The 121,896-nt window shown below is 41.5% G+C and overlaps 3 protein-coding genes, 1 long non-coding RNA gene and 2 pseudogenes across 4 annotated transcripts; 3 read left to right on the forward strand and 3 right to left on the reverse strand.

Annotated features, from left to right (window-relative positions):
- The first annotated feature begins 24,215 nt into the window (after positions 1-24,215).
- On the forward strand, positions 24,216-25,400 carry LOC139018469 (upstream-binding factor 1-like protein 1). The gene has a single exon (XM_070427052.1). It carries the CDS (start codon positions 24,222-24,224, stop codon positions 25,398-25,400), a length of 1,179 nt encoding a protein of 392 aa, XP_070283153.1. The 5' UTR covers positions 24,216-24,221.
- Positions 25,401-29,100: 3,700 nt separating this feature from the next.
- On the forward strand, positions 29,101-37,019 carry LOC139018470 (upstream-binding factor 1-like protein 1; annotated as a pseudogene).
- Positions 37,020-46,692: 9,673 nt separating this feature from the next.
- LOC139018234 (ATP-dependent RNA helicase DDX39A pseudogene) lies at positions 46,693-48,048 on the reverse strand (annotated as a pseudogene).
- Positions 48,049-59,223: 11,175 nt separating this feature from the next.
- KDM4D (lysine demethylase 4D) lies at positions 59,224-61,492 on the reverse strand. Its single transcript, XM_070426888.1, has one exon. It carries the CDS (start codon positions 61,338-61,340, stop codon positions 59,763-59,765), a length of 1,578 nt encoding a protein of 525 aa, XP_070282989.1. The 5' UTR covers positions 61,341-61,492; the 3' UTR covers positions 59,224-59,762.
- Positions 61,493-61,497: 5 nt separating this feature from the next.
- LOC139018236 (uncharacterized) lies at positions 61,498-93,532 on the reverse strand. Its single transcript, XR_011472898.1, has 3 exons — positions 93,439-93,532; positions 91,753-91,846; positions 61,498-61,639 (listed from the first exon to the last, which is right to left on the reverse strand). It is a non-coding gene; the product is annotated as an uncharacterized lncRNA (long non-coding RNA).
- A 394-nt stretch (positions 93,533-93,926) lies between these two features.
- On the forward strand, positions 93,927-109,910 carry CWC15 (CWC15 spliceosome associated protein homolog). The gene is made up of 7 exons (XM_070425839.1): positions 93,927-94,022; positions 95,592-95,730; positions 96,298-96,410; positions 97,254-97,342; positions 98,434-98,547; positions 105,236-105,354; positions 108,958-109,910. Exons 2-7 carry the CDS (start codon positions 95,600-95,602, stop codon positions 109,085-109,087), a joined length of 696 nt encoding a protein of 231 aa, XP_070281940.1. The 5' UTR covers positions 93,927-94,022; positions 95,592-95,599; the 3' UTR covers positions 109,088-109,910.
- Positions 109,911-121,896: the final 11,986 nt, after the last annotated feature.

The following is a 121,896-nucleotide window of genomic DNA, read 5'->3' on the forward strand; positions in this document are numbered from 1 at the left end:
TTGACTGGGGATCGAGCCTGCAACTGGGCAGGTGCTCTTGACTGGAATTGGACTTGGGACCATTTAGTCCACAGACTGATGCTCTATCCACTGAGCCAAACCAGCTAGGGCCAAGTTTGACTTCTTCATAGTCAGGATAAATGAAAATCAGGGTGCCAATTTCTAAAGAAATGGTTGTTTTCTGTAGGGTCTCTCCAAACTCATTGTTATATGTTTCTTTCACTGCTGAAATTCCAAATATAAGAATAAAAAATTAATGTGAAAAGATCAGACCACTCAATTCTAACTCAAACTGACCTTTTTTTTCAACAGCTGCCTTCAACTTTAATAAGAGGACAAAATAAAGAATATTATTTAAGATGTCACTAAAGCTCATGGCTATTTTTGCAGAAGGAACTTCTAAAGAGAATGGGCTCCCTATGGAATATGACTCAAGAAATGCAAAACAATATGAAGCTAGAAGCTACCAAAGCTGAGTCGTTGGAGGTAGGAATGAACATGTTCTGTTTATTTTTACTTTAATATATTTACGCAGCTTGATAAATGCTGGCTTATAGTTTAGATATATTTAAGGTAAAGTGTAATGGTTAAAGAATAGTTTGTTTCTGCCCAGGAAAATGTAGTCATTTTAAGAAATATATCAGCAATCACAAATATAGTGGCCAAATATATATATGGTTTAAAACAATGTATACAATTAACTCTCTGCACTCATAGAAACTAGTGGAAATAATGCTAATACAATTAACTCTTGAACTGGGGGTGAGGGGAGACCAATTCTAGGGTCTTACCTGCTTGCAGTCAAATATCCATTTGTAACTTTTGACTTTTCCATAATTTTCTTATTCTTTCTTATCTGTGAGGCATTATCTGCAAACCTGCATGGAAACCAAATTCCAGAGATGTTCAAGTCCTATATTTATATAAAATTGTGTAAAACAATGCATACAGTTGACCCTCTGCATTATATATCATCTTTGGTCTGCCCCGGCAAGAATCTTTGAAGGAAACCCGTACATATAGATGTTGTTCAAGGGTCAATCAACAGTGTGTTTGCAAGGCTTGAGAGGTATTACCAGTTTAACTTTGAAGGTTTGATAAATCTTTTCAGAAATGGAATATAAGACAATACCACACTGTTAGACTGTGAAAGAGGAAAAAGAAATAAAGTAGTACCAATAATAAAAATAGAGAATTTTAAAAATTCTGTATAATATGGTGTATACTTAAATATTTTTAAATATATAATAAAACCAAGCAAAGGAGTGATAGTAATGGAGGAAAATAATTAATGGAGTAAGAACTGTGAGGAAGCATCCCAGGTAACCTTTATTTTTTTTAAAAAATTTTTTATTGATTTCAGAGAGAAAGGGAAAGAGAGAAATATCAATAATGAGAGAAAATCATTATTTGGTTGCCAACCTTCATCTGCCCTCTACTGCAGATCAAGCCCTAAACCCAGCATATGCCCTGACCTGGTATTGAGTCGTGTCTTCCTGGTTCAAAGGTGGACACTCAGCAACTGAGTCATATCAGTTTGGCTAGCCTTGCACCCATAAGAGAGTTTGATTTAATAGGGAAAGAGACCAGGAACATAGGGTCAGGGTGAATAGAAGGGCAAATACTCAAGACATTTGAGGTATGAGGCAACAAGTTTGTTGAATACTTTCCTGATGAGATTAAGGAACTAATGGAAGTTTGACATTCTGTTTAGCGTGCGAGTATGTAATCCCTTTGATCCTCTATCTGTGCAGGACTATGTGGCCCTTAGGGAGGTGATGATCAAAGCCGAATATCAGAAGTTGCATCTATTTCTCTGTGAGGAGGAGCGCCTCCATCTGGATAAAATGGAGAGAGAAGCAAAGGAGATCTTCCAACAACTGCAGGAAAGCAAAGGCAGAATGACCCAACAGATAGAAAGCCTAAAAGAGCTGTTTAGAGAACAGATGAACATGTGCCACAAGCCAGATGTAGAGATGCTCCAGGTGAGAGGGGAGGGTCCATCAATAAAGACAGGAATCCTTTTCTGAACAATGTGGCTATGATGCCTGCATACACCATTACCCTCAGCTAAGTGATTATGCTCCTGGACTCCCATCATCATGTCTGTCCCTCAGTCACTTATTTTCTTGTATCCTGGTAATCTTTGGGAGCTCTTTGCCTAAGTAGCTGACATAGGATGAAGTGATTTCAGTGTAATCTGAAGCACCACCTCCACCGACAGATTGTCCAAATTCAATCAGTCTCTGAGAAGGGGAACATTAAGTTTGCTGTGGTGGTTTTTTATTTACACTAGAGGCCTAATGCATGAAATTCGTGCAAGAGTAGGCCTTCCTTCTCCCAGCTGCAGGCACTGGCTTCCCTCTGGCACCTGGGACTCAGGCTTCCCTCACAGCCCTGGCTTCATCAGGAAGGATGGAAGGACATCCAGTCTAATTAGCATATTGTATTTTTATTATTATAGATTCCCTTAATCCACAGTTACTCTGTTATTACCACAAAAGCAGCTTGCTAAAGACATTGAGGTTTTGACCCTTGCCTAGGCAGGATTTCTAGAATTTGGCAATCAATTTTAAAGCTCTCTCTATTTTTCATTGGATGCCATGTTTTGCTTTCATTGTTATAAATGGTCAGATCTCTCTTTGGGAATAACACTTGGAAATGAGTGACATTGGAAACCCAGACCTGGTCTCATCACTTCACTTCTCTGCCTGACCTCCTTCCCTCCTCAGGACACCTTGAGAAAGCTCTGCATGTTTTCACTTAAGTGATATTATTATGGTGGCCTCTGATTGTTCCTTAAAGGGGGAATAGGAAAAAGTATATTATTAAAACAAACTCTAGAAAAATATATAAAAGGACACAATTTGCACGTTTACCTTCTTTTTCTGTTTGTTTTGCAGGATTTGGGAACTGTATTGGGAAGGTGAGTTTACACTAATTCTTTCAGAGAAATTTGTTGTCTTCTGGGTGAGGGAGCTGTACGTGTTTTGAGCTAGAAATCTTTTCCCCTGTAGCTATTTCCCGCTTTGTTTTTCAAAAATGGTCCTGAGGCCTTCTGGTCTCAGAAGTTTCCTTCTGATATGGCTGATTTCAAACATACCTAAAAACATCTGACCTTCTGGGTTTTCTTCTAGCATGTCACCCTCATCCTTTCCCTTTTAGCACAATAAACATTTTAGGAGTGATTTTTTAAGGTACATTGCAGAGTTGAAAGGTGAAAAAGGCAGGAAAGAGGGAGCTTTCCTATGAATGGATGAGGGTTGCTTTTGTTCCCAGGACTAGCAATGACTCAGCCTTTTCCATCACTGCAGGTCCCCCTTGTAGGCAGACCTCAGGGGAATGACCTCCTCGTGCCCCCTAAGAAGTTAGACTTTCAGGAGCAGAGCTGCCAGGTGGGTGTTAGGTTTCCTTGTTTGAGAAAAAAGAGCAAACCTATCTGGCTCTGTGGACTCTTGGCTTTCACACACTGAATGTCTCATTGGTGATGACTCTGAGACTTAAGTCCCAAAGGCTCTGCCTGGATATTCTGCTCCTTGTAAGGTACCCAGGGGTTTGCATTCTCTGGGGTGGAGTAGATGGAGGAAATGATTCGCAATCATTTTAGAAATGCAATAATATCTGAGGAGAATTAGGAAGTTGACATTTGATATAAATTAAATTTAGAAAAGAGGGTAGTATTTCTTATATCCTGAAGAGGGTAGACTACAATGTATAACCCATTAGCTCAGAATGAGAAGATCTTGATGAAACATTTTGGATGAAAAGCCATGAGTGTGAGAATAACTTTTGGCTGCAAGTGCCACTGATGTCATTCTTCATGGGACTGAATTCGTGCAGAATCAAAAGCCTCAGCCAGTGAATCCAGATCTCACTTCGTGGTGCTTCATTGGACTCTTAGACATGCTGAACAGGTTCAGAGGTAAGAGCCTGCCCTGTGGCATCAGGCCTCAATTTCTTTGTGGTTCTTAAGTGTTTAGGTTCTTTTTCTATTTTAATTTTATTTTTTCTTTGTGGCATGAAGGCAGTCCATGATTCCAAAATTAGTATATTCTTCCCTTGTGCAGTTATATCACAACTAGAGGCCCGGTGCACGAATTTGGCCCTGGTCGCCATCTTGCACAGTCCTTATCAGTGCCCATCTGGGCTGGCCAGCCAGGGTGAGGGACCATGGGAGGTTGGCTCACTGTGGGAAGTTGGCTGTGGAATCGAACTGACCACCAGGGGGCAGCTCTTGCATTTAGTGTCTGCCCCCTGGTGGTCAGTGCACATCATAGCTACCGGCCAGTCATCTGGTCATAACGGCCACTTAGGCTCTTATATAGATACTAGAGGCCCGGTGCACGAAATTTGTGCACTGGGGTAGAGGGGGGAAGGGGGCCCTCAGTCTGGCCTTCACCCTCTCCAATCTGAGACCCCTCAGGGAATGTCCAACTACCTGTTTGTGCCCACACTTTTAACAGATAACAGCTCCATTGTTGTTTCTTTCTTATGCTTAAAACCATTGGAATTAGTAGGTATTCAAAGTGTGTATACATTTTGGGGGGACACCCTGTATATCTCTAGTCAGCGGTGAAAGAAACCAACAGCAGATTTGGAAACCCCAGACAGGGAACCTTGCTTACTCCCCACATGTCTTCCCACTCCACTTTCCACCTTTGTGAGCAGCAGGAGAATCAACGTTTTCTCTCATTAATTCGGAAAAGCACGTCCTGTCACCTGCTGCCCGGCAGGAGTGTGCTAGGCCCCCAAGCAAGCGAGGCTCAGTCACATTCCTTCTCTACAGTAGCCCCGACTATCCCACTGTTTCACTGAGAGGACGGAATCTCTCTGTCTGGGTTCTTGATCTTGAGCACTGACCGAAGGCACCTCAGAGAGGGCTGCCCGCGCCCACCAGGTGTGTCTATCTGCACCTGCTCCTGCCTCAGCACCTGCATTAACCCCCCAGAGGTGATCTTGTCACTGCACTGGCCTCCGTGGGAACAGGGCATCACCACTCTGCCCTCTTACTATCATCTCACAGGAGCCCACCCTCAGCACCCAGAACACCCAGACACTCTCCAAAGGACGTGAGCGCATCAGAGGGGATGTGTGCACATCCTGTGGGGGTGTTAGGCATGCTGGGTTGATGGAAGTGCGGTGGAGAGGCGGGGGGAACTTGTGCACCCCTTGGTTTGCAACTGTTGCAGGCATGGGAGGGTGACAGTGTGCTGGGGGATGTTCGCATGCCAGGGGGGGATGTGTACACCGGAGGCCTCTGGCTTTGCAGATCTGCAAACCCCCTTGGTGCAGCCAAGAGGACGTCAGTCTGGCCCACCACGATGGCTGTCCCTGTGATCCTGCACCTTCTGGGCCAGGAGGCAGATCTGGCGCAGCCACTCCTGGGCACTGATGGCCTGCAGGCTATACTTCAGCTCAGCCTGCAGGCTCCGCTTGGCCCGCTCACAGCTGTCACCACCACCATGTGGGGAGTACAGGCCACCCTCCACTGGCCTGCCTCCCCTGTCCAGAGGCTCTCTGTGCTGCTCACCTGCACAGAGTGACTGAGGCTGGGCAGAAGCCAGGTGTCCTGCCCTGCCCAACCCCGGCTGATCCGCCCCTATGAGAGCTACCTCCCCACCGTGAAGAGTCACGGATCAAATTGCCACCTTGTAAAAATTAAAAACACCCCACAAGAACATACAATGGAGCCAAGACAGTCTCTTCAATAAATGGTGTTGGGAAAATTGGACAGATATATGCAAGAAAATGAAACTAGACCACCAACTTACACCATACACAAGAATAAACTCAAAATGGATAAAGGACTTAAATGTATGACAGGAAACCATAAAAATTCTAGAAGAATCCAAAGGCAACAAAATCTCAGACATATGCCAAAGCAATTTCTTCACTGATACAGCTCCTAGGGCAGTTGAAACTAAAGAGAAAATGAACAAATGGGACTACATCAAAATAAAAAGCTTCTGCACAGCAAAAGAAACCATCAACAAAACAACAAGAAAACCCACTGCGTGGGAAAACATATTTGCCAACGTCATATCTGATAAGGGCTTAATCTCCAAAATTTATAGGGAACTCATACAACTTAACAAAAAGAAGATAAACAATCCAATCAAAAAATGGGCAAAGGCCCTAAATAGACACCTTTCAAAAGAGGACATTCAGAAAGCCAAGAGACATATGAAAACATGCTCAAAGTCACTAATCATCCGAGAGATGCAAATCAAAACAACAATGAGGTACCATCTCACACCTGTCAGAATGGCCATCATCAACAAATCAACAAACGACAAGTGCTGGAGAGGATGTGGAGAAAAAGGAACACTTGTGCACTGCTGGTGGGAATGCAGACTGGTGCAGCCACTATGGAAGACAGTATGGAGTTTCCTCAAAAAGCTGGAAATGGAACTCCCATTTGACCCTGTGATCCCACTTTTAGGAATATATCCCAAGAAACCAGAAACACCAATCAGAAAGGATATGTGCACCCATATGTTCATAGCAGCACAATTCACCATAGCTAAGATCTGGAAACAGCCTAAGTGCCCATCAGTAGATGAATGGATTAGAAAACTGTGGTACATCTACACGATGGAATACTACGCTGCTGTAAAAAAGAAGGAACTCTTACCATTTGCAACAGCATGGATGGAACTGGAGAGCATTATGCTAAGTGAAATAAGCCAGTCAATGAAGGAAAAATACCACATGATCTCACTCATTCATGGATAATAAAGACCATTACAAACTTTTGAACAATAATAGATACAGAGACAAAGCTGCCTCAAACTGATTGTCAAACTGCAGTGGGAAGGCCAGAGAGGGTTGGCGGGCAGAAGGGAGGGGAGTAAGAGATCAACCGAAGGACTTGTATGCATGCATATAAGCATAACTAATGGACATAAGACACTGGGGGGTAAGGGAGGGCAGGGGATTGTCAAGGGCGGGGGGGTGGGGGAAGGACACATATGTAATACCCTTTGTAATACTTATTATAATATTTTTTTAAAAAGAATAAAAATAAAAAATAAAAAAACACCCCACATTAGAAACCACAGGTTTAGAGTCAAGGTAACAATTTTCGTTTCTTACAAAATCTCTGCATTCCCACAGCTGTGCTATTTAGTGAGAAATATATCAGAGATGGGATGCATCCAGCTTTAAATAGCAAGTTTTGGCAGTGTCCAGATAGGAATTATTGGTTTTAAAATATTCTTTGTTATTTTCCCCCATTGAGGTGGGTTGCCATCTTGTTACAGTGAGTCATAAACTAAGTAGTTAAAGGAGACCAAAGTGACTTTCAGAGTAGCTGCCTTTGGAGCAGGCAGCAGGCTGGATAGAGGTGGGTGTCAGGGAAGGCTTCACTTACGGACTTGTGCAGGGAGCACCCAGATGGTTAATTTGACTGTTAATTTTAACAACATGTTAACAATATCTGTGATGACAAGGCCACTGCCACAGCCCCGGCAGGACAGAGCAATGATTTTTTTATTTTTAATGTATTTTTATTCATCTCAGTGAGGAAGGGAGAGGGAGAGAGAGATAGAAACAGCAATGATGAGAGAGAATCATTGATTGGCTGCCTTCTACATTCCCCCCACTGGGGAATGAGTCTGCAACCCAGGCATTTTCCCTCACCCTAAATTTAACCATGACTTCCTGGTTCATAAGTACCGTACCAGCTCAAATATTGAACTACGTATGCTCCAAGTGCCAGAACAGCAAGAACAACCCTGGCTGTTTTGGAGCAGTGGTCACAGCATTAGCCCAGGGTTTGATTCCCAGTAAAGGTCAAGCAAGTTGATTGAAGATTTGATCCCCTTCCCTGGTCTGGGAATGTAAGGGAGGCAACCAATGCATGTGTCTGTCTCAGGTCTATGTTTTTCTCTTGCTGTCTATCTCTTTCTTTCTCAGTCTCTCTCTGCCTATGTCCTACCCTCCACTCTTTAAAAAAATCTATGGAAAAAATATCCTAAGGTGAGAATTAAAATGATAATAATAAAATTATAGCAACAAATAAAGCACTTCCTACATAACAGAACATAGTTAAAATGTTTGCAAGTAAACACAATAAAATATTTCCAAGGTTTTGGATATTTGCTATAGCCACTGGCACTAGCTAATGAAATAATCCATTCTATCTGTAGGATAATAAATAGAAATCCTTTTTTCTTTTTCTTTTTTTAAATCCTCACCCAAGGACATTTTTCCATTGATATTTAGAGAGTTGATGGCAGGGGAGAGACAGAGAGAAACATCAATGTGAGAGAGACACATACTTCGGTTGTCTCCTTCTGGGGCCCTGAACAAGGCCCAGGATCCAGCCTTCAACCAAGGCACAGGCCCTTGACTTGAATTGAACCAAAGACACTTCAGTCCGCAGTCCTACATTCAAGCCACAGAGCCTGACAAGTTAGAGAGAAAAATAAAAGTTCTTGATGGCCAAAATCTATAATAATAAAAACATAATATGCTAATTAGACCAGATGTCCTTCCAGACAACCTTCCAGAAAAAAGCCAGGGCTGCCACGGAAGCCTGGGTCTTGGGTGCCAAAGGGAAGCCAGTGCTGGCAGCCGGGGGAATGAAGGCCTACTCTTGCAGAATTTCGTGCATCGGGCCTCTAGTGTAAATATAAAGGCAGCCTGTGATATAAAGGGTTACTTTCTTGGGAAATGGGTGACTTGATGATATTATGTTGGTAGAGGAATATTTAGGGAAATTAGTAAAGATGTTAAGTTAATCCTTTTTCCTCTTAGAGAACAGCTCTCCAAAGACCTCTCAAATCCTATCACCTGGAAAAAATGGGCGTGGTCTTCAAAGAGTCAATATAAGGAGCCAAAGTCACTGTTTCCAGAACACAAGGAGTGTGCTTGTAGCTTACCTGGTTGGGGAGACTTCTGAGAGCCACTGCCACCATGCTTGGAAGGCTTGATCCCTGAGCTGACCTCTTTGTATTAATACTTCTTGAGCAAGCATTGGTGAGTTTTTATTAATCAACAAACAGGTTGTTTCTATAAGATCACACTGATTCCATTACTGTTTTTTTCAGTATGTGCTTTGGTAATTAATATGATGACTAATTTTAGTTCTCTTATTTTATACTAGAGGCCCGTGCATGAAATTCGTACAGGAGTAGGGTCCCTAGGCCTGGCCAGTGATCAGGGCCAATGTGTGGGGTGACCAGTGGGGTGATTGGGAGGCCCCCACTGGCACCTGCCTTGGCTGGCCTGGCACCGCCTGCTCACTGGCCCCGCTCCTCCCGCTACTTCCAGTCGCCTCCCTCTGTGGGGTGAACATTGGAGCAATCTGGGGACCCTCGCTGGCACTCGCTTTGGCTGGCCTGGGGCCTGCTGGCTGGGGGCAAGTCATGCATTGATCATCTGCCCCCTGGTGGTCAGTGCACATCATAGTGACCAGTCATTCCACTGATGATTCCCCCCTTCAGTCAATTTGCATATTAGGCTTTTATTATATAGAATAATCCTTAGTTGTTCCTAGGACTCAGAAAGTAGTCCAGATTATCTTGTAGTTTTCTACATGGTTGTGTATTCAAAAAAATGTTCAAGAGTATTTGAATCTATATATAGTAAACTTTACAGCCTACTCTAAACATGGTGAATACCTGTATACACAAAAGAGATGCTATTCTATAATACCTAGCCAGATAAGCATTCAGTGATTTGAGAAAATATTGTTACATGTTTCAATATTTCACTTTGAAGTGAAGTAAATGTTTCTTAAGAAACATGCATTTTCTGACTTAAATTTAAAATTCAGAACAGTTCAGTGCTCTGTCCACATACCCTTTAATCCTACTATATCATCTTTAGCAATATTTCTAATAGAATTTCCTACAAACAAAAATATACACAAAAGATGTATTTTGTAGCATTTTCAGTAGCTGAATAAATAAATGAATGAGAAATAAATATTCTGAAATATGGGGTGTCATTTAAGATATGTACTACATATTATTAGTCTGTTATTCAACTAACTATACTGTATACTTACTCATTTAGTCTATGTTATCTTGTATGTTTTTAAATAATGGGTTTTCTTAATATTCTAAAACAAATATTTGGTTCCACATGAAAAATGCTGCCTTACTTTTTATTCTAAATTTAAATTATATGTTTACCAAAGTAAACATAAAAACTCACTGATATCAGTCAAGATCACAGTGAGTGACCTTAGAGGCTAAACTTTCAATTTATTGCTAATGTAATCAGAAATATTTATTAATATTATCAACACATTGAGTTAGAGAAGATACAACCAGGGCATTCACTCTGTGGATGGTCCTACATGGTAAACCTAGAATGGAACAAGGAGACCTGTTCTTATATTTCTTAAATTTAATGTCATATCAACTTGATTAGGCAGAACTAAAAGGACAGAAAGGAGAGCAGCAACCTTTTTTTAAGTTAATATACATATGCCTTGCCTAGTTATTCAATCAAAGGCTAATCTACTTGGTGCTGTGAGGAGATTTGCAGTTGTAAGTAAAATCCCTTGTTTTGACTGAAAGCTAAAGAAATTAGAAAGTGGTCATGACTTCATTAGTGGAAGTCTTTTAAAGAAAGGCTTAGCCTTGGCGGTCATGAATTCAAGGCTAATAAATAAACAATATATATTAACTAAGATGTCTTTAAATAGAGACACACATAAAACAAAATGATGTACTAACTCATGGAAGGAGAAGCTATGACCAGAGTCTGGAAGGAGTCTATAACTGCATTTTTGGCAGGAACAGTGCTTCAGTACTTGCTAGTAGAGTGTTTGTGTCTCTTTATAGCACATAAATGGAACTTACTATGTGTGTAATATCTGTCACTTTAAAAAGAAAGTACAGACAGTCCTCGGGTTATGTCGGACTTAACGTGTGTTGTTTTGTGGTTACACCTCCATCTCCCATTTATTTATATTAAAAAAAGTTCCGGGAGAAACCAAGATGGTGGCATAGGTAAACACCGGAGTTTGCTGCCTCGAACAACCACTTCAAAAATACAACTAAAAGACGGAATGGACATCATCCAGAACCACAGGACGGCTGGCTGAGTGGAAGTTCTACAACTAGGAGGAAAGAGAAAAGCATACCATGACTCAGAGGAGGCACAGTGCTGAAGAAAAATATTAAGGTGCGGAGTGCATGTGGAGCGGGCTAGCGGCTGAGGGCACGGTTGTCATTTTCAATCGGGAGGGGGTCTCAGGCTATGAGCTCCAGATCCCGGCAAGTCTCTAAGGACCCACACTCATACGGGAGAAGTGGGACTGTCTGGCATCGCTCAGAACCCTAGGGCAGCTTTCTCTCCGTGGGGCTTGCAGCGACTACTGGGACACTGAGAAGCAGAGCCTCTGAGGGCAAGACTGAGAGCAGCCATAATTGCTAACCCCGCCCTGTTGATCCCATGGGACCCGCCCCGCCCAAGCCCTGCAGGGAGGCTTTTGCTGGATAGCCTCAGGCAAAGGCTAGATTAGCACCTCCCTAGAGATCCAGGAGCCAGGAAGCCCAGAGGTCAGAGTGGGACCATCCAGTTTGCAGCTCCGTGGAACCATAAAAGACACACTCAGGGGGCAGACTCAGAGAGCACCAAAGCCCCACTGAAGCAAGTCTAGCCCCAGAGGGGTGTCTCCAGCACAGAAGTTCTCCCACTGCAGACACAGCTGATTCTCACAGCCAACTGGCCTGGAGGTCAATTCCTCCCAGTGATAACTACAAAAATCAAGGCTTAACCACAACAAGACTGTGCACAAAGCCCACAAGGGGGTGTACCAAGAGTGTCTACCTCAGGTAATTGGGACACTTAGCACAGAAAGGCACTCTATCACAGCGAAGCATAAAAAATGCCGAGACATAGAAACAGGACACAAATGACAGAATTGGAGGAAAGCAAACTGTTGGATATAGAGTTCAAAACCACACTTTTAAGGTCTTTAAAGAACTGTCTAGAAGCTGCTGATAAATTGAGTAAGGCCTCGAAAAGACTGGTGAGACCGCCGATAAATGTAGTGAGATCTTCAAGAAGACTGGTGAGACTGCCGATAAATGTAGTGAGATCCTCAAGAAATCTAATGAGACCCTCGATGTTGTGATAAAGGACTAACTAGAAATTAAGCATACACTGACTGAAATAAAGAATATTATACAGACTCCCAACAACAGACCAGAGGGTCGCAAGAATCAAGTCAAAGATTTGAAATATGAAGAAGCAAAAAACACCCAACCGTTAAAGCAAAATGAAAAAAGAATCCAAAAATACGAAGATAGTGTAAGGAGCCTCTGGGACAGCTTCAAGCATACCAACATCCAAATTATAGGGGTGCCAGAAGATGAGAGAGAGCAAGATATTGAAAACCTATTTGAAGAAATAATGACAGAAAACTTCCCCTACCTGGTGAAAGAAATAGACTTACAAGTCCAGGAAGCGCAGAGAACCCCAAACAAAAGGAATCCAAAGAGGACCACACCAAGACACATCATAATTAAAATGCCAAGAGCAAACACAAAGAGAGAATCCTAAAAGCAGCAAGAGAGAGAAAATCAGTTACCTACAAGGGAGTACCCATATGACTGTCCACTGATTTCTCAACAGAAACTTTGCAGGCAAGAAATATTCAAAGTGATGAGTACCAAGAACCTACAACCAAGATTACTTTATCCAGCAAAGCTATCATTCAGAATTGAAGGTCAGATAAAGAGCTTCACAGATAAGGAAAAGCTAAAGGAGCTCATCACCACCAAACCAGTATTATATGAAATGCTGAAAGGTATCCTTTAAGAAGAGGAAGAAGAAGAAAAAGGTAAAGACACAAATTATGAACAACAAATACACATCTATCAACAAGTGAATCTAAAAATCAAGTGAATAAATAATCTGATGAACAGTATAAACTGGTGATTGTAATAGAATCAGGGACATAGAAAGGGAATGGACTGACTATTCTTGGGGGGGGGGGAAGGGGTGTGGGGGTGAGGGAAGAGATTGGACAATAATCGTGCACCTATGGATGAGGACAGTGGGTGGGGAGTGAGGGCGGAAGGGGGGTGGGAACTGGGTGGAGGGGAGTTATGGTGGGAAAAAAGAGTAACTAATGTAATAATCTGAACAATAAAGATTTAATTAAAAATAAAAAATTAAAAAAATAACTAAATAATAAAAAAATAATTAATTAATTAATTAATAAATAAAGTTCCGTCATTTCAACGTATGTATATATCTGCTTTATGTTTATTATTTACCACAAGTAAAGGTCAGGAATTGTCATCTTTCTTTTAAATTGTTTTTACTGTTTCACTTCATTATTGTTGTGTACGTGCTCCATGTGAGTGATGTAGGTGCTTATGTAGGGAGGTTCCGACTTATGGCGAAAATCGCCTTACATCGTGCCGTAGGAACGGATCGCCCACGTAACCCTAGGACCTACTGTAATTTGTTTTTAGAATACAATGAAGATTCTATACTTACAGATAATAAAAGTAATAGATTACTGAATAGAAATATGAACAATTTTTTGAAGAGCTTATTTATGGCAAACAAACTTAAAGAGAAAATAAACAGGAAAAGATGCTAGCTCTAATTACCAATGGGGAGAAAGTAATTATATTCAAAGAGTTATTTTTTACACATGAGATTGACTAAATTTTTGTAAATGTTATGAGTCTTCAAGTATTAGATAATTCATGATTTCTTTTAAGTTTGGAAAGGGAAAGTATTGGGATTTTTAGGGAGTGTTCCCTGTGGGTCTACTCCAGAGAATATCCTGTGATCCAAGGGTGAGCAAACTTTTTGACTCGAGGGCCACAATGGGTTCTTAAACTGGACCAGAGGGCCAGAACAAAAGCATGGATGGAGTGTTTGTGTGAACTAATATAAATTCAAAGTTAAAATCATTACATAAAAGGGTACGGTCTTTTTTTTTTTTTTTTTTTTAGTTTTATTCATTTCAAACGGGCCGGATCCGGCCTGAGGGCCTTAGTTTGCCCAGGGCTGGGTTAGACTGTAGTGGGGAGGGGATCTTTTTTCTGCCAAGGGCCATTTGCATATTAATACCATCATTTGAGGGCCATAAAAAATGAACTGAAATTATTAACAATTAGCCTGCTACATTTGGTCAAACATTTAAGTTATCCCTAAAGCCTTGGGAGGGCCAGACCAAATGATTTTGGGGGCCTTATATGGACCTCAGGCAGGACTTCCCCACCTCTGCATTACAGGATTGCTTTAAGAAAAGTCCTACCACTCACAAAAAAACCTCAATACATATTATTAAATGAATCTTAGGTAATTGTTGAGTATCTATCTACTATGATAGCATTTATGTTTTAGTTCAGAGAGGAAGGGAGAGGGAGAGAAAGATAGAAACATCAATGTTGAGAGAGAATCATTGATTGGCTGCCTCCTGGATGCCCCCCCACAGGGATTGATCCTGCAACCCAGACATGTGCCCTCATTGGGACTCAAACAATGACCTCCTGGTTCATAAGTCGATGCTAAACCACTGATTTATGATCCACGCTCTAGAGCAGCGATTTTAGAGCAAGTGTGTAATATTTATAATCTCAGGGCAAGAGATTGATTCCAGGTCTGGGCACATACCCAGGGTTCGGGTTCTATCCCTGATTAGAGTGATTGCGGGTGGCAATCCATCAATGATTCTCTCACACATAGATCTCTCTCTCTCTCTCTTTCTCTCCTTCTCTCTAAAATCAATAAACATGCTCTTTGATGAGGATTTATTTAGAAGAGTAGTGGTCAAGGTATTCTTACATTAAAATATAAAAAACAACCCTGGCTGTTTTGTACAGTTGTTATAGCATCTAACTGAATGATACAAATTAAACATAAAAACACATTGATATAAGTCAAGAAAACAGCAAGTAAATTTCAATTTATTGCTAATATAATCAGAAATATTTATTAACATTATCAACACATTGAGTTAGAGAAGATACAACCAGGGCATTCACTCTGTGGATGGTCCTACATGGTAAACCTAGAATGGAACAAGGAGACCTGTTCTTATATTTCTTAAATTTAATGTCATATCAACTTGATTAGGCAGAACTAAAAGGACAGTAAGGAGAGCAGCAACCTGTTTCTTTTTGTTTTGTTTTGTTTTGTTGTTTTTTAACATACATACCCCTTGCCTAGTTATTCAATCAAAGGCTAATCTACTTGGTGCTGTGAGGAGATTTGCAGTTGTAAATAAAGTCCCTTACCTTGACTGTGAGTTAAAGAAATTGGAAAGTGGTCCTGACTTTATCAGTGGAAGTCCTTTAAGGAAAGGCTTAGACAATCCTTGAACAACACTCCAATCATCAAATGGGTCTGTATTGCTCCAAAAACCTCTCACTGACAGTGGCAACTGCTTTGTCTCATGACCATTGGGTCCCAGCCTGCTGGAGATTTCTCTTCCTGACTTACTCTACCACAGATCTCACACTTGCTTAACTAGCCCTTATGATCGTGTAAGTCAGTTCTTGTAATAAATCTGTACATGGATCTCTTCATATGTGCATCTATATTACTGGTTCTGCCTCTGTGGTTGAGCCTTGACTGACAGCACTGATAGATCTTTCTTCATTGCTTGGCAATCTTGACCATAAATCTTGTGGTCCATCCGAAAAGAATTCTTCTCTCAGAAAATACTAGCATTAGGCCCTGCCCAGTGTGGTTCGGTTAGTTAAGCATCATTCCATGCACCAAAAGGTTGCTGGCTCCATTCACAAATGTGCTCGGGTTTCTGGCTCAATACCAGGTAGGGGGTATGCAAGAGCCAGCCAAGAGATGTTTCTCTCTCTACCTCTCTGCCTTCCTCTCTTTCTGAAAATCAATTAAAAAAACACACACATATTTTTTAAAAAGAAAATATTAGATAGTCCCCCCCCAAATTTCCTTCCTTTGTTTCAGTTCCATAAAAAAACACATAGATATAGCATACCAGGAAAAATAGAGTCAGTCCTTCCTCTTTATTTTCAGATTCTGTATATGCAAATTTGCATATTCACTAAATTTATTTGTAATTCTAAAAGTAATTTTCATGGTGTTTTCCTTGCCATTCATAGACTTGCTCTGAGGAGGAGAAATTTGATTCCTGTCAGTTGAATGTTCCAAGCAGAGTTTGAATAAGGAGAAGCTCAAACAGTAAGTAAGTGTCTTTACCATGGTATAATATACCTGTTTTTTGGTATTTTGGTGCAACTTGTTGGTGACTTTGCTGTTTAAAACTGCCCTCATCTGCTGGAAGCAGGTCCATCCTTGCTGCTTGACACAGTTGCTGCAGGGAAAGAAACATCTACACAGCATATGTTTCAAGGGACCTGGCATACATGGCATACTGTTCTTAATATGTTTGCTTCCCTTCTTGACGCTATGTGTTTTAACCAAGGTGACATCTCCTAGAAAGGTTGTTTCCCCAGGTAGGGATTTTTCCCTGAAGTTAGGGAGGGAATAAAATCCCTTAACTAAGTGCCAGGCGGGTAGTTAATCACTTTAACTACAAACAATCACGCTTAAGCTACATAATATTTACTCCCTGGAATGGAGATAAGAAATGCCCTAACCTTTAGAATAGAAATTGACAGGATTAAAATCAACTGGTATAAATACAGATGTAACAAGACAATAGAAGACAGAACCTGGTGACAGAACCTGGCTGGAGAACCTAGCGAGAGAACATGGCTAGAGAGCCTGGACAGAACCTGGAGACAGAACTTGGCTGGAGAACCTAGACAGAACTTGGGCTGGAGATCCTGGCTAGAGACCCTGGCTAGGCTGCTGATCAACTGAACGCTGTCTTCCTGTCATTCCTTCTTCGCCGACTCCATCCACACCTTTGGGAAGCCCTGGACCTACTGGGGTTGGACCCCAACAGGTAAGAGTTCTTTCTATTGTACAGCAGCATAGTATGCCATTGTGTAGATGTACCAGAGTTTTCTAATCCACTCATCTGCTGATGGCCACTTAGGCTGTTTCCCAATCTTAGCTATTATAAATTGTGTTGCTATAAACATAGGAGGGCATATGTCCTTTCTGATTGGTGTTTCTGATTTCTTGAGATATATTCCTAGCAGTGGGATTACTGAGTCACATGGGAGTGCCATTTTTAATTTTTTGAGAAAACTATAAAAATTTTCCACAGTGGCTGCACCAGTCTGCATTCCCACAGCAGTGCACCAGGGTTCTTTTTTCTCCACTTGTCATTTGTTGAATTGTTGATGATAGCGATTCTGACATGTGTGAGATGGTACCTCATTGTCATTTTGATTTGCATCTCTCATATGATTAGTGACTTTGAGCATGTTTTCATATGTCTCTTGGCTTTCTGTATGTCCACTTTTGAAAAGTGTCTATTTAGGTCCTTTGCCCATATTGTGATTGGGTTATCTTCCTTTTGTTAAGTCATATGAGTTCCCTATAAATTTTGGAGACTAAACCCTTATAAGATATAACATTGGCAAATATTTTCTCCCATGCTTTTTATTTTTTTTTTTTTTTTTATTTTTCATTTTTAAAAAATATTTTTTAATTAAATCTTTATTGTTCAGATTATTACAGTTGTACCTCTTTTTTCCCCCCATAGCTCCCCTCCACCCGGTTCCCCTCCCACCTTCCGCCCTCACCCCCCCCACCACTGTCCTCATTCATAGGTGCACGATTTTTGTCCAGTCTCTTCCCGCATCCCACACACCCCTTCCCCCGCCCCAAGAAGTCAGTCCACTCCCTTTCTATGCCCCTGATTCTATTATAATCACCAGTTTATTGTGTTCTTCAGATTATTTATTCACTTGATTTTTAGATTTACTTGTTGATAGATGGGTATTTGTTGTTCATAGTTTGTATCTTTACCTTTTTCTTCTTCTTCCTCTTCTTAAAAGATACCTTTCAGCCTTTCATATAATACTGGTTTGGTGGTGATGAACTCCTTTAGCTTTTTCTTATCTGTGAAGCTCTTTATCTGGCCTTCAATTCTGAATGATAGCTTTGCTGGATAAAGTAATCTTGGTTGTAGGTTCTTGGTATTCATCACTTTGAATATTTCTTGCCACTCCCTTCTGGCCTGCAAAGTTTCTGTTGAGAAATCAGCTGACAGTTGTATGGGTACTCCCTTGTAGGTAACTGACTGTCTTTCTCTTGCTGCTTTTAAGATTCTCTCTTTGGCCTTTACTCTTGGCATTTTAATTATGATGTGTTTTGGTGTGGTCCTCTTTGGATTCCTTTTGTTTGGGGTTCTCTGCGCTTCCTGGACTTGTAAGTCTATTTCTTTCACCAGGTAGGGGAAGTTTTCAGTCATTATTTCTTCAAATAGGTTTTCAATATCTTGCTCTCTCTCTTCTTCTGGCACCCCTATAATTCTGATGTTGGTACGCTTGAAGCTGTCCCAGAGGCTCCTTACACTATCTTCGTATTTTTGGATTCTTTTTTCATTTTGCTTTAACGGTTGGGTGTTTTTTGCTTCTTCGTATTTCAAATCTTTTTTTTTTTTCAATATATTTTATTGATTTTTTACAGAGAGGAAGGGAGAGAGATAGAGAGTTAGAAACATCGATGAGAGAGAAACATCAATCAGCTACCTCCTGCACATCTCCCACTGGGGATGTGCCCACAACCAAGGTACATGCCCTTGACCGGAATCGAACCTGGGACCTTTCAGTTCGCAGGCTGACGCTCTATCCACTGAGCTAAACTGGTTTCGGCGTATTTCAAATCTTTGACTTGATTTTTTCGATCCTATAGTCTGCTGTTGGGAGTCTGTATAATATTCTTTATTTCAGTCAGTGTGTGCTTAATTTCTAGTTGGTCCTTTATCACAACATCGAGGGTCTCACTAGATTTCTTGAGGGTCTCATTAAGTTTATCAGCGGTTTCTAGAAAATTCTTGAAAAACCTTAAAAGTGTGGTTTTGAACTCTATATCCAGTAGTTTGCTTTCCTCCATTTCTGTCATTTGTGTCCTGTTTCTTTGTCTCAGCATTTTTTTATGCGTCGCTGTGTTGATAGAGTGGCTTTCTGTGCTAAGTGTTCTTCAGGGCCCAGTGGCTCAGCCTCCCCAATTACCTGAGGTGGACACTCTTGGTGCACCCCTTTGTGGGCTTTGTGCACAGTCTTGTTGTAGTTAAGCCTTGATTGTTATAGGTATCACTGGGAGAAATTGACCTCTAGGCCAATTGGCTGTGAGAATCAGCTGAGTCTACGGTGGGAGAACTTCTGTGCTGAAGCCACCCTTATGGGGCAAGACTTGCTTCAGTGGGGCTTTGGTGCTCACTGAGTCTGCCCCCTGAGTTGTCCCTTATGGATCTGAGGAGTTGTAATTGGATGGTCCCACTCTGACCACTGGGTACACTGGCTCTTGGATCTAAGGAGGTGCTAATCTAGCCTCTGCCTGAGGCTACCCAGCAGAAGCCTGCTATAAAGAAATGCAAGTTGCCCTGGGGCCTTGGGGCAGCTGCAGTTTGTTAAGTAATTTTCAGATTACGAAGGGCCCGGCCTTTCATATGCAAAAGTCTCCCTGCACAGCTTGGGCGGGGCAGGGTCCCAGGGGATCAACAGGGCGGGCGGAGCGAGCAGTTTGGCTGCTCTCAGTCCTGCCCTCAGAGGCCCCGGCAATCGCTGTAAGCGCCTCCGAGAGAAAGCTGCCCTTGAGTTCCGACTGATGCCAGACAGTCCAGTTTCTCCCGTATGAGTCTGGGTCCCCAGAGACTCGCCTGGAACCGGAGCTTAGAGCTTGAGACTCCCTCCTGATTGAAAAAGACACCCGTGTCCTCAGCCGCCAGCCCTCTCTGCATGCACCTCCGCACCTTTGTATTTTACTTCCTCACCGCTCCTCCTCTGAGTCTCAGTACACTTTTCTCTTTCCTTCTAGTTGTAGAATTTCCACTCAGCCAGCCTTCCTGTGGTTCTGGATGATGTCCGTTCAGTCTTTTAGTTGTATTTTTGAAGTGGTTGTGTGAGGCAGCAATCTCCAGTGTTTACCTATGCCGCCATCTTGGTTTCTCCTAAACTGCAGTGGGCTCTCTTGTTGTTTTGTTGATGGTTTCTTTTGCTGTGCAAAAGCTTTTTATTTTGATATAGTCCCATTTGTTTATTTTCTCCTTAGTTTCAATTGTCCTAGGAGCTATATCGGTAAAAGATATTGCTATGACATATGTCTGCTATTTTGCTGCTTATAGACTGACTCTTCTAAGATTTTTTTTTTATGGTTTCCCATCTTATGTTTAAGTCCTTTATCAATTTTGAGGTTTTTTGTGTGTATGGTGTAAGTTGGTGGTCTAATTTCATTTTTTTGTGTGTGTGCATGTATCTGTCCAATTTTCCCAACACCATTTATTGAAGAGACTGTGTTGGTTCGATTGTATACTCTTGCCTCCTTTGTCAAATATTAATAGAGCATAGTGGCTTGGGTCGATTTCTGGGTTCTCTGTTCTGTTTCATTGGTCTATATGTCTGTTTTTGTGCCAGTACCAGGCAGTTTTGAGAATAGATGTTTGGTAATATAGCTTGATATCTGGTGTTACGATCCCTCCAACTTTGTTCTTCTTTTTCAGGATTGCTGCAGCTATGCAGGGTCTTTGAACTAGAGAATCTTAACATAGATTAATAGTAATACTTTTATTCATCCAGCAACTATTTAGAACAGGCAATGAGTAGAAGTCATACATCAATGAAAAATATGAGACTAAAATACTGTTGGTTTAAGATATATACACTGTATATGATTCCCTGAAATCACATTAGAGATAATCTAAATTCATATCAACTAGAGAATTATATATATTTTCACAAAATATACTTTTATTGATTTCAGAGCAGAAGGGAGAGGGAGAGAGATAGAGACATCAATTATGGGGAAAGAATCCATAGCTGCAGCTATTTCCCACATGCCCTCCACTGGGGATCAAGCTGACAACCTGTGCATGTGCCCAGCATCAAACCGTGACTTCCTGGTTTATAGATCAACACTCAACCACTGAGCCATGAAGGCAGGGTGAGAATGACAGTTTGATTTGAGATTATTGTCACTGTAATTTAAAACATATCTTTTAATCTGTAAACATTATTCAATACTGTGAATGATAATTTGAAAGCATTCTTACATTACAGTGGGACTTTGTTTCTCAAACTTAATTTGTTCTGGAAGGCGCTTTGAGAAGCAATTTGTTCAAAAACCGAATCACTTTTTTCTCATTAGAATTTTTCCCAGTGAGCCAAAATTGAATTAATCTGTTCCAGACCCCAAATGATTCCCTGTTTTAACCTTTCTTACATGCAGTACATGTCTAATGTACTGTGTACAAATAAGCAATTCTTTTCTTAAATTTATCAGACCACCCTGGACCAGCCTTAAAGGAATTTTTCCTGTATCATTGCCTAGAAATCCTATCAGCAGCTAAGTGGTTTTTGTTTATCCAATCAACAACAGCTGTTATACCTATTTGGTTGAATGTGATTGTTTTGTGAGCATTTTCACACCCTTAGCAACATTAACACTCTTTCCTTTTTTCTTTCTTTTTTTAAAAATATATTTTTATTTATTTCAGAGAGAGAGAGATGGAAACATCAATGATAAAAGAGAATCATTGATTAGCTGCCTCCTATATGCCCCTTCCAGTGATTGAGCCCAAAACCCTGGCATTTGCCCTTAACTGGTATGGAACCCAGACCTTTAGTCACAAGGCTGATGCTCTATCCACTGAGCCAAACCAGCCAGGGCAACATTAGCATTCTGGAAGGCCTCTCTATGTTTGAAGGTTGTGATAATTGTAGATTTTGGCCAGCAACAAAAGCATTCTCTCCTTTGTTTGTTGCCTGAGAGACACTTTGTCACACTGGGGTATCAGCATAAACATTTGTCTGGTTGAAAACAGAAGTTTTGGTTCCACAACCAAGACATTTTTTTCTATGAACAGCTTAGTTGAGAAACAAACTATTTGAGATGGGAGGCGAGGTTTGACTGTATTTCATTGCTTGTTTATTTACAGCTTGTACTAGGTACCAAGGAGCAGCCATGATCCAGACAGACATCATTCCTATCCTCATGAAGGCTATAGTCAGGGAGCAAAGCATTGCATAAATAGCTACAGGAATTTTAGTTACAATACGGGTTAATGCTATGAAGGAAAAAAGGGAAGGGGTATAGTGAAATGTAAACTTGGGCTAGGATAAGGAAGTGGCCTTTGAAGAAAGCTTGAAAAAAATTAGGGTGCCTTTAGGTGTGGATCCTGAAGTGGGAAGAAGTGTAATAAGTTCAAGTAACTGAAAAAAGCCATTGAATCTGGAAGGAACAAGAAAGAAAAGTGGAATGTGTTATACAGGCGCCAGAATACTCAGGATTTTGTAGCCTTCAAAAAGTCTTTTTTGTTTTAAATCCTCACCTGAAGACAATTTTTTTCCATTAATTTTCAGAGAGAGTAGAAGGGAGGGCAGGAGAGGGGAGAGAGAGAGAAACATTGATGTGAGAGGGACACATTGACTGGTTGCCTCATGCTTCCTGATCAAGGATGGAGAGATAACCAAAACTCAGTTATTAGTCCTTGAGTGGGAATCAAACTTGAGACCCTTGGTGGGTGGGCTGATGCTCTAACCACTGAAAACACCAGGCAGGGCTTTCAAATAAGCCTTTTAATCTTAAATACATTTTTCTATCTCTTTCCTAGTTTTTATCCAAAGAATTGTTGGTATATAGTTTTTTTTCTATAATATAGTCACCCTTTATGGATATTCTAACATGAAAAATATGATATTTTTATTTTCAATCATTCATTTGTTTTCTTTTCTCATCTCCCCACCCATCATTTTTATAAATTGTGACAGCTAAGACTATTGTACAGAAGCAGTGGTAATGACTGTCCTTGTTCTTATCTCCGAGTTTAAAGAGAATCCTTCTAAGAATTCCCCATTTATAATGGCATTGGTTATATTTCTTTTAAGTTAAAGGAAGATCTTTATGATTTCTTTTTGGCATATATGAATTGCCAGCATTGCTAGGCTTGGGCTTTGGGACTATTAAGAAAAATAAGGGTGTCCTAGCTGGTTTGGCTCAGTGCATAGATGGTTGGCCTGCAAAATGAAGGGTCTCAGGTTCAATTCCTGTCAAGGGCACATGCCCGGGTTACAGGATCAATCCTCAGTAGGGGCCATGCAAGAGGCAGCCAATCAATGATTCTCTCTCATCATTGATGTTTCTCTCTCTCTCTCTCTCTCTTCTCTCTTTCTCTCTCTTCCTCTAAGAAATCAGTAAAAACATATTAAAAAATAAAAGAAAAATAAGGGTTACTTGAACACAAACACTGTTATGCCAGTAAAATTTATCTGATAACATAGCCCAGATATCTAAGTGACTAATGGGTGTGTAGGTTACACAGGTGAATTTTGGCCATTCTAATATATGTGTGGTCTATTTCAGGCTATTGTGGACAAAAATTAAACAATTGTTGTCTAGCCGAAACCGGTTTGGCTCAGTGGATAGAGCGTCGGCCTGCGGACTGAAGGGTCCCGGGTTCGATTCCGGTCAAGGGCATGTACCTGGGTTGCGGGCACATCCCCAGTGGGGAGTGTGCAGGAGGCAGCTGATCGATGTTTCTCTCTCATCGATGTTTCTGACTCTCTATCTCTCTCCTTTCCTCTCTGTAAAAAATCAATAAAATATAAAAAAAAAAAAAAAAAAAAAAACAATTGTTGTCTTGAAGTCCTTTCCATTTTAAGCATTTTTCTTTCATTTTAATATGTTTAACTCAACCATCCTTTGTTTTATCTTATGCCTGTTGAGTGAGTTGCTGGTCATTTGTTTGGTTCACTTGTAATTAAGACAAGCTGTGGTAAGACAAATGGAAAGGCATGCTAGGATAGAACTTGAGAGAAATTTTATTTTTTTCTTGTTTCTTTCTCTCTGCCTTTCTTTTATTTTCTTGAGCTTGAGGATGTTTGATATTGAAAATGAAGAATGATGAATTTTAAAGTTGATCTTAATTTCATTTTCAAGATGAGCCAGTTTTCACTTGTATTTTTCCTTTGTAAATTAAATTATAGAAGGGACATCGCCTAAGTGGCATGTGATCATCTCATTTATTGCATTGAAGAGTAACTTTTCTATCTCCACAGAAACATAAAATCACACATCTGGACATAATTCACCAGGGAAGTATTGAGAGTGAAGAAGTTTGAGATCCTGCTGAGGTGTTTAAACAGCTAGGACCATACAAGTGGCCCAAAGATTTAGAGATGGCATTGACTAATAGCGAAGATAACTGGTGTGAAGAAGACATTGCAGAGCTACTGGAAAGAATGGAGAATAACCTTCCACCCAATGACAAGCACACATTCAAAACAACCCAGTCACAGATGGACTGGGGAAAAGTAGCTTTTAAAGATTATTCTGGAGAAATGTGCAAACTCAAGTGGTTAGGGGTTTCTTATAAATTGAGAAAGATTCGCACTATGAAAGAATTAGTCTTGGAAGCTAAAGAACATGTTAAAAATTCCTACAAAAGCAAAATGTCCAAGAAACATCCAGAAATGCCCAAGCAGCCCGTGACTCCTTACCTTCGCTTCTTCAAGGAGAAGCGGCCTTTGTATGCCCAAATGTACCCCAAACTCACCAACAAGGAGCTGACCAAGGTCATGTCTGAGAAATACAAGGAGCTCCCAGAGGAGGAGAAGATGAAATATATTCAAGATTTCCAGAAGGAGAGACAGGAGTATCAGGAGAAACTGGCTCAGTTCAGGAAAGACTGCTCTGAGCTAGTGCAGGACTCCAAGCCATCTGTTGTCCCAAAAAGAAGCCCATCCAGAGGCCCCAAGAAATTTCAGGGAAATGAGAAAGATGTGATGTCTTTCACAGAAAACGCTTTTTCAGAAGAGATAAAATTCCATGGAGAGCCCGAGAAGCCCCCCATGAATGAATACCATAAGTTCCACCAGGATATGTGGTCAAGTAGGGAGCTGCAAGGCCTGCCTCTGAGGGAGCGCATGGTGGAGATTAGCAGACGCTGGCAGCGGATCCCAAGGAGCCAGAGGGAGCATTATAGGAAGCAGGCTGAGGAGCTGCAGAAACAGTACAAGGTGGACCTGGAGCACTGGCTCAAGAGCCTGTCTCCTGAGGAGTACGCTGCCTACAGAGAGAGGACTTATGGGAAGCATAAGAACATGAACATGCGTGGAGGCCCGGACCCCAAGATCATCAGGACAGATGTGCAGTCTCTACCATCAGGGACTATGCAAGGAGGGCTTCCACAGGAGCAGGAGCTGCAGGCTCCAGAGATTAAGTCATCAGGGACTTCGCAGGGATCTGAAGAAAAGAAGGAACATGGGGGAAAGGCAGAAGGCATTGTATCTTCAGACTCCAGCAGTGAAGATGAAGATGTAGATATAGAATGTGAGGACAGCAACTCCAGCCTCTGACTCACTCCAACTGAGCTATGTTCACTTCTAAATGGTGAGATAGAGAACTTTCCAACCATAGTCCTTGGCACTGACACCAAATTAAGGGGCTATTCTCTCTGTCCCTTTTCATTTTTGTCTGTCTCTCCTTCCTTCCACAAAAGAAAATAGGTCAAGTTGGAAAGAAGAAATCTTTTGTAGGACATCTGGCTCTCCTCTATACCTCAAATCTACCCTCCAGAGAAACTCCATGGAATTAATGCTCTTGAAATAAACAATGAGATGACCAGGCTCTGGAGGGTACACTCGATTGGACTGAGTTTTCTGAGGTGAGAAGCTTTATTTTCAACTTGTATCTGATCGAGGCAGTAGGGACTCCCCTGATGCAATGACCTGCACTTTTTCTCTGTGAAACTGTCTCTCAGGACTCTTGTACTGGAACTGGTGTGGGGAAGATCTGATTTATTGGAGATAGGATAATTGCCTTTAAGAAAATTTTGGGGGCTCTAGCTGGTTTGGCTCAGTGGATGGAGTATAGGCCTGCAGACTCAAGGGTCCTGAGTTAGAGTCCAGTCATGGCCACATGCCTGGTTGTGGGCTTGATCCCCAGTAGGGGGCATGCAAGAGGCAGCCGATCAATGATTCTCTCTCATCCTTGATGTTTCTATCTGTCTCCCTCTCTGAAATCAATAAAAATATATTTATAAGAAGAAAATATAAAAGTTTTTTGTGTGTTTTTTTTTAGATTAATTTATAAAGTTGGGGAAAAATAAATTGTCAAGCCCCTGATACCTGTCTCCCTTCTCTCTGAAGTAAGTATTGGTCTTCCCTGACTTGTGAGGGGATGGAGCTTGTGGGCAGCACGATTTCTATATGTATATTCATCTCTTACATTTTTCTTGCCGGTTTCAAAAATTGGCAATTAAATTTTTAAAAGTCCCCCCTTTCATTCCAATTAAGTGCTCATTAAAGTCAGTCCCCTTTGACTCTTGGCTCCAATTTTCCAGGCACTGTCTGATTTTATTCTGGTTTCTGCCCCAAACCCTTCCTAATGCTCTATGTACAAATGAATCACATATCCCTCCCCCTCCCCCCTTTTTTTTGGTTAATCCTCACTCAAGGATATTTTTCCATTGGTTTTTAGAGAGAGTAGAAGGGAGGAAAACATTTATGTAAAAGAGACACACGGATTGGTTGCCTCCCACACGTGTGCTATCAGAGGCCAGGGATCAATCCTACAACCAAGTATGTGCACTTGACCGGAACTAAACCTGCAACCCTTCAGTCCATGGGCTGACATTCTATCCACTGAGCCAAACTGGCCAGGGTGCACTTGTGTTCATATATGGAAGCAGTCAGGACTTGAGAGTTTATCTTATTTCTTGATGTCTTAGTAAAATAGTTCATTATGTGTCTTATAAGTGTACAATTACAGTATTAGAAAATAATAACAGTTTTCACACCTCTGCTTGTGAACCATGCTTTTAAATCATACATTTTCAGCATCTACTGCTCTGTGAGCCTTATCCTAGTTGCATGGGCTACAGAGATGAGAGTTATAGTTCCAGTCTAAGCAGGAAGGAAAGGACCAGGAAGTATAATCAGTAAGAGGCAGGAAAGTACAAATACTGGGCAAATACAGACTAAAATTCTGAATTTTCTACTACAATCAGATGGCATTGGTTAAAATAAGCATCTGTTCACTTATCCATTTCCTCATTGTACATGATGAACTGGGAATAAAATTACAATCAGAAGATTTTATGCTTCTAAAAGGCCTGTTTCCCAGTTGATTCACAAGCAAACAAACAAAAAACTAGGTTGATTTCTTCCTTTCTGCCAAATGTGGATGCCACCTTTTCCACCTCATAGCATTCTCACTCTCCCCTTCTTTTCTTGCAGCTACTCTTTCAACCAAGTGCAGAGGATCACTATCTCTTCCTGGCCCCATCCTCTCCAAATGACTGCCTGCTCTGTGCAGGTCCAGAGCCCAGGAGGAAATTGAGGACCCTGGTACCACCTGCCACTCCCTTCCTACTCCCTCTTGGGTCTTCTGGCCTGCTCTGGCCGCTCTCCCCAGATCCCTTGACTTAAGGAGGCCTCTGAAGCCTTCCTGTTGAGCAGGAGCCAACTCGGAAAAAATCATGCAGGGCTGTCACATGGGAGCATCAGCAGAGCAAGGAGGTCCCACTAGAGCCCCAGAAGCCCCTGAAGTTCTGGTCTGGACCCAGGGCTCCTCTCCCCCTCTAGGCCATGCATCCTTGAGTCAAGTCCAATAGTCCTGAGCCTCCAGGGGCCCCCACAGACTGCAAAAGCAGATCCATTTTTTGTTTTAATATATTTTATTAATTTTTTACAGAGAGGAAGGGAGAGGAATACAGAGTTAGGAACATCGATGAGAGGGAAACATCGATCAGCTGCTTCCGGCACACTCTGTACTGGGGATGTGACCGCAACCAAGGTACATGCCCTTGACTGGTATCGAACCTGGGACCCTTGAGTCTGCAGGCAGACACTCTATCCACTGAGCCAAACTGGTTAGGGCCAGATCCGGTTTTTATGCAGACACTTGTAGCACCTCAATTCTGAGGCAGTCTCTCTCTCTTTTAACATCTTCATTGTTGAGAATGTTACAGATGTCTCTTCTCCCCCACCCCTCATTGCCCTCCTCCACCCAATTCCTGCCCTGCCTCAGGCCTTCATCACTCTTCTGTCTGTGTCCATAGATAATGCATATAAATTATTTAATCTCTACCCACCTTTGCTCCTCCGTCCCTCTGAGATTCCTTAGTCTGTTCCATGTTTCCATGACTGTGGTTCTATTCTATTCATTAGTTCATTTTGCATATTAGATTCCTTGTTGGTTTTTTTTTTTAGGTTCAATTGTTGATAGATATGTATTTATTGTCATTTTATACTTTTTTCCAGCCTAAAGATTATTGAAGTAATTTTTCTGTGTAGGGACAACTCTTAGAATACAACTGGGATTCATCTTGTTATAAGTAATGGTTTCCTTGAGCTGATATACAGTAATATTTATTTTAAAATTTTAAGTGCCAAACTTCCTAATTAATGTACAGAGATGGAATTGCTATTATAATTGTTACCATTTTATTTTCATTTCTATATGAAGCATCAATAAATTATACCACTCTTGAGGTGCTTATTGTTCATATTTTTAATCTTTTTTCTTCTTATTCTTCCTCTTCTTCTTCGAAGACCCTTAAACATACTATGTAATTCTGATTTGATGGCAATGAACTCCTTTAGCTTTTTCTTGTCTGTGAAGCTGTTTATCTGACCTTCAATTCTAAATGATAGAATTGCTGGGTAGATTAATCTTGATAGTAGGTCCTTGTTTTTCATCATTTTGAATATTTCTTGCCACTCCCTTCAAGCCTGCGATATTTTTTGTCCTGCAACTTTTCTGTTGAGAAATCAGCTGACATCCCTATGGGCACTCCCTGACAGGTAACTAATTGCTTTTCCCTTACTGCTTTTAAGATTCTCTCTTCATATTTAACCTTTGGCAATGAGTGTAGTCTCCTGAGGAGCCTCGGGATTCCTTGGCACCACCAGTCTCTTCTACACCTGGAAAACCTCTCATTTTACTCCCTAAAGTCCATCCTGGTCCCTGGGTCATGGCTGCTCCTGAAAATTTCCAGGGCTAGTGGAGCATAAGGGCTTTCCTCAGCTCCTCTTGAGAGCCTGTCTTTGGGCAATGGGAGCTGTTTCCTCTCACAAGTCCCAGGAACTAGTGTCTGAGGTGTTACACCTAGAAGAGTTGGGTTCTCTGTTCCTCTGGCCCCACCTACAGGTAACTCCCCTGCAGGACAGCTTAGGGAAATGGGGATTTCTCTGGTTTGCTCCAAGGTCAACAGAGGGCCCTGCTCCCCATCTAGGCCTTGAACTGGATTTGTTGGAGCAGGGATTCCTCTAGTGCAGTGATGGCGAACCTTTTGAGCTCGGTGTGTCAGCATTTTGAAAAACCCTAACTTAACTCTAGTGCCGTGTCACATACAGAAATTTTTTTGATATTTGCAACCATAGTAAAACAAAGATTTATACTTTTGATATTTATTTTATATATTTAAATGCCATTTAACAAAGAAAAATTAACCAAAAAAATGAGTTCGCGTGTCACCTCTGACACATGTGTCATAGGTTTGCCATCACTGCAGGTAGATACTGAAAACAGGGACAGTATAACCTCTTGAACTTGGCCACCACCTGCTCTGGACCACAAGCTTATTCCCTTGAGCCAGATTTCAGAGATGCAGGGGCCCAGGGACTAACTCCATCTTTATATACTAAATATTTTCCAGTAGAGTGACTTGTACATATAATCAAATATTTTTCCAAAAAAAGAAACAAAGCTAAATTAAACAATATGATTTACATTTTACAAAGGTAACCAGAAATAGTAACAGGGAAATTCATATGTCTAAATTATAATATGAAATAAAAACAATGCAGAAATCAATTCTTGAGAAGTCTAGTTTTTATGTAAAAAGAAAAAAAAACAACTTGAAGTATTATCAGTCTCCTTAGATATCTAGAAGTTAACTTTATTCCACAAGAACTAAATAATAGAATGATACAGATCAGCATTTTTATACTGAAAGATTATTTACATATTACTTGCAAATAACAACCATAATAACTGTCCAACCACAGATAGTTCCAGCCACCTAACCTCTTTTCAGTAATCGCCAGGTGGTCTGTCCATCCTCAGGTTGGGTTGGGTGAACCCTAAACTTTGGATGAGATGAATGGCAGTTGACAATGCTGAAATTCTGGACCACAAATCAGGTCATGGCCCTGGGTGGTTGCTTACCTCCTGGCCCCTCACTTCTGCAACAACCAGAAAGGACTATGGAATCTCAGCCACAGCAGAGCCGCTGTGTGTACATGTACATGTGTGTGTGTGGAGGGGGGCATGTTGGGATAGACAAGCTAGAATCCCTTCCCTCCCCCTCTCTCCCACACTACCTAGGATTGTTGTGTGTTTTTGTTAATGTTTTAATAAAACAAAAAGGCCCATAGACAGGGAGAAAATATTTTCAATACATATATCTGATAAAGGATTTGCATCCAAGAACTCTTATAATTCCAAATAAAGACATAAAAACCCAATGATCATTGAAAAATGTAGAAGAATTGAGTAGGCACTTACTTCACTAAAGATATATGGATGGCTACTAAGGACATTGTTTTAGCCTATTTGAACTTCTATATATAACAAAAAGACTGTAGACTGTGTTGTTTATAAAAAAACATCAATATATTTCTCACAGTTCTGGGGTCTGAATAGTCCGAGGTCAATATGTTGGCTGATTCAGTTTCTGGGGAAGGCCTATTTCCTGGTTTATATACAGCTGTCTTCTCCCTCTGTCTTTACCTATTAGAATAGGTGAGAGAGCTTCCTGGAGTCTCTTTAATAAGGGCACTAATCCTACTCATGAGAGCTCCACCCTCATATGCTCATCACCTCCCAAAGGCCCTACTTTAAATGAGATTACCTTAATGATTAGATTTTAACATATGAATTTTGTGAGGACACAATTATCCAGTCTATACCATACAGGAAAAGAAGCTCAATGTCCTTTGTAGTACATATGGAAATTAAAACTGCAATGAGGGCTATGAATTGTATGATTACATGAAATGATATTTCTAAAAAGGCAAAATTTTAGAGACAGAAAGTTGATTAATAGTTGCCTAGAGGTGGGGAGTGCATTAGAGCTTGACATTGAAAGACGATGATGGATCTTTTTTGAAGGCTGCAAGTATTCTAAAAGTGGCTGTGATGATGGTTGCACAAAACAAATTTAATAACTGTGGCGAGCCGGCATGGCCATGGCATACTCAGTCCCAGGGCGTCTTATGTGCCATGCCAGCTCAGCCTGGTAAAGTGACCCTGAGTCGGGGGGGAGGCAGGGCGGGGGGCGGTTGGAAGGATTGAGAAAAGACAGACAAGAGAATGAAAGCTTAGTCTCAGTGGGACGCTGCTCCCTGCTGAGGAGACAGCGCCAGAGCCCACAAGCCATGTCTTTACTTTATAGCAGATGCCACGAGGCGTGATCAAGCTGTTTACAGCATTCTCATGAGATTCAACCCTACTCAACTACATGCACCTGAACTCTATCACAAGGCACGTGGGGCTACATGTTTGGACCATAGGTTCAAGCTTACAACTATAGCTGTTGGCTATAATTGTGCTGGGAGGGCCCTGCCCTCCAGCTGGGACTTGCATGTGGCAATGAGAGGACACTGTCCTTTCATTAGTCCGAGGCTTGAACCTGGCCAAAACACTGTACCCGCGCCCCATAAATAAAAATTTATTAAAGTCATCAAACTGTACATATTAAACGGGTGAAGTTATAGTATGCAAATTTTACCTCAGATAAGCTGGCAAAATCACTATGGGCTCCCCAAAGCTTTTTGTTCATGGGGTTATGTCAGGCCATGCCACATTCAAAGTTAAACTGAAAAAAAATATTTTAAATAATTTAAAATAACATTTATAAAACCACCTAGAAATTCAAAGGGCAAATAAAGTAAAAATATGACTTCACAGATCCACAGGGTTCTCAGAAGCACACTTTGAGAACCCTTGCAGTGAGGGCACATTTCCTGATCACCTACTGGCTTTGAGGACAGCACAGGGAAGGAAAGGCTACAAAGGAGGGGCTGCCTGGACCCCCACACATCTGGCCAGTACCCTGTTGCTTGATGTCCTGAGCTCTGAAAACCAAGGACTATGCATAGCAGCCATCCTGCTGCCCTCCCATAGCTGTATGGGCCAAAGGGCTACAAAGCTATCACTCCCTTCTCCCTGCTGCAGACTGCAAAAAGCTGCAGCAGCAGGTCCACGGCCTGAACTTCCATCCTTGTGTTATTGAAAGTTGTTTTTTCAATTGTCCATTCTTGTACAACCGTCATCTTTAATGAACATTGAGTTAAATTGGAGATTTTGAGAGTATGGTCCTGGAACCACCACCACCAGCAGCTTATAATTTGCCAGCTATGCCAGCTCTCCAGCCCCAGACGCACTGAGTGAAGAATCTCTGTGGTTGAGGCACAGCCACCTGTGTTCTAACAAGACCAGGAGCTAGTGTCTGAGGCAGCCGTGGGCCCGTTTGAAATGAATAAAACTAAAAAAAAAAAAAAGACCGTACCCTTTTATGTAATGATGTTTACTTTGAATTTATATTAGTTCACACGAACACGCCATCCATGCTTTTGTTCCGGCCCTCTGGTCCAGTTTAAGAACCCATTGTGGCCCTCGAGTCAAAAAGTTTGCCCACCCCTGGGAGGAGTTGCCCCTGCAAGAGCTGGGTTCTCTGTTCCTCTGGCTCCCCCTACAGGTAACTCCCCTGCAGGGCAGTCTCAGGGAAATGGGGATTTCTCTGGTTTGCTCCAAGGACACCAGAGGGCACTGCTCCCCATCTGGGCCTTGAACTGGGTTTCTTAGAGTAAGGACCCCACTGTAGCTAGATGCTGGAATCAGGGACAGATCCTAACCTCTTAAACTTGGCAGCAACCTACCCTGGACCACAGGTTCATTGCCCCTGAGCTAGATTTCAGAGATGCATGTTTCTTTCGATGGCTCCTCTGGGATCCAGGGACTAATTTCGCCTTGATATACTCAATATTTTCCAGTAGATGGACTTGGACATAGTATAACAAAATATTTTTTCAAAAATACCCAAGAACTTAAGGTGGTTTGGCTCAGTGAATAGAGCATTGGATTGTGAACTGAGTTAGTCTGGGACAGGAGTCCTCAAACTTTTTAAACAGGGGGCCAGTTCACTGTCCCTCAGACTGTTGGAGGTCCGGACTATAGTTTAAAAAAAAAAAAAAAAAAAAAAAAAAAAAAAACTATGAACAAATTCCTGTGCACACTGCACATATCTTATTTTGAAGTAAAAAAAAACAAAACGGGAACAAATACAATATTTGTATTTGCATGTGGCCCGCGGGCAGTAGTTTGAGGACCCCTGGTCTGGGATGTGATTCAGGTCAAGGGCACTTACCTGGGATGCTAGCTCCTTCCAGGCCAGGGCCCTGGTTGGGACCCATGCAGAAGGCAACCAAGTGATGTGTTCTCTCACATAGATATTTTTCTGTCTTTCTCTTTCTCTTCCACTCTCTCTAAAAATCATGGAAAAAATATCCTTGTGACTCTATAAAAAAATAAATGCAAAAGTATCCTCAGGAGAGGGTTAAAAAGAAAAAAACAAACACAGCAACTTGAATTATTACCATTATCCTTAGATATCAAGAACAAAAGATAGATAGAGAAACCAAGATGGCGGCATAGGTAAACACGGGAGTTTGCTGCCTCGAACAACCACTTCAAAAATACAACTAAAAGACGGAACGGACATCATCCAAAACCACAGGAAAGCTGGCTGAGTGGAAGTTCTACAACTAGGAGGAAAGAGAAAAGCATACCGAGGCTCAGAGGAGGCACAGTGCTGAAGTGAAATACTAAGGTTCGGAGTGCATGCGGAGCTGGCTGGAGGCTGAGGGTGCGGTTGTCGTTTTCAATCGGGAGGGAGTCTCAGGCTCTGAGCTCCAGTTCTGGGCAAGTCTCTAGGGGCCCAGACTCATACGGGAGAAGCGGGACTGTCTGGCATCGCTCAGAACCCTAGGGCAGCTTTCTCTCCCCGTGGGGCTTGCAGCGACTACTGGGACACTGAGAAGCAGAGCCTCTGAGGGCAAGACTGAGAGCAGCCATAATTGCTAACCCCGCCCTGTTGATCCCATGGGACCCGCCCCGCCCAAGCCCTGCAGGGAGGCTTTTGCTGGATAGCCTCAGGCAAAGCTAGATTAGCACCTCCCTAGAGATCCAGGAGCCAGGAAGCCCAGAGGTCAGAATGGGACCATCCAGCTTGCAGCTCCGTGGAACCATAAAAGACACACTCAGGGGGCAGACTCAGAGAGCACCAAAGCCCCATCGAAGCAAGTCTAGCCCCACACAGCTGATTCTCACAGCCAATTGGCCTGGAGGTCAATTCCTCACAGTGATAACTACAACAATCAAGGCTTAACCACAACAAGACTGTGCACAAAGCCCACAAGGGGGTGTACCAAGAGTGTCTACCTCAGGTAATTGGGACACTTAGCACAGAAAGGCACTCTATCGACACAGCGAAGCATAAAAATGCCAAGACAAAGAAACAGGACACAAACAACAGAATTGGAGGAAAGCAAACTGTTGGATATAGAGTTCAAAACCACGCTTTTAAGGTTTTTAAAGAACTGTTTAGAAGCCGCCGATAAATTGAGTAAGGCCCTCGAAAAGACTGGTGAGACCGCAGATAAATGTAGTGAGATCCCTGAAAAGACTGGTAAGACCGCCGATAAATGTAGTGAGATCCCTGAAAAGACTGGTAAGACCGCCGATAAATGTAGTGAGATCCTCAAGAAATCTAATGAGACCCTCGATGTTGTGATAAAGGACCAACTAGAAATTAAGCATACACTGACTGAAATAAAGAATATTATATAGACTCCCAACAGCAGATCAGAGGGTCGCAAGGATCAAGTCAAAGATTTGAAATACAAAGAAGCAAAAAACACCCAACCGGAAAAGCAAAATGAAAAAAGAATCCGAAAATATGAAGATAGTGTAAGGAGCCTCTGGGACAGCTTCAAGCGTACCAACATCCAAATTATAGGGGTGCCAGAAGATGAGAGAGAGCAAGATACTGAAAAGGGACCCATGGTTTTTCATATCAGTTGCTCTAGGTAATATGTGACATTTTATGAAGTATATACCTATGTTACTTTCACAAAAGTAAAACCTATAAATTGTCATTTCTAGATCAGCATCATGATCTAAGGTCTAAGAAGATATAGCTCAACTTTTCTTTCCTTTAAGCAGTGACCTTGAGTTAATGTAAGATATGGTAACCCAGGCAGCTACATTGGATTTAGAATCCCAGTAAATCACAATTTCATTCTTTACTCATCACCTACTACCTAAAACTATTGATAGATTTAAAAGGCTTTTGGGAGGTGATTCGATAATGAGACTGAAGCCCTCGAGAATTGGATTAATGCACTTAGGAATGAGAATCCAGAAAGCTCCCTCACCTCTACTAATTGGTCAAGACTGAAGGAGAAGGCAGCTGTGTATAAAACAGGAAATAGGTCTTCCCCAGAAACTAAATCAGCCAGCATCTTGACCTTGGACTTTTCAGCCCCCAGAACTGTGAGAAATACATTGATGTTGATTATAATCCACCCAGCCTACAGTCTTTTTGTTATAGAAGTACAAACAGGCTAACGCAGAATTAGTCCTGGAAGCTAAGGAACATGTTAAAAATTCTTACAAAAGCAAAAAAACTTAGGAAACACCCAGACATGCCAAGCAGTCCCTGACTCCTTACCTTCCCTTCTTCAAGGAGAAGTGGCCCTTATATTCCCAAATGTACCCCAAACTCAAGAATCAGGAACTGACCAAGGTCATGTCTGAGAAAGGCAAGGAGCTCCCAGAGGACATGAAGCTGAAATATATTCAAGATTTCCAGAAGGAGAAACAGAAGTTTCAGGAGAAACTGGATCAGTTCAGAAAAGATCGCCATGAGCAAGTGCAGAACTCCAAGACATCTGTTGTCCACAAAAGGAACCCAAACAGAGCCCCCAAGAAATTTCAGGTAAAAGGGAACGAAGTGAAGTCTTCCCCAGAACACGATTTTTTGGAGGAGATAAAATTCCATGGAGAGCCCGAGAAGCCCCCCATGAACAAATACCAGAAGTTCCACCAGGATATGTGGTCGAATAGGGGGCTGCAAGGCCTGCCCCTGAGGGAGCGCATGGTGGAGATTAGCAGACGCTGGCAGCGCATCCCAAGGAGCCAGAGGGAGCATTATAGGAAGCAGGCTGAGGAGCTGCAGAAACAGTACAAGGTGGACCTGGAGCACTGGCTCAAGTGTCTGTCTCCTGAGGAGTACTTGCCTACAGAGAGAGAACCTCTGGGAAGCGGAAGAACATGAGAATGCGTGGAGGGCCAGACCCCAAGATCATCAGGACAGATGTGCAGTCTCCACCAGCAAGGCCTCTGCCAGGAGGGCTTGCACAGAACCAGGGCCACAGGCTCCCAGGATGGCATCTTCAGAGACAAATGGGTACTGTTCTCATTGCTCACGGGGATCTGAAGAAAAGAAGGAACATGGGGGAAAGGCCAAAGGCAGCAGCTCCTCAGACTCCAGCAGTAGCGATGAAGATGACAGCAGCTCCAGCTCATCTTCCTCGGGGACACCTCTGACTCAGACTCCAACTGAGCTTTGTGCATTCCTAGGTGGTGGGACAGAGAACTTCCCAACAGAAGTCTTTGGCATCTATGTAAATTGAAGGACTCTTGTCCTTGTCCCTTTTTATTGATTTGCTTCTTCCTTCCTTTCCCCTATTCCTCCTCAATACAGAGTAGGATGGGTTGGGAAGCAGGGAACTGGAACAGTATTCTCAATATCAGGTCCACACACCTGGGAAGAGAGAATTCTCCTGGGAGAAGAAATATATCTGAGCCTTTATTGGGTCCCCCTACACCATCAGTACCACTCCCCCTAGGAGCCCCAAGCAATGAAGGATCTTGAAACAAACAGTGAGATGATTGGGCAGCTGTGAGGAGCACACTGCACTGGACTGTGTATTTCTGAATAAAGAAGTTTTCCTTTCCTCATTTTCTGTCTGCCAAAGGATGTCTGGGGGCACCATGAGCCTGTGACTTCTACATTCTCTGCAAGAACTCTACCTCTGGACTCTTGCACTACATTTGCTGTGAGAAATGAGTTCACCATTCTTTTTTTTTTTTTTTTTTCGCTTAAAGTATTACAAAGGGTATTACATAAGTGTCCTTTTTTCCCCCCCGCCCTTGACAAACCCCTACCCTCCCTTACCCCCCAGTGTCTTATGTCCATTAGTTATGCTTATATGCATGCATACAAGTCCTTCGGTTGATCTCTTACTCCCCTCCCTCCTGCCCCCCAACTCTCTCTGGCCTTCCCACTGCAGTTTGACAATCAGTTTGAGGCAGCTCTGCCTCTGTATCTATTATTGTTCAAAAGTTTGTAATGGTCTTTATTATCCATGAATGAGTGAGATCATGTGGTATTTTTCCTTCATTGACTGGCTTGTTTCACTTAGCATAATGCTCTCCAGTTCCATCCATGCTGTTGCAAATGGTAGTAGTTCCTTCTTTTTAACAGCAGCATAGTATTCCATCGTGTAGTTGTACCACAGTTTTCTAATCCATTCATCTACTGATGGGCACCTAGGCTGTTTCCAGATCTTAGCTATGGTGAATTGTGCTGCTATGAACATCTGGGTGCATATATCCTTTCTGATTGGTGTTTCTGGTTTCTTGGGATATATTCCTAGAAGTGGGATCACAGGGTCAAATGGGAGTTCCATTTCCAATTTTTTGAGGAACCTCCATACTGCCTTCCATAGTGGCTGCACCAGTCTGCATTCCCACCAGCAGTGCACAAGTGTTCCTTTTTCTCCACATCCTCTCCAGCACTTGTCGTTTGTTGATTTGTTGATGATGGCCATTCTGACAGGTGTGAGATGGTACCTCATTGTTGTTTTGATTTGCATCTCTCGGATGATTAGTGACTTTGAGCATGTTTTTATATGTCTCTTGGCTTTCTGAATGTCCTCTTTTGAAAGGTGTCTATTTAGATCCTTTGCCCATTTTTTGATTGGATTGTTTATCTTCTTTTTGTTAAGTTGTATGAGTTCCCTATAAATTTTGGAGATTAAGCCCTTATCAGATATGACGTTGGCAAATATGTTTTCCCACGAGGTGGGTTTTCTTGTTGTTTTGTTGATGGTTTCTTTTGCTGTGCAGAAGCTTTTTATTTTGATGTAGTCCCATTTGTTCATTTTCTCTTTAGTTTCAACTGCCCTAGGAGCTGTATCAGTGAAGAAATTGTTTTGGCATATGTCTGAGATTTTGTTGCCTTTGTATTCTTCTAGAATTTTTATGGTTTCCTGTCGTACATTTAAGTCCTTTATCCATTTTGAGTTTATTCTTGTGTATGGTGTAAGTTGGTGCTCTAGTTTCATTTTCTTGCATATGTCTGTCCAATTTTCCCAACACCATTTATTGAAGAGACTATCTTGGCTCCATTGTATGTTCATGCCTCCTTTGTCAAAAATTAATTGAGCATATTGGTTCGGGCTAATTTCTGGACTCTCTATTCTATTCCACTGATCTATATGTCTGTTCCTGTGCCAGTACCAGGCAGTTTTGAGAACAGTGGCTTTGTAATACAGCTTGATATCTGGCATTGAGATCCCACCTACTTTGTTCTTTCTCAGGATCGTTGCAGCTATTCGGGGTCTTTTTTTATTCCAGATGAATTTTTGGAGAGTTCGTTCTAGATCTTTGAAGAAGGCCATTGGTATTTTAATGGGAAGTGCGTTGAATGTATAGATTGCTTTGGGTAGTATGGACATTTTAATGATGTTGATTCTACCAATCCAAGAACATGGTATGTTCTTCCATCTGTTTATGTCTTCCTCTATCTCTTTTTTCAACGTCCTGTAGTTTTCTGAGTAGAGGTCTTTAACCTCTTTAGTTAAGTTTATTCCTAGGTATCTTAATTTTTTTGGTGCGATGGTAAATGGGATTGTTTTTCTGATCTCCCTTTCTGAAAGTTCACTATTGGTGTATAGAAATGCCTCAGATTTCTTGGGGTTAATTTTGCATCCTGCTACATTGCCAAATTCATGTATTAAGTCTAGTAGCTTTTTGATGGAGTCTCTAGGGTTTTGTATGTATAATATCATGTCATCTGCAAATAAGGACAGTTTTACTTCCTCTTTTCCAATTTGGATGCCTTTTATTTCTTCTTCTTGCCTAATTGCAATGGCTAATACTTCCAGTACTATGTTGAACAGGAGTGGTGAGAGTGGGCATCCCTGTCTTGTTCCTGTTCTTAGGGGAAATGGTGTTAGTTTTTGTCCATTGAGTATGATGTTGGCTGTGGGCCTGTCATATATGGCTTTTATTATGTTGAGGTATGATCCTTCTATTCCCACCTTTCTGAGAGTTTTTATCAAAAATGGGTGTTGGAGTTTGTCGAATGCTTTTTCTGCATCAATTGATATGACCATGTGGTTTTTTTCTTTCAATTTGTTTATGTGATGTATCACATTTATTGATTTACGGATGTTGTACCATCCTTGCATCTCTGGGATAAATCCTACTTGGTCATGGTGTATGATCCTTCTGATGTACTGCTGGATCCGATTTGCTAAGATTTTGTTGAGGATTTTGGCATCTATGTTCATGAGGGATATTGGCCTGTAATTCTCTTTCATTGTGATGTCTTTACCTGGTTTTGGTATTAGGGTGATGCTGGCTTCATAGAATGAGCTTGGAAGCGTTCCTTCCTCTTGAATTTTTTGTAGTAGTCTGAGGAGGGTAGGTTTTAGTTCTTCCTTGAATGTTTGGTAGAACTCCCCTGTGAAGCCGTCTGGCCCTGGGCTTTTGTTTGCTGGAAGCTTTCTGATGACTGCTTCAATTTCTTCCATAGTTATTGGCCTATTGAGGTTTTTAGATTCTTCCTGATTGAGTTTTGGAATGTTGTATTTTTCTAGGAATTTGTCCATTTCCTCCAGGTTGTCTAGTTTGTTGGAGTAGAGTTGTCCATAGTATTGTTTAACAATCATTTGTATTTCTGTGTAATCATTTGTATTTCGCCTCTATCATTTCTGATTTGGTTTATTTGGGACCTCTCTCTTTGCTTCTTGGTGAGCCTGGCTAGGGGTTTGTCAATCTTGTTTATCCTTTCAAAGAACCAGCTCTTGGTTTCATTGATTTTCTGTATTGTTTTTTTGGTCTCTATTTCATTGATTTCTGCTCTAATCTTTATTATCTCCTTCCTTCTGCTCACTCTGGGGTTTTCTTGTTGCTCTCTTTCTAATTCTTTGAGTTGTAGAGTTAGATGATTGACTACCATTTTTTCTTGTTTTTTGAGATAGGCCTGTAGAGCTATAAACTTTCCTCTCAGGACTGCTTTCATTGTGTCCCAGAGGTTTTGGATTGTTGTGTTTTCATTGTCATTAGTGTCCAGGATGTTTTTAATTTCTTCTTTGATGTCATCGGTAACCCAATCAATATTTAATAACATGCTATTCAGCTTCCAAGTGTTTGAGTATTTTGGGTTGTTTTTATTGTAGTTTATTTCTAACATTATGCCATCGTGGTCTGCGAAGAAGCTTTTTATGATTTCAATCATCTTGAATTTGTGGAGACTTTGCTTGTGACCCAATATGTGGTCTATTTTTGAATATGTCCCATGAGCACCTGAGAGGAATGTATATTCCGCAGCTGTGGGGTGAAGTGTTCTGAAGATGTCAATTAAGTCCATCTGATCTAGTGAGTCATTTAGGGTTGCTGTTTCTTTGCTGAGTTTTTGTCTAGCGGATTTATCCAGTGATGTCAGTGGTGTATTAAAGTCCCCTACTATGATTGTATTGTTGTCGATCTCTCCCCTGATATCTTCCAGAAGTTTTCTTATGTATGTGGGTGCTCCTGCATTGGGTGCATATATGTTTACCAGGGTTATATCTTCTTGTTGTATTGATCCCTTTAGTATTATGAAGTGGCCTTCCTTATCTCTGGTTATGGCCTTCACTTTGAGATGTATTTTGTCAGATATAAGTATTGCTACCCCAGCTTTCTTTTCCTTTCCATTTGCGTGAAAGATATTTTTCCACCCCTTCACTTTCAGTCTGTGTGAGTCCCTTCTAATGAGGTGGGTCTCTTGTAGACAGCAGATGTATGGGTCATGTTTTTTTATCCATTCAGCCACTCGATGTCTTTTGGTTGGAGCATTTAGTCCATTTACATTTAAAGTTATTATTGAAAGGTACTTGTTTGTAGCCATTTCTTTTTTTGTGTGTGTGTGTGGCTGTTTTCTTTCTGAGCTTGATATTTCTTCTTTTTACACCAGTCCCTTTAGCATTTCTTGCATGGTTGGCTTGGTGGTGATAAACTCCCTTAGCCCTTTTTTGTCTGTGAAGCTTCTTATTTCCCCTTCAATTTTGAATGATAGCCTTGCTGGATAGAGTATTCTTGGATTCAGTCCTTTGCTTTGCATCACTTTGTAGATTTCCGTCCATTCTTTTCTGGCCTGATGTGTTTCTGTTGAGAAATCATTTGATAATCTAATGGGAGATCCCTTGTATGTTACTTTCCGTCTCTCTCTTGCAGCCTGTAAGATTCTCTCTTTATCCTGAACATTTGCCATGGTAATTATGATGTGTCTTGGTGTGGGTCTTTTCGGGTTCACCTTGTTTGGGACTCTCTGGGCTTGTGTGACTTTTTTCTTCCCCACCTCAGGGAAGTTTTCTGATATTATTTCTTCGAATAGGTTTTCTAATCCATGTTCATCTTTCTGTTGTTCTGGCACCCCTATTATTCGTATGTTGTTTCGTTTCATGTTGTCCCAAAGCTCCCTTAGGCTCTCCTCCTGTCTTTTAATTTTTTTCTCCATTTGCCGTACAGTTTGAGTGTGTTTTGCTTCCTTGTCTTCTAATTCACTGATTCGGTCCTCCGCTTCTCCCAGTCTACTGTTGATACTTTCAATGGAGTTTTTTATTGAAGCTATGTCACTCTTCATTTCTTCTTGGGACTTACTTAAGTTGTTGATTTTTTCATCTGTTTCTTCTAGCTTCTTGCATAAGTAGTTGAGTTTTTCATCTGTTTCTTCTTGCTTCTTGAACATCTGGTGCATGTACTCTAGGAACCTTATTCTGAATTCTTTTTCCGTCATGTTGCATATCTCTGTCTCACTTAGCTGCTTTTCTGGCGAGTCCTCCTTTTCTTTCCTTTGGGGGTTTCTTTGCCTACCCATGTTTGATCTCGCTGACATATGTAGATGTTGAGATGTTCAGTGGCTGCTCCCTGGGTGGCAGGGGCTCCTTGGGTTGTGGTTGCTGCTCAGACGGTTGCGGTAGCAGCTGCTTTCCAGTTGGCAGCAGCTCCTCTGGTGGGTGTTGTTCACAGCTGTGTTGGCTCTTCTGGCTGGTGGGGGGAGGCTTCACGTACAGCTGCTGTTCCACAGACAGAGGGTGTGGTGATCAGGAGGCTGTGGTGATCAGGAGGCTGCCGTGATCAGGGGGCTGCTGTTGCTTGGATCTGCGGTCTGGGAAACGCTCCTCTCTTACCAGCACTGCATGGTCTGGGAAACGCTCCTCTCTTATGGGCACTGCATGGTCTGATCAGTTCCTCAGGATGCCCCCTTTAGTCTCAGTTCTCCGCAATCACAAAATCCAAATCTCAAATCTCCTGGCGCCAGCAAACCCGCGGAACTCCTTACCCCGGTCAGGGTCTGTGTCTATCCCAAGAGACGCGGCTGTCTGCCATGCGGTCTCCCTCCGACCCTCTGGGCTCAGGTCTGGCAAACTTTCCTGCCCAGATCCCTGGTTTTTAACCTTTCCAGGGGAGGTCCGCCCTTCCCGGCTGCAAACCGTCTCACCAGCTGAGTAAATTTGCCAATTCGGGGTGGGTGTTATTAGTTTCAGCTGCTTACTCCGTTTGCTCCGGGACAAGACCTGGGCCGCGTCTGCCTATATCGCCGCCATCTTGCTTCTCAAATCGAGTTCACCATTCTTAATGTGAGAGTGGGCAACATCATGTAGCAGGCAATATTTATACATGAATATTTAAGTCTGACATCTCTATGAGACTTTCTTACTAATTTCAAATAAAATTATATTTCCTAAGGTTAGCTATTTCATTTGAAGAGGGCCTCCTCCGAATAAATGTTTTATAATTAGGAACACTGCTGCTCCAAGTAGTATCTGCATTTGTTCTTGGCAAAACCTAAATTCCTTCCTGTTGCTGCAGGTTTAAGTGAATCTCTTATTTCATTTTCAGGGTTGATGGATGTATGAGTGAATATATGAATGAAAAGATAGATAGATAGATAGATAGATAGATAGATCGATAGATAGAAATACAAAGATACCTGGATAGCCCTGGCTGCTATCCTAGGTGGTTAGAGCATTGGCCTTCACTCCACAGGGTCTTGAGTTCAATTCCTGATCAAGAGCACCTACCTGGGTAGCATGTTTGATCCCTTCCCCCAGTTGGGGTGTGTTTGGGAGTCAACCAACTGATTTGTCTCTCACATAGGTTTTTCTCTCTCTAAAAATCAATGGGAAAAAAATATACTCGGGTGAGGATTAACAAAAGAAAAATAAGATGCATAGATAGATACATAGAAAGAAATAGACGTGTAAATATGCACTATTTTGGGGATGGTGGGACTCACAAGCATTCAGACCTTAGCACTCATCTTCACTTCACTGTGCTTTATTGTCCTAAATGATTTACATTTTTTAGAAAAATGGGCTCTAGCCAGTTTGGCCCAGTGAATAGAGCATCAGCCTTTGGACCAAAGTGTCCCGAGTTTGATTCCGGTCAAGGGCATGTACCTTGGTTGCAGGCCCAGACCTGGTCACCGCTCCTGCAGAAGGCAACCAATCCATGTGTTTCTCTCGCATCGATGTTTCTCTCTGTATTTTCCTCTCTCTTCCACTCTTTCTAAAAGTCAATGGAAAAAATATCCTAGTGAGGATAAACAACAAGAACAAAAAAATGGAATAAAGATAGAATTTGAAAACTTTCCTAGGATTAGCCATTTGGAAAAAATAATTGTGATAAAGCAATGCTTATTTAAGAAATTAAATTCTGGCCGAAACCGGTTTGACTCAGTGGATAGAGCGTCGGCCTGTGGACTGAAGGGTCCCAGGTTCGATTCTGGTCAAGGGCATGTACCTGGGTTGCGGGTACATCCCCAGTGGGAGATGTGCAGGAGGTGGCTGATTGACGTTTCTCTCTCATCAATGTTTCTAGCTCTCTATCTCTCTCCCTTCCTCTCTGTAAAAAATCAATAAAATATTTTTTTAAAAAAGAAATTAAATTGTGTCATATTCCTTTCAAATCCCCTAAAACCTTGCCACATAATAATATCCGCCCCCGAAAAATCAATGTTTATAGGCATAATTAAAATAAATACATTTATTTATTACTCAGAATGAATCCTTCCTATGAACTGCATGTAGCTCTGTGCTGTGACTTTAAAACTGCTTCCCGCCATTCCCAAGAATGACCTGAGTTTTCTGGGCTAATGCTCAAGGTGTAAAGGGAAGAGACATTGGTCCGTGACTCAGAGATGAGTCTTCAGCAAAGGAATGGACATATATGAGTCAGTTAAGTGCACTGAACCTAACCTGTAGAATCTGTAAAATTATGATTCCCAAACTATTAATTATTTTTCCAAATCTAATGATAGAAATTGGGTGTTACATTTTGCATTTTAAGGCTTTGAGATTGTTCCTATATGTAATCCTTAAAAGGCCAGGCCCTACTGAATTTTCAGCATTGTAAGACAGGCTGCTGTTATGAGAAGGCCAAATTGTTTTGGGGTTGTTTTCTTTTAATATGCTTTTATTGATTTTTAGAGAGAGAGGATGGGAGAGGTCTAGAGAGATAGAAACATGGGAAAGGAAGGAACATCCTCTCTCAGCTAACTGCCTCTTGCATGTCCCCTACTGGGGATCTTCAGAACCCAGACACATGCACTGACCGGGCTGGGAATGGAACCGGCAACCTCTTGGTTCCTAGTTTGATGCTCAACCGCTGAGCCACACCAGCCCGCCAGGCTAAAGAGTTTCAACAAACAGATCCATGAGTCGCCAGCCCTCTCTGTGCCTGTGCCTTTTGCCGTGTGACTTTGCTGTCCCTCCCATCAGGAAGCAGAGTACACCTCCCAACCTCTTGATTCTGAGTGTGGCCATCTGATTTGTTTTAGCCGATGGGATAACCATGGATGTGATGCAAGAGGAGGCTTGAAAATCTGGGCTTGCTCTGTTGTGCTTCTGCCATCACAAGGAGGATGGGTCCAGCTAGCCCACTGCCCCAGGAGGAGGAAGAGGAGGGTCACCCAGAGCAGAGCCCAGTCACCCAGCCAGCCCAGCCTAAACCAGCTGCCTCCAAGCCCAATCCCCAGGCATATGAGTAATCCCAGTCAAGATCACATGTTGGCCAACCTAGCCAAAGCCTTCAGGCACCTGAGAAATAAATGTGCAGTGTTGTGTGACACTAGCTAACTGCCACATACCAATTTTGTGACACTAGCTAACTGCCACCGTTCAGTAAAAAAATTTTGAAGAAAAGAGTGAATTTGGCTTCTTGGAAAATGTTAATTCTCCTAGATATTAAAAGAGTTATTTATTGAATCAAATAATGGAAAGGTGCCTTACCCCCAATATATAAGCTACATAGCCATTGGGGCTCATTTTTTAACATTATAAAAGTGATATTGGTGAAATAGAATACTCCTAAAATGAATGAAAATCTTTTTTTTACTACAGTGATGCATATCCATTTGAAAGTATATATTTGTGCAACAAGAGGCAGGCAGAGAATAATCAACATCTGACAGTGCTTCATCTGTGGGTTCTACACTGTATCAAAACTAGTCTTGCTTTATTCATTTATTTAACTTGTAGCTCAGAAGGAACAATATGCATATTGCACACAGTTCCACTGAATATACAGACATCAAACTTACTTACTTTTTCAATCCACAGATCCTAATCACATATTCTTTTGCATATTTTAAGGAAGGCTCGCTAACCATCTATTGTAGTTATCTAAGCATAGTTGGAAGCATAAAAAAAAACTGGTTAAAGTTAAATTTCTACAAATGGGAAGTAAATTTGGTAGTAAATTGTGTAAGAAATGGTCCGATTGGCTCACCAGTTTGAAAATTGAAAGAAAATAATAGGATTAAAATTTTATTTTGTCATCTATTAACATAATTCTGATTATAAATGCAGCACACTAATTCTTAGAATGAATCCGAACAGAATCCAATTTTGGTTGGTATTTTTGTTTAACTATATTTTCTGACAAAATTACTAGATGTTAAACGGAGTGTGGTATCCTAAATTGGATCCAGGGACATCAAAGTGCATTATAACAAAAAATTGGTGAAATCTGAATAAAATTTGCAGCTTAGTTAATAATATGCAGACATCTTAGTTTTAACAGAAAACTGGTGAGGGGTAGACAAGAATTCTCTGTATAATAGTTGGAATGTTTCTATAAATCCAGCATTATATATATATATATATATATATATATATATATATAGAATGACTTGAAAAATGGGGGGAAGAAGCAAAATACAAGCCCATATCTTCATTTATTTTTCCATAATACAAATTTATTGTTACACAAATGTACAGTGTTTGAACAGAAAAAGAAAGCCCCACTGTCGCCTAGAAAGAGGACTTGAAGCAGCACGTGGGAAGCAGGGTGGCTCCGGGATGTCAGGTGTGTGGTTAGCGGCTCTGCTCCATGTATGTGGAGATGTCCATTTCTTCAGGAAGCTCCGCCACATTGACTTCAAACCTACCCTGAAGATCACTGAGGATTTTGGCATCATTGTCATGAGACACAAAAGTGATAGCCAGGCCTTTGGTGCCAAAGCGCCCGGCACGGGCCACCCGGTGGAGGTAGGTGTCCGAGTCCCCAGGCATGTCATAATTGAAGACGATGTTGACTCACTCAATGTCCATCCCTCGGCCAAACAGATCGGTGGCCACCAGGATCCGCCGCTGAAAGTCCTTGAACTGCTGATAGCGTGCTAGGCGCTCCTCCTGGGCCATGGCCCTGTGGATGGCGATGGCTGGGAAGCTCTGTTCCACGAGTAGCTGGGCCAGGGCCATGCAGCGCTGCACCGACCTCACGAAGATCACCACCTGGTTAAACTCTAGCACGTCCAGGAGGTCAAAGAGTTTACGGTTCTTGTCGCGGTCTTTGAGCTTGACGTAGTACTGCTGCAGCCCATGCAGCGTGAGCTTGGTCTCGTCGTCCACCGACACCTCCATGGGATCTTGCATGCACTTCCTGCAGACGGGCCGGATCTCCTTGCTCAGCGTGGCACTGAACATCATGCACTGCTTCTCGTGTGGCGTCAGGCGAAAGATCTCCTGTACATCCCGCCGCATGTCCAGCTGCTCCAGCATCTGGTCACACTCATCCAGCACGAAGTGCTTCACGTTTCTCAGGTTGAGGCTCCTGTTCCGCACGAGTGCCAAGATGCGACCTGGAGTCCCCACCACGACGTGGGGACAGTTCTTCTTCAACATCTCTTCGTCCTTCTTGATGGAGAGACCCCCGAAGAACACGGACACCTTGGACACTGGGCATGTACTTGGAGAAGCGCTCGTACTCCTTCCTGATCTGAAAGGCCAGCTCCCGAGTGTGGCACATGACCAGGACGGTCACCTGTCCATCGACGGGCTCGATCTGCTGTAGGGCAGCCAGCACGAAGACTGCAGACTTGCCCATTCCAGACTGGGCCTGGCACAGGACATCCATGCCCAGGATGGCTTGGGGAATACACTGGTGCTGAACCTCAGATGGATGCTCAAAGCCACAGTCCGCTATGGCCCTCAGGAGCTCAGGCTTCAGCAGAAAGTCCCGGAAGCCAGAGCTGTGGATGGAAACGTAGGACCCTTTGACATCTTTCTTGGGGGGTACTGGGGAGCTCTCTGTAGGAGCCTGGGGCTCTTCATCTTCCTCATAATCCAGAAGCTCGTTTTCCACATCCTGTTATGCCATAATACTGGTTCCCCGTTCGTCTCGAGCGCTCCGAGAGTCGACACGAGCTAGAGCACTTCCTGCCTCCTGCGTTGGATCACAAGCCCCTATTTTTAATCATTAGCTGCAGAAAACATAAAATTTCATTTCAGTAAACACATTAAGAACAAACAAAAGGAAAAAAGTAATTACAAAAACTGCACATATTGTTCATTGAAAATGTAGTATAAGCTGCTAAGCCCTTTGGACAATCCTTACTCTTCATTCCACACTCATAATTGAACAGAAAGCTTTGAACAAACACCCCATATTTCAATAACTAAAGTTCTTAAAGTTGCAAATGAATCTCCTCCTGGTTCATTATTCTAATCTAGCCGAAATAAAGAGGGTAATGTATCTCAACTGTTCCTCTGTTTTGTTTTTATATCCATAATAGAGAAAACAGTCTCACAAAGATAAATTGCGAAGGAAAGAAGGGTTTTGGGATTTTTTTTCAATTCCAGTTGAAATACAATATTTGGAAGAAGAATATCTAAAGTAATTTCAGCAAGCTACGAATATTTGTTTTTAACTTTTATCTAAAATGAAACAAGTAGTATATTTTCACCATTCATTTTCAATCTTTCATTGGTTGCCAATTCCAACAACTATCCTTGAAAGCTACCTTTAAAATTAAATCATTTTTTGATGAAAGCAATGAATTCAAGATTCTATACATTGCTAGTGTCACAATCAAACTAATTTTAAAATATTACAAGGTGCAAGGTAGTCCTATTGCACATGACTAGAACAGTTCACACCACATGGGACTCACTATGAACTATGAAGGCAAAAATCGTATCTTACAATGGTACCTGTATGGTTGGTCGGTGCGGGCCCTCTTCCAATTGCAGACTTCTGACTTCTCCTATTCTCACTTGGGGAATGTGGCAGGCAGCTCTCTCAGGCCTTTATAAAGGCACAAATCTCATCATGAGACCTCTACCCCCAGGACCTAATCCCATCCCAAAGCTCCAGCTCCTAATCCCGTTGGCTGGGGCAGTAGGGTAGATCATTTTAGGAATTTTTTACTTTTTTCCTGCCCTGTTCCCATTTGTTCATGCCTTGCCATTTCCCCCATCACTTTGCTCAACTACGTAAAATACAGCAACATCTGCGATTGCATTTTGCAGTAATGCTGCGTTTTCCTCCAGGGCATTGGGAAGGAAGGTGCTAGAACCTAGAGTTAAGAAGGGAGGGATATTTGAGAGGAGACTGATTTTATACGTGGTCAGTTTTTTATAAAATGACTTGTACAACCTCAAAACGGTAGGAACACAGATAATGTTTGGAAGGCAGGGAACCCTGGGTGTCCACTTTCCCTACACTTCAAATTCATAAAGAACTGAGGAAATAAAACAGCTGATGAGAATTGACAGCCAATGAAAAAAAGGCAAAAGGCTCAGGAGAGATGGAAACAAGGAGTACAAGCTGGATTCAGAGATTGTCTTCAGTCCATGGAGAATTAGGGCAGGAGACTCTCAGAAGCAAATAACAATAACCAAATAACCTGTCTGCAAGGCTATGGCTCCATAGAAAGCAAATGGAAATTCAACACAGGCCCACACCCAGGTACAATGCGGTCCCCCAAACAGGCTTGTGTTCGCTGTGTTTTTTGTTTGTTTTTGCTTTCAGATTATCCCACAAGGTAAAAGCTCGCAAAGTGCTAATTCCCACGTTGAGAAAGATTGCTTTAAGAGGTAGCAGAGGACGCCCTAGCTGGTTTTGCTCAGTGGATAGAGCGTGGGCCTGCGGACTGAAGGGTCCTAGGTTCGATTCCTGCCAAGGGCACATGCCTGGGTTGTGGGCTGGATCCCCAGTGGGGGATGTGGGGGGCGTGTAGGAGGCAGCCGATGGATGATTCTCATCATTGATCATTGCTGTTTCTATCTTTCTATCCGCCCTCTCTGAAATCAATAAAAATATATCTTTTTTTAAAAAAAAGAGGAGGCACTGGTGGCAGCTGCAGTCAGAGGAGGGCTGAGGCGGAGGGCCATGGGAAGATCGCCCTTGTAATGGGGCCCCAGCCCCGGGCCGCTCTCCTCCGAGCCCCCTCCAGCCCAGGCGTTGGCCCTCCAGGACGCCTTCCTGAGCTTCTTTCAGAACCGCATGGCCACCGACTCGTGCCGTGCGCTTCCGTGCGGCCCCGCGGCGACCCCAGCTGACTTGACTCTTCGTCAACGCCGGCATGAACCAGTTCAAGCCAATCTTCCTGGGCACCGTGGATCCACGAAGCGAGATGGCAGGCTTCCGACGTGTGGCCAACAGCCAGAAATGTGTGAGGCCGGACGAAGCCACAACGGCCTTTGCCTCCCACTGTCCGAAGCCTAGTGAAGCCTGACAATTACAGGGACTGGACATTGGGAGGTCGCTCTGCAAAGACCTGGAAGACCAGCCAACTGTGGAGAAAGACCAGGAGCGGTGGACACAGGCGCATGTTGAAAATTAACGGACGGAAGAGACTGAAGATTTCACTGAAATTCGCACTCCTAACTCTCAGTTGTTGAAGGAAGAGGCTAGTCTTAATCTAGATAGAGGACTGGTCACTTATTCTCGGTTTCAGGGTCTCATTCTTACAGTGTCACATGCTCCATTGCTTAAAAGCCCTCACTAGGTATTGGGGTGTTCAGGGGCCAATGTCCATGAATGTAATGTCTGCCCTCCCTAGAAGAGTTTATGAAGGGAAAGGTTCTTCTGTGGAAGAAGTTCCGTGTCAATAATTCAGTGGGAATTGCAGCCTCTTCTTTGATTGGAAGAAAGCGGTGGCATCTGCCTTTAATGGCTGTATTGTGGTTGGTGATGTGGCTGCCTCCTGCTGTGAGAAGACTGAGGTGACCTTGAGGCAGGGACAGATCTGTCTGCCCTTTCACACCCCACGGCCTCTCCCATTATGAACCTTCATCAGTGTTTGCTGAGTGAGCAAACCAGTGGATACTTTGGTAGAAAGGGTTTGGGAGGTTTGTCCCTTTTTGCAGAGGAAAACAGGGGGCCTTAGAGCATGTACAGTAAATACACGTTTGAATGGGAATCATTTTTAGAGAAAGCACTTCTTATAATTTCCTGAATTGTGCGCTTTGTCTGTTCACTATTGTTCCAGTGCTGTTTTATTACTTTTTTTACACCAGGATTCGCTTTTTACAATTACCATGATGATAGGTCTTTTGAAACTTGCCGTTTGCAAAGAAGATAGGAGAAAATAGCTGTCCTCCTGTAAACTGGTGTATGGAGATACTGCCATAGTATGAGTGAGTTCCTGCCGAGTGTGGGTATTTCTGTTTCTTTTTGTGACTCCATGGCTTCTCTGTTTGGCTCAACATTTTTCATTAGACACGATCTGGTGACACTTTGCACCTGGCTGGAGGAGGCGCCAAAGCCCTCACAGCCCTGGGAAGGTACTCCAGGGAGTAGCCTGCAATGTTTTATCGGTTTATAAATGTGCAAATACTTTCTTATAGGCTGGACTTCAATTCATTCAGTACTTCCATCGGGCTTCCTTTTGTGTAACAGTTTTTTAAAAATCTGTAGAGAAAATTTTGGAAAAGATAGAAAAGCAGCAGGAAGGAAAAGAACACTGTAGATACACTGCTTAAACACAATCACTAACTTCACATTTTGAGTTTTCAGCCCTTTTTAGGGCAGATTTTGGTTGGCTTGTTTTTACATAGTTGAGGTTATACTGTACATACAGTTTTGTGGTCTTTCTCATTTAACTTGATAACTTCAATATCTCCTCCTGGCGTCTTTATAACTTCTTCAGAGACATTAGTACAATCTTTCTCTTGAAAATAATGTTGGGATGTTTTTTGGTATCTTTAGTTCCTATGCTAACCTTTGAGCACAACTCCTGTGCTCTACAGAATGAAGTGAATGACACACATCCCCACAGCTGTCTCACTAAGCGTTAAGTTTTATCCAACTTTGTTCCCTCTTCAACATTCAGCAAAAGAGTTGGTTTTAGGCCTCCCCGAGAGAGAAGAGCCTGTTGTAGAACTCGTTCAGTGATATATCTCTAAATATCTACTTTTTTGTGTATTGAAGAATGAATGAATGATGGTATGTAAAGTAGCAGAGAGAATTCCAGAGTCGGATAGGAAGGGGATTTAAGGAAGTCTGCCAGTGCTGGTTGTTATAGTATTTTTAACCTGTCTTTGTATCAAAATGAGATTTCATGTTGCTCTTGTTAAAGCATGCAATTTGAATACTGTGTTTCTTGTGTTGGCCTAGGACAGTGGTTGGCAAACCATGGCTCGCATGCCACATGCGGCTCTTTGGCCCCTTGAATGTGGCTCTTCCACAAAATACCACGTGCGGGCGCGCACATACATTGCAAAGTTGACTTAAAACTTTAAGTAAAGTTTATTAAGTTAATTTTAGGGAACGTTGTGGAGTGAAAGAAGATGTAGTGTCGAGGATTGAGAAAGGTATGTTGAGATGGTTTGGACATATAGAGAGGATGAACGAAAGGAGATAGACGAAACAAGTAGACAAGATAAGTGTGGATGGGAGAGTTGGAAGGGGTCGACCTCAGCAAATGTACCTCAATCGGATTGAGGACGTTTTTAGCAAAGGCCAGCTTAGCAGTACCCGAATTAAGTTAATAACAATGTACCTACCTATATAGTTTAAGTTTAAAAAATTTGGCCCTCAAAAGAAATTTCAATCATTGCACTGTTGATATTTGGCTCTGTTGACCAATGAGTTTGCCGACCACTGTGTTAGGCGTTTATTGAGAAGGCTAGCCACCCAAGAAGGCAGGGTGCTTACAAGCATCAAATCCTGCCTTCCAGCAAGGTGCAGGGGTCAGGATTATAAAGGGGAAGGGGCTAGGGCAAGGATGGGCAACCTTTTTGAGTGCGTGTCAAAACCAGCAAAATCTCTGACTCAAAATTCTTCTGCGTGCCAACCCTAATTTTTTGAGAACATGTTACACCTACTTGTTATCTCTTAAGGTGTACGTATGTGAAGAACCTTGAAGAAATAATAAAATTCATTCGGGCGACAAAAACACAGTATATGATGAAGAAAAATACATTTATTTTTTAATGTATACATGTACACTGATAGTCCGACAGAAAACTTTATGACTCCGTTTGGTATTATCAGTGGGACTTTTGGGGCTGCATCACTGATGACAGAGATTTTACATCAGGTTTATATTTGGTGACCTTCAGAGATATGTACGAGCTACTACTTTTATCCGTCAGGCTACTGCTATGATGAGACTTAACAAAATTCATCACTGAGAACAAAGATTCACAAGCGTTTGTGGATGAAACCAAAACACTGTTCAGATCTAGGAAGGCAGGGAGAGTTAAGCAGAGGCATAGAAATTGCTCTTTCCCTCTCTCATCAATCCATGTCTACAGTCTTTAAGATAACTTGTTATGTAAAATTATTTATCTAAGATGCACTTACACTGAAATTATCTGAAAAATAAAAAAGTCGATATTAAGAAAAAAATTGTAAATGGAAGATTATAAGAGAGGGTTCGCGTGCCAGCAAAAGTTACTGGCGTGCCATGTTTGGCAAGAGTGTCAGGGGTTGCCCTAACTGGTTTGGCTCAGTGGATAGAGCGTCGGCCTGCGGACTGAAGGGTCCCAGGTTCGATTCCAGTCAAGGGCACGTACTTTGGTTGCAGGCATATCCCCAGTAGAGAGTGTGCAAGAGGCATCTGATCGATGTTTCTCTCTCATGGATGTTTCTAACTCTCTATCCCTCTCCCTTCCTCTCTGTAAAAAATCAATAAAATATGTTTTTAAAAAAAGAGTGTCAGGGGTTGCCCACCCCGGGGCTAGGGAATGGAATGCAGCTACGTGCAGTCCTGAAGGTCCGCAGATGTCAGCTATTGTCATCAGTTATCAGGCGATGAGATGATGTTGACAAGATAATGGTTTGACTACTGATGGGTCCTCCTGACCATGCTTATCGGTTCTGCTTGGTGGATTCACAGCTGAGTCGCTTCCCTAATAGCTCGCACAGGCCTTGAAAATAAAACTTAAGAAAAACTTAATCCTCTATTCACATATAAGAAGCGTAACCCCCTATTCACAGATGTATATGTGTTCTAAGATCTAAAATAATATTATTTTCAGATTATTTCAGGTGCTCTATTAGATAATAGGTCCCCCCTATCAAAAGGAGGATATCTGTCCTCCTTTTAACAATAAAGATACACTTTTTTAACAAAGAAAGAAACATCTGCTCAAGTTCAGTTGATGTTTGGGATTTTCTGGGTTTGGGCAATTTTTGGTTGCCATTATTTAATTTTTCTCTTAACTTAGGGAATTCCGGTTAAAGTGATAATCTTTGGGTCTTAAAGGGACATGAACTACCTTTTGGCTTTTGGACAAGGCCGGACATAAGACATTTCCTCAGATTTTCCACTTGTCAGGTAGAAAACCAAAGATGAAAGTAAAGGAGAAAGAGAGAGAGATGTCAATTGAATTTCTGATCTGGTGTCTTCTGGCTTAAAAAAAGTTTTTAAAGAGAAAAAAAGAAAGTCAACAATAAAGTGAACCAACCATATTTATTTGAAAATTATTTTCCACATAATACCTACAATAATATCTAAATATCTAAAAATATTTTGATTTTTATGTTCAGCTCAAGCAATTAGTTAAAACAGACAGAATTATGCAAAAGATATGATTGATGATAAAAAGGGAAATAAGATCAGTTAGTGTGCTTCTATGGGTGAGTGTACCAATGCACCAAGAAGTCACAGGTTCTATTCCAGGCTGTGGGCTCCATCCCCAGGGTGTGCGGGAGGCAACCGATCCATCACTATTTCTATCTCTCCCTCTCTCTTTAAAATCAATAAAAACATTTTTTTTAAATCTTAAAAATAATAAAGGAAAACACACATATAAGAATAGAGATGATAAAAAAAAAGAATAGAGATGATTGATAAAAGCATAAACCTGATACTTTTAAAGAAGACTAAAAGGCAGATCTGGAGATACTGATGAAGGAAGAAGTTTCCAGGACCGGGGCAGGAAATACACAGCATGAGCCTGGAGCATCTTGTAGTGCCTGAAATTAAGGACATACTGAAAACAAACACATCAATGGTCACACATCAAAGGGGCACAGGAACCCAAGGAAAGGGCTCCCAACGGCCAGAGCACAAACAATCTCAGCGAAAATAGAAAGTAGTACTGAATTATAACCACCAATGTAAATATCTGAGTCATGCTGATAGAAATGGTTGAGTAAATAAAAATTGGAGGAGAGCCCTGGCCGCTTGGCTCAGTGGATAGAACGTTGGCCTGTGGACTGAAGGGTCCCAGGTTCGATTCCTGCCAAGGACACATGCCTGGCTTGCAGGCTCGATCCCCAGTAGGGGGTGTACAGAAGGCAGCTTATCAATGATTCTCTCATCATTGATGTTTCTCTCTCTCTCTCTCTCTCTCCCTTCCTTTCTAAAATCAATAAAGAAATACATTTTTTAAAAAATTGGAGGAGACAAATAAGTCCCTCCTGCAGAAGACTCCAAATAACCTATGGAGTACTGCATGTAAAGGAGGAGCTACTCCTGTGCCCTGAGTGGGGCCACTTGCCACAAGGAGTAGTAATTTTATAGTGGAGAATGCTGACAAATACTATTTCAATGGAGTCCTAAATTATGTTGATAGCTTATGCCTTTAATATGATAAAAAAAAATGGCCCTTCACCTTCATAATCTTCCTCTAAAAAAAACCACATAAACCCTGGCTAATCATAAGAAAAACATCAGACACCCTGGCTGGTGTGGGTCAGTTGGTTGGGTGTTGTTCCATGCACCTATGAGTGTCTAGTTCAATTCCTGATTAGGGCACATGCCTGGGTTTTGGGCTCAGTCTTCAATGGGAAGTGTGCAGAAGGCAGCCAATCAATGTTCTACTCGCAGGTTGATCTCTCTCTCTAAAATCAATTTTTAAAAACTTTTTTTTTTAAAGAAACCATCAAATTCCAGCAGATGGGCATCCTACAATACACCTGAGCAATACTTTCCCAAATTGTCAAGTTTCCATATAAACATTTTGTCAAAAACAAATCTGAGAATCTCTGTCAGCAGAGAGAAACAGAAAGAGACAATAAAAGTAAATGTAACTTGGAATTTTGGATGTGATCTTTTTTAAAAATATATATTTTATTGATTTTTTACAGAGAGGAAGGGAGAGGGATAGAGAGTTAGAAACATCAATGAGAGAAACATCCATCAGCGGCCTCCTGCACACCCCGTACTGGGGATGTGCCCGCAACCAAGGTACATGGCCTTGACCGGAATCAAACCTGGAACCCTTCAGTCCGCAGGCCGACGCTCTGTCCACTCAGCCAAACCGGTTAGGGCTGAATGTGATCTTGGAACATAAAAAGGACATTGAGTAAAAACTGAGGAAATCTGAATAACAGATTTATTAAATAATGTATAGGCCTTGATTCATTAACTGTAACAAATGTACCACAGTATTGTAAGGTATTAATAATAGGGGAAACTGTGAATGAGGTAGCATGGGGGTAGTTATATGGGGGGAGCTCTCCCAATTCTCTGATCAAATTTTTAATCTAAAACTATTCTAAAAAATAAAGTATCACTAAGTGTAATAAAATAATAAATAAGAGAAGGTGTCAACAAAGAATAGAAGAATGAAAAATATTGGAAATATAATCTAGTTTTAAAAAACAGTCTACAATACAGTGCAATATAAAACAAACAATTCTATAAACCGCTACATGATAATTTAAAGCAGGAAGGTTTAACATTTTTTAAATTATAAAATATGTTCTTATAGAAATTCACAAAGCATGTTTGTACAGCTTAACTTACACGTATTAAGAACTATTCACATCTATTAATAACCGTAGAGTGAACAAAGTAGAACCACGTCCCAGGTCAAGAAACACTATATTGCCAGCCACCCGGTACCTGACTCAGGCTCCTCCCTCGGGAGCACTGCCTCATCTGCCTCTGCTACTAACCCTGTCCGATCTACAAGCATATTAATTTCTGGAAACAATACGAAAGTAAAACTGTACCCATTTTTTTTAAACTTTATAGGACCTTTAAAAATAAACCTTTAAGAAGAGAATGTTTTCATGTACCCTTTTGTGTGTATTTTTCCTTCGTTTGTGTCACGCACATAGCTGGACTTTGTTTTGTTTGTGGGCTGCATTCAATTGTATAGACCAGGGGTCCTCAAACTACGGCCCGCAGGCCACATGCAAATACAAATATTGTATTTGTTCCCATTTTGTTTTTTTTACTTCAAAATAAGATATGTGCAGTGTGCATAGGAATTTGTTCATAGTTTTTTTAAAAACTATAGTCCAGCCTTCCAACGGTCTGAGGGACAGTGAACTGACCCCCTGTTTAAAAAGTTTGAGGACCCCTGGTATAGACCTTCCTACTGCCACTGACCCTTTGCGTTGTTTCCTTTTCTGACCTCTTACTCCGCTGCTGTGAACATCCTCCCACACATCTATTGGAGTACCCCGCACCACTACCTACAAATTAAGCTCTTGGTCATAGATCATGTGAATTCAAATTTTACCTTGCTACTGTCTCAACAGTTTTCACCAATTACACACTCATTAGCTTCACAGGAGGATACTCACTGCTCTTCACTTTTTTATCCAGTGCTTCATATGCCTGAGGGTAACTGAAATTCTGTAAGGGAGGGCAGGGGCCAGGGGAAAGGTGGTTTGCTTCTTTGAAATGTTTCCTTCTGTATCCAAACTATCATTTTTAATTTCCAAAATTTATTCTGAGTTTGTCCACTCTGTGCATCTTCAATAGTAAAGACTAAGTCAAAATAACTATCAACTCTCCCTGTATCACTTAGATATTCTAAGTGCTTCTCCCTCCTTGTTCAAAGAGCTATGCTGATTGAATACAGATGTCACATCATCTCAAGTGCTGTTTTAAATTGCCAATGCCTTATTTCAAGTTGAAAAATATTCAAATACAGCCCTAGCTGGTTTTGCTCAGTGGACAGAGCATCGGCCTGCGGACCAAAGTGTCCTGGGTTCGATTCTGGTCAAGGGTACATACTTGGGTTGTTGGCTCAATCCCCAGTAGGGGGCATGCAGGAGGCAGCTCATCAATGAATCTGTATTATCATTGATATTTCTATCTCTCTCTCCCTCCCCCTTCTCTGAAATCAATAAAAACACTTAATAAATTAGTGATTAAAAAAAAGAAAAATATTCAAATACCTAATATGAGTCACAAGGTTCTATGGTTCTTCTTCTATTCTATGACTCATACAAACAAGCTTCCTTTCTATTCCACAGTAGAGCTATTACATTTGCTGTTTTCTCTAAGTGGAAACCAAGTCCTTTTGTCAACTGGGTCTCAGAAAGGTCTCCTGCTATAAGCTTTCCCTGATCACCAGAACCCACGCCAGCCCCTGCCAATTCTGCCCTACTGACCCATCCCCACATATTACCAATTGGAATAATCTTGTTAATTTATTTGATTTGTTTATTGAAATGAATCAGGGAATTAACCACATGAAATATACATATAGCCCAACTGGAAGGGCTCTGTGGTTGAGCATCTACCTATGAACCAGGAGGTCACGGTTTGATTCCCGGTGAGGGCATATGCCTGGGTTGTGGGCTCAATCCCCTGTTGGGAGTGTGCAGGAGACAGCTGATCGATGATTCTCTCTCATCATTGATGTGTCTATCTCTCTCTCCCTCTCCTTTCCTCTCTGAAATCAATAAAATATATAAAAATATATACATACATATAGCTTTGAAACAGCAAGAAGACTTGAAGAGAAAAAATTTGGATGATGGTACTTTTGTCCTCTGCTTGCTCATGTCTCCCAGCAAGTCAGGTACCACTGCTCAGCCCAGTGCCAAATGATTTCCACACAGTCATCCTGAAGATAATGTCTGTACATCCAATTCCCCAGCCAGGCAGTCAAGCAGAACCCCACAACCATCCCCAACTTCATTCACCAACTCCACACACTTTTACTAGGCCATAAAAATAAGTTTTGCTTAAAATATTTTGATATAATTACTAAGACAAGTGAAGAAATCAATAACCTCAGACCCTCAATTGGTTGAATGAACAATATTAGAAAAAAGTCAGATAGCAGTTACCTTTAATATATTTGTGAACAAATACTAGTGATAGCATTTTAAACATATCAATGACTCAGAAAGATCATAACTGTTTTTTGAGTATCTGCTGACCAAATTGGTCAAAGGGGCCTGGTTTAGCAGGAAAGGGGGTGGGGAGGGAAGGAAGAAAAGAAAAGGGAGGGAGACTGGAGGGGAACCAAAGCCCAGATTCTTCTGAAGATGGGAAACCTCCACAGCTGTTCCAGAGGATGGGAGTCTGGGATAGATCCAGCTTTGGCAAACTCAGCAGAACCTTCAGGTGCACATAGACACGGGGTGTCCAGTGGGTGAAGCTCAGTTGGCCACACAGGAGTTAGCAGAGTCCAAGGACATTCCAGGAATGGGAGGGTTTGGAAGGAAGAGTAAACTATGGCAAACTTGTTAAATCCCAGGGACTCAGCCTGTCCAGAGACAACAGGGGAACTCTCATGCAAGACCAGTGACTTACAAACTTGCTCACAGCTTTGAGATGTAAATGTGGCCAGGCTCAGTGAATCTCCACACAAAAGAACATGTAGAACAAACGTAGGTGTCCCCTGGGCTTAGGGGACGGAGCACAGCAGCACCCAAAAGCCACCTTAGGATGCTGGGACCAGCAGTGCTGGGCTGTCCATGGAGGCTTTGTCCTCAGGCACAGGTTGTGCTTTGGGATCCGGAGCTGTGCGCACTGCGCCCACTAGGCGGCGCCTCTTAGCCGGGGCCTGAACAATAGACTCTTGAGTTCCCTGTTCCCGAGGACGACCACCACCGCGACCGCGACCACGACCGCGACCACGACCGCGACCGCGACCGCGACCACGACCACGTGTGCCAGTTGGCTGGAGATCCTGGGTTGGCTGTGAGGATGGGTCGGGCTTTGAGGAGCAGAGGGCCGCGGCAGCCGCGGGCTGGGCAGCAGAGGCAGAACCCCGGTCTAGCCAGGGGCACAGGGATGGCTGGCGCACAAGGGCCCGGCTGCCACGGTGGCCGCGGGACCCACGGCCCGTGCCCACTGATCGAGGGGTGTGTGTGACCCGATGGGGCTGGAGGTGCCTCAGGCCCAGCGCAGATCTCCAGGCCGCCCTGCCCTCCCTCCAGACACTCAGCTCCTGGCTGCCCGGCGCCGTGGGCTCCACGTGGTCCACAACCGTCTGGTCCTGCCCGCGTTTCCACAGCTCATAGCGCTCAGGCTGCAGGATGCGCACAAACACATCCATGGAGAAGCTCACCCGGGCCTCCCCGCAGCTGCACTGAGAGGCCACTTTGCCATAGTCGATCCATCGCGGGGTGGCAAAGTTGATGGCCTCGGCACAGTTGAAGCCGTGGTTGAAGCCAGCGTGGTAGCCATAGGGAAAGGTCACCATGAACTCTCCAGCCTCCTGAGTGATGCGACTGAACGGGACCCCGTTCTCCTTGAGGACAGTGGGCGAGATGAGGGCCACCTTGTGCCGCAGGAAGGCCTCGCAGCCCCGAGAGCTGCCCGGGAAAAGCTCCCTGGCCAGGCGCTCCAGGCGCTGGCCGTGCTCTGGGGGCACCGCGTACCACGTTTTGGGCTCCCCGAAGTGCAGGTAGTTGATGCTGTAAAGGTCCATGTCCTCCGTGTGCCAAGCGAAGGTGGTCTTCCACATGCCAAAGTACAGGTAGGGGGTGTTGACGCCTTCGATGACAACCCCACACTCCTGCTCCAGCAGGTCCTGGATGGTTCCCAGGTGGCCAAGGTTCCATTGTTTAGTGTTGGCATCAAATAAGGAGCCACTGATGTCAGCGCCATATATGGGTGAGTCGTACAGGCGCGTTTTCCAGTATTTCCGCTCCAGATCCTCAAAGTCCAAGTGTGGTGGAGTCTGATACTGTCCACTGTTTGCCAATAGGCGATACTCGCCCACTGTCATGGCCCTCTTCTTTTTGTGGTATTGAATGAACACACCTGCTCGCCCAGACGCCACCTGCTGGAGGGGATTGGCTATCACCATGTCATTGACATCATCGTAGGTCTGTCTGGCTTTCCATTCCTTCGGTGGAATGATCTTAGCCAGGCCAGCTCGGTGAGCACCTTGGGATTCTATGGAAGCAATATATTTATCAAAATCATTAAACTCTTCTTTGGTTGGATAAAATATCATTATGTTACAATTTGGATTCTGGGCACAATTAGCCTTAGACTTTATAGCTTCCATCAATAAGCAAACTCCAAAGATTTTAAGTATGTTAGATAGTTGAGGATGCTGGAAAAATGCTTTTTCAAAAATGGATTTGAGTATCTATGAGGTAGGAGGAGCTTATGTGATAAGTCATCAAGCTATTATGACTTTTATGCAAACTAGATGGTAATGTTTATTAGGCCTGCTGATTCACCAGGCGACTCCACTCCTGTGGTATTCCTCAGTTGGCTCTCCTCTGGAGAGCTACTGAATTATGAATTCCTGGCTGTGGTATACCAAGTGTAGTGTCTTCTGATCAGTCTTTAAAGCAAAATCTGTAAGAAAAAATACAAAAAGTTTAAAAATTAATATTTAGAAAAAGCTATTGGAGAACTACAAATAAAATACCACCATGGGATATTATTGAAAATTCCAAGAAAGGCTACCATTTTATAACTTTACAATAAGAGAGATGGTGTGGATGTGGAACAATGGGAATTTTTATACCTCAGCAGAGAGAATGGAAATCATTACATTCACTTTGGAAAATGATTTCGACAGTATCTATTAAAATTGAGCATATGCATTGTGTAAAAGAGAACATATACAAGTGCTATGATCCAACTGTTATCACATGCAAGGAAATGTGTCCAGCCGTTCACTGAAAGTCACATTCAAGAATGTTCATAACTACACTATTTCTAGTAGCCAAATACTAGGAACAACTCAAATGTCCATCACAGCAGAATGGGTAAATATATTGCGGTGTAGTCATACAATGGAATACAGTGTGTCAATTAAGATAAACAAAAACTACATTTAAACAAAGGAATAATTTAATAAGCATAACAATGAGCAAAATTATGCATACTTAAAATAAGGTAATCTATGTTAGAAGTCAGAGTGATACCTTTGGGAAAGAAAGAGGTTGTGAGACCCCCTTACCTTTGGGGGTTAAAAGGGGTCTCTGGAGTGATGTTAATATTCTGTTCTGAACCTAAGTGCTAGTTACACAGCCATCAAAATAGCTAATGTGATAATTCATCAAGCTATTATGACTTTCATAAATTGACATATGTTTATTTAAAAATAGAGTTTAGGCCTGGCTGGTGTTGCTCAGTGGTTGAACGTTGACTTAGGGTCAAGGTTCAATTCTGGTCAGGGCACATGCCTGGATTTCAGACTTTATCCCCAGTAGGGGGAGTGAAGGAGGCAGCTGATCAATGATTCTCTCTCATCACTGATGTTTCTCTCCCTCCCCCTCCCTTCCTCTCTGAAATCAATAAAAATATATTTTTTTAAAAATAGAGTTTAGGGTGAAAAGCATTCAAGAAGAGTAAAAGACATATTTCATTATATTAAAAGTAAAAGGATGCATGATTGAAAATAAATGAACTGAACATTCAATTGAAGGGAAGAAGAGTATAGAAATAACAAAAATAAAGATGTTATTAATGAAAGATAATACATGCAAAACAGAGATGATGACCAAAATGTTCTTCTATAAGGTACAGGGTTTCATGTAAAAAATAAAAGCAACAAATCTGAGCAAAACTGATCAAGAGAAAGGAGAGAAGGTAAAAATAAACAATATTAGGACTTGAATAGTACACTAAGCTAGTAATATAATAAGGAATATATTAAAATATATTAAATATAAAAATATATACATACATATATACAAACATCTCAAATGTCAATGTTTGCAATCTGCATCAAAATTTTGAAAAGAGAACAGAACAATTTTCTAGAGAGGAAATATATCCAAAATGAACCCATGAAAAAACAGAAACCTTGAATACACCAGTATAAAAATCTGATTTAAAATATGACCCCTAAAAACTCATTTTTCACATCATTTTATAGGTGAGTCTAACAAATTTTAAAGAAACAGTTAAGTCTTATTATGGAAGTTCTTTCAGGGTACAGAAAATTGGGAGAGCTACTCAGAGGAGGTTATTATCTCTGATAGCAAAATCAGAAAAGGACAACAGAAAATAACGCTACAGGCCATTTTGATAAGTGTAAACGAAAGCATGCTAAATAGAATACTATCCGATCAAATACGCCAATATATTAAAAGAATACTACATCATAACCTAATAGGATATATCCCAGGAATGCAAGGATGATTCAACATCAGAAAATCGAATGATCTAATTCAGAGTGTTAATGAAGAAAGTGAACATTTTCATCTTGTAGGTACCAAAAAGTACTTGATGAAATGCAACATCCATCCATAGAGTTTAAAATTCTCTAGTTATAAAACATTAAGAAAAACCACACAATGCAATTTACGGATGAGGTATCATAGAACTGTACACTTGAAACCTATATAACTTTATTAATTGATGTCACCAATAAATTTAATTAAAAAGGAAAAAAAGACTTCTATAAGGTACAGGGTTTCATGTAAAAAATAAATAGCGGGCCCTAGCCGGTTTGGTTCAGTGAATAGAGCCTGCGGACCAAAGGATCCCGGGTTCAATTCCGGTCAAGGGCACATACCTCGGTTGCAGGCTCCTCCCTGGCGGGGGCCCTGGTTGGGGCTCATGCAGGAGACAACCAATCAATGTGCTTCTCTCGCATCTATATTTTTCTTTCCTTTTCTCTTCCACTCTTTCCAAAAATCAGTGGAAAAATATCCTCAGGTGAGGATTTAAAAATACATACATACATAGCATAGGCCCCTGTGGCTCAGTGGATTGAGCGCCGTCCCATGCACCAAGGGATCACTTATTTGATTCCCTGTCAGGGCACAGGATCCCCAGTGGTGGGCATGCAGGAGGCAGCCAATCAATGTTTCTATCTCTCTCGTCCTCTCCTCTCTATCTAAAAATCACAAAAACATATTTAAGAAAAAATAAATAGCATGTAACATTCTTTATTTTAATCCTCACCGAACGATATTTTTCCATTGCTTTTAGATAAAGTGGAAGGGAGGTGGAGGGAGTGAGAGGAGAGATAGACACATCAATTGGTTGCCTCCCGCATGCGCCCCTACTGGCCGGGAATCAAGCCTGCAACCGCAACCTGGGTACATGCTCTTGATCTGGAATTGAACCACCACCCTTTGGAGTGGGGGGAGTGAAGGAGTGGGGGCAAGGGGACATGCTCTAATCACTGAGCAACTGGCCAAGGGGCAAGTATCATACATAATAGTAAAACAAAAGAAATATTCTCATCAAAGTTAAAAAGATACATCAGCAAACTATTTCATTAACGCAATCTCAAGTGGTCCCTTAATACCCATTTGCTAATCCTTTTACAATCTCCTAATTTCTAAGGTTTTCCATTCTCCAAATATTCTATTTCACCTTCCCCTCTAAAACTTCTAGAACACCTCCTCCATCTAGTTAGAATCCTTCAAATGTCCTTGAAGTCTCTACATGATCTGGTCCACCATTACCTTGTGACTTTACCTCTTCCTGCTCCACCCCTTGCCTCTCAGTTCCAACCATCTTCCTGTTTCTCAAATAAGCCCGGTATTCTGCCTGATGGTCTTTGCACACAGGCAACTCTCTTACCTTCTTAGCCTCAGCTCAAGTATCACCTTCTCGGAAAGATCTCCTCTGATGGCCTTGTTTTCTCTCAAGAAAACATCTCCAAATAAAACATGTATTGACGATCAGAGCCCATGAGTGTCTCTTGAAATTCTAGTCAGATCCGCCCCACCCTAATTATATTATCCCTAGTCCACTTACAATGGAATCCAATCAACTATATAAGCTTCTCTTCCAACTGAACCACCCTCCCTTTGTTCTAGTAAACAACTTATTTTCAATCTTATCACAAAACATGGGTATTTTACTTAATTTTTTTTTCTTTGAGATTTCTTACATGAAAATATAAGAGAGAAAGGACTGCCATCCCTCAACAGTCTGAAATATTTCTTACTCTTTTTATTTTTTTTGAAATCATATTTTTTTAAATAAAATAATAATAAAAACAATTTATAAGCATAAACAAACAGCTTCCTCCACAGTCAGAGCTACAGTGACTGGGGGAGTAGCTAAGAACTTGGAGGGGTTAATGCCCAGCTCCCTAGTACAAGTAAAATCACTTAGCCTTGCTGAAACCGGTTTGGCTCAGTGGATAGAGCGTCGGCCTGCGGACTGAAAGGTCCCAGGTTCGATTCCGGTCAGGGGCATGTACCTTGGTTGCGGGGCACATCCCCAGTAGGAGATAGGCAGCTGATTGGTGTTTCTCTCTCATCGATGTTTCTAACTCTCTATCTCTCTCCCTTCCTCTCTGTAAAAAATCAATGAAATATGTTTTTTTTAAAAATCACTTAGCCTCACCAGTCAGGAGGTTCAAACATACCTACTCCTATCTTCAGTTGGTGCCTGATATCAGAGGAGACTTTTTAATATTCTGAATCCACTTGAATTTGACCTATAAACTTATTGGAAATGTCTGAGTTACTGGCTCTGAATAAATTCCCCAAAGTTTGCCAGAAACCATGAACAAATCCAAGTTTGGGGGGTCTACACATTTCAGGGCCCACTTAGGAACACAAAGATTTCTCTGGTAAAACTGCCAGAATGGAGGAAAGGTTGTGAGGTGCCGCTAGCACAATTTCCAGGACACAGAACGCTATTAGCATTCAGGGCTGCCCGAGGACCAAGGTGAGAAGCTCCCAGAGTGGGGCAACCCCCTTCCCTTTAGAAATCAAGGCATTTCATCTTTCTACCCTGCAGTCTCCCCATCAAGACTACAAATATCAGCTTGCCTGCCTGCCATTGCTCAAAATAATAGAAAACGCCACCATCTCCATAGTCCCCTAGAATCTTGGCACCGGAGATCCATGCAGACAAGACAATTCTGGGGCTAAGTCCCAATCCTCCTCTACCCCCGTACCTAGGGAGGCCATTACAATTTGGCTTCTTTGACCAAACATAAATCCTTTTTCCTTTGGGCCTGGGGTCAGCGGGCAGAAATAGCCAAGGAAGGGCTTGCTCTCTGTAACCACCTGCTTGTGGCTTCTAAGAGTGTTCCAATCAGATGTTTGCGGCTGACCTGAATGCTAATGGCAGGGGCCTTTGAGAGCAGTGGCTCTTGGCACCTCTGCCCCACTTGGACCTTCCTGCACCAGTGAATCTGCAGAGGGTGAGACAAGGAGGACCACTACACTCCTCTCATTTTCCAAGTTTAATGTATAGGATGAATGGAGGGTTACAACTGGTGAAACAATCTCTAGGTCTCTAAAGAACAGTGTTTCTCAACCTTTGGGTTGCGACCCCTTTGGGGGTCGAACGACCCTTTTACAGGGGTCGCCTAAGACCATCAGAAAACACATATATAATTACATATTGTTTTTGTGATTAATCACTATACTTTAATTATGTTCAATTTGTAACAATGAAATTGGGGGTCACCACAACATGAGGAACTGTATTAAGGGGTCGCGGCATTAGGAAGGTTGAGAACCACTGCTATAGAACTTATTGCTAATAAATGGGGCTGGTGGAGGGGAAGTGGATGACAATCTGGTTCATCCTTGCAGAAGCATGCCGAATTCAATTAATTTAGATTCTAAAAATTGGGTGGAAATAACATCACTCTCCCTATCCCAGATACACCTGATGAGCACTCAGGGATAGATTATGATGAAGGAGCAGCATTGCCCAAAAATAACCCTAGGTGTCCACCCTGGAATGCCTGAACAATGGGCTAGCCCAGAGCCCTGACAAGTTGGATGGGAAGTGCTCATGCTCAGCTTCCCACGGAAATAATGGCTTCCTTCCCATTGCTGGAGGACTAGATCACCCAAAACGACCCAAGGTCCCCAGCTGTCTCCTAAAGTACAGGGCCTCTGGCTCTCCCACACAACTGTTTCCCTCTTCTCACATTCTCCTTTCCAAATTTCTCTTCCTTTTTAGTCCTTAAATTCTACCTCTTCTTAAATGAACTTGATTTGATCCCTTATCTTCTTTTATTGCCTCAACAAAATACCATCTCTTCCTCTAGTTCTCTCTTAGCACTTACCATTTTTACCTTATATAATGTGAACAGCTAGAATCACCTTTATTTAGCACTTAATCTTTGTCAGGCCCTTTAATAAACACTTCTATACAGTATCTCATTCAAACTTTATAACTAGTCAATGAAGTTCATACTATCATTATCACCTTCATGAAGGAAGAAAGTGAGGTGTAGAAAAATGTGTATTAAACTCAATAATTTGTGTTCGCAATTTCCTAGAGTTATCTCTGTACTTGTCTCATCTTCCATATAAAAGTATTTTGAGCCCAGCCGGTGTGGCTCAGTGGTTGAAGGCTGACCTATGAACCAGGAGGTCACAGTTCAATTCCTGGTCAGAGCAAATGCTCAGGTTGTGGGCTTGATCCTCAGTGAGGGGTGTGCAGGAGGCAACCGATCTGTGATTCTCTCTCATCACTGATGTTTCTATATCTGTCTCCCTCTCCTTTCCTCTGAAATCAATTTTTCAAAAAAAGCATTTTGAGGGCATGGTCTATGTCTTGTTAATCATTGTATTTTCTGAGGAATCTTTATACTTTATAGAGTATGCACTCCAAAAATTGTTATGTGGAGAAAGGGAACCTTAGTGCACTGCTCGTAGGAATGTAGACTGGTGCCGCCACAGCAGAAAACTAGGTGGACTTCCCTCAAAAAATTACAAATGGAACTGCCATTTGACCCAGTGATCTCACTTCTAGGATATATCCTAAGAATACCAAAACACCAATCAGGAAGAATATATGCATCCCTATGTTCATAGCAGCATTATTTACAATAGCTAAGATCTGGAAACATCCCAAGCCCCCATCAGTAGATGAGTGTATAAAAAAAAAAAAAAAAGGTGTATATTTTCACAATGGAATACAGTGCAGTTGTAAAAAAAAAAAAGGATCTCTTACTTTTTGAGACAGTATGGAGGGACCTGGAGATTATTATGTTACGTGAAATAAGGCTGTCAGAGAAAGACAAGTATCACATTATCTCACCAATATGTGTGGAATCTAATGAACAAAATAAACGGATAAATAAAAAATAACCAGAGGCAAGGAATCTGAGGGAAAGGAGGAGGAGGTGTGGGAAGAGATTAACCAAAGAATTTATATGCATTGCCTGTGGACATAGACAACAGGGCTGGAGGCCTGGGGCGGGGCAAGAACCTGGTGGAGAGGTGCAATGGAGGAAAAAAGAAGGGACATCTACAGTACTCTCAACAATAAAAGAGAGAGAAAGAGAGGAAGGAAAGAAAGAAGGAAGGAAGGGAGGAAGGGAGGGAGGGAGGGAGGGACAATTTGTCACAAACTGCAGTCTCTCCTCCTATGGTTGCATCCCATCTTTCGTCCTGCTCTCCTATCTCAAGAGAAGAGGTACTCCTCCTCTCCAGGGTTAAGGTCTCCAGTTAAACTCATTAAATCAATACCTTATACCAGTGGTTCTTAACCTTCCTGATGCCGCGATCCTTTAATACCACCTCATGTTGTGGTGACCCCCAACCATAAAATTATTTTCGTTGCTACTTCATAACTGTAATTTTGCTACTGTTATGAATCGTAATGTAAATATCTGATATGCAGGATGTATTTTCATGGTTACAAATTGAACATAATTAAAGCACAGTGATTAATCACAAAAACAATATGTAATTATATATGTGTTTTCCGATGGTCTTAGGTGACCCCTGTGACCCACAGGTTGAGAACCGCTGCCTTACTGTTCAAGGATTGTGGTCAATTAAATAATCACTATCCTCTTTGTCTCTCTTAAATCATCAGTCTTCAGTCTCTTTACTGATTTAAGCTACTGTCTTCTCTCACCTCCCAAACATTTAAGCTACTGTCTTCTCTCACCTCCCTTTCAATACCAAACATGTCGAAACATAAATGACAACAGTTTACATTCACAAACCCATCTCCTCACCTCTACACCCCGAGAGGCAGCCTGTGCTCTCCTTACCTTCCTTACAGAGGAGTCCACGGAGCCAGCTGCCTTCCTCTCCTGCTCTACAGCTGTCACCACCCAAATGAGACCTTTAAGTTCTACAAATGACAAGATTACCAGTGTCACGTGATAGTCTCCCATCTCATGCTGATTTTTTTAAATCTCAGATATTCTACAACCCCTGGCAATGTCAAGGAGACATCTTATTGGTGGGGATGCTCTTACATCAGTCAGGGCAAAGCAGAGGTATAATCCTCAGTTCATCCTAGCTTGATGTCTATGTCGGTGGCCAGAGCTGTTTCATGCCTGGGACATATAAAAAAATTCTACAATGATTTTACTATAAATTCTTTATGTGTTTTTCTGGAATACATAATCAAATATTTCATTCTTTCTATCTGAAAACTTGATCTGAAGAAATGAAAAAAAAAAGTGAAACAGTTTAGGGGAGCTAGATATGAGAAACTTACAAACCATGTAAGGTCTTTCCCCTAAGAAATAATAACATGCTGCTCAGCCAGCGTGGCTCAGTGGTTGAACATCAACCTATGAACCAGGAGGTCACGGTTCGATCCCCAGTAAGGACACATGCTCGTGCCCAGGTTGTGGGCTTGATCTCCAATGTGGGAGATGCAGAAGGCAGCCAATCAATGATTCTCATCATTGATGTTTCTATCTCTCTCTCCTTCTCCCTTCCTCTCTGAAATCAATAAAAGAATATATATATTTTTTAAAAAAGAACAACATGCTATGAATATCACACAAGCCCTCATTTCTTACTGAATTATTAATAACAATTAAAATAAGCTTTGAGTTTGTGGTGTTTTTTTTATAAACTAAATTATTTCCTTTCTACATTTCTAAGGATTCTAGAAAGAATGAAGCATATACATAATTCTTCAGATATTGGGCCTCAAAGGAAATATTGTGATTTTGTGTGATTCTATGCTCGGAACTGGACAGGCACAATGACAATGCCCTTCAGTGCTTCCCAAAAATCAGTCACTTCTCTGAGAGACTTGGTCTCAAATGGTTGCTTTTACTGTGAGACTGCCTTCTGTTTCTTTTGTTAGGGGTGGGAGGGAGAAATAGAATAGTGGAGACTAGCTATAGTTATAAGAAAATATTAATCATGCTCTGCAAACCGTGATTGTTTTGTTCTGATTAAAGAAAGCATATTTTGATCTTGGTGGGAGTGGTAAACCTGGGACCTGGGAGTTAACCTGCAAATGTGGTCCATTCTCTTCATCCCAGAACTGCCTATTATCATGCAAAGACTAACAATCTTGTTGCCAAAACAATAGCACCGCCCTTCGCAACCCCTCAATCCGATTACCTGTAATCCGTAACTATTTTATCCATTTTTTTTCCCTTTGCCTACTTCCCCATGCCTGTAATACCCATTTTTATTCTCTTTACATACCTATTCTTATTCCTTTTGCCTACTTCCTCATGTAATCTTTGTCCTTCTATCCCAGTGGTTCTCAACCTTCCCAATGCCGTGACCCTTTAATACAGTTCCTCATGTTGTGGTGACCCCCAACCATAAAATGATTTTCGTTGCTACTTCATAACTGTAATTTTGCTACTGTTATGAATCGTAATGTAAATATCTGATATGCAGGATGTATTTTCATGGTTACAAATTGAACATAATTAAAGCATAGTGATTAATCACAAAAACAATATGTAATTATGTATGTGTTTTCCGATGGTCTTAGGCAACCCCTGTGAAAGGGTTGTTCGACCCCAAAAGGGGTCGCAACCCACAAGTTGAGAACCACTGGTCTAAAGAAACCTGACAGTTCTGACAATTGAAAAGTGTGTTATCATCAGAGTGATTAAAAGACATCTGGTTTTATAAACTTTTTAAAAATATTTTTTATTGATTTTTTTACAGAGAGGAAGGGAGAGGGACAGAGCTAGAAACATCAATGAGAGAGAAACATCCATCAGCTGCCTCCCGCACACCCTCTACTGGGGATGTGCCCGAAACCAGGTATCTGCCCTTGACTGTAATCGAACCTGAGACCATTCAGTCCGCAGGCCGATGCTCTATCCACTGAGCCAAACCAGTTAGGACTCTACCTAATGTTTATTTCCAAGGGGTTATTTCTGTTCCCTTAGTTTTTTGTGTATATGTAACTTCCTTTTCCCCCTTCTTTTTTATTGTTCTGTTCTTGTTTCTTGGGTGCATTTTTTTTTTCTGTGTCTCTAAAAGCACAAAAATGTCAGTGGCTTTTAAAGATTTCTTTTTTCCCCCCCATATGTATGGTCTGTTTCTATTTTTTAATATATTTTTATTTTTTAGTATATTTTTATTGATTTCAGAGAGGAAGGGAAAAAGAGAGATAGAAACATCAATAATAAGAATCAGTCAAAACCGGTTTGGCTCAGTGGATAGAGCGTCGGCCTGCAGACTGAAGGGTCCCAGGTTCGATTCCGGTCAGGGGCATGTACCTGGGTTGTGAGCACATCCCCAGTAGGAGATGTGCCAGAGGCAGCTGATCGATGTTTCTAAGTCTCTATCTCTCTCCCTTCCTCTCCGTAAAAAATCAACAAAATATATTTTTTTAAAAAATAAGAGAGAATCATTGATCAGTTGCCTCCTGCACGCTCCACACTGGGGATCGAGCATGCAACTCAGGTATGTGCCCTGACCAGGAATCGAACCGTCGCCTCCTAGTTCATAGGTCGACATTCAACCACTGAGCCACGCCGGACGGGCTGTATAGTCTGTTCCAAATTTTTTATTCGTTTTTTTTTTTGTTTGTTTTGGTCTACCTTTCAGATTTAAGGATTTCCTCAACTGTCTGGTAATCCTTAGTAGTTGGCTCAAATATACGAGCATAGCACAAAATACTGACTAGTAGAAGCTCAGGGCAAGCAGAAGGGTTCATGATGATGCTTCCCTGCATGGTGATCTGGCTGGGCTGTTTTCTGGTTGAACCTTCCTTTGTTCAACAGCGAAGGATCTTCCAGTCTTCCTCCTAGAGGAGACAGGCCTGGCTTCCCCATGGAAAATGGGTCCTGAAATTTCCCCATGGAAAATGGGTCCTGAAATTTCCAGTATCCAATCCAGCTTGTGAGATTCATTAAATCAACTTGCTTTCCCCATGACAGCCACATTCTCAACGGTTCCTGGAAATTCCCAGTCCACAGACCATGAAGCTTAGTCTTCTGCCAGGGTGAGAGGAGCAGTTAGCTCTGCTGCCCCAAGGAAGGGAGGGTCTAAGGCTCCAACTCTTAGACTTGAAAGGATTTATTGAAACAGACCCTCCCTAGCCTCGTTTTGATGGCCACATCCAGAGGTACTTAGTGCTATGAAATCCTGAGTCTTTGGGGTTCTGAACGGACTGGACTGTTGTGTTGCTTCTTGGCTTTCCTCGCTGCCAATTTAGGATTCACCTTTTCAGGGTTTGGTAAATCAAGTTTAAAATTTTACTACTATCTTATCTCCTTTAGCATTTCTCTCTTTGTAATTTGTTTCTTAAAACAAAAATCCTGTTCCTGTCACTTCAGTGGAACTTGGAAACAAAGTGACTGTTTAAACCACCACCTTTATCTCTTTTTGTTTTCTTAAACGTATCTCTCAAGAGTTCCTTTCACAAACGCTTGGCTCCAGTAAAAGAATTCCAGTCATTTTCTCTGACTCTATGCTTTTCCTCCCTCACTTCTTTTCCTTTAAAAAAAATTATATTTGTATTGATTTTTAGAGAGAGTAAGGAATGGGGAGAGCGAGACATCAATGTGAGAGTGAAACATCGATCAGCTGCCTTCTGCACACCCCTATCAGGGACTGAGCCCAAAACCTGGGCGTGTGCCCTGACCAGGAATCTAATCTGCAACCTTTCAGTGCACAGGATGGCACCTAACCAACTGAGCCACCAGGCCAGGGTTCTTCTCTTTTTCTTTTAAGTTATAACCCCTGCCTTCCAGATTAATCTCCAACATGAGGTATCCTTCCCTACCAACCCTGGGGGGGCTCAGGCAAATAGTGCTCATGGACTATGTGGATTCTGTCCTCCACAGCCCATGAGCACTATTTGCCTGAGCCACTTATTGGGTTCCAATACAAACTGTTGAGGTGGGAGCTCTCCAGAATGCCTTACTTGACAGCTAGCGTTCACCTCTGATGGGCACTTGTCTAAAGTAATAAATCCCTTCCGTCAGATGTGCTTGCTTCTCTCTCCAAGATATCTGTCTGTTTCTGCCCCACAAGCTTCAACATTTCCTTCTTGATAAAACACATGGAAAAGAAAAGATTAAAAAGGTGATTTTTGCCCTACCTGGTTTGGCTGAGTGGATAGAGCATCGGCTTGTGGACTGAAGGGACCCAGGTTCGGTTCCAGTCCAGGCCATACGACCAGGTTGTGGGCCGATCCCCAGTGGGGGGCGTGCAGGAGGCGGCTGATCAATGATTCTGTGTCACATTGATGTTTCTCTCTCTCTTTCTCTCTCTCCCTCCCTCCCTCCCTCCCTCCCTCACCCTTCCTCTCTGAAATCAATAAAAACATATATTTTTTTAAAAGTGATTTTTTACTGTAACCTTTGTGCCTCAAATGCCAATATTTGGTGTGAACTTCCTATTTGGGAACATCCAAGAGTGTGGCTATAGAGGAGAAAGACACAGGGAAGTGCCAAGTATAAACAGCATAGGTTAAATCATGTCAAAGAGTAGGGCTTGGTCTTTAAATCTGCAGTTTTCCTGTTTCGTGGATACTATGGCAATCACAGTGGTAACTGGCAGCTAGAGGGGCAGGAGCCACAAGTCTTCTTGAATCCCTTATTTCCAAGACACAGCCACTCTATTGAGTTTTGAGGCAACTTCTAACATTTTAAATACATTTCTTTTTTAAAAAAATACATTTCTTTAGCAGCATGTATGCCTGCTTCTTGCACTCTCCCATAAACTACTTAGTACTCAAAAACAAACAAACAACTCCTTTGGCTTAAACTAGATGAAGTTTATAGTATGCAACTAAAGAATCCTGACCAACTCACTTCCTCTCCCTCATTTGCACTTCTCAAAGGCAATCACTCATGTATTTTAGCTGTTCCTTCTGCTTTTTCCCTCCCAATATTTCTAGACTTTTCAGTTTTAGACATTGTGGACACTCATACTATATAACATATTTTTAGTTCTCTTATGGTCTATCCTAATACCCATCCTCTCATATAGCTATATCAGATTTTTTTATTAAGTCTGAATATTTACCATATAAAATTAGTCACAGCTGAATCATGTAGTTTACTATGATTATACTGCCTTTCTTTTTTAAAAATATATTTTTATTGGTTTCAGAGAGGGAGATGGAGAGATAGAAACATCAATGATGAGAGAATCATTGATCGGCTGCCTCTTACACACCCCCTACTGGGGATTGAGTCCACAATCCTGGCACATGTATGCCCTAGACCAGAACCTAACTTGGGAACTTTCATTCCCAGGCCAATACTCTAACCACTGAGCAAACCAGCTAGGGCTACACCTCCTTTCATGTATAAAGTTTTATTTATCCTAGTTAATATTTGTCTCATTATTTCATTTGCTTGGTTTTATACATGTTAATTCATCCCAAATTCATTTCTAGTAGTGTAAATCTCTTCTAAATACATAAACCATATCAGTCCTAGCTGGGTAGCTCAGTTGGGTAGCCCGGATACACCAAGGTTCCGGGTTCAATCCCTGGTCAGGGCACATACAAGAATCAACCAATGAATGTATAAATAAGTCTCTTTCCCTTACCCTCTCTCTCTCAAATCAATTTAAAACATAAATAAAGCATATCCGTTGCTAAATCAGATTTCTTTTTCAAGAACTATTCTTCCTGAAGCCTTTCATATGCCTACTTGGTTTTGGACTGGTTCATCTCTGTACAGCCTGCATCCTGGCGTTTCTATTCACTGTGACCTTGGGATCCCCTTTTCCTCTCTTACTATGTTATATCTCCTGCTTCCCCCACCTCAGTCTTCTTTCCTTTGTGTTAGTGGAGCTTACCCACCAAGAGCATCCTTGGAAGCGTCATTAGAGATTATTAAGTAGCTCACAGAATCTACAGGAGAACCAGAAAATAGGGTTTGAAGACTGTGCATCCAGAAACAATGCCCAAAGTATCAAAAAATCTATTTACTGTATTAAGGTATTCAAATACCTCCTCTGGTCAAAGGCATCAAAAATTCTGAGCAAGGGCCATTACTAACTAGAACCTATGCCACTGCTGCCTCTGAAAGCTCTCTCTCACCACTCTCCTCCAGGAGTAGATCCTGTGTAAAATCTACTCACTCAATTTCTTCAAATTGAGGTCTTCCCCGGAAGTATCTGATTGAAAGAGCCTAGATGCTGGATACATTGAATTCTGGCTTCAACTCTGGTGAGGCAGGGTTCCTAATGTGGGTATTTCCCCAAACATAAAAAGGAAAGTCTAACGTTATTGGTTGATCACAAATATAACTGTCTACCAGAATTTGCATGTCTGAAAATGTCTTTGTTCTACCCTTAGCTTTTCCTTCTAAATTCTGAAGACACTGTTCCATTGAATTCTAGCTTCTAGAAACCTAAAACCAATTTTTTTAAATGTGTGTGTTCTCTCTCTCTCTCTCTCTCTCTCTCTCTCTCTCTCTCTAGCAATTTGTTTCCTGATCGATTTTGTGCACCTGTTGTTTCTCTCTGGACACTTTTAGGATATTCTTTTGAGGCTTATTTTCTGATATTTCATTACGATATGATTGGTAAGTCTTTTTTGTCAACTATTATGCTAGACCTTCAGATGTAGAAATCACGTTCTCCATTACAGTGAAATTTTCTCTTATCATTTCTTTAATATATTCCTTTCCACTATATTTTCAGTCTCTATGGTTGAATATTAAACTACTTGGACTGATCCTCTCATTTTCTCTTTGTCCTCCTGTTTTCCAACTTTTTGTTATTTTGTTGTATTTCAAACCTTCTAGCAATTATTTTTCATTTCCACATTCTTTTGTTCTTTGAATATTCCTTTTATTATACATTTCTAATACTTTCCAGGGTCACAGATTTTCTCTCCTTTCTCTAGAAGTATTATAGAGATTTTTTAAAAAGCTTCCTTTGCTCTCAATATTGTGTTTCCTCTGAATTCACCCTTCCAGGATGTTTTCGTTCTTTCATGTAAAATGCCTTCCTCATGTCCAGTCATTCTTGGCTTATGTTGAAGAGCCAGGCACTAAAGAGCTGAGTTTGCTGTGAATGAGACAGGTAAACCCCCCTGAGTGTGCTCTGACGAGGGTTCAGTCATTGCTTTGGGGATGTGGGCAACTGCCAGTGTCTGAAGGTAAGCGTATAATAAAAAGACTAAATTTATGTATCTATCTGACTTGAAATTGGGGTCCAGGAATTTATGTTATCTTAAACATTAAAACCAAGAGTAAATAGAATATAAAGCAAAAACCTACATTCCAACCAGCCAGAATTGACATCTTAGTATTTTTTCATATTTGCTTCAAGTGGTTTTTTTAAACAGCTTTATTGAGATATAATAACAAAAATTTCACCCATTTTAACTGTACAGTTCAATGATTTTTGGTATATTTACAGCTCTGCAACCATCACCATGATTTAATTTTAGAACATTTCCATCACTCCAACAAGAAACCTCATGCCCACTTGCAGTCACAGCCCATTTCCATGCTCAGCTCCAAGCAACCACTAAGCTTTCTGTCTTTACAGATTTGCCTATTCTGGATATTTCATATATATAATCATGTCTGGTCTTTTGTATCTGGCTTGTTATCCTCATTGTATTTTTGAGATTCACCCATGTTATAGCATGTATCAGTATTTTGTTCCTTCTTATCATTGAATAATATCCCATTGCTATGAATATACCACATTTTATTTATCCATTCATTCATCAGCCGAAAACATTTGGGTTGGTTTCCCATGTGGCTATTATGAATAATTGTTATGAACATTCATGTACAAGTCTATGTGGGGTCATATGGTTTTATCTATCTTGGATAGATACCTAGGAGTGAAATTACTTGGTCATATTGTAACTCTATTTTTTTTGCTTTGTTTTGTTTTGTTTTGTTAATCCTCACGTGAGGATATTTTTTCCATTGCTTTTTAAAAATATATATTTTTATTGATTTCAGAGAGGAAGGGAGAGAGATAGAAACATCAATGATGAGAATCATTGATTGGCTGCCTCCTGCACACCCTTTCTGGGGATCAGGCTGCAATCCAGGCATGTGCCCTTGGCCAGAATTGAACCCAGGACCCTTCCATCCCCAGGGCGATGTTCTATCCACTGAGCCAAACCAGCCAGGGCTCATTGTGTTTTTTTAATAGCACTTCAAGCTGCTGTGATATCAGATCTTGTGGTTTCTAATGATGAGCATTTTCTCTTATGCTTATTGGCCATTCATATATCATTTTTGAAGAAATGTCTATTCAAATCCTTTGTTCATTTCTTGAATTGTCTTACTGAGTTGCAAGAAGTAATTACATGTCCTAACTATAAGTCTCTTGTTGAATACATGATTTGCAAATATTTTCTCCCAGTTAATGGTTATCTTTTCACTTTCTTCTGTCTTGAAGTGCACAACTTTTGAAATTCAATGAGATCCAATTCATCAGTTTTCTTTTTTTTTTTTTTAAATTAAATCTTTATTGTTCAGATTATTACATTTGTTCCTCTTTTTTCCCCCCATAACTCCCCTCCTTCCAGCTCCCACCCCACCCTCCACCCTCACTCCCCACCGTGTTCATCCATAGGTGCATGATTTTTGTCCAGTCACTTCCCGCATCTCCCACACCCCTTTTTCCCCCAAGAATAGTCAGTCTATTCCCTTTCTATGTCCCTGATTCTATTATAATCACCAGTTCATTCTGTACATCAGGTTATTTATTCACTTGATTCTTAGATTCATTTGTTGATAGATGCATGTTTGTTGTTCATAGTTTGTATCTTTACCTTTTTCTTCTTCTTCCTCTTCTTAAAGGATACCTTTCAGCATTTCATATAATACTGGTTTGGCGGTGATGAACTCCTTTAGCTTTTCCTTATCTGTGAAGCTCTTTATCTGACCTTCAATTCTGAATGATAGCTTTGCTGGATAAAGTAATCTTGGTTGTAGGTTCTTGGTATTCAGCACTTTGAATATTTCTTGCCATTCCCTTCTGGCCTGCAAAGTTTCTGTTGAGAAATCAGCTGACAGTCGTATGGGTATTCCCTTGTAGGTAATTGAGCCTCTTTCTCTTGCTGCTTTTAAGATTCTCTCTTTGTCTTTTGCTCTTGGCATTTTAATGATGATGTGTCTTGGTGTGGTCCTCTTTGGATTCCTTTTGTTTGGGGTTCTCTGCGCTTCTTGGACCTGTAAGTCCATTTCTTTCTCCAGATGGGGGAAGTTTTCTGCCATTATTTCTTGAAATAGGTTTTCAATATCTTGCTGTCTCTCATCTTCTGGCACTCCAATGACTCTGATATTAGACCGCTTAAAGCTGTCCCAGAGGCTCCTTACACTATCTTCACACTTTCGGATTCTTTTTTCATTTTGCTTTTCCAATTGGGTGTTTTTTGTCGAATCTTTGGTTTGATTATTGTACTCCTCTGGTCTGCTATTGGGTATAATATTCTTTATTTCAGTCCGTGTATGCTTACTTTCTAATTTCTTTATCGTAGCATCGAGGGTCTCATTAGTTTTCGTGAGGCTCTGCACAAATTTATGGCAAGCCCTCAAAATTGCGATTCTTAGCTCCATATCCTCCATTTCTGTCATGTTTTTTTGTCTCCGCATCTTTTATGCTTTCTTGGTGCACCCCCTTGTGGTCTCTGTGCGCAGTCTTGTTCTAGCCAAGCCTTAATTGTTGTAGTTAACACTAGAGGGATTTGACCCCCAGGCCGACTGGCTATAGGAATCAGCTGTATGGAAAACGTCTGCCTTCTGGGGAGGCGCTAATCCAGCCTTTGCCTGAGGCGATCGGCAAATGGCTGTGCGCAGGCTTTGGGCGGGGCGGGATCAACAGGGCGGGCGGAGGGAGCAGTTATGGCCACGCTCAGTCCCGTTCCCAGAGGCTCTGCTTCTCAGAACCCCGGCAGCCGCTGCAAACCTCGGAGAGAAAGCTGCCCTCAGGTTCCAACTGATGCCAGATAATCCCGCTTCTCCCGTTTGAGTCTGGGTCCCTAGAGACTCGCCCGGATCTGGAGCCCAGAGTCTGAGACTCACTCCCGACAGAAAACGACAACCGCCCCCTCAGCCACCAGCCCGCTTTGCGCGCGCACCTCGGTACCTTTGTATTTTCCACACTGCGCCGCCTCTGAGCCTCGATTTGCTGTTCTCTTTCCTTCTAGTTGTAGAGTCTCTCTTCAGCCAGCCTTCCTGTGGTTCTGGGTGATGTCCGTTCCGTCTTTTAGTTGTATTTTTGAAATGGTTGTTTGCGGCAGTGGTCTCCGGTGTTTACCTACGCCGCCATCTTGGTCTCCAAAATCCATCAGTTTTCTTTATGGCTTGTGCTTTTGATATTGTATCTAAGAAATTGCCTACTTCAAGGTCATGGAAATAATTCCTATGTTTTCTTCTAAGATTTTTATGATTTTAGCTCATATTTTAAGTCAATAATCAATTTCGACTTAATTTCTGAGTTTGGTGGAAGATAGGGATGCAAATTCATTCTTTTGCATATGGGTATCCACTATTCCAGCAACATTTGTTGAAAAGACTATTCTTTTGCTGTTGAATTATCTCAAAACCTTTGTTGAAATCAATTCACCATAAATGTAAGGGCTTACTTTGAACTCTCAATTCTATTCTATTGAGCTATGGAGCTTTGTAGTAAGTTGTAAAATAGGGAAGTATGAGTCCTCCAAATTTTTTGTTCTTTTTCAAGATTGGCTATTGTGGGTTCTTTGTGTTTATATATCAATTTTAAGATCAACTTTTTTGTAATATGTATTTTTATTGATTTCAGAGAGGGAGAGGGAGAGGAAGAGGGAGATAGAAACATCAATGATGAGAATCACTGATCAGCTGCCTCCTGCATACCTGCTATTGGGGATTGAGCCTGCAACCCGGGCATGTGCCCTGACCGGGAATTGAACCATGACCTCCTGGTTCATAGGTCAACATTCAACCACTGAGCCATGCCGGCCAGGCTAGGATCAACTTTTAATTTCAGGAATTATAATAGGGATTCACTGAATTATAGATCAATTTGGGGAATATTGCCAACTTCACAATGTTAAATCTTCTGATCGGTGTATACATAAGGTCTTCCCATTGATTAGCTCTTCTTTAACAATGTTTTGTGGTTTCCAGTGTAGAAATCTTGCACTTTTGTTAAATTTATTCCTAAACATTTTATTTTTTGATGCTTTATAAATGGAATAATTTTCTTAATTCATTTTTAGAGTCTTCATTGCTAGTGTATAGAAGTCAATTGGTTTTTGTGTACTGTTCTTGTATCCTGCAATCTTGTTTAACTTATTTATTAGTTCTAGTATATTTTTAGTGATTCATTACGATTTTCTCTCCATATAATCATGTCATCTGTCAATAGATAGTATTATTTCTTTCTTCCCAGTTTGGATGCCTTCTATTTCTTTTTCTTGTTCAACTGACCTGACTAGAACCTTCAGCTTCATGTTGAATATAAGCAGTGATAACGGACATCCAAAGGTCTTATTCCTGCTACAAGAACTTTTTAAAAATTTTGCTTCAAGTACTTTCTTTTTAAAAAAATATATTTTCATTGATTTCAGAGAGGAAAGGAGAGGGAGAGATAGAAACATCAATGATGAGAATAATTGATTGGCTGCCTCCTGAATGCCCTCTACGGGGAATTGAGCCCGAAACCTGGGCATGTGCCCTTGACCAGAATCGAACCTTCAGTCCACAGGCCAACACTCTATCCACTGAGCCGAATAGGCTTGGGCTGCTTCAAGTACTTTAAAAAAGAATAAATATTTCAGATGAAGTAGAAGTCCCTTTCACACCCAAACTCCAAATCCTAATCTCCTTCTTCTTCCCAGTCCCATAAGCAACAATTATGAATTTGGTGCATTTTTTTGTGGCTATCTTTTCATTTTTGTGTGTTGTATATCCATTAATAATATGGAGTATTGTTTTGAATATCAGTTATTTTTGTTCTATATAAATGATTCTATAGCAAATATGCTAATATTTTTATAATTTTTTAATTCAACTTTAAGTTTTAGAATAATATACATTTAATCTGTCATAAGAATATATTTTATTAATGCATTTCTCTATCAGTGGGTAGATTATTCCAGTGTTTTTTATTATAAATAATGCTATATGTGTCATAATTTTACATTGAGAAATTATCGAGGGTAGATATTTTGAAGCGTTATTTTGAGGTAATAGAGAAACACTTGTATTTTATTAGGCAATGTTAAGTTGCTTTACCTAGTGACTCTCCTGATTAATACACAGGGTAGGAGAGTATTCTCCAGAAGCATTTGATAATGTCAAATTTTTAATTATTGGTAATTTGATGGGCAGAAAAAATTATCTTTTGTAGTATTATTATTAGTATTGTGTGTTCTGTTTTCTGATTAGGTGACATTTTTTTATTGATTTATTGGCCTTCAGTTTTGTGAATTACCTTTGTTCATTTTTTTTTTTAGTAAGATTGTTTTTATCTATTGATTGGTAAAAGTTCTTTAAATGTTTGAGATACTAATTCTACTGTACTGTAAATATCTTAACCCAGCCCACCACCTCCATTTGAACTTATGGTGTCTTAAATATTTTGAAAAAATTAATCAAACTTATTAACCTTTTCCATTATGATTTATTCCCTTACCTCCTGTTTAATCCACTGTTCCTTGAAATAACAAAGATTTTATTCTCTTTTGTTTTAATTTCTTTGATTTTTATCTTTGTTTCACCCCTTTAGAACACTGTGCCATTGTTGTTGAGATGTATGGATTTATATTGTTGTTGTTTTTGTTTTGTTTTTTGCTGTTTTCTTTTAGAAATCCAGTTGTCTACCACCATACTCCCCCTGAGTTAGAATACTGCAAGTCTCATAACTAAGTTGCAATATAAGCCTGGATCTCTTTCTAAACTCTTTATTCAAGTTTATTGGGTTATTTGTCTATTTCTGTGCTGAAACTGAACTCTTTCGGTTATTATAGCTTTATACTTAGTATTTATAATTTGTAAGGCAAGTCCCCATGTCCTTAATTCATCTTTTTTCAGGATTAATTTGGCTAGATTAATAGAGTTAAACTTCAGTATTCATTTTAGAATATACTTGTCAAGTTCTATAAAAACCCTATTGATTTAAATTGAAATTGCATGAAGTTAAAAGAAAAATTGGGGTTGGGCATAGCTCTCATATTGAGCATTTCCACCCTTTAACTGATCTTCCATTTAATTGAATCTTGTATGTATTTCAATAAAGTTTCAGGCCCTAACCAGTTTGGCTCAGTGGATAGAGCATTAGCCTGCGGTTCAATTCCAGTCAAGGGCATGTACCTTGGTTGAGGGTACATCCCCAGTAGGGAGTGTGCAGGAGACAGCTGATCGATGTTTCTCTTTCATCGATGTTTCTAACTCACTATCCTTCTCCCTTCCTCTCTGTAGAAAATCAATAAAATATATTTTTAAAAAAAATAAAGTTTCAGAATTTTACCCATAAAGATAATGTCTTTGTTTCCTTAGATATAGTCTTAGGAACTGGATAATTTTTTCAGTCCTATGTAAATAGACGTGTTTTTCTATTAAGTTTTATTATTTAATGATCTTCTATGTCTTTTTAAACCCTAGCTCTCATATTTCCTATTAGTTCAGCTAGCTTGACCATTGATTCTAGAGTTTACCAAATAGATAATCATAATTTTGGGGAAAAATGTAAAAATTATGTCTCTTCTTTTCTAATAGCCATAGCTCCTATTCTTTTTTTATTTTGAAGCTGGGCCGGAGTGGAAATCTTATATAATTATATATGATCTCTAGTAAAATGTTAAATATTGACTGAGTCAGTAGAAATCCTATTATATTTTAATAAGAGTTATTCTAACTTTAAGTTATATCCCATCATTTATCACCCAATCGGAGATACTTTGAGAATGACAGGAACTCAGGGGAGATAGGTACTAATTGATCAAGCGGTTAAAACAGTAATATAAAATATTTGAGCAATGCAAAAAAATTGACCTTCTGGGCACATATTGAACTTTGTAATCCCAAAATACAGAATATAATTTTTTTCTAAGTACATGGAAATGTTACAAAATTGGTCATAAAACTGTAGCCATAAAACAAGTTTTAACAATTATCAAAGGACTGAAAGCAGACAGAACATGTTCTCTGACCACAAAACAATAAAGGGAAATTAATATTAAAGATATAACTAGAGCTCGGCCAGAGTGGTTGAGTGTCAACCTATGAACCAGGAGGTCATAGTTGGATTCTTGGTCAGGGCACATGCCCAAGTTGCGGGCTTGATTCCCAGTGTTTTTTTAACAAAATTGGGGGTTTGATAGATATTTTTGTTGATTTCAGAGAGGAAGGGAGAAGGAAAGAGAGATAGAAACATCAATGATGAAAGAGAATCATTGATTGGTGCCTCCTGAACATCCCTCTACTGGGGATTGAGCCTGCAACCCAGGCATGTACCCTTGACTGGAATGGAACCTGGGATCCTTCAGTCCACAGGCTGACACTATCCACTGAGCCAAACTGGCTAGAGCAACTACATTTCTAAATAAATAAATCTTTAATCAGAAAGAAATAAAAATGGAAATTAGAAAATACTTCAATAAATGAGAGTAAATATTCTATATTTTAAATCTTGTAGGATACTGGTAAGCAGTGAGATTTATAGGCTTAAATAAATAGCTAAGAAGAGAAAGACTGCTCTTGCAGGTTAGATCTCCATACAGGGTGAGAGTGAGAGGGAACCAATTGATGTGTCAGTATCACACTTTAATGTTTCTCTCTCTCTCTCTTTTTCCCCTCCTTCTTCCCTTCCACTCTCTCTCTTAAAAAAACAAAAAAGGAAAAAAGCATCTTTGGGTGAGGATTTTAAAAAAAAAGTTGAAAAATTAAATGAGCTAAGCATCCATCTCAGGAAGTTAGAGAAAAACTACAGCCAAGAAAGTAGAAGAAAGAAAATAATAAAAATAAGACAAGAAATTAAAGAAATAGAAAACCAATATAAAATACAGAGGATGAATAAAAGCAAACATTGGTGTTTTGAAAAGTCTAGTAAAATTGACAAACCTCTGGTGCAAATGATAAAGACCAAAATTAGCAGGCACAAACAATGTCAGGAAAGATAAAGAGTTCATCACCATAGGTGCTAAAGTCATAAAAAATAAAATATAGTATGAACAACTTTAAGCCAATATATTTTAAAATTTAGATGAAATAAATTCTCAGAAAAACACAACTGCAAAATTGACACAAGAAGAAACAGAATGTGAGTTTATCTATAACCATCAAGGAAATTGAAGGAATAGTCAAAACTCTTTTCACAAAGAAAACTGTAGGACCAGATGGCTACACCAACAAATTTAATTCCAACTTAGAGAAAATTTCCCTGGAGAACAGAAAAAGAAAATTTCACCCTATTTTAAAAAAATTATTGATGAGAGAGAGAGAAACATTGATTTGTTGCTCCACTTATTTATGTATTCATTGGTTGATTCTTGTATGTGCCCTGACCGGGGATCAAACCCACACAACCTTAATGTATCAGGATACTCTAACCACCTGAGCTACCCAGCCAGGGCCCCCACATATTTTATGATACAAACTTTATGATACCAGTCTCCAAAAAGCACACTATGAAAAAGGAAAGAAAGTAATCGGCCAATTTCATTTATGAACATAGATGAAAAGTCCTAATAGAATCTAAGTGAACTGATTCCTGCAGTATATTTATTATGTTTAAGAACGGGTTTATTCCAGGAATTAAAGGTCAGGTGATAGTTAAACAAATAAATTAATATCCTAAAACACACTAACAGATTAGATGATGCAGAAAAGTATTTGATAAAATTCACCATCCATTTAGCAAACTAAAAATTGTAAGATATTTTTAATTGAATAAAGTGCATCCAAAACTTTCAGTAAACATCATACCTAATAGTAAAAAGTTAAAAGCTTTCCTGCCAAGAGATCAACCGAAGGACTTGTACGCATGCATATAAACATAACCAATGGACATAAGCCACTGAGGGGTAGGGGAGGCCAGGGGATTGTCAAGGGAGGGGAGAAAAAAAAAAAAAGCTTTCCTGCCCGGCCCACCAGTGTGGCTCAGTGGTTGAACGTTGACCTATGAACCAGGTCACAGTCCGATTCCCAGTCAGGGCACATGCCTGGGTTTTGGGCTCAATCCTGTGTGGGGCATGCAGGAAGCAGCCAATCAATGATTCTCTCTCATCACTGATGTTTCTATCTCTCTCTCTCCCTTCCTCTCTGAAATAAATAAAATAAAATAAAAGCTTTCCCTTTCAGATCAGAAAAAAGGCAAGGATGCTCTTTTTCATTCTCTTCTTTTGTTAAAAGGATTTTATGCATATATAAATGCAATAACTATACATATCTATACACACAATTCATCAATATTAAGTTGTTGATCTATCAATCTGAGAGAAGTTGTGTTAAAAATTCCCACAATTGCAGATTTGTGTTTTTCCTTTAATTATTTTTGTTTTATATTTTTCCAGACCATGTGGTTACATAGTTGCATGTGTTGATGATTGTAATATTTTCCTAGTGGAGTTTTCTTTGTGATGCAACAAGATGACCCTATTAATGTCCTTATTAATGCTATTCTATTTAAAGAATACTTTTGTAATTAATATTGCTACATAAAGTTTGTTTAGAATTTGCCTGGAGTATCTTTTTCTATACCTTTATTTTCTATACTTTAGTTAAGTTTGAACTGTTTCTTAATGTTTATTTTTAATTGTATTAGCCAGCTAGTGAGGTAGCCATGAGCTCAGATTAGGTAAGAGCTGGTTAAACTATATTAGCCAGTAATCTAGCATGGACCATCAGCAAATTTAATTTATCTCCAGGAATTCATCTCTCTGGGCCCCAGAATGTACTCATTTATTTTATTTCTTTTTAATATATTTTTATTGATTCAGAGAGGAAGGGAGAGGGAGAGAGAGAATAACAAATGATAAGAGAATCACTAATCGGCTGCCTCCTGCATGCCCCTCACTGGGGATCAAGCCTGCAACCCAGGCTTGTGCCCTGAGAAATGAACCACGACCTCCTGCTTCATAGGTCAACACTCAACCACTGAGCCACACCCACCAGGCAGAATGTCTTAATTTAAAATCAGGATTTGGTTAGTAGAAAACAAGCTACCTTATTTTCTTGTTCTTTTCACTAGTCAAAACAGATTAAAGCACCAACTTTTCATATTAGAAAATTGGTAATTTTCAGGTTAAAATTTTTTAAATGATGCCATTATTTATATTTATTTTTAATCCTCACCTAACGATATTTTTACATTGATTTTGAGAGAGAGTGGAAGAGAGAGAGAAAGAGAAAACATTGGTTGCCTCCTGCACCAGACCAGGGCCCAGGCAGGGGAGGAGCCTGCAGTGGATAGAGCGTTGGCCTGTGGACCAAAAGGTCCCGGGTTTGATTTCAGTCAAGAGTACTGAGCCAAACCAACTAGGGCTATTTATTTATTTTTCAAAGTGACCTATGACTTGTGACCAACGGTTTTTTTCCTCCATTTTCTTAATTAAAGCCTCAAAGAAACATTTTCAAGCAAAATTTTTGAATTTTGCAGGCTGGTTAACATTGTCAATGAGGGAATTTATTAGAATTGGGGAAAAATGGATTAAACTGAGTTGTGATTAGTTTGTGGTGGGGCTGACTGAATGAGAATCCTGAGGGACATGCAGAGCCTGATAATCACATGATTTTTCATTTAGAGATTCTTTCCTAAAAAGAAATCTGAGCTTTGGTGTATCTTTATTTCAAATCTAAATTTCAGACAAGCAGAATGTAAATTACTTTTTTTCCTTTAAAATATAAAAAGATGAAAGCAATACTTTTTAGAGCAAAATATGATTTTTTTCCTGTTAAAACTCATTCACCCATTCATTCATTCAGTTATTCACCCATTTGGAAAACAAGGTAGAGAAAGAAATAATAAATGTGATTAAATTATATAGGATCATGGAAAATGATATGTGCTACATGAAAAAAGAAAGTAGAGCAGGACAAGGGAAATAACGAGTGCAGGATGTTACAGGACAAAGTGGGAGGACTGCAACTTTAAGTAAGGCTGCATGGTTGGTTGACCTCATTTGAACAAAGACTTGAATAATACAGGCAATAGTATTATTCCTACTGGCCAAGGAAATAGCTAATGCAAGGGCCCTAAGGCAGGAGCTACAATCAAACAACACAGGAAGGCTTGTAGCCTAGAGGGGCCCAATCAACTAGCCCAGCTGGTGTAGTTCAGTGGGTTGAGCTTCTTCCATTGGACCAAGACATCCTGGGTTCGATTTCTGGTGAGAAATTGATTTCTGGTCAGGGCACATGCCCTGGTTGTGGGCTCAATCCCCAGTAGGGGGATGTTTCTATCTCTCTCCTCCCTTCCACTCTGAAATCAATAAAATATATATATACACACACACACACACACACATACACACACACACATATATATATTAAAATGACAGGTCAACTAGTTTGAGGAGAGCCTTGTAGGTTTCATTGTGAGCATCTTTAACTTTTACTGTGAAGGAAATGGAGTCAATGCCTCCCTATTGTCTGACTAGATCCCCTTTTCTCCCATCCCCTTCTAATTGTATTTTATTTTTTAGGGCAATTTTTTCCTTTTTATTAAATTTATTGAGGTGACACTGGTTAACAAAGTTAATACAGATTTCAGGTGCACAATTCTACAATATATCATCTGTACACTGTATTGTGTTCACCACCCCAAGTCTCTATCCATCACCATTTATCCCCTTTACTCTCCTCCATCTCCTCCCCCACCCCAACTATATTAAATTCTTTTTAAGCTCTAGCCAGTTTGGCTCAGTGGATAGAGCATCAGCCTGAGGACTGAAGGGTCCCAGGTTTGATCCCAGTCAAGGGCATATGCCCGGATAGTGGGGCTTGATCCCCAGTCAGGGGAGGGCAGGAGGCAGCCAATCAATGATTTTCTCTCATCACTGATGTTTCTATCTCTCTCTCCCTCTTCCTTCCTCTCTGAAATCTATTAAAAATATATTTTAAGAAATATATTTTTTGGATATGATGTAGTATGTCTTAACCTTAACAATAGCTCCTTATTTAAAAAAAAAAAAAGGTAGCCGAAACCGGTTTGGCTCAGTGGATAGAACGTCGGCCTGCGGACTGAAGGGTCCCAGGTTCGATTCCAGTCAAGGGCATTTACCTGGGTTGCGGGCACATCCCCAGTAGGAGATGTGCACGAGGCAGCTGATCGATGTTTCTCTCTCGTCAATGTTTCTCTCTCTCTCTCTCCCTTCCTCTCTCTGTAAAAAAATTAATGAAAATATATTTTTTTTTAAAAAAAAGGTAGATCAATGATGAGAATCCCTGCCCCCAAATGGGGATTGAGCCCACAACCCAGGCATGTGCCCTTGACCGGGAATCAAACCCATGACCTCCTAGTTCATGGGCCTATGCTCAACCACTGAGCCACACTGGCCAAGCCCAACTGTATAAATTTTTTAAAATTGTTGCCAAGCTAATGCTGAAATATGATAATTTTTAGTTTACTTTCATTTTCTTAATGGGGAGGTTGAATGTCTTTCATGTTTATTATCTATTTAGAATTGCTCTTTCTGAATGGCCTATTTATATTCATCACTCAGTTTTTTTATTGGGTTGTTTGTATTTTTTATATATGTGTCTTAGCAGTAATAGTGGTAGTCGTAACCCTTTATATGTTACAGTCATTACAAAATTTACCTGCTAATCTGGCATTTATCTTTTGACTTTGCTTTTGATATCTTCTGCCATAAAATTACATGTATATATAGATGAATTTTAAAAATGATTTCTTTTATAGCTCTCAGATGTTCTGCCTTGATCAGAAATTCTTTACAAACCCTAGGTTGTATAAATAGTCTCTTAAATTTTCTTCTTAAGATTTCTATGGTTACTTGTTTTCCTTTTGGGTGTTCAATTCAACTGGATGTAGTATTTGTATTGGCTTTGTAGCTCGAATTACTACATTACATTCTGCTGTAAGAATAATCTGTTTTGCTATCACAGTTATTAAGTAAAACATCCTCTTCACATCAAATTAAAATATTTTCATATTAAAATGAAGAAGCAATTAAGATTAAGATATACTACACCATATCCAAAAGCTGCTAAGAATGATCTTAAAGGGATATATTAATAGATTATGAGATAGAAAATATAGCAGGATGCCAGTGGGACCCAGAAGGACTGGGATCCAGAAAAGGGTAAAGGTCTGGGAGCAGATGAGGAGCTCTTGTTTAAAGCTTTCATTTTCCCAGAAAAAGCAGGATATCATCTACTCCTGGGAGAGGACGGGGAAGGGAAAGAGGGTGAAAGATGCATGTAGATTTAAGGAGAGAGAGGAATGTAGGAATTATATTATTGCAGAGTGGGAAAATAAAGAATTAGGGATGTGTAAGAGGACTAGTAGGCAAAATTAAAGGCCTAAGAAGATTTCTGTGGTAATTGGTTTAAAATGAGAATTCTTCAGAGGTTATATGATTTTTTTTTTTTTTTTGCCAGCAAAGGTAGCTGATAAAGTGAATTTTAAATTTTTAGTAAACTTATATTTCACCTTTTTTTTCCTAAGCAGCCATTTATTTTTTAATTTATCTTTATTGTTAAAGTATTATAGATATCTCCCCCCCCCCCCTTTTTTAAATCTTCACCTGAGGATATTTTTTCCATTGATTTCTAGAGAGTGGAAGGGAGGGAGGAGGGGGAAAGGGAAAAAGGGGAGAGAGGGAGGGAGGGAGGGGATGAGAGAGAAACATGTACGTGACATCAATTGGCTGCCTTCCTGGGAGGTACATGCCCCGGGAATGGAACCTATGACCCTTTGGTCTGCAGGCTGATGCTCTAACCACTGAACCAAACAGGCCATGGCTAGATGTCCCTCTCTTCCCGCCCCCCATTGCCCCCTACCACCCTACCCCTGCCCCCACCAGGCCTATCACACTATTGTAATTATGCTTATATGCATATACATTCTTTAATTAATCTCTTCCCGAGCCCCACCCTCATCCCCCTTCCCTGTAAGATTCATCAGTCTGTTCCATGCTTCATGTCTCCCGATTTATTTTGTTTGTCAGTTCATTAGATTCCACATATAAGTGAGATTATATGAAAAGAAATCATCAACATAATGAAAAGGGATCCCACTGTATGGGAGAAAAATATTTGCCAATGATATAGCTGTTAAGGGGTTAATTTCCAAAATATATAAAGAACTTATACAACTAAACAAAAGGAAGACAAACAATCTAATTAAAAAATGGGCAAAGGACCCAAATAGACACTTCTCCAAAGAGGTCATATAGATGGTCAAGAGACACATGAAAAAATGCTCAAAATCACTAATCATCAGAGAGATGCAAATTAAAATAACAGTGAGGTATTACCTCACACCTGTCAGAATGGCTACCATCAACAAATCAACAAATGACAAGTGCTGGCGAGGATGTGGAGAAAAGGAAACCCTAGTGCACTGCTGGTGGGAATGCAAACTGACACAGCCACTACAGAAAACAAAGTGGAGTTTCCCCAAATAATTAAATATGGAACTGCTAGTGGACCCAGTGACCCCACTTCCAGGTATATATCCTAAGACTCTGAAAACACGAATCAGAAAGAATTATGCACCCCTATATTCATAGCAGGGCTATCTACAAGAGCTAAGATCTGGAAACAGCCCAAGTGCCCATCAGTTGGTGAATGGGTAAAAGGGTGTGTTACATTTATACCATGGAACACTATGCAACTGCAAAAAAGGATCTCCTTCATCATTGATGTTTCTTTCTCTCGCTCCCTATCCCTTCCTTTGTGAAATCAATAAAAATATATTTAAATTAAAAAAAAGGCTCTCTTACCCTTTGAGCCAGCATGGAGAGACCTGGAGAGTATTATGCTAAGTGAAATAAGCCAGTCCGAGAAAAGCATGTGACATGCTCTCACTTATAAATGGAATCTAAGTAACCATTTAAGTCAAAGGCTTTATAGTTTCGTTTATTAGCACGTTAAAATCACAAATAAAAATAGTGTTTACTTTCTTTTCCTTATTAATACTTTCAGACCATTTAAGTCAAAGCTTTTTAATTTTGTGAACTGATTATATGTTGATGTTATTTAACTGTGGTTGATGATGAAAAGATTAGGTGGTAGGCTAGCAGTTAAATGAATCCGGGTGATTGGCTCGGGGCCGATAAGGGCAGTTGGAATATAAAAGCAAGAAGTATTTGCTGTAATTGGGTCACACCTTGCCATTGTTACTTCATTCCTCCACTTCACAGTGCATCAATCATTCATTCACTCAACAAATACTTACTCGGCACCTATTATTTGCCAGGCACTGTTCTATATGCAGAGGATACACCAGTGAACAAGAGAGACAAGGTTCCTGCTTTCCTGGAACTTATGTTCTAATACAGGAAGATAGACAATAATAATAAAAAATAATATTAATTATAATAATAGCCAACATTTATTTAACAAGTACTGAGACAGTTTACGTGCTTTACAAGTATTAATCCACTAATTCTTATAAAAACATTATGAAGTACAAACTAGAATTATTCCCGTTTTACACATGTGGAAACTGAGGGCACAAAAAGGAAGAACAGCTGGCCTAAGATTACACAGCAAGGAAAGGGCAGAACTGGAACTTAGAACCAAACCAGTCAGGCTATCGCTCTCTTTCCCTTTAATGACTTTTCTTTTAGACACAAAGCAATACACAAATAATAGGTTTCGTAGTATGAAAAACAAAGCAGGGTAAGGTGGTGGTATATGTGTGTGCAAATTTGGGGGGCAGATTTAGATGCCAGGGAAAACCTCACTGAGGAAGTGACATTTGGACTGAGACCTGAAGGGCCCTAGTAGCTATTCTGGGGCACAGGCAGCAGAGAAAAGCTCGTGTAAAGAAATCTGTCCTTGTGTGTGAAACAGAAACGCCTGCTTGACTGTGGCTAGACCTTAAGTGTGGAAGATAGTGACCGATTAGAAAAGCCAGGGCGACAGGCAGGCCAGGCCACGCCGGATGGGTCCTCGGGCCGCATTAAAAAATTTAATCATTGTTCTAACTGCAATGGATCCCTATGCAGGAGATAACACTACCCGATTCATAACTTTAAAAGGCCCCTCTTGCAGCTCTCTGCAAAATTGCAGGTAGGACACAAGTGCAAGCAGGAACATCTCCTAGGAGGCGGTTACAATCCAGGCGGAAAATGGTAGCGGCTTGGACTAGGGCAGTGACAGCGGAACAAAATTTAGGGTAAATTTGCAAAGTTGCATTGGCAAGACTTGCAAAGGGACCGGAGAGTGAAGAGTGACTGAAGAGGAATTTAAGTAGGAGCCTCCAGACTGGGGGCTGAGTTACCAGTGCGATGGTGGTGTCCCCAAGGGGATGTGTAAGGGGAAGGGGTGAGATACCTTCAGCAAGGAACATCAATACTGACATTTTTGAACTTTATGGAAGAAAGGACTTTTTCTACTTTTTTTTCCCACTTAAAAGTTTCAAATAAGAGTTCTGGGTGGTGGTGGGGGGGAGCATCTTAATGTTCAATTTTATGAGCTCTTTTACATTAGAAACTCGAGGGAGTTGAATTTTCAATTGTTTAGCAAAATAATTTATTGAGCATCTACTCTGGCCACGCACTGTGCGATGAGACAGCATGATACGCTAAGCAAACAAGACCCCCTGCTCGCAGAGTGTCTGGGGGGCCGGAGCGGGGAAGGAGAGGGAAGGAGGGCTGATCTTTCCCCTGTTCGCTGCCTTATTAAAACTTCACCTATTGCGCGAGGAGCCATCTTATCACGGCAGCTCGCGCTCCTGGCAGTTGGGCCCACCGCTCCCAACGCCCGAAGCCAAGTCATACATGAATGAATCTCTAAATCGTGACACCACCCCTCCCGCTAGAACTTAGGTTTTTTTAAACATAAAATTTTAGCAAACAATACGAATACAACCTTTGCTCTGAAGGCTAATATTTTTTTTTTTTTGCAGGAATGGTACCTTTATAAAGATCGTGGTTGCCCCCGTACTTATTTGTTCTTTCTTCATATCCACTTAAATGAAAATACTAGTGTTTCCGTAGCCCAGCCCTCTAGGCTGGTTGGGTCTAGCTCTGGAGAGAGGCAGCAGGAGCCGTTGGATTTAAACAGTTGGGAGGAATCCTTCTCTACGCTCCCTCTCGCTAGCCGGGGACGTGGTGGCGGCTACCCGGGGCTTTCCGTCCACGCAGTACCGGAATGAAGGAGTCTGGGAGGGGGTCGGGGAAGGAAAAGACGGAAGAGACATTAAGTAATTGGTTCTTGAAGGTATAAAATGATGTTTAAGATCAGCTCTAAGGCACCGAATTCAAACGACCGCCCCCTCGGCCGTTTCGGCCCCGCCCCTCGCTGACGTCACGCCGACTTCCCCCTCGGCCCCCGCGGATTGGTCGCTTCCTCCGCCCTGAAGGGCGGCCAAAGGGCTCGGCGTTCACTTCCGGGTCTTGGGCTGTGGCCCCGGATGCAGAGGATTCTGGGAGCCCGAGAGCCGATGGAAATGTCTGTGTGATCTCCAGAGGCTGCCGAGTCGGAGGGACCGCGGCCAAGGTGAGCGGCGGGACGAGAGCAGGTTGTCTTTCTCGTCCGAGTGGGACGGGAGGGGGCGGTTGGGATCCGAGTCGCGGGCGGAGGGCCCTGCGTGGGCCCCGGGCGCCGCGGAGAGCGCAGCGCGAAGGCAGCGCTGCAGACGGCGCTCCGCGGGGTCCGGGCCTCCCCGGCCCTCGCCCAGTCGGGAGGCGAAGTCCGCGGGTTCCTGCCGACATCCCGAAGGCGCACTCCCGGGAAACGGGAATAGTTATCCGGCGGCAGGAAACGCTGTGTCTCCCCCTCGGGATACGGACCTTCCTTTCCCTATTTTGAAAATCTAGAGACGTGTATCAGCCCCCCTACATCCCCCGCGCACTTGCTTTTCCGACGCTTAACGGGGTCTTAGGAGCCACTTGTATTATGTTATTTTAATGTTATTTTGGCTGTTCATTGCCAAAAGCAACGTAAGGCCGGGTCCCTGAGGGTATCAGCATCCTTGGGGTTGGGGTTCCTGCCTTTGGAGCGTTCCTTAAGTTAGAACTTACAAAAGATGTGACTTGTGCTGTATTGGCTGCCGTAAGAAACAGTTGGATCAGCAAAAGGCTGGGGAATTTTGCCCAGGTAACTGTTAGTGTTTGTTTTTGTTATTTAGTCCTCACACGAAGACATCTTTCCATTGTTTTTAGAGAGCGTGGAAGAGGAAGGGAAAGACGGGAGAAGTACGTATCGATCTGGGAGAAACACATCGACTGGTTGCCTCCTGTCGGGGCCCTGAGCAGGGCCCAGGCCAGGGAGGGACCTGCAGCCTCGGTACCTTCCTTGGTCAGAATCGAACCGGACCCTTTGGTCCGCAGGCCGAGGCTCTGTCACTGAGCCAAAGCGGCTCCCCGTGGTAACTGTTACTGAGGTTTAGCACACTTTTACCCAGGACGCGCAGTGATGCCATTATCTTTTTTTGTGAGGTTTAAATATCCCTTTTCTAGTGTCTCGCCTGTTTTCTGTTGTGTGAGGGGCTCTGGTGGAGTTGAGAATTTTTAAAACTCAGTCGTGGCAGTACTGCATTTTACAAGGGCTTTGCTGCTCAAATCCTATATAATAAAAGGCTAATATACAAATTGTCCCCTGGACCAGGAGTTGGACCAGGGGGTGGGGCCGGCCGGTCAAACTACCTCATCCCCTCCCCATTGGCCCCATCGGGGTGGGCCAGCTGGACCCGCCTGGGCACGAATTCGTGCACCGGGCCTCTAAGCCTCATAATAATTCTATGAAGAATATCCCCATTCCACAGATGACAGAACCTTAAGCTAGGTGACTTGCCCAAGGCCACAGAGGCAGGAGAACGGGAACACAAACTCAGATCTTCATGACGGAACTTTTTGTGCTAAATAGGAGTTACCTGAGAACCCTTAATCTTTGTACACCTTGAGCCTCATTATTTGTTTTCTTGAGGACTTTTGTGTTGAGGTTATTTAAGTAAGTTTTGGAGAATGAGTTATGGAAATTATTTCACAAGGGTGGATACTAATTAAATACTTTAAGAAATGAGAATTTGCCATTTGGGAAATAACTTGATATTATTTTTCTTCACAGCATAAAAGATGACAACAGCAGCTCGGCCAACTTTTGAACCTGCAAGAGGCGGGAGAGGAAAAGGAGAAGGTGACTTGAGCCAACTCTCAAAGCAGTATTCAAGTAGAGACCTACCTTCTCATACAAAGATAAAATACAGGTAATGAAGACTTTCATTTTCTTGTTCACAAAGCAAGTGGCATGGTCATGAGATAGTAATATGTTTGGGTTATATCACTTAAGTCATCTACTTTTATATAAGTAGAATGTAATAGGACATCTAACACTAAAATTATATGCTAGGGTTGTAAAAAGCTACCAGATATTTCTTAAGCAGAAATTCCTGTTAACCAAGAATATCCATAGGTAGATGGAAAAGTAATACATTTCTTCCAAGAGACAATGCACTCTCAGTACTAATCAGTATGAAAATAAAAGCGTTATTGTAATGTTTCCTGAGTTGACCTACTAACAAAAAATAAAGACATTTTAATGGATCTCCAGCCTTATTATGGGAATATATGTGATTCATTTTGGGATTCTTGAAATATTACAAATATCATGTGGGTACCTGTAAGTTACCCTCAGATTAGGATAATATCTCTTCCAATTCCTTCTTTTGTGCTGGAGGGTCTTGAGGACAAAGTTGCTTTTTGTGAATTATCTTCCATTGCTACAGCCATAAGTTTTTTAGAAACATTTTTGCCCTGGTTTGTTTCTACTTTAGACAGACCACTCAGGATGCCCCTGAAGAGGTTCGGAACCGTGACTTCAGAAGAGAATTAGAAGAGAGAGAGAGAGTTGCTGCGAGAGAAAAGAATAGAGATCGTCCAACTCGAGGTACCAACACATATGTCTCATAAGATTGTTGACAATACCCTAACCAGCTTGGCTCTGTGGATAGAGCGTCGGCCTATGGACTGAAGGGTCCCGGGTTCGATTCTTGTCAAGGGCATGGACCTTGGTTGTGGGCACATCCCCAGTAGGGGTTGTGCAGGTGGCAGCTGATCGATGATTCTCTCTCATTGATGTTTCTAACTCTCTATCCTTCTCTCATCCTCTCTGTTAAAAAAAAAAAAAAAAAAGATTGTTGACAGTACTTTTTCTTTCACTTGGTAATTGGAATAGGCTACTATTTGTGTTTGCTTTTAAATATTGGTGTGAGTTGCAACACTACTAAATGATATCAGATTTGGTTAGATTAGTTAGATTAAAGGTGATAATAAAGTTGATTCTAGTTCCATCTTCTTAGGGTTCTATAGAAGGAATAAGATGACCTGGGGATATTTAGCAGCCATTGTTTCAGTTTAGATCAAAATGTTTATAAAAACAAAAACAAAAAACAAAATGTTTATAAGAGCCAGACTTTTTGAGGCCCCATGGTTTCTGCCTATGAAGTTCTCCCATTTTTGTTGGAAGGCATCTAGGGACATATATTTCTAGCTTATGTAAACTATTCTCTAAATTTCCTGAGAGAGGCTACAGTTCCCATATTAAAATCAATACTTTCATTAATTTATTCAACAAATGTTTATTACCAAGGGCTTATTTGGCAGGCACTGTGGTTTTGATCCCTGTGTCATAATAGACATAATCTAAGTTCTTTGTACCCACAGGTCCCTAAATGTTACAAGCAATGCAGTCTTTGTTTCAGTGAGCTAAGCGTTGTCTTGTCTTTCCCAGAACATACAACCTCCTCTTCAGTGTCAAAGAAGCCTCGGCTAGACCAGATTCCTGCTGCCAACCTCGATGCAGATGATCCTCTAACAGATGTATGTTTTGTTTTCTCCTTTCATCTCCATAGTAACTTATATCATGTTTTCTGAAATTTTTTTATTCATGTGGTTTTAACCAGTGCCCTGTACTTATTTTTACTTACCTGTTATTCAAATGCTAAACTTTATAGTTGATTTTAAAACAAAAAATGTTACTAGTTAATCAAACTTTATCTCTGGAGAATCAAATAAGGAAGTGATTTATTAAAGAATGTGCTTCCCTAAAAAATAATTTCTCGTATTTACCCATAGAGTTTGGGCTGTCATGTTATCCATCTCCAGAGGGCACTCTTCAGACTGGGCACTCTATCAATAGCAGCCCCTAAAGTTGAACTTTAGAAACCACTGATGCCCCTCCAGAGTGCAGTGCACTTACTGGCTCCCTCTGTGCTGAGGGAGGGAAGTGAGCTAAGTGGGAGATTTTAAGGGTTAGTGCTTTAATGACATGAAAATTTAATGGAACCCACAGTCTACAATTAATTTGCAGTTTTCTACTTACAGTGAAATCTGAATGATCTTTCATGAGTAGCATCTGATTAAGCACATAAATCAGCAATTCTAGAGTGGACAGGTTGAATTAAATAATTCAGTTAATTAAATATAGGGAACTCAGTGAGACTTAATGATTACCCATTTGAAATTGGTTTCTTCTGAGAAGTTAGCACCCTTTTAGTACTTTTGATTATCCTAATAGGTCTAAGTTTTAGGCTGGATGAAACTATTTTGATTCTTAGGGTGATACACTACATATATATGTGCTGTGTATATCAGTGTAAAGTGTTTCTTTTCTAGTTTTAGAAATATTTTTATGTCTAAATTCCCTTTGACCATGTAAATTTGAAAGGTACTTTATTATACTATTTGTTGTTACAATCTCTAAAACATAACAGGGGTTGACATTTTAGTGAATTTTCATAAGCTTTTTTGTGGATTTGTTTTTTGTTTAGTTGTTGATTTTAATAATATCTAGGTGCATCTATCTCTCCCACTGGGAAAATTAATCCTGCTCCAAAGACCTGGCAATTCTTATGGGGGAAAAATTAATAATGTGAATTTTCTCTTCAATGGGCCATCACATTCTTTTTTAGGAGGAAGATGAAGATGAAGATTTTGAAGAGGAGAGTGATGACGATGATACTGCAGCTCTTCTGGCAGAACTAGAAAAAATTAAGAAAGAAAGAGCTGAAGAGCAAGCCAGGAAGGTAAAATGAAAGTGTTAAATATTTACATCTTCTTTCATAAACTAAAGTAGAAATATTTTTAATTTCAAGTAAAATCTTATATTGGAAATTGTCCCTGGTATGTCTAGATATATCACCTGTAGATCTATAAATCTGATAAATTTTTATGGCATTTTAAGTCACTTGGTAATGTGGGAAATTCTTTCCAAATAGTTCAGACATGCTTAATATTATAATACTCATCTTGCTCTTTATACACTTATTTGTTTGTTTTCTCAACAGACATTTAGTTAATGTCTATTAAGTGTCAGAAGAATCAAAAATGATTTAGTCATGGCCTACAAAGAACTCACGAATATAATGAGGTCATCGTCTTGTCTTCCCTGTCTCCTGCTTCAGCCTTCTTTCCAGGCACTTGTTGAAGCAGTCTGTCAATAGATTTTACATAATCTAGGGCAATTGACCTAACTTCTCTGAGTCTCCACAGTCTCTCAATTCACACAATGGGAGAAAAGAATATCTAACTCAAAGACAGTTGTAAGGATTAAATACGACCCATAGTAATAACAATAAGAGATGAAATTGGAGGCAGGAACAGGCCAAAAGCATTAGAGAGCCCGACCAGCGTGGCTCAGTGGTTGAACTTTGATGTATTAACCAGGAGGTCATGGTTAGATTCCCGGTCAGGGCACATGCCTGGCTTGTGAGCTGGATTCCCTGTAGGGTGCATGCAGGAGACAGCTGATCAATAATTTTCTCTCATCGATGTTTCTATCTCTCCCTCTCCCTCTCCCCGTCTCTGAAATCAATTTTTTAAAAAAAAAGCATTGTAAACCAATGCTAAAGGAATTTGGACTCTATTTTGAAGAATAGGAGCATCTGGTCAATTTCAACAGGAGATTGGTGAGATTATGCATTTTTAGAACGATTACTCTGACAGAAGTATGGAAGAAGCTATTCCAATAATCCTCAAATGCATTTATGATAATCATGCTTAATAGGAGTTGGAATTGAAAGAAGTAAACAGATGCTGATAGGAGCTATCAAGGAGGTAGAATTGACTGACTAAATTGACTGATCAGATGTGGCAAAGATGATCCCATTTTCTGGGTAGATGTTGGTGCCATACACGAACAGGGAATACAGAAGGATGGGCAGAGAGAAAAGAGGTGATTCAGAAGGGAGGTGGAGAGAAAAGAGATGATGAGTTCTGTTCGGAACATGTTTTTGATACTTGATACATTATGAGATGACCAAGTAGAGATAGCTGTCTCCCCTTTCAACCAGAACAGAGCACCTCTTTTATGGCGTATGGCATCTGTGTAAGATTACATGTGAGCCAGAACTTGTTCTGTTTAAAAAAAGAGGAAGAAGACTTAGAGAAAAGACTGGCATAGGTTAATGCTTGGAATCTAGGGAGGTTGTAGAGTTCATGTGTTAGCAGAAGGGCCATCAGAAAAGATCAAATGTGGGATAGGCTTTGAAGACTGCTAGGATTCAGATTGGAAGAAGAAAAATATTTTACTGTTCAGTTATCAGTGTTTGGCATAGGATAGCGTAACTTCTATAATAGCTTACAATTTTTACATCTAATTGTAGTAATCAAAGAATTTAAGAACATTTCTAAAATCACTTGTACACCACTAGAGGGCAGTTGTTCTGAATACATAGACAGATGAGCAATTCAAATGCAATGGTTAACCTTTAAGGAGGATAAACATTTTAGAACAGTGGTCGGCAAACTCAGTCAACAGAGCCAAATATCAACAGTACAACAACGATTGAAATTTCTTTTGAAAGCCAAATTTTTTCAACCTAAATATATAGGTAGGTACAGTGTTATTACCTTAATTAGGTACTCCTAAGCTGGCCTTTGCTAAAAACGTCCTCAATCCAATTGAGGTACATTCGCTGAGGTCGACCCCTTCCAACCCCCACCCTCCGCACTCATCTTGTATACTTGTTTCGTCTATCTCCTTTCGTTCATCCTCTCTATATGTCCAAACCATCTCAACATACCTTTCTCAATCCTCGACACTACATCTTCTTTCACTCCACAACGTTCCCTAAAATTAACTTACTCAACTTTACTTAAAGTTTTAAGTCAACTTCGCACTGTACGTGCGTGCCCGCACGTGGTATTTTGTGGAAGAGCCACATTCAAGGGGCCAAAGAGCCGCATGTGGCTCACGAGCCGCAGTTTGCCGACCACTGTTGTAATTTTGTGAGGTTTATCTGATCTCTGTACCAAAATGTGCTGGTGTTTCTTGGAGTTGCCTGAGTTTTAGTTCGCTGTTGCCCTGGCTTTCTAGTGGTTGCTTTGTGTGTGTCCTAAAAGAACATTTCAAACCAGTCTGCCTATATCAAGGGTTGGGAAACTTTCTATAAAGGGCCAGGTTATAACTACTTTAGGCTTGTGGGCTACAAAGCCCCTGTCACAACTATCAGCTCTGCCTGTTGTAGCACAAGCAACCCTAGACAGGACCTAAATTAATCAATGTGACTATGTTCAAATAAAACTTTATTTACACAACAGGGTGGTTTGGATTTGACCGCCATAATGTGCCTGGTACTTGAATATGGAAAGAGTTGGCATCTTTTCCAGGGCTGTGTGTAGCAATCAACCAGTAACTCTAAAGGACATATATTCCAAACATAGAATGGCCAGGACCTTATTACATCACACACACATTGTTATAAGTTTGGATATATTGTATACTTGAGCTCCTATTTTTCTAGCATCTCAGAGTAATGGCTTAAATTTCAGCATTAATATAATTTGTTAAAAAAATAAATATATAATTTATAGAAAGCTGTCTGTTCTTAACATATGATGGATATTCCTGACTTCGTTAAAGATCTGAACAATGGCCTAAATTATTTTTCCCCCTGAAAATTGCATTTTATCATAAGAAAAATTGCATTTTTCTTATTTGGCCTCATAAGAAAATGAAATCCAGTGCTCACAGTTGGATGTTGCGGGGACTGGATGGACAGGGGTGTAGAGGGATTGAGCAAAAAAGAGAAAAAGATCATGGACACAGACAAGTGTGTTGTGAGGGGGAGTGTATAGGGGAGATAAATGGTGATGGACAGAGACTTGACTTGGGGTGGTGAACACACAATACAATGTACAGATGATGTGTTGTAGAATTGTGCATTTGAAACCTGTATAATTCTATTAACCCATATCACCCCAATAAATTTAATTTTTTTAAAAATGAAGTATCATTAACCTGTACTGAAAATCAGGTTATTTTTCCAGGTGGTTTAACATAAGTTTATTTTATTTATTATTATTATTTTGCTGCTGTTAATTCTCACCTGAGAAAACTTTTTTCCATTCTTTTTGTGGAAAGTAGGGGAAAGGAGGGAGAGAGAGAGAAGCAGAGATGGGAGAGAAACACATTGATTGGTTGCCTCCCACAGGTGCCCCAACCAGGGCCAGGGATTGAGTCTGCAACCCAGTACATGCCCTTGACCAGGAATCGAACCTTGGACCACAAGCCAACGACATTCTAACCACTGAGCAACCGGCTAGGGCAACATAGGTTTATTTTATTTTATTTTTTTTTATCTTTATTGTTCAGATTATTACATTTGTTCCTCTTTTTTCCCCCCATAACTCCCCTCCTTCCAGCTCCCACCCCACCCTCCACCCTCACTCCCCACCCGCTGAGTTCATCCATAGGTGCATGATTTTTGTCCAGTCACTTCCCACATCTCCCACACCCCTTTTCCCCTAAGAATAGTCAGTCCATTCCCTTTCTATGTCCCTGATTCATTATAATCACCAGTTCATTCTGTACATCAGGTTATTTATTCACTTGATTCTTAGATTCATTTGTTGATAGATGCATATTTGTTGTTCCTAATTTGTATCTTTACCTTTTTCTTCTTCTTCCTCTTCTTAAAGGATACCTTTCAGCATTTCATATAATACTGGTTTGGCGGTGATGAACTCCTTTAGTTTTTCCTTATCTGTGAAGCTCTTTATCTGACCTTCAATTCTGAATGATAGCTTTGCTGGATAAAGTAATCTTGGTTGTAGGTTCTTGGTATTCAGCACTTTGAAAATTTCTTGCCATTCCCTTCTGGCCTGCAAAGTTTCTGTTGAGAAATCAGCTGACAGTCGTATGGGTATTCCCTTGTAGGTAATTGAGCCTCTTTCTCTTGCTGCTTTTAAGATTTTCTCTTTGTCTTTTGCTCTTGGCATTTTAATGATGATGTGTCTTGGTGTGGTCCTCTTTGGATTCCTTTTGTTTGGGGTTCTCTGCGCTTCTTGGACCTGTAAGTCCATTTCTTTCACCAGGTGGGGGAAGTTTTCTGCCATTATTTCTTGAAATAGGTTTTCAGTATCTTGCTGTCTCTCATCTTCTGGCACTCCGATAATTCTGATATTAGACCGCTTAAAGCTGTCCCAGAGGCTCCTTACACTATCTTCACACTTTCGGATTCTTTTTTCATTTTGCTTTTCCAATTGGGTGTTTTTTGTCGAATCTTTGTTTTGATTCTTGTGCTCCTCTGGTCTGCTATTGGGTATAATATTCTTTATTTCAGTCCGTGTATGCTTACTTTCTAATTTCTTTATCGTAGCATCGAGGGTCTCATTAGTTTTCGTGAGGCTCTGCACAAATTTATGGCAAGCCCTCAAAATTGCGATTCTTAGCTCCATATCTTCCATTTCTGTCATGTTTTTTTGTCTCCGCATCTTATATGCTTTCTTGGTGCCCCCCCTTGTGGTCTCTGTGCGCAGTCTTGTTCTAGCCAAGCCTTAATTGTTGTAGTTAACACTAGAGGGATTTGACCTCCAGGCCGACTGGCCGTAGGAATCAGCTGTGGGAAACGTCTGTCTTCTGGGGAGGCGTTATTCCAGCCTTTGCCTGAGGCGGTCGGCAAATGGTTGTGCGCAGGGCCTGGGCGAGGCGGGCTCAACAGGGCGGGGGGAGGGAGCAGCTATGGCCGCTCTCAGTCCGTCCCCAGGGGCTCTGCCTCTCGGTCCCAACAACCGCTGCAAACCTCGGAGGGGCCATAGCCAGACAGTCCCGCTTCTCCCGTTTGAGTCTGGGTCCCTAGAGACTCGCCCGGATCTGTAGCCCAGAGTCTGAGACTCCCTCCTGATTGAAAACGACAACCGCGCCCTCAGCCGCCAGCCCGCTTTGCGCGCGCACCCTCACCACCGCACCGCCGTACCTTTAAATTTTCCACACTGCGCCTCCGCTGAGCGTCGGAATGCTGTTGTTTTTGCTTCTAGTTGAAGAGACTCTCCTCAGCCAGCCTTCCCGTGGTTCTGGTTGATGTCCGCTCCGACTTTTAGTTGTATTTTTGAAGTGGTTGTCCACGGCGGCAGTCTCCGGTGTTTACCTACGCCGCCATCTTCCGCCCCAACATAGGTTTATTTTAAATGGACTAACAGAAAGTCTTTTTTTCCATGCCCTGTTAAGTTATTAATTTATCATCCCAAGACACAGCAAAGTGGGATTTATCTTTGGGTTAAGATATAAGATAGCATGGAATCAGATAGGTCCAGAAGTTATGATTATGTATTTTTAGACATTTTATCTTCCTAATTCTAAGAGTAAAACTGAGGGGGATTTGAATTTAAAGAAGTTCATGCTAAAATAAAAGTGAAGAAAGATAAGCTTGTAACTGGTAAGGTATGAGAGGTATAGAAACAGAAAGTAACAAGTCATAAGGATAAAATGAATAAGCCTCAGGTAAATTGCTAGAAATGCATGTTAACATTATAATTTTGAGAGTTTCTTATTTTAGGAGATACTTTTTGGTTAATAAAACTTGTCAATAATTTTAGAGATGCATGTTTACATTGTTAGTAATTCAAAATAAAATTTTTATATTCAGTTATGTATAGCCTTTTAAAAATTGAGGTAATAGTTTTGCTAAATGTCTTTTATGTTTAGTGTGTGTGTGTGTGTATGTATGTATATACATACATATATTTTAAAATATATTTTTAATTTCAGAGAGGAAGGGAGAGGGCAAGAGAGAGAGATAAAAACATCAATGATGAGAAAGAATCATTGATTGGCTACCTCCTGCAAGCCCCCTAACTGGAAATGGAGCCCAAAACCTGGGCATGTGCCCTGTTCGGGAATCAAACCGTGACCTCTTGGTTCATAGGTCGACACTCAATCACTGAGCCACACTAGCCAGGCTAGTATACTCACTTAAAATAAGCAAATTCGTGATTACTTCAAAAAAGAAAGATTTAAGTATGCATCTGAAGAGTTTTAGAGTCAGAAGACAGTAATGAATGATGGCATGCATGAAACATTTATAATAAAAATGTCAAATTATTTTATTTTGGAAAGGGAGACTTTCTGGTACGTCTTGAAAACAAACAAAAAACAACACTACCTTAATTCTTATCCCTAGCAGTCTTAATATATGAGTTGTATACAAGATTGACGCTGGCCCTGGCTGGTTTGGCTCAGTGGATAGAGTGTCGGCCTGTAGACTGTAGGGTCCCGGGTTCAATTCCAGTCAAGGGCACATGCCCAGGTTGTGGGCTCGATCCCCAGTGGGGGGCATGCAGGAGGTAGCCAATCAGTGATTCTCTCTCATCATTGATGTTTCGCTCTTTCTCCTCCCTTCCTCTCTGAAATCAATAAAAATATATTTAAAAAAAAAAAAAGATTGACCCTGAAGTTACTATAAGTAAATACAAATCTTCCCCTGTCATTGACAGGAACAAGAACAAAAAGCTGAAGAAGAAAGGATTCGTATGGAAAACATTCTGAGTGGAAACCCTCTCCTTAATCTCACTGGCCCATCCCAGCCTCAGGCCAACTTCAAAGTTAAAAGAAGGTACTATATACAGTAATCAGTTGAAAATACATACACACGTGAGTTTTGTAGCAAACTATGTGTAAAGCTTTTAAAATTCCACTTTTCGCTGGTAATCATCTGTGTCCGATTTTGGAATAATGGAAGAAGGAGAATGAGAGGAAATAATATATTTTCCATAGATATTTACAGTAACCAGCTGTGTACCAGCTACTGTTGTAAGCATTAGAGACAGAGCAGTGCACTGAGCCTTTGACCCTATGAAGTTCACGTTTTAGCTTTGTGAGTCAAGGATCCCAAGTCCACCCTTCACATTCAGAGACTCACTAGGAGGATTAGGGACTCAGCATATAGTTGTACTCATGACAAAGTTCCACAGCCAGATCATAAGGGGAAAAGGCATCAAAGGAATCCAGGCGCAGGCTTCCTTACGCTCTGTATCTTCCATGAGGGGCCACACACAGCACATCTTTTCCCCTGGCAACGAAAATGTAACATCCGTGCAATGGTTCTGCCCAGGGAAGCCCTTTAGAGACTCCATGCCAGGGGTGGGCAAACTTTTTGACTCGAGGGCCACAATGGGTTCTTAAACTGGACCGGAGGGCCGGAACAAAAGCATGGATAGAGTGTTTGTGTGAACTAATATAAATTCAAAGTAAACATCATTACATAAAAGGGTACGGTCTTTTTTTTTTTAGTTTTATTCATTTCAAACAGGCCACGGGCCGTAGTTTGCCCACGGCTGCTCCATGCCCAAGGGTTTTATGTGGTAGAGGTAACCACTGCCTAGCATATACCAAAATTCAGACTCCCAGAAGGGAAACAGGTGTTCCACATAAACCACAGTATTTGTACAAAGAGTCTAGGCCAGCCGTGGGCAAACTACAGCCCGCGGGCCGGATCCGGCCCATTTGAAATGAATAAAACTAAAAAAAAAAAAAAAAAGACCATACCCTTTTATGTAATGATGTTTACTTTGAATTTATATTAGTTCATACAAACACTCCATCCATGCTTTTGTTCTAGCCCTCCGGTCCAGTTTAAGAACCCATTGTGGCCCTCGAGTCAAAAAGTTTGCCCACCCCTGGTCTAGGCACAGTGATAGTGAGAAGATTCTTGGAGTCCCAAGTTTCCAAATGCTAGCTTAGGGCCAACCTGGCAAGCGGCGCCTTTCTAAGGATAGCAGTTTTAAGCCTACCATATTTACTCTTCTGTATAGTGGGCGTGTTTGGAGGGGTGAAGTAAAAGGCTGAAGAGGGAGAGACTATAAACAAAGCTCAGTTGGTTTGAGTGTCATCCCTATAAGCCAAGGCTGTGGGTCGATCCTTGATCAGGGCGTATACAAGAAGCAACCAATGAGTGCATAATTAAAGTGGAACAACAAACCGATGATTTATATTTTCTCTGTCCCTCCCTCTCACCCCCTCCTCCTCCCTTCCATCTCTCTAAAATCAATTAAAAAATTCTTTTAAATAAAGTTATCTGCTACATAGGAAAACCACTATTAAGCATATAACCACTACCACCCTTAAGAAGCAAAACAATAATAATAACTGAATATAGTACTTGAGGTAGTGATACATAGTCAAATAAAACAGAACAGCTTATAGGAAGTGCTGAGTGGGAGGAAGCTTGGTGGTTATTTTGTATAAGGTGATCAAGGAACCCCGTAGGCTTAGCTTTCACACATATCTATGATTTCTCACCGGCTCCACTGCTACCATCTCCAAGCAGGCCCTCACTGGTCTGCTTACGCGCTCACGCTCTCCTTCCCCACCCCCAGTTTTTTCCTAACACAGCAGTGTTGTGGTCCTTTTAAAGTGAAAGATCACAGTCTCCTGTTTTAGGCTACCCCTTGACTTCCCAACTCATTTATAGGAAAAACTCGACTCCTTACAATGGCAACAGCATGGTTAAGGACAGTAATTGCCTGGCAGCTGACATTAGCAGAGGCCAGACTCTAAGGTATTTGACCTGACCATTAAAGGATAGAGATGGGGAAGAATGTAAACAGAAGTGGTTGGGGGAGGTGACAGATACAAGATGTCAAGTTCAGAATGTTATATAAATCTACGTGGAGAGGTTGAGTTAGGTAGCTTGATGAGTGGTTCTGGAGTGAATCCAGGCTAGAGACAATAAATTTGGGAGCTGTCATCTTACAGAAGTTTTCTAATGCCACAAAGACTAGATGAGGCCACCTAGAGAATGAGTGCAGCTAGAGGCAGAAGTCAGAGGACCAAGCCCTGGATAACGTTTAGAGAGTAGATAGGTGGTTAACTCTCAATATCTGGAACATACTGGGTGCCCAGTACATACTCCCCAGTATTTACATGCCCAGTAAATATTGATTAAAGGAAAAAAGGAAAAGAAAAAAAAAACAGGCTAAGAAGGAGTGAGGAAGGAGGTGAAGCAAAAGATTGGTGGGTGTCTTGGAAGCCAAGCAAACAAGGCTTGCTTTTGAAAAAAGGAGAGTGATAGGTCAAGTAATGATGGCAGGGCAAGTAAAATGAGTGCTGGAAAGTGGCCCTTGGACTTAGCAACATGGAAGAGCAGGTTGATGTTGAGAAGGAGGCTAAAAGCCTGTTGGGAGTGAGTTGAGAAGGTGGATAGAGGAGAAACTGCATCAAGTATATTGATGTTAAACTCTACTTTGTCCTTCTGCCTTGTTTGGATGCAGTTAGAATTGTGTGGCGACTGGAACAGTCTTAATATGCAGGTCACAATTGACCCAACTCTGCTCAGCTTTTCACTCACCTGTGTCCTGCACCACAGTGAGCTTATTGACACTTTCCACAGATGCCATGCTCTTGGCTTATTGTCCGTGTGCAGTGTCTTCTGGCATGCAACTTGTGCACACAAACACATCACATGGCTTCCATTTTATATGTATTTGTGAGAGTATATATTACAGAGTGGATTTTTGTTTTATAGGCTAGATGGTATTTTGAAATTACATTCTTGGTTTTCTATAAAACGTTATTTTGTAGCCCATCCATGGGTGTTCTTTTATGCTTGTGCATTATGAAACCCAACCAGAAGAATCCAACCACAGTCCTGCCCTAAGCTCTTCAGCTTCTGTTTCTTCGTGGTTTATGCAGATGTGTGCCAGTATATGAGCGTTATTGTTATATGCCAGTACTTCTCCTTTTGTTGTCCTAAAATGCAGATATGACAGTGGATGATTACTAAATGCTAACTGATGAAAGAGTACATAAAATGCTTAAAACCGCATAATCTGAACTACAGTAAATTGATCAGTTATCATCTAGAGTTGTCTGTATTAATCAGGGTGGTACCAGGTACTGCCTCTTTGTTTTAGAACTGAAAACATTTGATATTTATGCAGTTAAAGTTTATATATTTATGCTTTCTGAGTTAGTCAAAGCATCTTGTACTGGAGACGTGACAAAAATGTTTTATATGTTCTAATAGGAATTGCCCTTTCTGCTGTGATAGAGCTAGATCACAGCCTATTCAAAATTACTGTCTTCTTTGGGGCATATGTAATTGCTGCCTCTGTTATCATGCTGAACACCTTTCTGTGTAATGACTAAGCTTTGCAATTCACACGGTGTATCTCCTGATACAAGCATTATAAGAACATTTTATTTTCCTTTTCTTCAGATGGGATGATGATGTTGTTTTCAAGAACTGTGCAAAAGGTGTGGATGACCAGAAGAAAGACAAAAGATTTGTTAACGATACGCTGCGATCTGAATTTCACAAAAAGTTCATGGAGAAATATATTAAATAGTACAGTTTTATGTGCTTTATTAAAGACTGTAAAATGTAAATGATCATTCTGACTTTACTTGGTTAGTTTGTTGTTGTTTTTTTTCCTTTTCCCCCACATTTAAATTGTGAATAGGCTTTCCTAATTTTAAGTTCCAAAATATCTTTTCCTTGACTGATACCTTATTTGATAAGTAAGAACTTGGGAATTGTCTTAAACCAGTTTCTAGTCTCTGAATGTTTTCAGTCAGGTTTTCTTTTTAAGATTCAAAAGGTAATCTGCTTATAATGTTTTTAATAATTCAAATAACCAAATTCATTTCCCCCAACTTTTTTGTTGAAATGTATGCAGCTTATGAAACATTGCATATTTTCTTTTGTGTATTGTATTTCTTTGTACATTAACTTTCTCCTCATTTCTCTAACATGGATTTAAGGGCAGTTAATTCATGCTCTCTTCCTGTGTTTTTTTGAAAAGTATAATGAAAGGCGAGAGCTCCTGAAGCTGCTGAGGAAGCATATGGCATCACCTTGTTCTCCTGGATACTCAGCTGCCATGTTTCTGTCAAATGGGATAGAGTCTGCACACCGCCACACATTAGATGCAAAGCCTAGGGAAATTTTAACATCAAACGATACATGAAATAAAACTTTTGGAACCTGGCCAGTGTGGGTCAGTGGTTGAGTGTCGACCCATGAACCAGGAGGTCAGGGTTTAATTCCTATGTCCAGGTTGCAGGCTCTATGCCCAGTAGGGGCCGTGCAGGAGGCAGCCGATCAATGAATGATTCTTATCTCTCCCCTCCTCTCTCTCAAATCAATAAAAACATATTTTTAAAAAACAACCTTTGGCAATTGGATTTTGCTTATTTGTTATCTTGGGAGGATGTGTACGTGTAAAGTGGAAATGTCTACTCAGCTAGGAAATGAAGTTTTCCGTAAACCCAGGCTGTGATTTTAAGGGTGTCATTTGGATAGAAAGTTTGGGACCAAACATTGAGCCTTCTACAGATACACATAAAGACCCATTCTAAGACCTTATCCACTAGCCGTGGTCAGCAAACTGCGGCTCTTTGGCCCCTTGAGTGTGGCTCTTCCTAAGCCTTAGGAGCACCCTAATTAAGTTAATAACAATGTACCTACCTATATAGTTTAAGTTTAAAAAATTTGGCTCTCAAAAGAAATTTCAATCGTACTGTTGATACTTGGCTCTGTTGACTAATGAGTTGGCCGATCACTGCACTACAGCATTTCCTCAGTGGGAGCCTGAACAGGGATGCATGCAGCCCTAGTTAGGAGTAGAGCTGGAGATGGAGCCCAGGTGGACTCATTCATGCCCTGCACTTTATTTCCCAACTGAGCTATTGACTCAAGATTATGAATACTTTGACTTGTTTTTTTAATTATACTAGAGGCCCGGTGCACAAAAATTTGTGCACTCCGGGGGGAAGAGGGTGTCCCTCAGCCCGGCCTGTGCCCTCTCGCAGTCTGGGACCCCTCGGGAGATAACGACCTGCTGGCTTAGGCCTGCTCCCGGGTGGCAGAGGGCAGGCCCAATCCCTAGGTGCAGCCCCTGGTCAGGCTCAGAGCAGGGCCGATTGGGGAGTTGGGGTGCCACCCCCTGTCATGCACAGAGAAGGGCGGATCGGGAGGTTGCAATGCCACCCCTAGTCACTCTCAGGGTAGGGCCAATTGGGGGGTTGGGCCACCGCCCCCTGTCACACTCAAGGCAGGGTCGATGGGGAGGTTGCGGCGCCACCCCCTGTCACGCACAGAGCAGGGCCCATCAGGGGGGTTGGGGAGCTCCCCCCATCACACACAGAGCAGGGGGTTGGGGCGCCACCCTCTATCACCCACAGAGCAGGGCGGATCAGGGGGTTGGGGCACTGCACCCTGTCACACTCAGGGCAGGGCCGATGGAGAGGTTATGGCTCTACCCCGTCACACACAGAGCAGGGCCCATGGGAGGGGGGGGGGGGGGGGGGTTGGGGCGCAGCACTTTGTCACACACAGAGCCACAGGGCCAATCAGGGGGTTGGGGTGCTGCACCCTGTCACACACAGAGCCGCAGGGTGATCAGGTGTTTGGGGAGCTCCCCCCTATCAGGCACAGAGCAGGGCTGATCAGGGTGTTGGGGTGCCTTCCCCTGTCACGAATAGAGCAGGGTGGATAGGGAGGTTGTGGCCCCATCCCCTGTCACACACAGAGCCGCAGGGTGATCAGGGGGTTTGGGCACTGCCCCCTGTCACACTGCTCCTGGTGCCGGGAGGCCGCGCAGCTCCGCTGATCCCAGTGCTGGGAGGCATATTACCCTTTTACTATATAGGATAGAGGCCTGGTGCATGGGTGGGGGCCGGCTGGTTTGCCCTGAAGGGTGTCCTGGATCAGGGTGGGGGTCCCCACTGGGGTGCCTGGCCAGCCTGGGTGAGGGGATGATGGCTGTTTGCATCTGGTCACACCCCCTTCAGGGTGGGGGTCCCCACTGGGGTGCCTGGCCAGTCTGGGTGAGGGGCTGAGGGCCGTTTTCAGGCTAGTGGGTGACTGAAGCTCCCAACCACTCCTTTTTTTCTTTTTCTTTTTTTTTTTTTATTCTGGGCCAGCTTTAGCTCTGAGGCTCAGCTCCAGCTATGAGGCCTCTGCTGCTGAAAGCAGGTTTCTGGCCTTTGTTTACCTTCTGTATTTGAAACAATGTTGTGATCCTGCTGGCTGAAGCCCGGCTGACTAAAGCAGGTTTCTGGGGTTTTGTTTAGCTTCTGTATTTGTTACAATGTTTCTTAGCAGCTCAGAGGCTGGCGGCAGCAGCAGGCGGGGAACCTGGCTTCCTCCATCACTGGAGCAAGCAAGCCTCCCTGTTCGCATCAGCTGCCTGGCTGCCGGCCGCCATCTCGGCTGGCAGTTAATTTGCATAAGGATATGCTGATTAGCCAATGGGAAGGGTAGCGGAGGTATGGCTAATTACCATGTTTCTCTTTTATTAGATAGGATGTTTATTGATTTTAGAGGAAGGGAGAAAGAAACATCAATGATGAATCATTGATCAGTTGCCTCCTGCAGGCCCCCTACTGGGGATTGAGTCTGCAACTCAGGCATGGGCCCTGACCAGGAATCAAACCCTGACCTAGTTCATTGGTTGATGCTCCACCATTGAGCACATTGGCTGGGCGACTAGTATTTTTTTAAGCTTTTAATAATATTAAAACATTTTAATCTCCAGCTTTACAATTTTAAAAAGTGCATTTCCATCCATTTGGATAGCTTGGGTGATAGGATCCAATTCTCTGTCCTAGGGTGGACTTTGTGGCCATCAGGGTTTCTCCAGGAGACAACTATCTGCCTAGTGCTCCACTATGAACACAAGGTCAACGTCCATCAGATGACAGGCTTGCTCCCTTCAGACTTCCCTGCTTACCTTCCCCTCATTGTCACTAGTGAGAATTTTTTAAAATTTAAATTTATTATTTACTGTGGGAAGCCACCTATTGTCTTCACTAGCAGAGGTGTGGACAAGGGACCTGGGAGGCTGGTGACCCTTGAAGCCCTGGCAAAGGTCAGAGCTATGCACCCACTGTTTAGTCCAGCCAGGGGTCCTCAAACTTTTTAAACGGGGCCAATTCACTGTCCTTCAGACAGTTGGAGGGCCGGACTATAGTTTTAAAAAAAACTATGAACACATCCTATGTACACTGCACATATCTTATTTTGAAGTAAAAAAACAAAATGGGAACAAATACAATATTTGTATTTGCATGCCGTAGTTTGAGGACCCCTGCTCTAGATAATGAGTTCCTGGCAACTCAGTGGTCTCAAGACCCGAGGGCTCTAGATAAGGTGTTTCTGTCAATTCAGTGACCCCGAGACCCAAAACTATAATTACATGCTTAATTCTGCTTCTGTAAACTGCTTTTTTGCAAACCAGGTTCCTCATTCCAAACCTTGAGATGTAATCAATACCTTTGTGATCTTTGCCTATATAAGTCTGGTTTTGCCACCATCTTATCACTATGAGATTTGAGGAATGGCCCCTCATAGTCCTGGATTGCAATAAATGTGACTCTTTAATTTGACTTCTTGAGGCGTCCTTCTGTGATTCGCGGGGTACATTATAACACGAGGAGCACCATTTTGTTTGTATTTGGGCTCAAGTTCTAGCCCAAGCACAGGATGACCTTCAGCAAGGTCATAGGATGGAGGAGATGGGGCCCAGGTTTCCTCAGCTGTCACCTGGGGTCGATGACAGCTTGCCCTCTGGATGATGTGGGAATCCAATAAAATGCAAATTCCTTTACACGTGTCAGTGGCTAATGTCATTGGTATTTGGTGCAATAATATTTTCTTTGTCAAGCAGCTAATTCCATAGCAGATGCTTTGAGAAGGGCACCTGACCTCTCGATAGAGCTAAATGTGAGCTCAAAGAGGAGCAGGGAGGTCGCTGGCCCAACCCCCACCCCCACCCCTGGTGCCTGCTATTTCTACAAAGCACATTTCCTTTCCCTGGGTTTCTTGCTCTGAAAAAGAGAGACAAACACCTGTCCTGAAAAGCCAGGGCATCATTAAAACACCCCCTCTCATCTACTCTTAGTCCTTAAAAGGAGCTGTCAGCTTCCCATTGCTAAAGCATGAAAGGAGGTTAATAACAATGGTAGTTCATGGAGATAATGTTCCATGAAAAATACCCTCCGTGCTAACTCAGTTCAGAGAAATGGGACCTGAGAGGCAGCGGAATCGATATGATTATGAGCCATCCAGAGGGAGAGGTACAGAAAGAACTCAATCGCCCCAGAATCCTGTCGCTTTCCCTACCTGACTCCTCCATTAAACTCAATTTGCTTTTCTCAGCGTTGGCTAAATTTTCAGCCGGCCTTGAGGTCTGAGCCCACAGCACAACCATATCTTTACTTAAAGTGGTCAGTGCCAGGTTTTTGTCATTCAGATTAATGTAGTGGAAAGAGCATTGGTTTTCAGGGGTGGGCAAACTTTTTGACTCGAGGGCCACAATGGGTTCTTAAACTGGACCAGAGGGCCGGAACAAAAGCATGGATGGAGTGTTTGTGTGAACTAATATAAATTCAAAGTAAACATCATTACATAAAAGGGTACGGTCCTTTTTTTTTTTTTAGTTTTATTCATTTCAAACGGGCGGGATCCGGCCAGCGGGTTGTAGTTTGCCCACGGCTGGTTTCGATACTGTCTCTGTACCTTCCGGCTGGGTGAGCCTGGAAAATGGGGCGGTTGTGCAATCATTTAAAACAATGGCATAAAAATAAATAAATAAATAAATAAATAAAACAATGGCATAGTAACGAGACCACAGGTGATTGCCTGTGGGTGACAGGAATTGGCTAAGGTTTTCTCCCTACCCTCTTCCTTTTCTTCACATTCCCTCTAAGTGCAAATGTAATACTTGTTTGTAGATTATCTTCCCTATACCACTTCCAGGCACCTTTCCTTTTTTTTTTTTTTTTTTTAAGAAATGTGATTTTATTTTATTTTATTTTTATTTTTTTAAAACATATTTTTATTGATTTTTTTACAGAGAGGAAGGGAGAGGAATAGAGAGTTTGAAACATCAATGAGAGAGAAACATCGATCAGCCGCCTCCTGCGACACCTCCCACTGGGGATGTGCCCGCAACCAAGGTACATGCCCTTGACGGGAATCTAACCCTCCCGGGACCCCCTCAGTCCGCAGGCCGACACTCTATCCTCTGAGCCAAACAGGTCAGGGCATGTGATTTTATTTTAACATAAATACTGAAAACACATAAAATACAATTGTTTGCAAATACTCTCACACTCTTCCCACAAGTATATTATGGACTCTGTGGTTTGGTTTAAGATGTGGTCTCCCTCTGGTGTCCGGGCACCTGTATTGATTCAGTCCGTTAAGTTTCATTCATTTTTTTTTCTAAATATGTTTTTATTGATTTCAGAGTGAGGAAGGGAGAGGAAGAGAGAGATAGAAACATCAATGATGAGAGAGAGAGAATGCCTCTGGCACGCCCCCTACTGGGAATTGAGCCTATAACCTGGCCAAGTGCCCTGATTGGGACTCGAACTGAACTCCTGAGTCATGGGTCGATGCTCAATCACTGAGCCACACTGGCCAGGCCAGTTCCTTAAGTTTTTAAGGAGAAATTTAATCCTGCACTCACCAGCTGATTGACACAGCACAGGGATTTACCCCTTATAGTAACACATAATAGTAGCAAATCAGAAAGAGTTCTCACCAGACCTGAATCTGCCAGCACCTTGACCTCGGACTTCCCAGCTTCCAGAACTCTGAGAAACAAGTGTTTGATGTTTAAGCCTCCTGGTTTATATAGTATTTTGTTATAGCAGACTACAGTAGGGTGTAATTTCCCCCCACTTATTTTATGTCTCTCATTGTGTCAGGTGGGTGCCAAGACAGAATTAGACATGCAAGAGATTTATTGGTGGGGAAGAGGGAGCATGTTTGGAGGATAAAGGGGTGAGGGAGCGGGAGGAAGTGGGTGGGGCCCTCAGACCCTGGAGGAAGGAGCACTGGGTGGGAGGAGCCTCCCTCTGCAGGAGCTCTGGAAAAGTCTCAGCCAGGCCAGTGGGGAGCCCAGGTGTAGGTGTCCCACCTGAGGCGTCTGCATTGTTGAGGGAAGGCCAGGCTGCTAGGCCTCCTCATTGGCTGTGAACGGTGGGGGTGGGGGAAGCATGGCCTCAGTGTGAAAGCTTGGGGAGGCCTAAACATGTAACAGCTGGAGGCTGTTCCCCAGCTACCCTACTTGCAGCAGGTTCTCTTGAAGGGAGGTCTGAGTGGCCAACTCAGTGGCTGTGACACCCTGTGCCTAACTAACTATAGACCAGCTACTCAATACCCGGCAATCCAGAAATCTCTTTAAGCAGTGCCCATGTTCCAACTTTCCACTTTCTCTTCATCATCAAAACTTAGCTGTTTGGCCCTACAGTGGGGCCTTGACTTACAAATTTAATTCATTCCAAGACCGAGCTCGTTAACTCTAATTACTCTATCAGCTCAATGCAAAAAATTGGCTGAGAGACAGCTGGTATCTCAAAAAAACTCATTAGTCGGGACACTCGTAAGTCAAGGCCCCACTGTAGTTGGTTTGAGCGTTGGCCTGCGGATGGAAGGTCCCTGGTTCGATTCAAGTCAAGGGCATGTACCTCGGTTGCAGGCTCCTCCAGGGCCCAGGCAGGAGGCATGTGTTTCTCTCACATCAATATTTCTGTCTTTCCCCCTCTCTCCCACTCTCTCTAAAAATCAATGGAAAAAATATTCTCAGGTGAAGATTAAAAAAAAACAAACAACCAAATGTAGGTGTGTTGCATGCTGTTCTCTTAAGATTCTGTGTCCTGTTTTCTTTGGACCTTAATGCCCCTCCAGGAAATGACTGTCATTAGAGAGTGGTTAAGTGTGCAGGTCCTGAGGCCGCACTGCCCGGGTCAGCGCCTGAATCCACCACCTACTGACTGTGGGAGGTGGGTCAAAGCCCTGAACTTTGTGCCTCACTTTTCTCATTTTCAAAATAATGACAAAAATAATGGCTATCTCCCGGGGCTGTGACAATTGCTATTTAGAACAAAGCTTTGGGAATAAGTTCTCAGAGCCCCCATCAATAAAAGGATTAGTGCCCTTATAATGGAGACGCTAAATCAAAACATTTTTTTGCTTAATCTCTTTACCTTTTTCACCCAGCCCCCAACCTCCCTCCTCTCTGACAGCTGTCAGTCTGTTCTTCATATCTATGAATCTGTTTTTATTTTGTTTGTTAGATTATTTTGTTCATTAAATTCCACATAGAAGTAAAATCATATGGTACTTGTCTTTCTCTGAATGACTCATTTCACTTGGGGTGGCGAGCACACAATACAATCTACAGATGATGCATTATCGAATTGTATACCTGAAACCTATATAATTTTATTAACCAGTGTCACCCCAATGATTTCAATAAAATAAAAAAGTCTCTTCAGTTAGAGAGAGAGGGAGAGAGAAAGAGATTTCTTGCTCCCTTCCTCCCTTCGCCATGTGAGAACACAATGAGATGTCTACAACCCTGAAGACGGTCCTCGCCTGACCAAGCTGTAACCTGAACTTGGACATTTAGCTTTTAAAACTATGAGAAATAAATTCCTGATGTTTATAAGCTACCCCGGCCTACTGTGTTTTGTTAGAGCAGCGTGAACAGATTAGGCCAACAATTAATTAAAAATGAATAAGTTCCCAGTCAAAATTAATATCAATATGATTAATTAACATTAACTAATATTAATATACCTCCCAGGAACACGTTTGCCTTTGAGCTTTTGCAATTCAATTTATCCTACTTGCTAACTCCTAGAAGACATTTTTAAAAAAGTCTTGCAGAGGCTTTAAGGAACCTTTCATACCACTGCACGTCGGCCAGTATCTATTCCGCCTGGCTTTGGAATCAGACACAAGGTTGTTAGCATAAAGCCGAATACATAGTAAATACTCAAAATGGGAGGGTGATGTCAGCACCAGACCAAAGAAACATGACTCTTTTCTTTCTTCCCTTAAATTTACAACAAATCAGACAACTATAACTCAACAAAGGATCTCCTGCTCAACACACCAACATGCCTGAAAGATCTACAATCGAAATGGCAGCTATGTCTACCATGAGCACTGGTAAACGTAGTCTCTGCCTTCATTTTTTTTTCTGTGTTCTTTTATTTACTCAACATTTATTGAGCATCTGTGGGTGTCAGGCACTATGGTAAGTGCCAGAGAATCAAAGACTAACCAGACACAGTTCTTGCCTTTCACAAGACCAGATGCTAAGAGGAGAAAAGGTACAGGCACAAAAGTAACTACATAAAGAGTAGAAAAATCACAATAATTTTAGTAGAGGGTTGGATAAAGTGCTAAGAGCGTAGAGAAGAGGGAGAAATTGCTTTCAGATGGGCATCAAGGAAGACATTCTGGAAAAACAGATCCATCACCTGGTTTGTAGATGCCAAGATCTAGACACACGGGACCCGGGAACGTGCAGAAAGAGCCCCTTGGAAAGGAAACATGTTTGGCATCGTATTTATCATCTGCCATTACCTGGCCTGGAGGAAACTATGTGTATTTTCAGGGAAGTGTTGCTTTATAGGAAACAGCTGCCTCTCAAATCACATTGTAAATATGAATGGCAGAGCCCTGGCTGGTGTGTATCGGTTGGTTGGATGTCCAAAAGGTAGCCAGGTCCTGCCAGCATGGCTCAGTGGTTGAATGTTGGTTGACCTATGAACCAGGAGGTCGAAGTTCGATTCCGGTCAGGGCACATGCCAGGGTTTCAGGCTCAATCCCCAGTCGGGGGCATGAAGGAGGCAGCCGATTGATGTTTTGCTCTCACTTTCTCCCTCTCCCTTCCTCTCTCTGTAAAAATGAATTTAAAAAAACAAACATTAAAAAGTATACAAATGGCAAAACTACACAGCAAATCAGAAATAATAACAAGGATAACGTCAAGCCTCTCATCTGCTCCTTTTAAGCATTTGATAAACAATGCTCATCTCTGAATGCTTTTCTGGGACTGATGGGGGGAATACATCAAGGTCTTTTCCTTTCTTTTGATCATTATCAGAGTAATTGCATGGGGGAACCAACACCCTGTTAAGGACCCTGACTCCATCCCTTCCTTGGGGGGAATTGCCACCTATCTCCTGCTCAACCTGAACTTCCTCCACTTCATGCAGGTCCCCCAGTAGGCTTCTAAAATGAATGCAACCTGCGAGGTGACGTCACCTATGTTTCTGTTCCTCAAGCCTCTGCTGGGAGAAAGCCCTGGTTGAGATTTCCAGTGAAATGGGCTGGTCCTTGGCCATATGTCAATTGCCCCCATTGGGGGTCCATTTGGGGGAACAGCAGGAGACTCCATTTTCTTTACCCACTTCACCTTTAATAAGGGTGGGAGGCATGGGATGGGCCAGGTGCTCTCTGGTTCCCTGATCTGATTGGAGCAGTCCTGATTATAAAGAAGGGAAAATGCAGGAAGCTTACAGTGCCACGTGATGCAAGAGAGGACTCTGGATTCCTGGCACTGTAGACCAGAAATCTTGGGAGGAATTGGTTGAAAGGACAAAGTAAGGGCAATAAGAGTTCAGTTTTGTAAAGTTTCAGGTCCCCTGTAAAAACATAGAGTAGGCAGTTATATATTTATATATAGAGCTCTGAAAAAACATTAAGACTAAAGATATAATAGACATAAATAAAGAAAAATTGGGGGATCTTTAAGATATATGTGTTATCTAAATCCATAGGACTGATAATATCGCCAAGGAAGTGGATGTTTTTAAAGAAGAGAAAAAGAGCCCTAGGACTTCCCAAAGGTTTGAAGTCCAATAGAAGATAGGGACCCAGCAAAGAGTTAAGAGGCAGTTAAGAGGCAGGACGAATCCAGGAGAATTTTAAGTCATAGAAGCAGATGAGGGAAGCATTTCAAGGCCAAGGAATGATCAAACTGGCCAGCTGGCTGATGGTTCAAGAGAGGGGGCCACCGAGAACTGACTGTTGGATTTAATAACATGGAAGTTACCGGTGACCTTGACAAGAGCAACTTTAAGCAAGTTTGCCCTGGCTCCTGGGCACTGAGCTCTGCATTCCCTTCCTGGACCCTCCTCTCAGCTTTTCTATGCAACAAATGTCCTTGGAACCCTTTGCCACTGCCCTGATCTTCTGTCTCCAGACATTACAGATATTCTTAACCTTTTGCAGTCAGAGGCTCTTTGAGGAACTTATATAAATATGTGTTCTTTCTCCACACACTTGTACAGTTATTTATTACTAGTGGCCCAGTGCACAGATTCATGCACATTGAACAGATATTAATTAGAAGAAATATTTTAATATCACTATTCGCTCTTTCTCTATAATAGAAGTTTCAACCAAATTCAGGATCAACAATGACAGATCGGCCGAAACCGGTTTGGCTCAGTGGATAGAGCGTTGGCCTGCGGACTGAAAGGTCCCAAGTTTGATTCCAGTCAAGGGCATGTACCTTGGTTGCGGGCACATTCCCAGTGGGAGATGTGCAGGAGGCAGCTGGTCGATGTCTCTCTCATCGATGTTTCTAACTCTCTATCCCTCTCCCTTCCTCTCTGTAAAAAATCAATAAAATATATATTTTTAAAAAATTTAAAAAAAAACAACAATGACAGATCGAAACACACATGTGCGATTGGCTTCAGTGAGAGCTTGATATGTATCATGCATGCGTGAGTCAACATTTATTTATTTTTTTAAATATATATTTTATTGATTTTTTACAGAGAGGAAGGGAGAGGGATAGAGAGTTAGAAACATTGATGAGAGAGAAACTCGATCAGCTGCTTCCTGCACACCCCCTACCAGGGATGTGCCCGCAACCTAGGTACATGCCCTTGACCAGAATCAAACCTGGGACCCTTCAGTCTGCAGGCCGACGCTCTATCCACTGAGCCAAACCGGTCAGGGCAACATTTATTTTTAAATTGCCAGTGCGTGTCATATGTATCGGCCGGTCAGCTGGATGATGGTCAGTCACGTAGCCTTTTAGATATATAGATAATTTCAGGGGCTCACAGACTTCCTAATCCCTGACTCCAGGATGAGAAAGCCTTACTCTCAGCTCACCTAAGGAGGTTCCTTCAGCTGTGGGAGCACGAGGGTCTTATGATCCTCATTTGTCCTTTTGAGAACCCAAACCTTTTTCAGGAACCTCACAGGTCGTGCCCTGAAGCAGATGCAGCGTCTCTGTCCAGGCCAGTGGTTCTCAACCTGTGGGTCGTGACCCCCTTGGGGGTCAAATGACCCTTTCACAGGGGTCGCCTAAGACCATCAGAAAACACATATATAATTACATATTGTTTTTGTGATTACTCACTATGCTTTAATTATGTTCAATTTGTAACAATGAAATTGGGGGTCACCACAACATGAGGAACTGTATTAAAGGGTCGCGGCATTAGGAAGGTTGAGAACCACTGGTCTAGGCTGCCAAGCTACATTTGCATTCTTTAACCTTTTTACTCTAAAAATAGCAGCTTCCATTAAGCAAGCTTAAGTCTCAAACACTACACACTGATTTTTTGTTGGAGAGGCTCCCTCACCTTGTGGGTCAGGGGCCCGGCTCCAGCAGAACATTGTCTAGGAGACTCAACAATATTTGAGGCCCTGCGCCCGCAACAAACCTCTGATGTGGCGCAGACCGGGTGGCAAAGTCACGGTGGTGAAGGGCTGAGAGTTTGCAGCCAGACAGAGCTGGGTGTGAATTTTGCTTTACCATTTAATTTAGGGCTGTGAACCATGGACAAGTTGGGTCCTGCATCTACAAAATAGGGATAATAATGCCCATCTCTTAGTGTCGTTGAGGAGTAAATAAGGCATGAAAAGTGCTTCCCCCTATGTCTGGAACATAGGATGAGCCTGGTAAAGAAAGTTATTACTAGTACCACCACCACCATCACCTCCACCCAGACCAGCACCACCACCACCACCAAAAACAATGCCACCTCCACCACTTGCAGCATCACAATCACCAACTGTTATAGTAATAAGTTTAGTTAGTATAAGATAGTATAATCAAATTTCCTTTCTTTATTAGAGTGAATTTTAAACTTTACTTAGAAGGGAAACTTAATTTGTGTGTGTGTGTGTGTGAGACCCTGATAAGTAACTTGTAATGCCCTGCAAGTTAACTCCTGACAAATAACTTGTGACTCCTGACCAACAACTCCCAGCATGTTAACTCCTGATAAGTACCTTGTAACCCCCTGCGTGTATATCCTGATAAGCCCAGAAGGCCACCGGAGCACACTGATATGAGACACTGAAGACGCCCAGCTTCAAGGA

This window comes from Myotis yumanensis, unplaced genomic scaffold, assembly GCF_028538775.1.
Source record: "Myotis yumanensis isolate MYYU_CA2020_CCGP unplaced genomic scaffold, mMyoYum1.0.hap1 SCAF_10, whole genome shotgun sequence".
NCBI classification, from domain to species: domain Eukaryota; kingdom Metazoa; phylum Chordata; class Mammalia; order Chiroptera; family Vespertilionidae; genus Myotis; species Myotis yumanensis.

What these genes read in the sequence shown, in the direction of transcription:
- LOC139018469 (XM_070427052.1), top strand. Translation starts at nt 24,222, where the DNA reads ATGGCATTGACTAATAGCGAAGATAACTGGTGTGAAGAAGACATTGCA.
- KDM4D (XM_070426888.1), bottom strand. Translation starts at nt 61,340, where the DNA reads ATGGAAGCTATAAAGTCTAAGGCTAATTGTGCCCAGAATCCAAATTGT.
- CWC15 (XM_070425839.1), top strand. Translation starts at nt 95,600, where the DNA reads ATGACAACAGCAGCTCGGCCAACTTTTGAACCTGCAAGAGGCGGGAGA. An exon ending in CATACAAAGATAAAATACAG is followed by an intron (nt 95,731 to 96,297) that starts GTAATGAAGACT and finishes TTTCTACTTTAG; the next exon opens with ACAGACCACTCAGGATGCCC. An exon ending in AACTTCAAAGTTAAAAGAAG is followed by an intron (nt 105,355 to 108,957) that starts GTACTATATACA and finishes CCTTTTCTTCAG; the next exon opens with ATGGGATGATGATGTTGTTT.